Raw genomic sequence first — 143375 nt, forward strand, 5'->3', positions numbered from 1 at the left:
ATTAGCTTTTTAAGGATTGTGAAAATGTTTCTCTTTGTCAATGCTACTCTCTCAATCTCCATGAGACTTTTACTTTCAAAAAAGTGTATATAGAGAGCATTCATCATATAAAATGAGAGTTTTGAGTTGTTTCAAACCAAGAATGTAGTTGATTAATCTTTAAATGGAGCCTATTAGAAGATTCGCAGCAGCATTTTCAGAGGTGTGAGGTTTAGTCGCTGCATAGCTCGGAAGCTCTGAAGATGAGTTGACTGTCATCCTAAACAAAGACATTTATCATGAATAAGATTTTGTTTCTAAGTTTTTATATTTCTATTTTTCCTCCCATCATCCAGGATATCAGTGTTCATCCCATGTAAGTATTAGAAATATGCCCATTTTTGTTGTGATATAAGAGTATGTATGCTGTTTGCAACCCATAAATGTTTATAACCAAAACAACAACAAGATATGTGTAAAAGTCCAGATTGGTAAAGGACTGTGAGACCTTTATGTCCTTCATAAAGAGGGTGGACACAGAAAATGAAATATGGGGAAAGAACTTTGTTTAGGAAACTCAAACAATATTTGTCTTGCTTTCCACGCCATTACACCTTTTCATCTTTTAAAATAATGTGGGTGTTGCCTTTGACGGTGTTTTATCGGGTCATGTGTCTCTGGTAATATTCAGTCCACATGAGTTGTGCATGCATTTACTGGAAGTGTTTTCCTACCAAGACTTCTTCTCAGCCTCATATGAAACAAAGCCTCTGCACGGCTGATTATCACATTAAAAATGTTTCTTCTGGCCTGTAATCAGATCTTTGATCTTCTGAGCTCCACAGCAGCTCTGTCATGTGTGCTGGGTGTTGGCTTGTTAGGACTTTTTTTTTCTGCTGATGTTTCCCATGGGAAGAAGAGCTCAGCAGACTCTGCTAACATGGGTGAGAAGTCTAAACCGTAACGATCGAGGAGACAGATGTGAAATGAAAGTAGAAAACTGGAAAGAAACGAGGGTTGATTATCAAGATGTACAACCACAGTAAGAACCCTGAGTTAATATCTATGGGTGGACTGCGCAGGAGGAAACATGGTGGGGGAAGTTTAACCTTCAGGGGACCTTATTTTAGCACAAAGTTACACTGTGAAAGGTTTATTGCAAATGTGTTTATAATATTATTGCTGTATTCATTTACAATACTTCACAGGAATTTGCACTACCATTAAGATAATTTCATTTACATTATTATTATTATCATATTATTTTTTATTAAAGTTTACTGTAAACTGGTTTACTGCAGGACTAATGTAGTTTACTGTTTACAGTAATACACAGTACAACAAACAAATTAAGCATCAGGAAAAATTATTGGTATTGCACTGTTGAGTGAAACATTGGTGTTGGTATCTGGGTTTGCATCACTAGAACAAATATGTTGTGAAGATATTTTCTGACTTCTTCATGAATAAACATACGGCAGTTTTTTAGAGAACACTGCCCTCTTTTGGCAGAAATTAGACATGACGTTGACTCTGCGTGGAAACAAACTTTACTTCATGAGCCACGTGCAGCCCAGTCTGATCTCGAGTATCAGACAGTAAAATTGTCCCATAATAGCCTGTTTTTATTTATTTATTTATTTTTAAGTCAGTTACTTATTGTAAGTGTAAAAAAGTACTTTTTGATAACATTCACGCGGACCATATATGAGCTTTAAAACAAACAAACAAACAAACAAACAACTTTAATCCACAAAAACATGAGTGGGAAATCCTTTACACTTCCTCGAAACTTTTTTTTTGTAAAGATCTATTTACAAAACAGGTGATTTTTAACCTCAGATAAAGAAAGTAACATTACAATGTCAACACTACATCTCGTTTTTTCTACATTTATTGAGTCTACTATCTTTAAACGTGCATCACAGTATTATTTAAAGTAGAAAGACATAGAATTTTCACATTGTGCTTCCCACTGGACCCCCTCAGAATCAGAACACCACACTGAGGGAACCTCAAAGTAATCCACCAAGTACCAAAAACTTCAACAATAACTCAGTAGCACAATGAAGCTAATGGGCAGCATCACTAGGATAATAAAAGACATCAGCACAGGAAGACAGAATCCTCGAATCCAGACACTTACATTTAAAACAGCTGATTTTGCACTTTACTGCTAATTTCACTCTTTTAAAGAAAGCTGTCATCACCATACTAGCGCTTAGAAAAGCGCTATATAAACGCAATCCATTATTATTATTATTATTATTATTATTATTATTATTATTATTATTATTATTATCATTATTATTAAGAGGTATATTTAACTGATAAACTGTACATTGTTACATACACTGTTAAGGAAAAGATTAAGAGAAAATAGAAAGGCCAAAAATGTTAACTTCACAATAAAATGAGTACTTTCGATCATCAAGTTGAGAGAAAATTAAAACTCATTAATTACATGTAATAATTAAAATCGTTCTTTTTACATTAAAATACATAATAATAAAACATTGTAATGGAGGCCTGGTGAGGGAAAAACGGCTAGAATTTAAGAAATTAAATTAAGAAAGCAACATTCAACTTGGTCTTTAAAATGATCTTTGACCCTTGGTTTACACTGTGTTCCTGTCTGCAAGCTGTTTCCCTCTCAGCTGTAGGATTCCTGTAACAGGGGGACTCAACCGTAGTAACCGAGCCTCTGTGTTTACCCTCAGCCAGCTGCAGAGCTGCAGATAAAGCTGCAGCTGAGACTGGAATGATGTATATTAATATGCACACGGTGTTTCAGGAAGAGACCTGCCAATGCTGCTGTATTTTCAGGCAGACAGCAGCTGTGTAACGTTTCATTAGAACATATTCAAGTCATAAATCTGGGCATTGTTCCCGCAGGAATAACAAATATTTACATTATCTTTATTCATTGCCTTGGTAATATTCATTCAGTTTGTATGTCGGTGTGGTCATTAGCACTTATTGTTTTTTACTGTATAAAGAATCAATGACGTAATGTACTGTTTTTATTAAACACATATACTTTAAAAAATTATTTTAAAGTTGTTTTTGGAGAAGTTTTACGAGACACGTCGTTTAATGCGTTGTTTTCGACAGCGGATGGCGCCACAGAGCCACCTGTTGAAATTCAACAGAATGCACTGAAGCTGCCTCTGAGATTGTCTATGAAGATGAGTCACTCTGTGTTCTAGTAGAGGAAATACTAGACGCTTAGAAGTGTTCCTGGGTTCTTTATATATTTATATATATTCTTTATATATACAAACTGTATATACTTTCTCGATAAAGACTTTTTTGAGGGGGTCTTTGGAAGGCTTGTAAATAAAATTGACCTCTCTGTCTCCCAGAGGTCTGGCAGCGTGAGGGTTCAGACTCTTATCTGGTCATAGGACCAGAGGACGGAGACCTCTGATAAATCTGATGGAGCCACTCTTTCAGTCTGGGGGGGGGGGGTTACATCTCCTAATGCTCCCGTCACAGTAAAACCACTTTAGTCTTTACTTTCCACATCTGGTCCAGCTGGTCTTAAACCCCTGGAACTTTCTCGGTTTACTGTCAGCTGGGATTGCTGCAGTTATCTCTACACTGGACTGGTTGGTTAGTCATCACCTGCTTGTCTGTGTGGAGCTGTTAACCACCCTCAGAGGTGTCTCTTAGCAGGACGTGGGACTTGCAATAGATGTTCTTGTATGTTGCCCTAGTTTTAATGTTACATCGGCGAAGTGGAAGGTCAGGTGTTCCAATCCTGATCAAGGCATCCCTTTAGTAGAACAGGACTCCTGTAACAGTGTGGTGTATGGGGCACAAAACTAAAATTGCTGTCTCTTAGCACATGATGTGAATACTGTCTATTTTTAAATATATAAAAAGTTAATTTATGACACAGTGACATTTCTCAAATATAGACATTATGATATTAGCCCAATAAAGATTGTCATTTGATTGGTAGGGTTTGTCTCCATTATTGTAGGGTCTTTACTGTATGATATAAAGCACCTTGAGGTGACCGTTATTGTGATTTGGCGAAGTTATTGCAATAAAACTAAATTGAATTAAATTTTAGATGAGTTGTTTTTCTTTTTTGATAAATGCTATTTTACTTTGAAATCTGACTTATTGTCTCAAGTACTCTGCATTTAAAAGAAAATCACAAGTGATTTATCTCTGTTATGTTAATATTATTTATTAACTAAATTTCTCAAATGTAAAAAGTAGAAATGTTTGTAAAGCAGCATCTTTTCCAAAGTTTGTGCTGAAATCCGGTAATTGCTGTAAGATATTTGTTTTAGTGTTTACGTTAATGGACATTAATATCAAAATAAAAAACTGAAGCAAAGCAGCTCATTTACATCTGTGTGTTTCACATAAAACTATGTAATATATAAAACAGACAGACAAAAGACAATGCTTAAAGTTCAACGTGGTTTGAAAAAGAGTTTTAGCCTTTTCTGATGCTTCAGCTGTTCAGTCTTTGCTTACTTCTCATGAATCTTCACTTTTAATCTTTGTGCTGCAACCGAAGCCATGAGTGCCTGAAATCTCCGACAGGGCCTGATTATGGAGCCTCCATCATAAAGAGCGGGGCTGCAAAGACACCAGCTGTCCGGTCCCTGAATTTCCCTCAGAGTGTGACCTCCTCCTGCCGGTGAGAGCTGCACTTTTTTTTTGCCCCTGCGTGTTTCGCAGCTGATAATCATCAGATCCGCATGAAGCTGGAGCTGCTCGGTCGGACTGCGACTTCCCGGGAGAGTTTAGAGAGGAAAGAGTCAAAAACAAAAGTCCAAAGGTCCTTCTGGCTGCTTTTAACTGTCGCTTTCAGTCCCATCGGGACCTGCTGTGGAGGACCCACCGGGTCTGTGTTCCTTAACTCGGCCTTTTTGCGGTCCGAGCTGCCGCTGAATGGGACGCACATTTTCTGCTCGCCTGTGCTGCGATGGAAGCGGAGAAACCACCGGGCTCTCCGAGGTACTTGTGATGCCTTTAACTTCTGTTTTTCATTCGCGTGAATGCTGTGAAAAGCAAACAACCTGTTGGCAAAGTTCAGTCTTGGTGCAGGTTCAGTTAATTCAGAGTTATTTTATCATCTCATAAGTGAGCGAAAATCCAGATGTAGCCAACCACAGTTTACAGAGAGATCAAAAGGAAACTGCTCATATTCATGTGCACGAGCTAGAAGTCGACTGTAATAAATGTTTTAAGTTAAAATCAGAATTTTTACACAATCATGAAGCGGCAGTTTAATATGAGATTTTTATTTCAAGTTAAACATAACAAAACAATATCTTTCATGTCAACAATCAATATTGCGCCGCTTAACTTATTCAAACCAGGACTTTAGTTTTGGCTTCAAATGAAAACTGTCTGTAAATAATGCGATAATCTGACCCTGATGTTCCTGCAGTTTAACTGTTCAAAATGCAGAATTTATTCATAGAAAGTTTCTGTGTAACACTGTCTGAGATAGATGGCAAACAGCAGATGAGCAGTATGGGTCCCTTTATGGTTTGCCAGCTTGCCGGCAGCCACAGTTCCTGACTTTAGCACCTGTTTCAGACGTTATTATGCAATTCAATTCTATAAATAAACTCTGCTTCAGAAGTCAGAAAGTGTCGAGATGATGAAGTCAACTTTTTGAAGTCAACTCGATGGCGCATGTGGAAGCTGTCAGACACCAAAAGCGTCCGGTAATGCTCATCTGCTGTTTAGTCTCTGTTTCATTCATATTGTTATGCAGTGATTGCAATGCTCATGTCCAACTCTGCTTTTTAATATTGGAGCTTTATTAGAATACATGTACATGAATAAGGGTTCAAAATAATCGTTATGTGCTCCTGTCTCTTTAAGGCCAGCCTTCTCTTTAAAGGAACTTTTTTTGATTGGACAGCTTCTGGAAACCTACAGAGGGGCAGCAACAGGCCTCAGTGAGCTTTGTTGCTTGTAGAGACATAACAGAGAGCCATATATTTGGGGGGGGAGAAGTCCTTAAGCATTCAGTACACAAAAAAAGGAACATTTTTTTATATTAATAATATTATTCAAATGAGATAAATTAAGATAAAGAGTATCTCTCCCTTCAGGTTTATACCCCTTAAAGCGGCTCGCTAGCACCTGAGCACTGAAAGTATGAAGCCTCTGTTGGAGTTGTGCTGCTTATTTTTATTATTTCTGCAAACGAATCAACACAATATTTTATTTTAGGGGCTAAATATGCTCAAACCTTCACCAAAAAGTTTGCACACATGTCAGAAGTGGATAAACCCTTTGTATTTTATGGGTTTTAAATATGAGATCCATATTGTACAGTAATGCCACTGTTTTGCACATGTCTCACTCTGTATATTTTATTTTATATATTTTATTTATTGTTTACTCTATTTAATTTGTAAAATATGTGTGTGTACACACACACACACACACACACACACACACACGTAGAAAAATATTTAGTATACACATCCAGAAATGCATATACTATTATATATTGTACATATATTTATTAGTTTCAGATGTAGCCATTCTTGTATTTTTTGTTTACATTATTGTATTTTGCACAACTCTGTTGCTTGTGAAGCTCGCACACAAGAATTTCACTCACATGTGCTGTACCAATGTACCTGCACATGTGATGTGACAATAAAAGTGATTTGATTTGATTTGATTTGAGAGGTGCAAAATGGTCCCAAAGGGCCCCCTGAAAAATTTCAATGCAGTTGCCCGGCTGTTTTGCTTTGCATACACGTATGGCATTTAATACACACATCTTAAGCTGTATGGAAAATCCTCTTCGAGCCATGCCTTATACCCAACAAGAAGTCCATTGTTTTTCAAGGTGTATCACAAACTCAACCCAGAGAGGCATCAGCGTGATCTTTGGCCAGTCTAATCGAAACACATTTCTTCAAAGTTTTGAAGTTCTGTGTTAGACTGAGTATATATCTTCTAGTCTGTCTTAAACTTCACATGCTAGACAACTCGGTCATTGATCCAGCTGCGGGACGCCTGCATTACAGTAATGAGTCACAGTCACAGTGCCACCTACTGGCAACAGTAAATCAGCATCATGTGATCCCTCGTACGCTTGTACGTTATGTTTGCGCCGTGTGGTTTTGGTTTTTTTTCTTTGTTTGTTTTTTTTTTTTAATCATGTGCAGCAGTGTGATGTGTCCTTCGTGGGTGTTGTATAATGCAGCGTCATGGACACAGGAAGTGACATGTTTATGCAACACCCAAGAAGATTCCAGGCTTTAAAACATCGAAATGGGACCTGTGCTTTGTTTATCTGTGACCTCAGTAAACACTTTCTTGATGAGTTTTTGGGCTCAGTCACTAATTTCAGGTCATATTTAATAAAATTGCTGAAGTTCATTTTGTAAATTACGATCGTTATTAGAGTCAAGAAGGAGGATTATCCAGGATGTGCTCATTGGCCAATGACCTGTAAACTCACGCATCACTAGGTTCGCTTTTCATGCCCAAATTCTCAGTAAGGAGGCTTCTCTTCTTCCATCTTTTCTTTACAGTCAAGTGGCCTTCATGCTGAGGGACCAGTCGTCACTGCCTGCATCTTTAATAACAAACATGTTTATGAAAAAATTTAAAGGTACAACAGAACAGGCTTTTGTGACGGCTACAAGTCATCGGAAGGTTTACAAATTTGTCTTTAACCTTGACATAAACAATTAAAATCATTTACATTTTCATGTAACTAATGACTTATTGAAAATTAGCTGTGCTTAACACACCTGCACAATTTTCTTCTTGCGTTTTTATGGTCATTTATTTTTTATTTTCACATGTATTTAAGCTCAATATGTTAACATAAGATTTCACAATATTTAGACATTCATATTTTGATATTGATGTTAAGAACTGTTCTGCATTTGTTCTGATGGCGCCACATGAAAGGACTCAGCTTTCGAGCGTATATTGTTATATTGTTGTGATGTTTCCTTTCATCTTTCCCAGTGTGCACTGTGACCTTTAGCATAGGTAAAGATGTAAAAGTGTGCCCCCTCTGTGGCATTACACAAACATTTTAAGATGGAATAGCTCAGTTAATCATTACATCATCAAGTTACTGATTGTGCTTTAACCTCTTGAGTATAAACATTTTTATGTAGCTTCTCGAGTAAGGATTTCAGTGCCACCAAAGTTGATGTCTATTTATGTGCAAGTTTCTTACAGATTTTAACGTTTGAGAGATTTTATTTTTTCCTGACTGATTCATCTTTCCTCTGTCTCTATTTCTAGCAGATGTTTTGAGTGAAAGCAGCAGAGACGGGGAAGATCTGCAGCATTTCATCGTTGTTTTCTTGCTCCCGATCAGCAGTCTCATCCAGCAGGTCAGAGGATTTATTGAGGATTTAACCACGTTATAAAACTCTTTAAAGGCGATCTACCCGAGAGCTCAGGCTTTTACTTCAGTCTATTTTTCTTCTGGTTGGCCTCGGAGATGCTCTGCAGTGAGAGGAAGCTTTATTCGCAGGATTTCAGTGCTGAAAAATTGGGACAAGTGATTGGACGCACGATGCTCTGCTGACCGTTTTTCTTTTTTAAATTTTGGATGTTCACCTTCGAGGTCGTTCTCCCACCACCACGTCACAGATAGCAGACAATGTCTACCGATAACAGCCCGCCGCCCCTGCCAGCTTCTCCAAGGTCGTTCCATGCCCTACCTCATCACCCGGCCCCGCCCACCCCATCACCTTCTCCCAGCCCGCCAGCCACCATCTGCAGCCGGCTTTCCAACGGCAGCCAGTCGGCGCCCAGCCCCACGAACTCACGGGGCTCGTTCCACGGCATCTCCTTCCTGCTTCAGATCGGACTCACGAGGGAGGCGGTCACCCTCGACCCTGGAGATGTGTCGCTGTCCTCCGTCAGGGAGCTCGTCTGCTCCATCGTGGATCAGAAGGTAAAACCAAAGGGTTTTTTTTCTGTACACTTTCCTTTTTTTCCTCTTTTTTTTTTTTTTAATCCACAACCTTAAAGCAGAAGTTTGGAGATTTTAACTGGCACGTCTCACCTTCAGGATTCAAAAAAGTTCACATCCCACATCCACCCATTTAGTTGTATTGAAATGAGGCTCAGCACCTTAGCATCCCTTTGTCCTCCTCACCCCACCCTCAGAGGCTCAGTGCCACACAACTTTCTTTTTACCTTTCATATAAACTTATTGGTCAAAGGTCGGAGTTCAGACACCGGTTGACCATAGGCTGCAGGGCTGAACGCAGCGACACAGGTTTGATTCTGAGCCGAGGCTCTTTGGTGACTGTCTAAACCCACCCTGTTGTCTAATAAAAAGTCCTAAATTTTTTTTTTTTTTTTAAATTCGGGGTGTGTATGTGCACATAAATATGCATGATTCGATTCCTTGGATCAAAGTAAGGCTCAAGCATGCCGATGCGGCTTTCCACCCCGGTGTAGAACCCACTCGTTGCTGAGGAAGCCACAGAAGGGAGAGTTTCCAAAACAGCAGGATGCCGGTCTGTTTGCTGTACCTGTACTGATTACCTTAAGAGCTTTAAGGAGAGGGTGCTATTTGGAGGAAGTCATAACAATTATAATCTGTGCTGACCAACAACAATCCCAGCGACTGAGAAAACACAACCCCGGCACGTCTACGTGAATGGAAAACTGTTCTGAAGAAAGTGTTTTCCTCCTCTGGTCAGCCTACAGGAGGAAAACCCACAACGTGTCATTCAGTCTTTTTTATTCACAGCATCAACTTCTCCTCCTTTTTTTCTTTTTTTTGCCTTCGCTGCCCTGCTGGATTCCTCTTTTCTAATCGTCGTGTGTCGAGCCTGTCACATTCTGCACTTCAACAAATCTGAACTTTGGCCGCGATGTCTGCGAGAGCTCGTGAGCTGCAAGCATTTGATTGCATTTGTGGAGGAAGGAGTGTTAAATGTTCTTCTCTGCAGTGATGAGCTAATAACGATTAGTCCGCTGCGTCTCCAGTGACTCTGTCAATCTCTGCATGATCTGCAGCTCCATCATCTTGGTAGTCGTCACTGAGCTCGGAGGCACATGAACTGCTCCTTACCTGTTTCTTGTTAGAATGGCCGTCCAGCTCACAGGGGATTTCCCAAACACACTAAGTGTTACTGTGAGTAGGTACACTCCAAGACAGTCAATTATAGCCTGTCTAAAGAAGTGGCTTAATAATATGAAGGACCATCAAAACAAATGAGAACCGAAGTACCAGGGTGAGATCTTTATAAGGTAGTTTGCAAACCAGGCGGGAATTGCGCTTGTTTAGAGACCGTTGCAAACCCCCACAGGCAAGAAATGAATCCTATGTGGACACAAATAATTATCAGGTGTGTGGACTTGTGCACAAAGCCCGATGTTAATGGTCTGATGCCAAAAAAACCCTTAAGTGGGTCCTTGCGTGCTTGCAGACGGTGATATACAAATATATTAGAGTCCATCATATAGCGACCAGGGCAGGCATCATTCTGTCAGGCACGTCTAAAAATAAAACCAAAAAAAAATTGCTGAAATGTGTCGCCAAATATAAGCAAAGTGGGCAGGCCGACACTGTTAGACACACTTGGGGATGCATTCAACTTTGTGTCAGAGCTTCTTCACAAGCTTCTAGCTTCCGCTCTGAGCCTCACCTTATCTCTCACCATCTGCTGGTTTTCTGGTTTTTACCACTGCTGAACGTACCACCTGCGTTTACATCACTCAGTGCATTTCCCAGCAAGCTACAACACGCACTCACAGACACACATACCCAAATGAACACACACAGTTTGCAGCAAGTTTGCAAGGCATGATGGGTTGGAGATTAAAACCTAGTGATGCTCTCATTTTTGACTTCTTTCTGCAGACGCATTTCCAGCGCTGGCTGGGTTGTGCGAGCACATCCAGTCTGTTAGGCAGTGTTTGTTTGCAGCTTGTCACTGGCTGAGCTCCCACCCTCAGCAGAGGAAAAGTCTTTTTCACAGGGAATGTCACTTCCTGGTTGGCATTGCTGTGTCAGCGGCTGCACTTCCTGTTTTACAGTCGTGTGTTTGGGGTCGCAAGAGCAACAGGGTGGTCAAAGTGAAAGAAAGTGATAAAACAGCCAGCTGATAGGCTGTATCTATTGTTATTGCGCATAATGGCAACCGAAAGAGTGTCTTTGTTTGGTTTTTTTTGTTTTTGTGTGCACATTATTTGGCCTAAATGCCAAAAAATGTGCACAAAAAACACTGATACGTGCGTACGTCCAGGTCTCACCACTTCTGTGATATGAAGGCACGGCTGTTGTGAGGAAGTTGATTTCCAATTTTTAACATGAAAATGAAGTGACGGGGCTTCTGCTCTCATGCATGCTCACAGTTTAGCCGACAAAATCAAAATCATGTTTGAATTTTTGTTTAAAAAGCTCCACACAGGTGCAAAATTTCTTTAAAATCTTTTCGTTTGTCACTGTCAGGTCTAAGCATTGAGATTTTTAAGATGCTTTCTTTTAATAAAAATTGAAAATAATCAAGTTTTATTTGTATAGCATAACAGAATCAAATAATAAATCAAGAAAAAATATAAGGAAGAAATTCTTTAACAGTTTAAGTGTCTGGGTGTCATCCTTGATCGTACTCTATCCTTCCATTCTCGTATCCTTTATAAGCCTGAGCTGGTCCAGAACTCAGCTGCCCACGTTATGGGTATAACCCACCTCGACTCGCCACATCATTCCTGTTCTGCAACAGCTTCACTGGCTCCCAGTTAAACAGATTTCTCCTACGGACATTCAACCTCACCATCTCTGTTGGACCTTCTTCATGTTCCCACTTCTTCTTGCAGTCTTAGATCTTCTTCCTCCCTCCACCTGACTGTTCCCTCTGCCAGTCTGTTCTGGGGCCAGACCATGAAGGGCTTTAAAAGTAAAGTAAAATCTTAAAATGAATTACAGAAGTTCTGAGGAGCCAGTGTAGAGTCATTAAAACTGGTGTAATATGTTTACGTTTCTCAGTTTTTGTAATGGTGTTTGCACTTTAATGCTTTATGACTGATACTCTTTGGAAAGTCATTACAATAATCTAAACAAAAGGAAAAAACCTGTCACTAAACCTGAGTGTTAAACGGATTCTCGCGGTATTCTTAAGGTGGTCGTAGCAGGTCTTTGTTTGTCAAAGGTGAGATTAGAATCAAATATTTGTTGACAGCTTTACAGCCTACTACAGTGATTTCAAACACGCAGACATGTGTATTTATACCATCACTACTTCTTCTGAAGTTTTCAGATAAAGCCACATTTGATAGCTTGTTTCCAGTATCTGCCAATATGTATCATCACACCTACAGCGTTAGTTTTCTGTGGTTTCCCCCACACATAAAAGCATTTTTTTTCATCCCCTCGCTAAGAATCACACATGTTTAAAGTCTGCTAATGTAGTAAATATGCATGTAATTTGTTGGTGCAGACATTTGCACAGAATTCAAGGGCAAAACTGGATTTACTGGCCTGCTGCAATCAGTGAGCATATGTAGGCAGATATCAGCCGACAAACTGCAAACAAAACATGAGGTCTAGGTGTCACAACCAGTGTTGGTCAAGTTACTTGAAAAAAGTAATCAGTAGCTAATAACCGATTACTCCCCCCCCAAAAAAGTAATCCTGTTACTTTACTGATTACTTATTTTCAAAAGTAATTAATTACTTAGTTACTTTTTAAAAACACGATTTACAACCTGAAGAGGTGATAAAGCGATAGATCTTTCAGCCCAATTCTACTTTTTCTGCATAATCCATCATACAAAATTTAATCAAATGGAAAAGTATCTTTTTAAAACTTGTTTTATTAGTTTTAACCTTTTAACTTTATGCATCAAGCAAAAATTAAATTATATGCAACATTCTCTGACTGGAAGAAATTTGTTTAACATTTAAACCTATTTTCTGCACATTCCAGCACATAAAATAAAATATTTTTGTGTGTTTACACTCAGTCTTTCAAATAGATGCAAGTAAAACACAGCAGAAAATAAATAACATCAAAGACTAGCGGTACTGTTGCTCTATCTTCACCTGTACAGCAGGAGTGGCATAGGCGGAGGTTTACCCTGGTGCAGGTGTGCCGCAGCGGTCAGTGGAAGAATCCGCGAGTTTATCTGTGAATTTCCCATTACGTCGTTGCACACTCGGTGCTTGCTTGGAAGTTTAGAGGGGGTTTTTTTTCGCTTTAAAAAGAAGTTTTCTTCCCACGCACAACGGACACTAATGTTTTTGTCACTTTTTATGGAATCAAACTCAAAGTAAGGTCAGTACTTCCACGCTTTAAACGCTGCATGCTCATACTCTCTCCCACAATCGATATATGATCCACTGTTGATCTGCACACAGCTGTTGTCACTAACGGCGCACTCGCTTACGTCACTGTCATGAGACATTCTTGCAAAAAAATCACGGTTTTAGTAACGCAGTAACGCAGCGTTCCTACGGTAAAGTAACGGTAATCTAATTACCGTTTTTGCAATAGTAATCCCTTTACTCGTTACCTGAAAAAAGTAATCAGATTACAGTAACACGTTACTGCCCATCTCTGGTCACAACTGAGAAAAAGAAATTGTGACATGTGCAACAGGAAAAGAAGAAGTGGAAACGGGGAAATAAAGTGACTGCAGAGGATTTTTCCAGCTCTTGCAGAATCTTCCCCTCTTCTCTGCCACCTGGGAATATCTGTGCATCTGCATTTTAAAAAAAATAAATAAATAAATAAATAAAAATCATAGAAATGCATGTAGAGACTGACCTGCTTGCCCGCTCCAGGATGATGATGATGATGATGATAATAATTAATAATAATAAATTAAAAAAATATTACAACTACCAAAATGTTTTATTTGCTAAAACTACAGTATAATTTATAGTGTCATTTCTTTCTCTGTCTGATTGAAAACCCAAAGTAGATGTTCCAGCAGGAACGCTTAAAGAGGTGAAGAGGTGGAAACTGGTCTTGTTTGGTTTGTGCCGAAAATGACTCGATCGCTGGAATTTCTCAACCTTTTTTTTTTTTTTTTTTTTTTTTTCTCCTTTTGCATCCACATCAAGAAGCTGAGAGCTCCGTCTGTGGGCGGGTGGATGCATCTGCTCTGATTTACTGTAGTCCAGCCGCGTGCGTGTGTAGGAGGCCAGAGTCGTCGTGGCAAAGTATAGGGAAGTTCCCCTCCTCTGCAGGTTGCCTTGCTACACCCTCATCCCATGCCACCCTCACCATATACATACACACACACACACACACACACACACACACACACACACACACACACACACACACACACACACACACACACACACAGTCCCATCCTGGATTGTGAAACTGAAACCGCAGTATTTTTAATCATCACTGAGCAGACGATAAGCAGCGATAAGATCGCAGAGAATTTTTCTCCTGCAGCTTTCAAAACTTTACGGAGCTTTGCAGCCTCCTGGTTTTGGTCTTGCAGCATTTTTAGTGTGTTGCATCAGCAGCAAGCAAAGGAGCAGCATGTGTGGAGTTGTAGGAGACTTGTATTGTGACTTTCAGTCTTATAATCTGTCACTTTTTCAGAATTGCAAAGAGTCTCCTTTACTGTGAGTGCAATAAGGAACAAGCAGGCCGGGCACAGATGTACTGAAGGGTTGACCAGTTCATCTGTGAAAAAAGGCAGCATTAGAGGCTTGTTTTGCTTTTAATTAACTGAATTTATGATCTTTTAGAAAGAACCTTTTTCAGTCACCATAAGTAAGTTTACCTATAGTGTTCTGCAAGGTTCGATTTTAGGTCCTCTTTTATTTTCTGATTTTCTACACAGATGGAGTTTTCCTTGAGACTTGGTGATCCTAAAAACCCAGCCTCTGTTTCAAACTTAGTACCTCAAAGTCACAGTAACCTGTCACAATCAGAACTTTTGTGTCAGAAACTCAGGAGTTTGATTTGGTTGAGCTCTCAGCTTTGAACCAACAACATTAATTAATTTTAAAAAAAAAAGAAATCCAGACCTGCTTCCTCTACATTTGAATAATCTTGAGAATAACACCAATGCATACCTGGGGAAAGACATCTATACATTGATCTCTCAGGGTTTGACTCATTGTAACGGACTCCTCTGTGGTGTGAACGAAAAGTCACTCTCGCCTCAAACTGTTTTTCTGCTCTTGACTGATATCTTTTAAAGTACATCTGGGTGTGGAGCTACAGAGAAGAAATATCAGCCTCATTCGAGCAATCGCTCACCCTAGACCTCATGTGGGGTCCTGCTGTCTGCTCCTAAGTCTGGAGCATACTGTTTGCTGTTTGCTAACAGTAATTAGAGGAATTTTCCTTTAAAGACAAATTGGCCATTAATACAAAATGCACAGAAAATACTTGATCTCTATTTTCTTCATTATTTGTGACCACTGTGAAAGTTGCAAGCATTTATATGGATCAGGAATGAGGAAACTCCTTTAAACCTCCCCTTTTAACGTTGTGTTTGTATGTTTTGACAGTTTTACGCTGTTGAAACCTGTTGCTGTCTCTGTTTACCTCATCCCCACCAAGCTCTGCTAGCATTTTAAAGGGCTGCTCAGAACGGCCTCCCCCTGATTAGGTGCTTTTCTTCTAACCAGAAAAGACCCTGTATCTGGCCCTATAGGGGCATTTTCAAACCTGCCCACCAGTTCCTGCACTGGAAAGCACCCCATTAACATACTTAATCCCAGCACTAACAGCCCTTCATCACTCAACACATCCTAGAGCAATTTATGAAGCTTAAAACTTTTAAAACGAGCAGTTTCAGTGGGGTGAATAAAAATAACACTGTCTGTATTTCAAAAGATGCCCACCAACAAAGGGTTTTGGATAATGTGATATTTACAGTTACAGTTTGAACTTCACTAACCTGGATTATGAGCTCTTAATGTTTCTCAGGTTGTTGTGATCACATCTAAATCTTGCATTTGAATGTTAGAAAACCTGAAAAAGTCATGCTAGCTTATTTGACAGTGACCAGTGGTTCAGGTGTTAAATTTCTTCCTCGGCAACAATAACCAGCATTACAAAACTATGTGCTTGCTTTTAATAAAGGATATCCTTTAAAGCAGTGTCTCTCTTTGCTGTGTCCTCTACTCTGCTGGTTTCCATGGCTGCCAAGGCCAGGTGGTGCTTCAGGTGGAGACGTGAATGTTAGTAGCACAGGTATGTGAGAGGGAGTCAGTGTTATGGTGCTTTTAAATGCTTGTAACTCTTGTAGTTGTTGTAAATCTTCAGGTGTGCAGCTCATATGTCACCCCAAATACAGAATATACATGTTGTTTACACCAAAGGCAAACGGTGATTGACTAAAGATGCATGAAGAGAATCATTTTTATGGAAAATCCACAAATTAATGTTCATTTTGCTAGTAGCAACCTCCAAAAGTTTAAAAAAATGAAACTAATACATAAATGCCAAATCTGCAGTTTGTCTAATGTGCACTCCAGTAGTAAGTCAGCCCTCATTTACAGCTACAAATGATAACAAAGTGCTTGAGGATGTATGTTTCTTTAAAATTACTCATATGCAGGACTTAGGATATGCCTTTAGCTTTTTGTCACTAGTAACCGCTCAGTTCAGCTCGACTTGACTCGACTCAGTTTTTAGGGTTTTCCACTAGTTGGTTGTACCTGGTACCAGGTACTTTTTTTATTTTAAGTACCTACTTGGCTGGGGTTCCAAGAGATCTGTAGACACTGAAAAATGTGATTGCATGCCACCGATTGGCTAGTCAGTGGCGTCACTCGATGATTCACAAAAATTAAAAGCACCACTTTTGAAATCCAGAAACAAAGGAAATGGCTCCACACAAACTAACACAGCTGTCCCCGAGTCAGACAAAAAGCCACTGATCGAGCAGCAGGTATATCATCGCCTCAACAAATATCCTTCCTTGTTGTGGTGCTCGTGTTGCAAACAAATGACATCACTGGACTTCCGGCTGTGTTGCTATAACGACCCCACACTTATTATGTGCTACTCTATTCTAACAGAAAACAAACAAAACCGAGTCGCATCCTGTTAAGTTTAATAGGTAAAAATGGAAAAGGGCTAGTAGACTAGCCACCGTATCACCAGTTGTAACCGCTAGCTATCTGCATGGCTTCAACTTTGGACGACTCTGCTATGTTTGTTTGTGTTTGGTTCTTAGAGCATTTTTAATAGAATTATCTGACTTTTAATATGGTTAAAACTGTGCTTAAATTTTAATGAGTAAAATTCTTGTATGTCAGCAGACTGTTTGTTGCAAATGAATATTGGCTGATAACTCAGCACTCCACCCTCTGGTCCAGATGTGGTCACTTCTGGCTATAAAAACCAACATGGTGGTTCCCAAAATGCTAATTATGGGTCTTCAAAATGTAGAATCCAAAAGTCTCGGGTACAAACTGTGCAGATGGTCTGTGTTTGCTGAAAAAGAAATGGGGTAAAATATTGACTTTACTCTTATATTTCAAGGTTTTACTGTTTTTAAAGTGAAATAAAAGCCATTTAAAGCACTGTGACAGGTTCCGTCATATATCTGTGTAATAAATCAGCTACATGTAGGTCCAGAGGTCTGCACTCTCGCCTCAAAGCAAGAAGGTTGTGGGTTTAAACCTGATTCATAGTTGGCTGAAGGTGCAGGTACATAAAGCAGTGGGTGGGCATGAAGTGTGGAAATGAATAATATGAAATAATTTCTTAGCTGCCTTTTTATTTAAAATAATAAAGTCCATCTTTTCCCCTTAAAATACACAATTATCACCAGAAGTTCAAGACTAGTATAAAGGTGAAAGAATAAATTAAAATAATAATTGAAAGAATAAATAGATAATACCTGTGTCATAGGTAAATGACATCACCCTATAAAGGTACCTTATTTTCTGTGTGCCTGTTTCCACAATCCTCAGATGATTTGAGCGTTGAGTAAGGATTTGGGTTATGGAAGTAGTGCTTGTGGATTATGGTTGGGGTGTCTCCGGGAAATGAATGTAAGTGGATGTAATGTGTCTCTGAAATGACCCGGCTGCTGTCTTTGTGTCCGATTTATAGAGCTTCACGTGTGTCTGGTTCTGCTTTTATATGAATCTGAATCTCATTGCGGGGCTGAGTGCATCTGCACATATGCTTCATTTCCACTGACATGGTTGTTAAAATGCACAAAGGATTTAAATTGCCTAAATCAATAAATGACTTGATGTCAGTTAAAAATTAATGCAGTTAAGTGCACAAAAATAATCTAACATTTTATGATTTAATATTTATCAATTAATTTCTCTTTATATTGACTTTATCATTTATTCTTCTCATTTGTTTTGTTCATTCATATTTTTTCCTCCCTATTTTTTTGTTTACATCATTTGTTTCCATTTGTTTTAATTTATCTACATACATTTTACATCTTTAAAAAAAAAAAAAAAAATCCCTGTTCTCTTCCGTTTCAGTATGCAGATGAGGTGACTATTACAGGGTAAATAAACTAACAAGCAAACCCATAGGCAACGCATTTAAGGAGGAACTGGATTAGAAATGAGTGCATCAGCGGAACAGCTTGGAGACAAAGCTAAAGAGGAAAGGGTGAGATGGTATGGAGGTGGGATATATTGGACACAGGATGATGAAGATTGAGGTGCCAGACAAGAGGAAAAGAGGAGGAGTTAAGTGGAGATTCATAAATTACATAATTTTCTTAGGGATTAATAAAGGAATCTGATTCTGATGTAGTGAAGGAGGAGGATATAAGAGGCAGATGTTGGCGACCCCTAAAGGGAACGTCTGAAAAGAAAACATGATGAAATGATTTGTCTTTTTATTTGGTTTGGATTTTGGCAGTTTTGGCTCTCTGTAGAAGCTCCACGGACACACACATCCATTTTCATATTAAAAACCTTTTTGATAGATATTAGATGAGAAGAGCAGCCAAAGATCGAGCTCAGGCTAATATCCTACAGCAACAAGATAAATGTCTTCACCCAAAACTGTTTTATTTTTTTGTTTTTGTGTTTTTTAGGGGATCACATGATTCTACAGGGTCAGACAAATTTAAATTTCCAAGGGGTTTTTTTTTTGTTTGTTTGTTTTGTTTTTGTGTTTTTTTTTTTTTTAAAATAAGGTAAAAAAAAGAAGATTATGGGCCCCACTACAGAACCCTGTGTGTTTCAAGTGCATAAGAATAGATGGCTTATGTACATAAATTATTTACATAAACAAAATCAATCAGTTCTCCATATGCAGTTCATACAGATACCGTAACCGGGTTACTACATAATCCAAAAAATAATATAATTATAAACAGCAATCATAAGGCTACACTAGGGTGGTTTAAAAAATCCAGAAGTTAAATCAATTAAAGATTTAAATGTAAAATGAAATCAACTGTAAAAAAAAATGAAAACTGGCTTAAAATTTATAAAATAAGAAAAATAACCTATTTTAATGTGGTTTAAAGTTTGGAATGTGCCAACCTTGATTATGATGCCAGGCAGCATGGAGCCTATATGGTAAACGTGTGTTCACCAATCTTGGAGAGCAGCGAGTAACCAGCCTGATCCAGATGACCTGAGCAGGGTCGCAGCGTACGAGCACGTCTGAGAACACGCAGGGTCTCAAAACCAAGAATTACAAGTTTGACTTCTCAGTTTTACAGGAAGCCTGTGCAATGACCTCACTACAGGTGATCAGTGGTCACACTTCTTTTGAACTAAACCAAACTCAACAGTGTTTAGTATGACTCACACAATGTAGTTCCTTTTATCCCAGTAATGTTTTCCAGTCTCAGTAATAAACTGCAGAGAAACGGGTCCATTGTTTGAGCCCGTGAGAAGCTCATTAATGACTTTTGCCTGGGCTCTTTCTCTGCTGATACACTCTTCAAATAAGCCTTTATGTTTCATTTCCAGGTTTGTCCAGGATTTTATAAGTTCTTAGAAATAAGCAAGGTACAGATGACTTAATAAGAAGTTTAAATGTAGCCAATGTGGACCAAGGCTTAGCATATAAATTAAATAAAATAAGGATTATTTTGAATAGAGAATAAAGCAAAGCCACTATACTAGAGTACAAAAAAAACTGAAGCCAGGAATGAATAGTTCGACTTGAATTAAATTAAAATATTAAAATTTTGTTTTATTATTTTTTTTTATAAATGTTAGTGATTAAAAATGCTATAAAAGGAGTAAAGTGTTCAGTTTTAACGTTTTAAATGTGGATGTGAGGTTTAATCCTGTCACTTACTTCCTTTTATGTAAGATGTTGAATTAAAACATTAACTGCAATGCTTTTTTTTAACTTTTGAAAATCCCAGCTTAGCCTTTTGAGCTCCATTTGTCGTCTCATTAGTCAAGAAAATCCCTTGAAAAGCACAAAGTTTCCAGCTTGAACTCTGATCCCGATCATCACACAGCTGCTGTCTGAAACTAAAAGTTTGTTATAAAATCTTTTATTTATCCTGTTGAGTGTCTCTTTAGATTTTGTGTCCTGGGATGCTTTAACTTCTCCGAACTATCGAGTATTTTGTGTGAGCCCTAAACCCCCACAATCAGTTTTCTTAATATGACTTTAGGCCTCGTGTTTTTGATATAAATTAAATTATTTAATATATAGTTATAGTTAGTATACAATCTTATAGTTTTTGTTTTATACTTTGTTTGTAGATGTAATGAAAAGGTCATTTAATTTTTGTTTCATTTGGTTCTTTAGTCAGTTATAACAGTTTCTGCACTGTGGTTAATCGATTACTGGTTGATATACGCTCCTGTGCTCAGTTATGACCACGAGGTGACCGAAAGCATGAGATCCAGAATATGAGCAGTGGAGATGGGCCTCCTCCAAAGGTTGAGCCACACACAAGGGGACTAGGGTGGAGCTGCTGCTCCTCAATATCGAAAGTGCCAGTTTAGGTCGTTCAGCCATTTGACCAGAATGGCTCTTAGGTGGCTCCTACGTGTCTACTGAGCAGAGTTCCCAGGGCAGCCACAGGACATGTTAGAGAGTTGGCGTCCCTCGGCTGGCTTGGGAAAGCCTTGGTTTCCCCTGGAAGAGCTTGAGGTGAACGGGGAGACCCGGACCTGGATAAGTGGCCATTGTTTATGATGGGACAGTTTAGAGTTGCATTGGGCAGCATTTTTTTTTCCCTCAGAGGGCCAGATTGGCTTAGTTACAGTAAGTGAAGAGCCAGATATTAACCAGCTAACATTAAACTTTAAGTGCTGTAATTTATTAAAATCCATTAATGACAGATTCCTTGAAATTAAGCTGGGATACTTCAAAGTGTGATCAATGCGAAAAACCTAAATGCTTCCTACATTTGTTTATTAATTGAAATGCACACCTGCATCAGTAAATACAGACCATGTACATAGATGCAAATTATGTTTTATCATTGCAACGGGCTTACTCTTATTTTGAAAGTTTTGGCCTAGCAACTACCTTTATCTCTGTAAAAGTGTGTGTTCCCCAAACAGTTGGTTAGGGGTTCCAGTAGCGCAGAGAGCGCTGCACTAAAAATGTCCTTATGAGTGTTTTGGCTTGCAGCAGATCATCTTGATCAACTCTTCTGCGAGCAGCAGTGAAACTTGGACAAAGTGCAAACAGGAAATGGAGCGCGTTCACCTTAGCTGCTGCAAAAGGTGCAGCTTTTACTTTGAAGGTGAACGTCAGTACAAAGAAACGTATCACTGGGCTTATCTTACATTTATGTGCTATTATTACATTTTTATTTAACAAGGAAGAGAACCTCAAGAATTTAATTGACTCATTTGTATGATTTGCGACTCATTGCTTCCTGTGACAACATGCAGTATACATGTTTTGTTGTGTGCTTTCCTGGCCAATCGCTGGGCCCAATTAGCCCCTCTGGTGAGCTGCACTTCTGCTCCAGCTACTGCTAAACTAAGTAATAGTACTGAGTGAGAGGAATGTTTGAGGTCGATGATTGAGAGGTGAATGTTTGCTTTTGGAGTTTGAGCGTCACCTTTAACCCCTCACATCGATCTCACACTTGCCATTTTCCTACCTGTTTTATGTAATTGGTATAGATAAGAGCAGAGCTGCCACCACTTTGCATGGACTGAGTCAAGTAAGACCCTTCTCTCTGACTACAGTTTGGCGAGGTGAGCTGTACGCTGGCCTGAGGAAAACGACGAATGTCTGTGAGAAAAACGGCACATGTTCCAGTCTCATTCCCTGATCCAGATGTGCTAGACGAAATGTCTGCACAAGGGTTTCAAAATCATTTTATATTAAAACATGTGTTTGCAAAGTGTTGAAAGAAGCATTTACACTGGAGGACAGTAGTAAAATCTGTAATAAATGTGTGAGGAGAATTGTTTTGCCTGTAAATGTGTAGTCAGATCTGATAATGTATTCTCAGCTTTCTGCATGAGCTCATTTACCTGCCAGAAGCTTGTCCGTGTCCAGCAGGAAGTTTTTATACATAACAGGCTTTTGCCTGCAATTGAAATAAAAGAAGTTGGGTAATTTTTCTCTTGAATTGAGTCTTGCAGGAAGTGCAGTGAACACACCTGCCTGTGTGGCAGATGATCAGCAGTAATAGCGTCTAATTACGACGCTGGTATTCAACTGCTAAATGTCAGCACATGAGTGACCTGGATACTGACCTCATTCACCTGCTTCCATTGTACCTGCCACTGTGATAAGAGCCAGGAAGTGTGTTTGTTTCCGTCTGGGCGATGTCGTGTGGTCAGAAAAAGGAAATTGGTTTGAGTTTAATGTTTACTTAGCTCTGCGCAACCATGTCTAATCTAATCGGGATATCTGCAGCTCATTTACATCCAATTTGTCAGCTGAGATGACATCATGTGCAAGGATCACCTTGTCTGTGTCTGCTGCTCTTAAAAAGGGGGCTTTATGTCCAGTTTTTAATGTCAAATGACCAAAGTTAGTGTGAGAAGTACTGGAACGGTGTCTGTGTTAGTGGGCTCGCTGGTAGGCAGATGTCTTCCTGTGCTTGACAGCGTGATCTCTGAGGTCACCGTAAGTGGGGAAACTTGCCGCTTCCTTAATTAAAGTCCTGGCCATTAAAAGTGATGACTGAAAAACCACAGTGAAAGAAGAAGTTAAAAAAAAATGTTGTAATATTAAACGTATTGTACTTGTGCCTCGAGTACAGAGGGCGAGTCATGCGAGAGATGTTAGACTGTGTGTATCAGAAAACTAACAATGATACTGTTAATGTTCAGAATGTACCCAGACTGGCTTTGATTAGTTACTAAAGAATAAAATGCAGTATATTAGTTTATTTAATTAATGAGCTGGGTGCTTGAGGTGGTTTAAGTGACTTTGAATGGTTGTTGGTATCAGACGGGCTGGTCTGAGATTTCAGAAACCGTAGATCTGCTGGGACTTTCCCAAATAATCAACTCTGGGTTTACAGAGAGTGATATTAAAAAGAGAAAATTCCCAGTGAGTGACAGAGGCCATGCTGTTTAAGGCAACAATAACTCAAAGTACCACTCGTTACAATCAAGGTCTGCAGAAGAAGAACGTTTCAGACTCTGGAGCAGATGGCTATAGCATCAGAAGACCACACCATGTTCCACTCCTGCTTTGGCACACTTTGGATATTTTGGGACCAAATGAGAATCGTGTAAACCCCACAGCCTACCTGAGTATTGCTGCTGACCACATCCATCCTTGTAAGACCGCAGCGTGCCCATCTTCTGATAACACATCATGTCACAAAGCTCAAACCATCTCAAACTCATTTCCCTAACATGACAATGACTTCTCTGTACTCAAACGGCCTCCACAGTCAGCAGACCTCAGTCGAACAGAGCACCTTTGAGATGTGATGGAACTGGAGATTCACATCAGGGATGTGCGGCCAGCAAATTTGAACCCAAAATCTCTAAAGGAATGTTTCCAGCACCCTGAATCTCTGCCACGGAGAATTAAGGCGATCCTAGTATCATGTAACTAATATAATGGCTACTGTTGTGGAGTAGCTGTAACGGGTACATTTTTACAGCAGATTCGTGAGCTGAAGATTACAGTGGGGGATGTTACTTTGAACATTTCCGGTCTCCTGCTGTATTATTCACCACAGAGGGTTATTATTCATCAAACATTCCTGTTTCTCATGGTATAAAATGAAGACTTCAATACGAAAAGTATTGCAAACACAGACCAATTTCTACCATGACCAATTGGTCTTCTGTGGTTTATCTGATGATGTTTTGGTCGCAAACCATTCAACTCTTCTGTGATCAACTTCATATTCCATAATTCAGATCTGAAATGAGACGCAGAGCAGAATCTGCTGGTCCTTTTGCCTTTAGCTGGAGCGTTTTGTGTTCTTTCTCTGTGGTTTTTCAGCAGATGTGTTTTTGATTTTGCAGTTTCTTTTCAGAATGGGTCACACTATTGGCTGTTTCCATTTATCTTTAAGAGATTGTAAAATCTGGAGTTTCTGCTGCAGTTGTGAACTTTTATCAGTAAAAAGTCGCAGCTCTGAAAGGCGTAAGCTTGTTTGTGAAATCTCAGCGCTGGGCAGCTTTGAGTTGGTGTCGAAACTTTTTTTTTTTTTCTTTTCTTTAACTGTGGTCATATTGCTCCTGAATGAATGCAAAGGAAGCGCTGAGGTCAGTTTAACACACGCGGGGGTATCTGAGGAGGGAGGATGTTTTTGTAGTGTGTGTTTGTGTGCATGTTCCTCATGTTGTAATGAATCTGACACATGCAAAGTGATTCTCTGTAACACATTTTGTGAGATTTTTGTGCTTTAAAGTTAGTCTCCAGTGACTGCGCTGCAATGTCCTCTAAACTGCAGGAAAGCAAGTGGATGTGTTGTGGTCTGACTTTAGGCATCTTTGGAAAATGACTGTGGAAACCAGTTTGTTGATGGTTCTTGCCTTGGACTTTTTTCATCTATCTTTTTAAACTAGTAAATAGCGCCCTAGTAAATTTGTAAATCCAGTAAATTTATACAAAGTTAGGGAACTTAGGCGTAGTTACAGCAAGTGGTTGGTGCCATGCCCGACTGCGATAGGCTGTCAAAGATCGCTTGGTTTGACCAATGTGCATACCTCCCCGGTTAGATCAAACATAGCTTGGCTTACCTCTTCAAGCAAGCATTAGTGCGATCGCTGTCATACACTTCTTTGACAGATGGCTGGCTCTGCAGAAATCACTAATTAGTAAATATGTGAGAGGACAGTGTGCCACTTCGTCCTAAATTAATCTGCAAAATGCAAAATCACGAAACCTGTGCTTTGCAAGCGTGCATTTGAAAAGCACCTGTCTGTGCGTCAAACTGAAAGTGAGTGCAAAAGACAGCAGAGAGACTCAGACTGGATTATAAGTTATCGTCAGGCACAGTACGAGGCAGCGGTGCCTGATGTGAGCACACCCTGAGCGCATTCAGCTGGTTCTTCCCAGTTCCTTCCTCACAGCGACGAACCCATCAATCCCTCCATTTTCTTTACTGTTAATTAAACAATCTGATGGGGCTGGAAGATCAGGAACCTTCTTGCTGTGAGCTGACAGTGCTGACCGCCACCCCACAGCTTATTAATTTAATACTGGTGTTGGATCAGGACTGTCGGCAGTACTATAACAGAGGTGGTGAAGTTGGATCGGTGCATCGTTGGCAGCCAGGATCAGATTATCAGATTTAGCTCTCTGGAAACTTTGAGTTCAACATGGTGTACATCTGTGAGGAGAGTCTCACCTGACTCAGAGTCTGTGTGATGATCTGCTCTGCTCCCATCAGATACTAATTACATAAGCCAGGTAGGAAAATCCCAAGTGTGGGATCGATGTGAGGGGTTAAAGGGTTCAAACTCCAAAAGCAAACATTCACCTCTCAATCATTGACCTCAAACATGCGTCTCTCAGCACTGCTGCTCACTTTAGCATTAGTTGGGGCAGAAGTGCAGCCCACCAGGGGGGCTGATCGGGCTCAGTGATTGGCTTTGCAAAAGTATTAAATAAGGAAAGAGCAGGATTTTAGATTTGAAACAATGAGTTGCAAACCACAATGAAAATGCATGAATTTATGGGCCAGGGCACTAACAGAGGACTTTATTAATCACGACTCTATTTTCCTGGTTAAATAAAAACTTAATAATACTACACAAATGTAAGATAAGCCCTGTGACGTGTTTCTTTGTAGGGAAAGCAATCTGAGTGTGAGAATACGAGTGAGCAGTGATTTTAAAAGTAATCGGTAAAATCTTACATTTTTAATCTTTCCAGCCAGTCAGTGGATCTAACCATCAGTCAACATTGATGTAGACTTCTGAAAGATGAGCTCAATCAGCAGTTACTGTCCTTTATTAGCAGCAGATAAATGGATAAAGTAATACGTGCTGATGAATTTCATGCCACCTGTGCCAGTCGCGGTGCTGCAAAGCTTTTATGTGAGGTTATTAGACTGGAAGACAGGGGAGTCAGGTGGCCTTAAACAGCTGCTGCAGGAGGGTGTTAAATTAAAGGAATTAATGATTAATTTATGAAGACTGCAGTTTGGTCTCCTGCAGTGACCTCTGGATATTCAAAGCGAGCAGCAGAAAGTTTGACCTGAGCTCCTCTTTGGATAAAAAAAACAAATAATAAAGAGTTCAAAGGTCTCAGAAAGAGAGCAGGGAACAGAGTGTTGTCCATGAGCCAATTTCATACCATTTAAACGGATTCAGTGCTCACTCAGGTAACATAAGCACAGTTTTATTAATGGACAGCCACGATTTGGTGAGTTTTGTTTTCATATTTTGCATTGAGCACTGATTTTTAACAAGTGGATGAATGAAACTCCCACTCGCTCTCACTCGCTCTGACAACCTTGGCCCTCTCTGCGCTGCATCCTGTTGTTTCCTGTGCGAGGTGACAGAGACGAGCGGATGCCGGGGAAAACACTCGCAGCTGTTTGCCTTCACGTTTCCCATCAGCACATTTTACCGCCGTCCCTCCAGGCTAATTGCACGCACACGGCAAGCACGACCGAGAGTTTTATTGGAGCAGCGGAAGACAGCAGCGGTTTTATCTGTTTGTGCTCTTCACGTCGCTACCGGCCCAAATGTTTTCGTCTCCTTCTGCTAGGTGTGACGCAAACAGCAGTTGCTGTGACTTTTTATTTTTTCTGTTTGGTCCAGAAGTTTCTGGGCGGTGACACAATTTTTAGTTTTCTGCCTGTCGATGACGACAGCAGCAACGGGTTAAACAAAAACACTGTTTCGGCCATCATCAAGTTACAGCCTTTTCTACACACAGCCCTCTCTCGTCAAGCACTGAGATGTAATTGGATACATAAACATGATCTTAAGCAGCTGTTTTATTGACCAGGATTATTTTTAAAGGTTCTGTTTCTTCATCTATAACAAGCAACCAATCGCAGTGAAGTGCTCGTAGTGCAGGTGCGCGTCATCCTTCTATGCTTTGGTTTCAAACACAGTCTTCTTTTTAGGTAATGTTCAGATGTTTTATGCAGAAACATTTCTCTTTTTGCTTTTGTATTTGCTTCAAGGCTTTTGGCACAGCAAACCTTTATTTTCCTTCAATATAAAGGCGGGTCTTTAATGTAATCTTTCAGAAAGGCTCAGGAGGAAAAACAGAGGTGAAGCTGAAGTGTGACCAGGATGGACAAGATTAGGGATGAGTGAATCAGAGGGGACAGCTCAGAATGAGAGGTTTGGATATGTGCAGAGGAGGGTTAGATGAAGGATGTTAAAGATGGAGGTTCTAGGCAGGAGGGAGACCAAAAAGAAGATTCATGGATGTAGTGAAGGACTAGCAGAGGGTTGAAGTGACAGCAGAGGATGCTGGGAAAGGGTTGGGTGGAGGCAGATGGTCTGCTGTGGCAACTCATAAAGGGAGCAGCTGAAAGAAGAAATGTAACATTAACCTTTTTTTTTTCCTTTGAGGTTTTTTGTTCCCTTAGTTGATTTTTAAGTTGCTTGTCATGTTTTGGTTGCTGTAACACAGTAACTTAGCAACTAGGATTTATCTCTTATTCCCTGTTGGATATTGGTGTTATTAACAGCATATGCATGTAAGGGAAATCTGTGGGAGCCAGAAGTTTCAGTTTTTCTTCTACTTTTGTCATCACAGCACCTACTCAGCGTCAAAGTTGGCCACTGTGCAAACACAACCTCACAAAACAATCTACATGAGAAGTACCACTGGCATTTAAAACACCCCAACATGCAGGAAACAAGCTGTTAACAGGGAGATATCGCTAATGCTAATGTAAGCAGAATAATATTGTACTAGATGCCTGCTAAAATTAAACTTTTTTTTTTTCACCTGCTGTACTTGACGCACACATGGGACTAGAGGCACCTTTTAAAATTGTGCGTGTGGTTTGTGTCATATGTGTCATAGTCTTTAATAAATCAGGAGTTTTGGCTCCACCGTGCTGTCTGGAGGTCAAAGGTTAAAGCTTAGAGCGTGTGTAAACCCGGTTAATGGAGGATTACCCATAAAGAGAGGATCAGTGTGTATTAAACACACACTCTGGTGCATTAACGGTCCTCTCAGTGCGCTTCTCTGCTCACCTCAGAGCAAACGTCAGCTGACGGCTCTATATCCAACACAATTGGATGGAGACCAAATGCATCGTCATGGCAGCTGATCTGAAGTGTTTTCACTTCTGGTTCAGACCTCACCCAGTCCGCTTCCTGCTTTAGTCCTGCTTTCAGAGGTTTCTTTGGTCCAGGTGATTTTCTGAAAGTTTTTTTAAGATAAAAATAAAAAGTTGAAATGCTTCATTCGGTTTGATTAAAGGGGCCTCTATCTCCTGTTCAAGTAAGTTCGTATTAAACATGGTTTCATATGACGTATGATTAATGCCTGTGAGGTGAAAGTAGAGTTGGTGTATTTTCCAGGGAGAAAATAAAACGTTAATGTGTGAAAACGTCATTCTTAGGCAGGATGGGAGAGGAAGATGTGAGGTTATTTCAAAGCTGGGAGTGTGCATGACATGTTGCTGATGGCATCTGATTATGTTATATTGTGAATTGTCTTTTATGAAAACATGCCGGACAGGAAGTGCACGTCCATGGTTAAGATTAACATGCAGCCCGGGGCGTCCATTGTCATAGGTTAGCAGTCATCAATTTGAATATAAGCTGATGATGCTCTATAGTGTCAGAGTCCACCTTTATATACTGGCCCACGGGCTGTTATCTCATTCAACATCTGGCCGAATATTCTTGTATTCAGGTGGCAAAATCAATAAGGAACAGCAATGCAGACACGGAGGAGGAGCTGACACATGCCCAGCAGAAGTTCACGACCTTTTCACTTATTGTTTTTATAATAGTAAAGATTTTCTCTGCTTTCTATATCTAAACTGTAAATTTAGCGTAGATATTTGCTCAGTCTTTCGACACACTTTTTTGTCACGGTTAGAGCTACAGCTCACTCCTCATTGATGCAGAATTCCAAAATAAAAGCTTGGTACCTTCCATGATAGAGGCTACGCTTGCTTCAGCTAAGTTGATGAACTTGTCCAGTGTGAGGTAACTGCAGTTGAAACCAAGATTCAAACCGTGAATCATGCAGGAGGAGTGCTTCTGCATGACAATAAAACAACTAAACATATAAAGCCATAAATGTGCAGAAATGTTCTTTTTTTAAATTGGTTTTATGTATTAAATCAATATTGATGTAGAGAGGAGCACTTTGTCTAATCTAATGATGCTTTGTCATGTTTAAAGAATGAATGTGCAACTGAAACCTGTTCTGCTGATTAAAGAAACAACATCAGGCCAGCTGAGTGACTGCAGCATCATCCTCCATGCCCTCTAGACACAATTTTATTTCCTCCTATTGGACAACGAGCTAAAGCAGAGCTCTTATAACACAATCCAAACCTACTTAGCTTCAACTTTAGAAAGTAATAACTGATCAGTAACAGTTATTTTGTCTTGTTTTTTTTCCTTTAATCAGAGTTGAGTGGTTGACCATTGAAGAAAACAAATATCGCCTTCGATGGTCCAAAACCCTGCAGCTCTCCACCAGCACATAAAAGCATGACCACACATCACTCATACTAGAATCCTGTCAGTGTTACAACTGCTTTTAATATTTTATTGCTTGCTTTTAAGTCATTGCATGGGTTTCAGCCTCCTTACCTCTCTGCCCTTTTAACTTTAAGTGCTTCCACGGGAATGCTGAGGATGAGGTGCCCCTGGTTGTCCAAGGTTAGGGCCTCGGTGGTTGCAGCAACTGTATCGAGGAATAAACTGCCCCTTACTCCAGCAGACAAGTTTAAAAACAGTTTTTAAATGAAATTTTTTGACAGCAAGTACAAAGAGCCACAAAAGGATCAGGGTTGCAATGTTTTCGGAGGATGTGCCCATCACAAATAGGCCAGCATGAGCTGAGTTTCATCTCCTGTGAGAACTCAGACACCAAATAGTTTCTACAGCTTTTTGTTGTTGTTGTTGTTGTTTATCGTGTCCCTGATCAGACCGTCCTGTTCCCGTGTTTCTGACTGTCAGCATCTCTCTTTTTTTTGAGAGGCAGTGTGTAGCCGCACGGCGAATGACTGCAGGGTATTAGTGACGAGACCTCAGCCATAATTCATGATGCACTTTGTGTGTGTGTGTGTGTGTCTGTGTGTGTGTGTGTGTGTGTGTTACATCTAACGTGATCCACGCAGCTTGTGCCTCGTCACCTGTTGGGTTGTTTCCTGCTGTCACAGCGGCCTGCAGGATCCACACTGCATGCTTTCTGCACGCTGCTAACATCCTGCTCAGCTCAGCAGGAAGCTGCTCCACCTGCTCCGTCTGCAGGCTGCAGAAGCTGCTGAACTCCAAATCCACTGCACACACACTTTATCACAAAAACACACACACCCTTCACAAAGCTGCAAGAGCACAAACTCTTCAAATTAGCTCCTTATTTCCTCACTAATCAAGTTACTTAGAAGATTTGAGATGGACTTTTATTCACCCGCGTGAATTATGATATAAATAAAAAGGAAAATTAAAAACACCATGTTACAGTGTTTTAAATACACTATACAGGCAATTAGGAGAAACACCATGTACATCTTTACTTATTGCAGGACCAGCTGTGAGTGAAGTCTGGGTGCCGTTAAGTACAGTTTGTGCTCTCAAAAGCAGGAAAACCTCATGTATCAAAATGGCCAGCAGTGAGGTATATACGCTGTATGGTTAAGGAAATAAAACCTGCCAAACCACTGCCACGTTTCCTTTAAATGAAGTCTTTACTTATAGATGTCGTGTCGCAGAGAAGTTAATGTCATTATTTCTCAGGAATTGTGCAGAAAATAACAAAAAGGAAACGGAGAAAGTCGTGAGAGGTAGTGAGAAGTTCCATTTTTACATGTGTTGGTGTTTCTTTGTAACTTATATTGATTTCATACAAATGTATAGGCGTGTCTTTATTAAGCCAGTATGCATTTATTTAAACTTCAAACCTGGCAAAAAACTCATATCTTGCATGGTTGGAACAAGGTCCAAGTAGAGCTTCAACGTGCAACAAGAAATGGGAGTGAGACAAAACATTTTTTGAGCATGCAATGTATTGAAAACAACACTTAAACTGAAACAGGGTGTTTTACAGCTGATCAGAAGTTTAGGACCACATGTCCTTAAAAGGCAAAATCTGTGCAAAAAAATTTCATTTTCTCTCAGGTGGTCACACTGTCATGATGTTCTGATGGCAAAGGCAAATAAACGTTTCCTTTTTGAACATGGTCGGGTTGTTGAACCACATAAGCAGGGTCTCTCACAGCATGCTGTCACTGCTGAGGTGGGATTCGGTAAGACAGCCATTTGGAATTTCTTAAATGATCCCGAGGGTTATGGAACAAAAAAGTCAAGGAAACCCCCCCAAAATTTTTACCAGCACTGAGCTGGAGGATCCAATTGGCTGTCTGTCAAGACACTGGACAATCCTCGCCCCAAATTAAGGACGTTAGTGGTGCTGACTGCGGCCTAATAACTATCAGACGGCATCTGAGACTGAAGGGCTTCAAAAACAAAAAACGTCTTCAAAGGCCTCGTCTCCTTAACGCCACAGAACTGACTGTTTGGACTTTGCAAGAGAGCACCAAACATGGGACATTGAAAGGTGGAAGAAAGGTTTTTTGTTTGTTTTTTTTCCTCATGAGAAAAGTTTAACCTGGATGGTCCTGACAGTTTCCAACGTTACTGGCATGACAAGCAGATCCCACCTGAGATGTTTTCTATGCGCCACAGTGGAGGGGGCGCCATAATGGTCTGGGGTGCTTTTTCCTTCAGTGGAACAATGAAGGGACGTCATACGGCCACTGGCTATGTCCAGATGTTGCAGAGAGCATCCCTCATGTCTGAGAGCCCTTGTCTGAGTGGTAACGACTGGGTTTTTTTTAACAGGACAACGCTACAGTACACAGTGACTACAGGAGGAGGGACTTCTTCCAGGAGAATAACATCGCTCTTTTGGACCATCATGTTTGTTCTCCTGATCTAAATCCAATTGAGAACCTTTGGGGATGGATGGCAAGGGTAGTTAAAAAAATGGACAACAGTTCCAGAAAGTCTTCACAACTTGGAGAAATGTTCCCACTCGCTTCTTTGAAGCGCTTGCATTAAGCATGCCGCAACAAATTTTTGAAGTGATCAACAAAAACGGTGGAGCTACTCATTACTGAGTTCATGGTTGGAACTTTGATTTCTGCTTTGAAGGGTTTATGGGTTTTTTGGAGGTGTGTTCCTAAACTTCTGATCAGCTGTAAAACAGCCTGTTTCAGTTTAAGTGTTGTTTTCAATACATTGCATGCTCAAAAAATGTTTTGTCTCACTCCCATTTCTTCTTGTTGCATGCTGAAGCTCTACTTGGAACCTTGTTAAGATCCAACCATGCAAAATATGATTTGTTTGCCATTTTTCAGGTGGTCTAAAACTTTTGATCAGGACTGTATATCGGATGAAGGGTTTAGGAGTTTCATCTCCTTTACATGTGCCACCCTCTTTTTTAAATGGACCAAAGGTAATTGGACAGTTTACTCAAAGGCTATTTACTGGGCAGGTGTGGGCAATTCCTTCGTTATGTCATTATCACTTAAGCAGATAAAAGGTCTGGAGCTGATCTGAGGTGTGATGCTTGCATTTGGAAGATGTTGCTGTGAACAGACAACATGCTGTCAAAGGAACTCTCCATGCAGGTGAAACAAGCCATCCTTAATATGCGAAAACAGGAAAAAAAAAAAAAAACACTCCTTTTCCACTCCTGCTATTGTAGCAGGAGTGGCAAAATCTACAGTTTGGTGCATCCCGAGAAAGAAAGAAAGCACTAATGAACTCAGAAATACAAATAGACCTGGACGCCCACCAAGGACAGCAGTGGTGGATGATCGCAGAATCATTTCCACAGTAAAGAGACAAACCTCATCACGACAGCGGTGTGGTGTTAATGTGTTCAAGACTTCAGGCTGTCATTAGCAGCAGAGGGATTTCAACCAAGTATTAAAAATTAACATTTTGTTTTCAGTTAGTTAGGGTGTCCAGTTACTTTGAGCCCGTGAAATGAAGAGATAGTGTTTAAAAAAAACAAAAAAAACCGCTTTAGTTTCTCACATTTTTATGTATTTGAATCGCTTTCTTCAACCCACTGAATTAAAGCTGAAAGTCTGCACTTCAGACTGAGTTGTTTCATTCAAAATTAATTGAAGTAATGTACATAACCAAAATTAGAAAAAAAAAGTTGTCTCTGTCCAAATATTTAAGTTAAGTTTACTGCTAAAACCAGGATTTTTATTTATTCATTCATCGCTTGTCTTAGGCACCATCTGAATGATAAGTGGAGTAACAGGCCAAACAGGCCTAGTTCCAGCTCCTAATTTTCATTCTTGGACTCTACTAGGGTAGCTTTGCATGATTCACGCTTCAGAATAATTCCTATTTATCTAATATGGGTCTGAAATGAGCCCCTTTCAGCCAGTTTTATTCTGATTAGCAGGTGGGTGGGACTTCTGTACCTAAGATGACCAATCAGAAAGGAGTTCATGGTCCCACAAATGTCTCTTTGCGTACATGTTACCGTTTATCCAACAAGCAGAGAGAAGTTATAACCCACGCAGTTCTCAAAAGTCCAGACTGTGCATTGCTGGAAGCAGATGACGTATGCGTCTGCCTGATGCTGATTGGTTGACAAGGGGGCCTGAATAACGGTCACCAGGCGTGAAAGAAGCATGAAACGAATTTCTCCATTGACTGCGGAGCTCTCTGCAGGTAAACAGGTCATCCCCTGCTGAGCCATAAATTCCACCTTTAAGAGATCCGGTCCCACTGACATCCAGAGCTAAGTAGAAAAAACCGTCTGAAACCTAGCATTCAGGGCAGCTTGAAGCCTGAGATATTGTATTTTTAAACTTTCAGACTGTATTTTGATGTATTTTCAAATGTTCTTTAATTATGATGGTGGTGATCAAATGCACATTAATGTAAATATGCACTATTTAGTCCATTTTCCTTATATGGACTAAATGCTCAAATAACAAGTATTGAGAGAAAGTTTTACGAAAGATTATTGGCCTGTCCCCCCTTGCAGAGGCATTGTGCCTCAAGCAAAGCAGCACCGACTCAAACATTAGATTCTCTCTGGGGTTTTTTTTTGGTCTGGGAACTAAACAGAGAAGCGGCTTTGCATTAGACATGGACAGTGACCCAAACGTGGAGCTGTCACCACAACATTTGTAAACTTCCTGTTAAAAGAGAAAAAGGAGCTGTAGCTGCTGAGGAATCTTCATGCTTTTCAGCAGAAAATCTAATTCTTGATTTAATTCTACCTATTTCAGCTGCTGTGGGCTTCTGGTAGTTTCCCAGTGTGGCGTTTCTGTGAATTTGTTTCATCACTTGTTATCTGTTCCTCATACGGAAAGGTTAAGTAATCTTTGACTTTGGAAAGAAGCCGGACCACGACAGGCGATGAGGTCATGATTTTAACAAAAAAAACTTCCATCTAAGTGGAAAAATTGTTGCAGTGAGAATAAACTGATGATAGTTCACTGAAAGGGGTCAAAGGTCAGCAGGCTAGAGCAGCTCTTTTACAGATAGTTCAGCGCGGCTGTAAAACAAATAGAGCACAGAAACTTTGCAATTCAAATAAAAGACGTAAATGTTGGTGTTCTTCTTCCTAATACACTTTAAATTTATATTCAAGGACTAAAATCATATTTACTGATTATCTGGGTTTCCTGCACCAGTTTTAAAGTTCATTCTCTTTTAAACAAAACCTTCTTAGGTGCTTTATTCACTGATGATCTCCTGTTTTGCATGCTAGTGCTCAGAATGGCACAAAATATAAAGACACTAACTACTATCAGTGTATCCCCACACATACACATTACCCAAGTATATTACGAGGCTCATTTTAAATTTGTTATTTTTAAAAATCGGTCTTATTTTTGAAAGACCAGTTGCTGCTAACTGTTCCAAACACTGAGTCAGAACTTTTTGAAAAAAATCCCACAAACGAGACAGGAAGTGGCCCGCCTGAGTGTAAAAAGTGCTTTATTACATGTGTTTATGTCTAAGAGTCGCTATCCATTTATCTCTTTCATCGCACAGATTATGATGAATGAGTCCTCCTCTTCAGTCATACTTGATGGGTTTTCCCCTCGGGCTATAATTTTAAAAACCTACCGCGGGATAAAAGCCGCAGCAGGCGGCAGTGGTGTAATATGTTAGATTGCTTTATTTTGAAAGCTAGCTAGTTCCTAGTTGGAAACGAGTTACCACTAAAAGCTGCCCTAAAGGCTCTGTGTAAAGTGAAGCCATTAAGCTAATCTAGCAATATTTCTTGGCCAACAGGGGGCGCCTGCTCTGGTTTAAAAAGACATGAGAGGAAAATGACCTTACTTTTTACTGAGATCAAAAATAAAGTGACCACTTTCCTGATGGCTGCAAGGTCTCGGTCACTAATTTTAAGTCTTATTGAATAAAACGTTTACCTTCTCAGTTTTGGCACTTGGAAAGACAGTAAAGCAGGGTAGGCTGTAGTGTCACTACAGTATAAACTGTAATGTCCTTCAGTGTCACTGTTAGATCCACTCTTATTCACGATGCCTGGTTTCAAAAGCTAAGTTGGTGATACCTGAAATCCTCAGACTGATTCTTAAAAAAAAAGCACCAGTGGGTGAAATCCTAAAATTATTTGTTAACTAATCAATCAGCACTCCACCCTATTGAGTAACTGTGCTCACCTCATGCAAGTGAAAAATTAAAAATGGCATATCCAGCATACATAAAACCAAAATTGAGGCTTCAAAACTGCTGTTCAAACTAATGGGTAATGTCACAGTGGATGTGTCCGTCTTTTATATACAGTCTGTATTCGGCTGTATGTTGTAGCGATCAGCAGAAGGGGAAGCTGGGGGGGGGCATGTGGTCTGTAACTCAACCACCACACCACAGGAGTCAGGTGAACATGTAAAACCACCATGAGGCTACGACTGTGCCTGACTGATTTTTATGAGTGTTGCATGAATGTATCGCTTTCTGTTTTTCTTTGTTTAATTTTCTGGATAATTGTTCTTTCAAACTGTAGCCCGGTGTTTTGGAATGATCAGTTTTCTCTGTGAGGGCACAAATGCAGTCACCTAGAGTCCCTAAAACATTTGAATAGCGCAGCACGTTTAACACTACCCGTGTGTCTGTGTCGTTTCTTTCATTAACCTTTTGCAGCTCGGACGTGAACTCTGAGCAATAACACCTCCCCTTTTCCCTCCTCAGTTTCCTGAATGTGGATTTTTTGGGATGTACGACAAGATCCTGCTCTTCCGTCACGACCTGAGCTCGGACAACATCCTGCAGCGTCTGATCTCCGCTGAGGAGATCCAGGAGGGCGACCTGATCGAGGTGGTGCTCTCTGGTAAGGAATGAATAATTTTAGTCCGTTTTCTTTTTTTTCCCTCAGCAGGTGGATATAATGTTCGAATTGATAAAAAACATTTATCAAACATGCAAAACTACGAGTAGTGATGGAATCAAGTGTGCATACATAGCCAGAAATGCTGCAGCCCTACCCATCCACAACCCATCACTCCAATCCTGCCCCGTCGGAGTTTAAATGTAGCTGATCTGGTGTAACTGATCACCCCGTGCCAGCCAGTTTGCGGCCTTGCAGGGAGTTTATGCTAAATGTCGTCACAGCTGCAGGCCCATGGTGCACTTGTGGTGGTGTTTCGACTCGTCATACACCTCCTGATTTCTTTAACCTGACACATGTAGCAGTGTCTACATGATGCATCAATGCACGAGGATGGAGATGCTGAGATGGCACAGAGCAAGATCGCTGCAGCATTTGAACGAAATGCCGAAAACGTGCGTGACTGCTTTGTTTCCTGTTTCAACTTCTTCTTCTCCTGTTTTCAGTTCTGAAATGGTGTAATTTTTCTACTTGGAGTGTTTAGAAACAGACTGAGATAGAGTCCAGCTTTTATTGTCCCGTTAGTGCTTTTATTAGTGTTTCTATTTAGACTGAATGCCCCTTTTCTTGTTCTCTTGAGTGTACCTTAGGTTTCTCTTTTTTCTGAATTTCATGCTTGAGCATGTCCTGTATAAATAACATTCTTTCACATTTTTGTCAATAATCATTGTATGTCCTCCTCTGGTAGCTGCTGAGTCTTTCCCAGTTTTTAAGTTCTTTATTTTCAGACAAGTAGATGATGTCCCTGAGATCTTAGCCTGCTACAGCTTAGAAAGATGCACAGACATTAATGAGATAAGCATGAGTAAAGAAAGAAAGCATGCTGCAGAAACAGAAGACACACTTACAACTGCATGTTGTCGTTTTTTGTGGGATTTCTTTTTTTGGATTTTCTATAAATCATGGTTTAATATTTGGGAGCTCAGGACCATTTAAGGTATGAACAAGAATCAAAAATGATTCCAGCTAATAATAAATAGATTAACTTTAAAATCAGCAGTAAGAATAAAATAATTGTTTAAAATGTATCTTAATGAAAAACACGGTCGTTTATTAAATGAATCAAATTTGCCTAACCGTGTATTTGGTTTCACACTGAAGTCAAAGGTAAGTTTTAAACATTTAAATTGTATCTTTATTATGTATTTTCGCATCAGTTTCGTATCCTCCGGGTAAAATGAGGCTGGCACAGATCTCGTTTCCTCTCCACCAGCGCCGCCTCCCTGGGTCACCCCCGTTCGCTCTAAACATAATATTGTGCATAGGATTGTCACTTCCTGAAATGTGTCAACATGTTGGGCTGTGAAAACTAAAACTGACACCTTTACAGCCGAACACCCAGACGCAGAGCCGCGCCAGGTTTAAATTACACAGGAGGGTGAAAACGTATCGCAACCGCACAGGGTGCAAACCCACGACCACTTCCTCCTCCTCCTCGTGCACCTCTCGCTGCTACTGCTGCAAAACCCTGCAGAGCTCAGCTGGTTTATTTCACTGTTACCATTCGAGCTGCTACCAGAGCGCCAAGCGATCAAGATGAAACCGGCTCTAGTGTGATTCTTGCTGCTCGGTTGAGTTGTTTTCCAGCTTTTATACACACAAGCAGCACAAAATGGTCTGTGTGGTTGTGTATATATGTAGTACATACACATTACATTTAAAGTAGAGGAAACATTTTCAAAAAATGCAATAATTAAAGGTTGAAAATGCAAAGAACACATCCAATAACAAGATGTTTTTATGTGTTAGCTTGAAAAGTTCATCCTCATTTAAACACTTTTCTCTTCTCTTTACTTGCATATTTTAAATCCTGTGTAACTTCAGCTAATACTTCAGGGTACAACTAACACGTGAGGCTTTCTACTTTTGTAACCCCTGAAAGACGTGCCAGACATTGACGTTTAGTGTATGTGTGACCATTTCTAGCGATAAATTCATTTGTCAGATTGTAATTCTGATACGCTCACGCTCAGAGCCCGAGCATCATCATTTTGGGGGACCATCTCCTGGCGCGGGTGGAAAGCTTCCCACAGAGACAGTCATAGTCTGACTGCGTGTGTGTTTCTGTTTCAGCTCTCGCCACAGAGGAGGACTTCCAGATCCGACCTCACACTCTGTACGTTCACTCCTACAAGGCACCGGCCTTCTGCGATGACTGTGGGGAGATGCTGTGGGGGCTCGTCAGACAGGGACTCAAATGTGAAGGTGAGGAAGCACTCAGGAAGCTTCTAGGCTGCTGACATGTCCGTTTCCGCTCAGAGAACCCCGAAATCTTAGTCCCGGGAACTGTTTTTCTAACACAGTGGCTAGAAGTTTTGTCCAAGGAACTTTACATCCCAGGTATTTTTATTCCGGGAGCATTTAGTCCCAGGAATTTCTTTTCAAGGAAGGGGTTAGTCCCACAGCTCTAACTCTCAGAACTTTTCCTCTGATATGCTGTGATGTACTTTGTCCCCTTAGAGTCTTTGACTATTTTTCTGTGTGCTGTGGCAGAAGACTCAAAGACCCAATAAATATAAAAAAGCTGTTATTTAAATGCTTAATGGAAGTGGGCAAAAATAAATTTTTAAAAAGAGTTCAGTCTGCATTTTAGGCTCGCCGTCTCCCGCCGGAAGGCAAGAGCTCATACTCGAGATGGAGGATGTGCGAGGGGTCCGATAGAGCTCTCCGTGCCAGGAAATTTTATTCCCAGAAACGCTTTTCAAGGAAGGGTGGTCGGAACAGTCCCACAAAACATTTTCTAATGGAAGGAAGAGACAGGTGGGCTTACAGACGGAGGAGCTGAATAAAACAAAACAGGCACTGCACCAAGGCTCCCTATAAAATAAACAGGATTATTTTGAACTATGAAACATGCAAAGCCGCTCTAGTAGAGCCAGAGATGAGTTTTTGGAGATGAATTCACACAAAAAATTGCCCCAAAAATGACCACAAAACAAATATATTTGTGCAGTTGCCAAACCCTAAGTAACAGAGAAGCAAATACGTAGAAAATATAGATGCTGTCCTAGTGTTTGAATTCACAGTTCTTGGCTTACATTTAAGTCTCATTTTCTCAATTTTCAGCAAAAAATTGTTGTTAGCAAAAATTTCATGGCTGTGCCGGCTGCATGTTCAAAGTGAGTGTTGGACCCTGCCAGGGATCTGGTTTGGTGTTTGAGTTGGGGTTTGGTGAAGCGAGCAGTATGAGAGTCAGCACATTAAAGGTTGTGGTTCTCTGCCACCACTCTTGGGTTGAGGTACAGTTTTAGCCCCGAGTGAGGGAGTTAGGGGAGGGAGCGAGGTCGTTGTGGCACTGGCAGCAGTGTGGGCGCTGTCCCGAACTGCTTTTACCCTCACCTGGTCATGAGCTCTGGTTAGTGACTGAACAAATGATTGGCAAATGCCTGCATCCAAAATGAGCTTCTGTGAGTGGGTGGGCTGAGCCGGGCTCAGTGGGTGAGGGGCTCAGTCCTCTGGATGGAGCTCAGAATAGAGCCATTGCACTCTTGTGCCAAAAAGCCAGCTCGGGTGATCTGGGTGTGTGGGAAGACCCAGAGTTACAGATCCAGGTCTCACTGGAGAGATGATGGGAACACCTTGGGTTAGTCTCCCAGGAGGAACTGGAAAATTTTGGAAAAAGTTTTGGAATATCTCGCTTGGCCTGCTAAGAGCAGTCTAACGATCATGAGCATAAAGTCTCAGATTTAGTCATCAGAAATCCTTTTCAGGATGTGTGTGCATTAAAATAGGCTCCTCACTATTTAAACATTAAGATGGGAAGTGATGTCAGTGATTCAGCAGGGATGTAATAGAGGTCCGGCAGGCTGCATGCTATTCCCTCTGAGTGACCGATAACTGGACCTTCAAACCTATAAAACTCGACTGTTTAAACCTCCATCAGAGTTCACAGTGATGTCATGTTTGCTTTAACACGTCTCATAAACTTTTATTTTCCCTGAGGTAACACGTGGTGGCTTCTCGGATTTCCACCACGTCCACGCTGACCAAATCATCACCTCGAGGGTAAAAAAAAGAAAGAAAGAGGCATACACACACTCGGATATTCACACACTGGTTTTTAGACCTGATTTTAAAGCTGCAGCGGCTCGTCGACTTCCTGCAGTCATTTTTCAGACAGTCTTGTCTTTAACGTTTTGATCTCGGCGCTCTGTTGTGATGCCGAGCAGAGAGACACCCGAGCAGCTGATGTTTGGCTTCCGCTTGTACGTTTGAAATGGTTAAAAATGAAAAGTTCCCAAACCTGAAGCGACAGAAAAAAAATAGAAAAACAACCTTGATGGAAGAAAATTTTAGCTTTTTTTTTTCCTGCACTTTTAAGCTTCAGATGTTGTAAACAGCTTTCTGAACCACATCCTGGACTCAATAAATTCTGTGTTTTTAAACAGATAATTTGGCTATGAGAAGATTGTTGAGCATAAATGAACCTTTAGAAGAGTAAATTAATACTTTGACACATTTTAATGCATTTATCTGATAAATAATGGGCCTTACTTTGGCCTTACTCGTACAGACAGATTGTTCATGAAGTCTGTGCTCCAGTTGTGAGCAGGCATCTGAATTCAATACAGCTTGTTGACCAGACGTGCTATAAAGTTGGTACTTAGTGCTGTCGTCGCATGACCCTACACTGGTTAATTTGAACCGTATCCATATTTCATATAAGCCAGTGATGTTGAGTAACCTGGTTTTGCATAGAAAATGGACAGAAAGGACTTAAAAGCCCGGCCCTGTCTGAAGGGTTAAAATTTCCTTGGTAAGAAAAATAAAAGGTTCTGCTTTGGCCCTGCCGTGTTTTATCAAGAATCTGCATTCCTGAGGTTTAGTCTCGGCACATTTTAGCCACAAAAGCTACAAAATGACCCTCCTGCAGCACAAGACCAGAGATTTATGTTCAATTCAATTTTCAATTTAATTTTATTTACACAGCGCCAAATCACAACAACAGTCGCCTCAAAGTGCTTTATATTGTAAGGTAGACCCTACAATAATACATACAGAGAAAAACCCAACAATCATATGACCCCCTATGAGCAAGCACTTTGGCAACAGTGGGAAGGGAAAAACTCCCTTTTAACAGGAAGCAACCTCCAGCAGGACCAGGCTCAGGGAGGGGCGGCCATCTGCCGCGACTGGTTGGGGAGAGAGAAGGAAGACAGGATAAAAAACATGTTGTGGAAGAGAGCCAGAGATTCAAAGCAGCTGAACATGGAAGCAAAGCTGCTGATTCACAGGTTTATCTGTGTTTCTACTCTCATCTGTGGTTGTGAAACCAAAAGAATGAAATCATAGATATGAATGATAGATATGATCTTTCTCAATTGTTGTTGGGACTCTGGCTTAGAGAGAGGGTGAGACTAGGATGCCTCCCGGGGAGGGCCTTGGTCTCATCCTGGAAGAGCTGGAGGTACTGGGGGTGTCTCCCAAAGGCCATGGGTCGGACTTGGTTCCTTTATTAACTTCGGGATCAGAACTTCAGTTGAACTGTGAATCTTAATGATGATTAATAATGATTCCTCTCCTGTGCAGGATGTGGACAGAACTACCACAAGCGGTGTGCGTTCAAGATCCCCAACAACTGCAGCGGCGTGAGGAAGAGGCGACTGTCAAACGTCTCCCTGCCAGGCGCCACCTTGTCTGTCGCTCGTCCACCTTCCACTGACTTCAGCCCGGCTCTGCAGGAGGAGGTGGGTCTGCTGCGCTCGCATGAAATCACTCATTAGTCGTATTCATTTTAGTTGGTTTTTTGGTTGTTGTTTTTTTTTTTGAATGAGTTAAAATGTATGCACAGACTTCCCTTGCAGTTGTGCAGCCCCAGTACACACACACATACACACACACATGCACTTTCTGTCTGATGGCTCGAGGCAAACCGCTTGATTTTTCCATCCGGTTCAAGCCAACAAGCAGAGAGAGTCACAGTCAGATTCTCACAGGCTGAGCAAGCACACAGATCAGAGGGGGACCCGAGCACAGTCAGACCCATATACGTATCTGACCTGAGTGGACCCGAGCAGCATGTTGTGCAATCAGTTAGTCTGATTGATTAACAAGCAGCCAAGCTAGATTTTACAGATCCCAGAAAGAAACTGTTCCTTTAAGAGACCCGATGTGTGATCACGCTCGGGCAGCAGATCCTAAAGAAGTCTCACTTTCTTCATGGACATTTCAGATAATTTGGACTTTGTTAGGAGGTCTAGAGGTCCATGCACATATGGTGAATCAGTGAAGTGAGAAGGTGGATTATCCAACTGTTCTGTACTAATTCAGGCCCATTGTGTCACATGCTTCCTGCTCCTGCCGGGACAGTGCCCTGCAAGCTGCATGCTGTACAAGGACAGTCATTGTTCTTGTTCTCGTGGATGGAAAAGAGTTTGTCTGTACGCCGCTTTCACGATGAGTGAGCAAATCTCTAAATTTGATGTTTCAGATCAACCTCTGAAGCTCTGACTACTCCTTTCATTTCCTTTTAGTTAGAACTAATAAAAAAAAACATCACTCAAAGACCAAAAACGAGAGAAACTTTCACCTAAAGATCAGCTGCGTGATCCCGCCACAGTCCAAACGCTTGCTCGTTAGGTTAATTGAGTGTTAGTTGGCTTTAGATGTGGGCGTGAGAGTGTCTAGTTGTGTGTCAGCGTGTTAGCCTTATGGTGGACTCAATCCAGACACATACAGCAGAACGCAGAACAAACTCTACACTAATTCATGTTTTTAGAAGCGTTTGTGTGCTTGTGTGTTATTCTGTCTGTGAACACGATAGCTTGAAAAGTTTTAAATGAATTCTGATAAAACTTAAAATTTGGCTTACATCCACCAAAAGCTTCCGGCCAACATAATGGTTTACAAAAATCCTCATATATGTCACGTTTGACCTCTGACCTCTCCTTTGAGGTCAGTAGATTGCTATAAAGAGTTAGTTTTTTAGACTAACAAGAACATGCTGTTGACCCGCAAGCTGCATGGGCGAGTTGCTCCAGCAGATTGTGTGTTAGAAGGAGCTTCAGGAGGGCAAACTGCAAACCTCATAAAGTGCATTTAAAAAGAAAAAAGAAAACTAAATTTAATACTTTTCCCTTAAATGTAAATGATGCTAGGAGAGTGAGTCACCTCAGCACAGATTTGTGCTTCTTGTTCACATTATGAACACAGAGCACCTTTACTGTGATAATCAGTAGATAAGTCTGCCAACACCCACGTGAAGCTGCGCATGCATGAGCGCAACAACATAACAGGCTCGCCTGTTTCCAGATTCAGCTGATTGCCTCTTTCAGGATGTTTGTGGTAATTAATAAAATAACTTGCATAAAAATGGAGAAAAAAAAGAAGACTGCATCATTTGTTGTTTATATTTGAAAGTTGAATCCACAGATGGTTCAGACATCTTGGTTCTGTATCGGTACAAAATACTATAAACTGAAGATTTGCCAGAGGCAGAAGAACTGAGATAAAATCTGAACTCTTGACCTCATCAGTCAGAGGATCTGGAAGCCCTGCTGGGAGAGGAAAGGTCACTGAAGCTAAAGCTGTTCTCAATGATCACTTTTGATTCTATGAAAAACATTTCTGTCCTGGTGGAAGTCGTCTATTCCAGGGTGGCAGTGCCCTGCAGATATAAAAGATAAGGGTAGGAATTATTAAGCACTTTCTGCCTCCAGCGTCTAAGCGTGATGTCTTTTAATGATTAGTTTTTACATGAAGAACAAATTTAAATACAAACTAAAATGAGTTACTGAAGTGTTATTGGTCAGTTTGCTCTCTGTTTGGAAATCTGAGCATAAACAGAAAAATAAATCCTATTTCTTCTTCGCATTTTTGTTTCTGTTCCCCGCCCCTCTGCAGCGCCCTCTTCTGGGCGCCATGAAGCGCAACTCCCTGCTGAGCGGCCGGCCCATCTGGATGGAGAAGATGGTCCTGGGTCGGGTGAAAGTCCCCCACACTTTCTCCGTCCACACCTACACCCGTCCCACCATCTGCCAGTTCTGCAAACGCCTGCTGAAGGGCCTCTTCCGCCAGGGCCTGCAATGCAAAGGTGACGACACACACGCAAAAACACACACACAGGAAAGTCTTAGAAAACCAACAGTCCAAACTCCAGAGATATTCAATCTGCTGTGAAGTCCTAACCTTCCTTCACTTTTTTCTTAATCGCCCTGTGAAGTGTGTGGGGAGACTCTGCAGTACTCTGTGGGAACCGTCGGTTACTCTTCGTCACATGGTTATTCAAGAAGTTTAAAATGTTTAATATGTTTTTTGTATGTTTGCTTTTTAGACTGTAAATTTAACTGCCATAAGAGATGTGCAGCCAAAGTACCTCGAGACTGCCTGGGCGAGGTCGACTTTAACGGAGGTGAGTCGTTTTCACGTTTACCGCTTTAATCATCTGAAACCTTTGATGGGCAAAATTTAATATCTGCAGACAGATTCTGACGCTGTAGGCAAAGGACGGGAGATTTGCTCTTGGACTCTTTTTAGTTTCTTCCTGTTGTTGGATTTTTATTGACCGCTGAGGACACTTTGGTTTCATACAGGTAGAGAAGATCAAGGAGGAAATGCAATCTCAAAGCCGTCAGCTGCCATCTCATGACAGTTTATGCGATTAGGTTCTTCTGACCAGCGCAGGGAACAGGAAGTTGGCTATACACAGTTGTGCCCAGAGGCTAAAACAAAACCGTTAAATGGACAGTTAAATGGGTTCCCACCCTGGCTACTGTTTATCTGTAACACCATATCTGATTTCCTTTTTTATTATTCATTGGAACATACGCCCTCCATACAACAATAAAAGACAGCAATTTAAATAATAATTAAAATGACTAACACTGAAAAGAAGTCAAAAGAAAATAATAAAAGATTACATGAATAAAATTAGAAAACACAACACAGAATTTCTTGCACTCAAGGCAGAAAATATTTTTTAAAAAACCCTCAACTGAGGTTTTGATGTCAAAAAATTTCTAATTTTAAGTAATAAGTTTATTTTGATAGAAAAGAAAAAAGTGACTTCATTTCGCTCCCTGATTACCCTAACAATGATTTTCCTTTGGGTGACCTGCTCTACGAGACAATGAAATGAGTGGGGAGTCTATATAAGAAATGAAGGAGACAGAAATCTCACGTTTGCAGAGCTCAGACTTTACACTGATCACGTCAGAGTATTTTTGATCTCCTTTTGGTCCCTTGTAAGCCCCTCACCCCATAACACCATTTTATTTTTTTAAACTGGATTGAGAAACGTTTTCATTTCAAGTCTTTGGCATTTTACACCTAACGCCTACTGGCCATTAGAGGAACTGCAGCTCAGTGAAATCTCGGGCTGGAAGTTTTAAGACCTGTTCCCAGGCTCTCATGTTTTTCCTGTTTCTTCAGAGCCAGCCAGTCCTGGTATGGACTCAGAGGCGACGATGGAGGTGGACTGCGATGTGAACAGCGATGGAGGTCACAGCATGGACGAGCAGGACGAGCAGTCCACCGAAGACAAGATCTTCTTCGGGGGTCCCTGCACAGACTGCGAGAAGGATGACGAGACGGTCAGAACGATCAGGTGAAGCAGACGACTGGAACTGGTGACGGGCTTTAAAATAGCATTATAAAAATCTTAATTTATCCTCATGAGAAAATCTATTGAGCCTCAGTATTGGATGCTTTGTCATAAGTAGAGATCATGATATGTGTGATGTGAACAGGTTCGATTTCTCTCGGATATACGGTACAATTTCAAAGTGACGTCCAGTGTTGGATGGCATGTTTTTACCCCCGTCAGCAATAAACCACAAGCATGGCTCCACCCTCATGTGGTTTGTAACCGAAATCTACAACAAACGAGTGTGTTCAGTGTTAAGAGAGCCTAGAGCTTTAGAGAAGAGAAAAGAAGGAACTCCTCCAAAGACTTGCATGCATTTTATTTTTTTTATTTGAATCTTTGACATTCTCATTAGTATCGTATTTTTGTGTGGGCTTTTTTTCCTTAAAATGCTTCTTTGCATGTTTTTATTTGGTTTCACGCAGCCCGTCGACCAGCAGCAACATCCCTCTGATGCGTGTGGTCCAGTCCATCAAACACACCAAGAGAAAAAGCTCCACAGTGGTTAAAGAAGGCTGGTTGGTGCACTACACCAACCGTGACAACCTGGTGAGATGAAGCACAAAACACAGACAAACTAAGGTGTCTTTTGAGCTTTTTTTTAGGCCTTTGGGTGCCTGACAAACACAGCTGGTCTGTTTGCAGGAACAACAACAAAAGCAGGAAATATCTGAATTCATTTTATAATTAAGTAAAAATATCAATCCAGTCTAATCCTTTGGCTTTGGCTAAAAGCTCTTAGGAGCAGCAAAAAATTCCAAAAAACAGACACAAACACTAAAAGCTAAAACATTTATAGGCAATATTCAAACACAAGACATATGAAACACAATGCAAATATAAAATTTGTACATTACACTGTAAGCACTAATTGGCTAATGTGAATAGCATTTTTCAATAATGTGCTTCGCTGTAGGAGTTACTGGGAGAAAGGCAAAGCCGTCACTAATCCCAGCGTCGTATTTAGAAAATGTAATAAAAGTGATGTTAATCTGCACCAAAATTTCAAACGTTCTTCCTTTTTTATTTGCTCTACCTCACTGCCAAATTTCAAATATTTCAGCTTGGTAGTTTTTGGAGATGAACAAACACGGGGCACTGATAACCTACGTCAGCTTTAGCACTGCAGTCTGGAAGTTCGAGGTGCTTCATCAAGTCAGTGCAGAAATTATTAAATCCATTTTAATCACTGAGCTTTGGTTTTTGGTATATATCCACACAATCTGGAAACATGTTCTACATGCAAATGCTCTACTAGAAATGAACAAGCAGTTAAGTGCATCAGGTGAACACATCTATTGTCATCCAGGGAATTAAATTATTGGTCAATAAAAAGACTCTGTCCTACATATAGTACTGTTTGAAACGGTTTCTTGTACTTCAGATACTTCCATTTATATCCATCACTCAAAACCTCAAAGGAAAGTCTTTGATTACTGGAAACTAAAAGAGATTTAAAGATTTTTATTTTCTCTCTGGACTCAGATTCAAAGCATTCTCCCTAATGACAAGTTTTGTCTTTGCAGAGGAAGAGACATTACTGGAGGCTGGACAGCAAGAGTCTGACTCTGTTTCAGAATGAAAGTGGAGCCAAGTATTACAAGGTAGGAGACCCGGTGAGCCCCGGATCTAGTTTCAGCTGCTCGGCCAAACAAAGCAGCGACGTGAAGAGAAGAGCTGGAGGGAGTCGGGTTCATACCGTAACACAGCATGAACCTCATAAGACATTAACACACATCACTGTCTGCTTGTCCACTGTAATTGTTCCAAGAGCAGGTTGTCTATCATTGGTTGAAAGCTCTGTGTTGATAATGTAACTTAATATATTTAAAGAAAGGTGGCAAAGAAACATTAAAACTATCTGTTGTACCGACACTGACATTGAATAATGTGCCATTTACTGGCCATTTCAGTAAATGGCCTGTATTTGTATAGCGCTTTACTAGTCCCTAAGGACCCCAAAGCGCTTTACACATTCAGTCATCCACCCATTCACACACTGGTGATGGCAAGCTACATTGTAGCCACGGCCACCCTGGGGCGCGCTGACAGAGGCGAGGCTGCCGGACACTGGCGCCACCGGACCCTCTGACCACCACCAGTAGGCAACGGGTTTTGGACACAACGACGAGACTGTCCAAGCCAGGGCTTGAATTGGCAACCTTCCGATTACAAGGCGACCTCCCAACTCTTGAGCCACGATCGCCCATTGTGATTGTAACAAGAACTGGGTGCATACGTTTGAATTTATTTTAGACTTTCTTTAATCCAAGGACAAACATATACATTCGCTCACTCAAATATTTTTAAGAAGTGGTGCTGATGTTTCTACAATGTCTTAAGTTCACGTTGCTAAGGCCTGTTAACTGTTGGTGATCACAATTGGCTTCAACTGGTAGTTCCTCTTTGCCAGCATAAAAGGATTTGTTTGACACCACTCATTGGACTGACCCATACTCAAAACCATGGAGAAGTCCAAAGAATTCAGTGAAGATCTAAAAAGGTCATCCAAGATTCAAGATCATTGTTCAAAAAATTGTTGTTTGGATATGTCACCACTTTGGTGAGGTTGGGAAGACAAACCCAAACTGTCACCCTCGGATGATGGACAACCCAGGAACCACCAAGGTTGAAGCCTGCCATGAACAGTCCACAGTGAAGTGAGTTTTACGTCACTAGACTGAGTGGTTGCTGACCAAGAAAGAAGCCCCCTCTCCAGAATCAGCACCCTCAAGCTTGACTAAAATTTCCAGCTGCCCACATGGACACGCCAAATAACTGCTGAAGAAAAACTTTATGATTTATACAAGATAAAGAGCCACAGTGATAAGAGGTGTTTGAGAAGTAAAGGTGAGGTTTTCAAACCTACTGTAAAGCATGGCGGTGGTAACATCATGTTCTGTGCCAAAGTAGATGAAATAATAAACAAAAAATACTTCAAATCCACAGACGCTTGAAACTTGGATACAATTAGCTGTTCAAACAGAACAGGCTAAATTTAAGCTTCTGGAATGGGCTTCACAAATCCTCGACCTCAACCCCATTAAAGATTTGTGGGCTACGCTTTAAAGCCATGTCCATGCCAGGAAACCAACCAGTTTGAATGAATTCTACCAATTCTGCCAATAAAAGGTGTCAAATATTCATATTGAACCAGAAGCTTGTTGGTGGCTACCAACTCTGGTCAACTTGCTAAATATTGGGTGTGATGTTTATATCTGAGCCCGTATGTAGGCTTTTGACCATGTGTGAATGAGAGAAAATCCAAAATAAATTCAAGCTCATAATTCTTGTTTTTAAAGTCATTAAAGATGCATGCTGCACAGTCATTTAACTGGAAAAGCAACAGTTCAAAGAAGTCACTAAAAGACCCAAATTACCACGACATTTATGCCCATGACGAGTGCCTGTAAACTTTAGCAGCAGTGTGCTCACTGATGTGTTTTTAATGACAGTGCAGATCTGTGGCTTTTATTTATTTTTTTAATCCAATTTTGAACTTCCAAGTTGGACTAAATAATTTCCTTGAAAACTGTGATCACTGAATTCAGCTGCAGCTCCATCACTTCCCTCTCTCATACCTCACGTCCTTTTATCTTGCGCCTGCCGCCGACCTGTTGACCTTTAGCACAAAGCGCAGCAGAAATCCTCCTTTGAAGAGAAAGCCAGGGAGGAGGTATGGAGCACAAGGCCGGGGAGGTGGGGTGGTTGGAGGGTGGGGGATCTGTGGTGGTTTTTGGAGATGTCGGGTCGCTTCCCTGCCGCCTCTTTGGCTCACTGCCACACTGCCAAGTGCCCGAAGCTTCTAAGGCACGTCCTGCCTTTTAATCAGAGGATGAAAAGATGGTGATGGGAGGGCGTGGCTCGGGGTGAACTTGGCAAAAGGTTCAAATGAGTCCGAGGAGCGTGGAGACACCACTGAGCCAATCGCTCTTTTTGAAATGTTTGATCTGGCATGGTTAAGGGTTTGTGGAGGGGTGCAGGGTTTCTGCACTCTGCCAGAAAAGGAAGGAAGAGAAGTTTTAAACACTGACATTCAAAGAGTGTCTTAGTTTTAGCAAGGAGAGGAGAGGTGCTCGGATGGAGCCCTCTGGATAATTTCAAGACCTCATGGGTGATTCTGACTCTTAAAGAATAAAATCAAATCAGAGAAGATATGTTCTATAAGTGCCGAAGTTCAAGTTCAGGCTAAAGGGACCTTTTTAGATTACTTCATCCACAAGACCCAGGATTTAAACTTTCTTTTTTATTCCATAGGAGATCCCCCTGTCTGAGATCCTGCAGGTGGAGCCGGCGCAAGACTTTGGCAGACTGCCTCAGGGTAGCAACCCACACTGCTTTGAGATCATCACGGGCAGCATGGTGTACTACGTCGGGGAGGACAACGGTGGCCTCTACCACAACCCAGCTTTGGCAGCATCTGGCGTGGGACGGGATGTAGGGCAGAGTTGGGAGAAAGCCATCCGGCAGGCGCTGATGCCCGTCACACCCAAGGCTAGCGTCGGCACGGGGCCAGGCCAGGGGAAGGATCACAGTGAGTAACGGACCCTCTTTAGTCTTTGGTCCTGTTCTTGGTTTTGCCTGTTCCTTCTGTACCTTCAGCAGGAAATTCAGTTTTGTGTAAAAAAAATACGGATGTGACCGCTGTGTCTGAAAAGCCAATGTAGAAGTTAATAGCCAAAAAACAAACAAACAAACAAACCCCCCCCAAAAAAGTCCAGTCATTTTCTTTTCAAGCTCTCAATACTACCATGAACTGAATGGCTAAATAAATATAGAAGTGTCATAAACCTGCATTTATTCTAACGGCCAGCAGGGGGCGGTGGGTCTTGCTGCAATGGAACATTCTCATTTTTTTTAACTATGACTTCAATAGATATGTTATGCTATCTGCAGGTCATACTGAAAAAAACAAACTAGGAATTAATTTTGTGAAGTATTGTCATTTCTAAGGTCAAAAATTGAGATTTAACCCGTGACTTATCAGACACAACTCAAAACACCAAGATGGCGACCGTGACAGTGTTTAGTTTGAGGCTTTTCAAACCAAGATCATGGTGGCTACACCAGTCTTTCTTTTACTCTCTCTGTGGTTTACAAGCGTGTAAAAAGACAAAAACAGAATATTTGAGGAATTAGTCTTGCATTTATTCATGTTACATAAGACCCAACCTCTTGAGGAATGGCAACCAATCAAAAAAGTGAACCCAATAACATGACACTCATATTGGCTTGTTCATTCCAGCTAAATTAAATGATTGAAAATGAGAAAGCACCGTCAGTTCTCTTGCAAGATTTAATGGTCCATTGGCTCCCCAATGTGATAAAGTCGTTCCGTACAGTCAGAAACATTCCCAAAGCGTAATGGTTCCACCTCCATGCTTGACTGCGGGAATGTGTTACTGATGGTCTTCTTGGTGCCTTCAGGTCATTAACAAGCTTCTCCTGTGAGGCAAGCTCTTGTTTGGAGCTAAAGCACGAGGGTGACTGATGGTCATTTTAGATTTCTTTCATTTCCCATTTATCACCTTCTCACTGAGCTTCGTGTTGCTCGTCTTGTAGTCTGTTCTAGTCTTGTTCTTTGACATCTCGTTGCTCTTGTCCGTAGTGGTGGAGAGGCTGGAATGTTTGAAACCGGTTCTTTAGCGAGGTGTGCTTTATACACAACAAGGAGAGATCAGGAGTATCTGTAATTGATTAACTAACTCTAATCTGCGTGCCCATTTGGCTCACAGCCAGTCTGTGGAAGCAGGAACTCTAGCTGGGTTACAGATCAAATACATACTCAATGACACAAATCAATTTAACTTTTATGTAATGTGTTCTTTCTGGATTTTTGGTTGATACTCTGTTTCTCTCTGTTTAAATGAAACTATTGTAAAAATCAGAAACTGTTCATTTGTTTGTAAATGAACAAACTTACAAATTCAGCAGGAGATAAATTATTTCCCCCATTGTATGTATACTTATAGACATATTTTTAAACCTGTGGATATTTCCACTGATGGATTGCATCTACTTTTGTTGTACATGTAGTAGAAAAGCGTTGTTATGGTTTGTTCTACCTCTGACGACCTTTCTGTGTCAGTTTGTATATTTTTAGAAAGATGGAATATCTTTCTAAATTTTATCTTTATGTAATAAAAGGCAGATGTTTGATAATGGAGGCACACCCAGTGAGGTTCATGCACACTATATTAATGCCCATCTTTGCCCTTTGATACAGTAATGGAGTCGCTTCTGAAATCAGATTAGACTTTTTATGCTTTAATGGACGTGCGTTTGTTTGTTCGCCTGCGAAAAGCTTCCAAATATTGTTTTAGGAGGCCACCGTTACACAACACACACAAACACGCGCAGACACACGCCGTCTGCTGGCATTTTAACATGATTGAAGGGATTTCAGAGGATTTTCCGCTTCATCTCAGCTCCGATCCATCTCAGGTTAAACTGTCTCTTTGTCTGAAAATAAGAGTCTTAAGTTTCATCCTTTAAATTAGAGCACCTAAATGCACCTCGTGGAATTAAAGTAAAAGAGCATTAGCTGTTATTGAGCACAGTTGGTGTGTTATAAAAGTGCGGCGCTTCAGGGGACGCAGTCAGCAGTGGCGTTTTCCACTTGTTGAGTAATTAACGCGGAGCTTCAATTTCCTCCTGAAAATGGATGTTTTGTTTTTGAAATCATGGCATCAATAAGTTAATGCACCGGTGATGTAACACCACTTTTTGTTTTATTACCTCATAGACACACAGACCGCCACTGGACCTTTATAGTCATGTATAACCGAGGGAAATCCACCCCCACGCAAAAGAAAAAAAGGAAAGAAATGACACTGCTCTGCTGCAGATCCATTAGTGTCAAAGTTATATAAATGGAAGCAATCAGCAGGCATGCAAACACTGGTGCTGCGTTTACAGGTCGTGTGGTGTTCTGTGGAGATTATTGAAGCATTTAAAGACTTCATGTGATGTTATCCTTCTTTTTTTCCAGTGGTCCAACCGTTTTATTGTTGTTATTGTACTGTTATGAAATGTTATTCTATCTGACAAATTCTATCTACGCGACATAAACTTGCAGTGGTCGGGGTTTGTCTTTGTTAGGGAACAGCAGTAATCGCACAGGTTTAGACAGGAAGAAGCATTTCGTCAATTTAAAAGAGTCAGTATTTACAGAAAGAACCGTTTTTTCATGTCTGATCCATCCCTGCGGTCAAAGGTGATCACAGTGTAGGGGCTCTTGGTTATCTACCTGTTTTTTGTTTTTGTTTTTTAAATATTGATTATAGATTCATGATCGGATTAAGCTCTTGGGAATTTCCACTCCATGGATCCAAAATGTTAACTTGATGTTCTCACTTTTGCCTTGTGACGCTCCATCTTCCTGGAAAATGCAGATTGCCAACAAATTGCTCCTGGATCGCTTTCATGTGGCTCATTTCATGGAAACTCAGCAACCTGACCCCCTCAGAATCAGCTGTTTTTGTGCAATAACTTTAATATATTTGATAAAAACATGCTATTGGTTTATTAGTTTATTCTCAGGTGAGTCTCTAAATCTAAAGACAAAATCACAAACCAACATTTGCACTTTGTATGTTTGATCTGATACGTCACTGGAGGAAATGTCACAAGGTGTACAGGAGTGCAGTCCTAAGAATGTTTCGGATGCGCAAACTCCCAGGCCTCTAGTGAAAGAATTGCATCCCTGGGTCAAAATTCCTCAGCACTCTTTGCATATGTGTGCTTCCCACTTCGATAAACCTACATCAGCTCTGCATGGTGACCTAAATATCAACAGGCTGCCTATCTACATCAGACTGCAGGTATTGATCGCAGAGGGGTGACCCGATCAAACCCCGGGCAGCGATCCGAAATCGATATCAGCTCATCAGTTTTCTTTGCACAGAACGTGCCGTCGGCTTTCAGTGTCAGCCCGAATTAATGCTCCCATCACATGAAAGGAGGAGACAGGAAACAGAGGCTTTTATTCTTGTGAGATCTGGAAAACGATTTGGAGATCGTTGTCGCAGCTGGAAACGAAACGTCGTCAGGGCTCTTTTTGTCGTACAGTGTACAAAGAAATCCACATGTTTGATCCCAGCTGGAAATCTCCCGTCACCTCTGTCTTTGATAAACAAGGAAATGTTGGAAATGAGATTTTAATGATTTGGAGGTTGGGGGGAAAAAAACACGTGTTTGCTGTAAGTGAAGGGGGTTAAATACCTGCAGATTTCACCTTTTTTTTTTAATATATATAAATATGTATATGTATTTTATTTTGTGTCTTCTCAGAGGAACTGTCTATCAGCATATCAGTGTCCAACTCCCAGATACAAGAAAATGTGGTAAGCCATCACACACAAGCAGATTTTTTTTTCCTCTTTATTTCAGATTTGTCCGTACACAGTTAAGGATGTTCTCACAGTCTGAGGTGCTCTAATCTGTCTTGTTCAGGATATCAGCTCAGTGTATCAGATCTTTGCTGACGAGGTCCTCGGCTCGGGACAGTTTGGGATCGTTTATGGAGGTGAGAGGTCGTGTTAAAATGAGACATATTTTATATGCATTACAGGCAATTACAAACAATCAAATTGATCTCTTTTCTCATCTTCTGCAGGTAAACACAGAAAGACCGGCAGAGACGTGGCGATCAAAATCATCGACAAAATGCGGTTTCCTACTAAGCAGGAGAGCCAGCTGAGGAACGAGGTGGCCATACTTCAGGTGAGACGTGGCGAGCTTTATCAATTTAATGTGAGATTAAGTTAGAGCTGTACAATCAATCAAATTTTAATCTCACAATCTCGGCTTCCCACGATGAATGCAGTGATCAAACAATATTTAAGATGTAATCGAGCATCATGTGTGAGGAATCCTTTTTATAGTTTTAAAAAATGGATAACATCTTTACAAAACTGTTAATTACTTCATTAGATTGCTCCAGTTAGAATCTAGTTTTCACAGATTGTCTCCTATGTGTGACAGAACCTCCACCATCCGGGGATTGTTAACCTGGAGTGCATGTTTGAGACGCCCGAGCAGGTGTTTGTGGTCATGGAGAAGCTTCACGGCGACATGCTGGAGATGATTTTATCCAGCGAGAAGAGCCGGCTACCCGAACGGCTCACCAAGTTCCTGGTTACACAGGTGAGAACGTGAAAGCTCAGGCGGAAGGAGACACTTTTTTGTCTGTTTTCTTAGGCAGGGTTTATGTGGATGTCTGATAGGACTCTGATAGGAGTCATTCAGTTTGTGACTGTTGGGTCTGCAGATCCTGGTAGCCCTGAGGCATCTTCACTTCAAGAACATCGTCCACTGTGATCTGAAGCCTGAGAACGTCCTGCTGGCCTCTGCAGAGCCGTTTCCTCAGGTTAGTACAAATGCACTTTCCCACACTGAGGCAGCTCACCCAGGTGTTGCAATTGGTTGGAACTTGGTTGCTATTGCGCTGGTCCTTGATGTCATTCAGCTGCTTTCCAGGGAGCCTTGTCTTTGGGTCTGACAGTACTCCACACCAGTGCACTGCAGACCACAAGAACCAGAAGTTTTCATAGTACCGATCTCACCAAGGGTCCAGAGCAGAACGATAGTCGCCGCCACAGCTACCTTCTGTTTAATTATAAATTAGAAGGACGAGGAACTCACGGGAGAGCCAGTGGATTAATGCTGCATTTTTCCCCCCTCTCAACCAGGTGAAGCTCTGCGACTTTGGTTTCGCTCGTATCATCGGGGAGAAGTCGTTCCGCCGCTCAGTGGTTGGCACTCCGGCCTACTTGGCGCCCGAGGTGCTCCGCAGCAAAGGCTACAACCGATCTCTGGACATGTGGTCGGTCGGCGTCATCGTCTACGTCAGTCTGAGCGGGACGTTTCCCTTCAATGAGGACGAGGACATCAATGACCAGATCCAGAATGCCGCCTTCATGTACCCAGCCAACCCCTGGAAGGAGATCTCAGAAGAGGGTAAGGGAACATCTGGACTTGGGTTCATTCATGTTCACATTTGTAACAATTTGTGTGTTTTAACGCCGCTTGACTATTCTTCTCCGACAGCCAAAGACCTGATTAATAACCTGCTGCAGGTGAAGATGAGGAAGCGCTACAGCGTGGACAAGTCGCTGAGCCACCCCTGGCTGCAGGTAACCAAACTGCTTTCCTTAGAAGAGTCTGCAGTATCGCATGAGCGTTATTAAAGTAAATAAAGATTTAATAATGACAATAATAATAATAATAATAATAATAATAATAATAATAATAATAATAATAATAATAAATTTTATTTATGAGCGCCTTTCAAGTCACCCAAGGACACTTTACAATAAGATAAAACACTTAGTAAAACAATGGCAGAATAAGAACAATAAAATAAAAGCACAAGATAAAATGAACAAACAGTGGATTCACAGTGAATATGCAGTACTTAATGAAAGTAAAACATTTATTCCCCCCTTTAGGAAAAAATGTAATGAGGTCATAGAGCAAGAAGGGCCAAGGCTGGTTTCTCATTCACTAGTCTTTGTGTAACCACAGGAGTCGCCCCCTGCTGGCCATTAGAATGAATGCAGATTCACGTTGGCTTCATATTTATGTTTTCGACTTGGAAGCTGTGTCCATCTTTTGTGTACAGTCTGTGATGCAGGACATAAAGTTATTATTTTAACTCTGTTTTTGAATGATCAAATCATACCTTAAATCACTGATTTAAAGGGACAGTTGACCTCTATATCAAATATACAACAATAGATTTTCTCAGGCTTATAGACATGCTTCTTAGCAGATTTCCACAGCCAAGGGGCAACCAATCAGAAGAAAGTTGGCTTAATAGGGGGGAGGAGCTAAAATGGCTTGTTTCAAATGGAGGATGAACTGGTCCAGTCTAACATAAATAAGGATTATTTTGAGCAATGAATCATGCAAAGCTCCTGTAGCAGTCAAAGATGGAGTGAAAGCTGAGCATAAAAAAAGTGTTTAATGTTGTCATTGTCGTCCAGGACTACCAGACCTGGCTGGACCTCAGGGAGTTCGAGACACGGCGAGGTGAGCGATACATCACTCACGAAAGCGACGATGCCCGATGGGAGGAATACGCTGACGAGAGAGGCTTGCACTACCCCAAACACTTCATCATGTCGCCCAACCTGGATGACATGGAGGAGGACCCCTAGAGGCCTTGGCCATGTTGACTTTTCTTAAGAGGGTTAGCCTCAAACCCGGGAAACTGTTGACAGAAGCGCCACTGTGTAGGCCGCAGGCTTTCCCCCATGACGGCGTGTGATGACCCATGAGGACACGCTGATCAGGCAGCTCACTGCAGCGATAATTCAGGTCCAGAGAATTAAAACTTTTCAAATATTTTATCTTTTTCCAGTTTCTTTTTCGTTTCTACAAAGCCATAAACAAACGGACGCTAAGAGCCGAAACACGGAAGCATCGTGTTTTTTCTCCCCAGAATTCAACTTGGGGCTTCAACATACGTCAGCACTGCCAGCGGAGTCGTGGAAGGGCTAATCCAAAACCAAACCAGAGACTCAACTCACTTTTTCAGCTCGATAGCACAGTTTTAGCAGGTGGCCGTTACATTGTAGTTCTAAAAAGCTGTGTAGATGTCAATGTCGTCTTTTGTGACTAACTGGAACTCACGAGAAACAAGCGCTCTCTCCCGACTGTAGTTTTTGTTCTTGTTGGGATGTCTTTGCACTATTGGGAAATTTTTTTTTTCACGAGAATTTCACTGTCAGTAAGTCTCAGTTTGATCATCTGCAAAAGTTTGAAGCCATCTTAGCCTCCCTCGAGGCTGCAATTACAATCTTAAAATTAGAAAATGAATGTTGGCCAAATAGTCAACCAAACATTTATTCAATGCAGATTAAATTACTTTTATCTGACTAGTTTTGAGAACAGATTTGGCCTTTAAAGCATCAAAACAATATCAATGCTATGTTCCAAGACTGCAGTTCCTCTAATGGTCACTTGAGGCTGGCCCTGCATCTAACAATGCTTCTTAAGTATGAAGTTTATTTAATGAACACTTCCTGGACTCAAATAAGAAATATTTTTTATGTACCATTAATTATTAGTAGAGTTGGTTAGTTTTTCTATTTAAAGAAACTCTTTTGCTAACAGACTTATTTTAGCTGGTGACAGATGCGGACGTTATATTCAAGTTAAGTGGGACATACATCACTGTCTCCGACCTGTAATAATGTGGCTGTATGGCAGAAACTTTTGCAGAGGAACAAACGTGAGTTATTTTCAGAAACTCTGGAAGAGCTGAGAAGAATCGAGCTGCTATTGTCTCCTTTGTCTTTCTGAACTCTAACGTGTTCGTCAATCCCGATCTGACTCCAGCCTGAGAATTTATTTCACATGTTTTATATTTTTGCAAGAAATGTTTTGTCATGTGGATGAAAATATTAAAGATGAACGGCAAAATGCGGGTGAGTCGTCATTGTTGTTCCTGTGCCAGTCGTCTTCTAGACGAGGCTCCAGCACTGTGGAAAAAACAGGCGGACGTCTTCACAGGTCTTGACTTACTCCATAGAGTTTGAGTTTTTCTGGCATTTGCTTTGCGCACTCTCAAGACAAAAACTTTGCCTTTATTTATCAGTCATAGGAAGTGATTTAAACCCTTCATTGGGCACCAGCAGTGTTTTACTCGAGGACTACTTGCACTCTTGTCACACTTCGACAGCCTATCCAAGTTTGCATGTTCTCCCTGTGCCTGTGTGCGCTCTCAGACTTCCTCTCACAGTCCAAAGACATGCGTGTTAGGTTTACTGATTGCTCTGACTGACTGTAGGTTAGTCCTGTGATTAACTAATGACCTGGACAGGTGTTCCACGTCTCACCCTGTGACAGCTGAAACCTTGTGACCCTGCACACATAGATGAAACTGATGGAAACAAATTATGTGGGCAAAATGTTTTTAAAAAAATCTGATTATTTGGGCTTTTTTTGTTTGTTTGTTTTTATTTTGAAAAATTGTAGTGTGGGTTTAATAATTGACCATAATTATGGTGGGTGAGAGGCGGGGTACACTCTGGACAGGTCACAGGCCTAACACACAGAGGGACTGACCGCCATTCAAACCAACTTAGAATCACCAAGTGATCTAACCCAACTAACTGCGTGCCTTTGGACTGTGGAAGGAAGCCCGAGTACCTGGAGAGAACACATGAAGTTCATGTGGGGGGGATTTTGTCAAATTTTGAGATTCGACTGTGTCCATGCCAAATCTGACCAAATTAATGAAGACTAACACAAATCTTTATTTTATTCATTTATTTTTAACTTGTTTCAGTTAAATAATGTTCTGTGGAACAAATATTAATGAAGGTTGTAGATCTTCAGTGTAGATCTTTTATAAACTGCTCGCAGTGAGGTTTGTGGATTTCTTGAGGAACGGATCAGTTTTGGATCAATACACATTACTGCTGCTACTTTTTTGTTTTTGTTTTCAATTTTCAATTACTATTTTAATAATTCTAAATAACCACTGCACTGAATCGAAGGCAGGTCTTTTCTGAACAAGTTCCCCCTAAAATTGGGCAACGTGTACATATATATTTTGGTTGGATGTAGCATGAATTTGAATTTGGGGTGGACTGTTTAAGCTACACACAAAGTCTGATGTATCTATTGTGAATTGTTCCAATCTCAAGGATTTAAAAAGCACAAGTGTTTCTAAAATTTCGGATGCCGGTGGCAGATTCAAGGTGATAAACGTTTCAAACGTCTTCGCTCAAAACAGGTTTAATGAAATCATGCAATCCCTTCCAAATGTACTAGTCAGACTCTCCAGCGAGGGACACCATGAATCAGAGGAAAAGCTGATAGCGATCTGCAGGATGTTTGGAAATGATCATTTAATTACCAGTCCTGAACCCGATCGCCGCTCATCTGGAGGGCCGCTGCTTGTTTTGGCAGCAGCGACCCCACCGCCACCACATGTAACCGAATCTTTTAATTTCTACCGGAGGAGCGATGGGCTCGTTGTGAATGGCTGCTGCACAACAGTGAGCTCAGCTAACTGCTTCAAGATGTGCAGGATGGCAGCCGGCTGACCAATGGAACGAGATCCTCCTACGTCAGATGACCTATGACCCGAAGTGCTGCACAGTTTAATCCAGTCATTCAGTGTCTGGTGTCCATAATCTGACAAATCTGACAAGAACAGTCCACGAATGTTTTAATGTTTTGAAATTTTTATTTATAGGTCATAAAACTACAAAATGTGTTTTCCTTAAATATTTGTTAAAACACATCAGAACATGATCTTTTAAACCAACAGACATTTCGTAATGTCCAAACTCTCACACTCCCCAAGTTAAAGTGCCAAAAACTGCAGTTCCTCTAATGTCCACTTGAGGCTTTCTCCAAAAGGCCCCATAGACTTCCATATTAAAAAGTTCAACTTTACAGCAGAAACAAACATGTTTACAGCTACAAAAGAACAGTTTTGGCCTTTTTGGATAGTTTCCTCCTTTATAATGACTCTACAGGAGTGAATCTAATTAATGACTCACCCATTTTGGATTTCACACAGGCTTAAAGGAAGTGATGAAGCAGCTGTCTGCTCGTTTTTAGCTCTGTAAATCTCTTTGTTTGCTTTGTGGTGCAGTCAGTTCAAGAAGTTTGGGACAGTGTAGTTGTTTACACTCACTACTGACCCGGCAGCCAAAATTTCAAAGTCGTCTCTTTCAGGCGAACTTGAGCTCGGTGAATCCGGCCACAGGCAGCGGTGCCGGGCTCTTCTTCTTCTCAAGCTTTAGCCCCTGTGGTTTCTGGGGCTTGGCAAGGCGACTGGGGTGCAGCAGGCTGAAGAAATGGAAGCGCTCGCCCATCTTGGCGGGGTTGGTCAGCATGTTGTAGCTGCTGATAAGCTGCTTCCTGGTGGACGGGTCGCTGCAGTTCCTCAGCAGAATCTGTGGAGAACAACTGGGGGTTAAAGCCTCGGGGCATACTGTGTGTCTGATATCCTGGTTTTCTAACTGTGGGCCACAGCGTGTCACTCAGAAACACTAAAATGTTTTTGGATCATCTTACAATCATACGATGTTTTACTTTTCTTTGTGCTCATTTTTTTAGTTCTGTCACAAAGTAAGTTTCACTGAACTAACAGCTTCACCTGCCCAGAAATGGCGACAATATGTCTGCTGAAAGTTTTTCCCTGCACAGCATTTTTCTGCAGAGGTTGTAATATTTTTAAACTCGTGAATGAACTTTTGCATAAACCTGGTGGGAATGCACCCTAGGTCTGTGTATTCAAATTTTAACCTGAAACTAAGAAAAAGGAGCAGTGAGTCACACTCTTTGATGTTGGATTTCCACCAAATGAGGAAATGACACTAAAAGAAATCATGCTGATTGTTTTTATTGGCATCTGTCAGTGATGAAGACTCACCTGCATCCTGGTGTCAATACCCATGTTCTTCAGGAACGTATTCTGAGTGACGGGGCCCAGACAGGCCACGCCTCCTCCCGCCATCCTCCGCAGATAGTTGAAATCCACGTCTGCGGTGAGGTCGGCAGAGCCAGGGGAGGCGAGGACGTCATGAAGCTGGTGACCTTTAAAACCCTGACCAACAGCAAAGGAGCAAAATGATGAGCAAACCTATGATGGGTTCAACGCAAAACCTTATTTACAGTGGCAGTAGCAAATTTGAGCTAAGTAGCGGCTTCTTACACAGTTTTTCCTTCAAACTACATGAGGGGATGTTTAAGAAGTACAGCATGAATAAAAGGTTTAAAACTAAACCTATTTCTAACCATCTAAAACGATTCTAACCCAGTAAAAAAAAAAAAAAAAAAAAAGCTGTGAAATCTTAGCAACCTCAGAAGAAGAATTGAGGAAGAGGAGCGACGGGCCGGTTGACCCTGGTTTCCCCCTGCCTGACGCACAGGAGCCTTTCTGCTTCCTACAGCTGCTTCCTTCCACTAGAGCTGAACAAAACATGCTCACATGAAGGTCTAAACCTCAAACTGGTCCTCACGAAGACAAAAGAATTACAAAGCACGACAGCTGGAGGACACACGGAGTGCACTGTATGTGATCAATAAAAACGACAAATTAAAGACTCAACATACATCCAACTCTGAATTGTTCCTATCAAAATGTGTGCATGAGGTCCTAAAATACTGATGGAAGTATTAGAGACTGCATTAAAGTCAACCTGTTTTTACCACTGTTGTGTAAAATAAGCAGGTCCGTTGAGCTGCTCTAAACCTTTATTCCTGAAATGATTGTTTATTAGTTGATTAACTGCATACTCATACTTACTAATTCAGTTTAAACACTAAAGCATTCAGTTTATTAACAAAAATCTTTGGTTGCAGCCTAGCAGCAGCTTCTGAGGCTACAACATTTAAGTGCACAAAAACTGCAGTTCCTCTAATGTCCACTTGAGGCTGTCTTGAAAAACGAGTCAGTTCCCATACACAAAAACGTCCAACATGTTTACAGCCTGCTACAAAAAAACTGTTTTGGCTTCTGGAAAGCTTCACCCTTCAAAAGAACTGTATAGGGGAGATTTTTTCCCAGTTCATTCACATTTATACTCCATTAATGCTTAAAGTTAGGGGCGTGGTCACTCTGGCAGACTGCTTCCTCTCTCGAGGTTACCTGTGTTGAAAGATGAAATTCTTGGATGATATTAGTATGTTAATTAGCACTAATTAGCAGGTATCTGTATCAGCTGTACAGTTTATGATAAAGCGTGCTAACATAGCTAGAAATGGTGGTAACCTCCATCTTTTGTGTACAGTCTATGGCCAGTCCCTCTTGTTGTTAGGCGTAGTTGGATAAAAACTACCAAACATGAAAGAAAAATAAGTCTTACCATTCTGTTGTATTCGCAGGTATCAGTAATTTTATAACTAGCGTGAATGACATCCCAAAAATCCCTCCTTGAGGCCCAGGTGGGGTCACAGTGGGCAGACCCACCCTGCTCACTGTGGGACTCAGTAGCTGCACATGTAGGGCACATCTGCACTGTGTGCTGCCCACAGTGGGACCCGCAGTGTACCAACCCACCCACCCACCGTACGCCCAGACCCTAGGTGAGGGCTGCCCTACGTGCCCCACACACGCCCCACTGTACGATGCCTACATGTGCCCCACAGTTCCATTTCACGCTGGCACAATCCATCGCAGTAACTGAGGATTTTTTACAATATGCAGACTTGGACGTTTTTATCTGGCTGACTTTGAACATATGTGACACAGGAAGCTTTAGCAGACGGGCTTGATGTGTGTGTCGTACTCTGAACGTGTCCGTCTTGGTTCCATTGTGGCCATAGTCGATGATCAGCGCCGCACCGCCGTCCTCTATGATGCGCCGGGCCAGCTGCTGCACAATGACCCCGCCCTCTGCAGACACTTCCACATGATCCCGCTTTTCATCTGCCTGACACACACACACACACACACACACACACACACACACACACACACACACACTAACTTAATAGTACATTGCTTCACTCTATCATCTCTGCTGGAGACAAAAACATGGCTGGACTGTAAACACACACAGGTCAGGTTTCCACCTTTTAAAGGTGGACTGGACATCTTTTGGAATTATTTATTAATCAAAAAGCTGAAATTTCCTCAAGTTCGAGCTTCTCAAATGTGATGTTTTCTTTTCTGCTTTATTTAGCGTTCATTTTTCTTTGACTGGAACAAATGACACTTACAGACGTCTTGTTGAACTCTGAACATTTTCCCTTTTTCAAACAGTCCATAAACAAATGCAGTGTGATAAACTTGATCGGAACAAGTGAGGAGAGTTCAATTCAGCAGTTCGTCTCCTGTTTAAAAAAAAAAAAGCTGAACTTAATTTCTCATTTTGTCTTCCTACATTTTCCATGATACCTCATAAACAACCCTCAGGTACAGTTATCCATCATTTAAGGCAAGAAAAGGATCATTTAAAAGGTGAATCTTCACTACAGACGCAGAAATAACACTGGCTGAAACAGAGTTTCAAAAATCGGTGAGATTACGATGGCCACGCCCTTCTTTTATAGTCAGTTAATCAGCCATAAATAGTAAACAGACATTTTTTTCTTCCTTTCTGTTGCCTTGCAGATCCCTCAAACCATCTTAAGGGGACTGTATCTGCGACAGATGAGCTTCATCAGTTTGTATTCATAATCATAGCTATGACACCATGAAGGCTGAACCAAGCCCCTTGCCACCCACAGGGATGTGCACCTATTGTGAAGGCAAACCAAGACATCGTTCCCAGGTTGCAATCAAACCAGCCAGCATTCAAGCATGGGTGACGCCCCATAATGAGGAAATAAAGACTGACGAACCCGCTACACCTCCTGACCCGGACAAACAAAATGTCTGGTTACTGTAAACTCATCGAAACAACGTTAGTGTTCGTTGGATGGTCAGTCAGGTCCTGGCACAAAGATTAGTGATCTTCATATGTCACATTTTATGCAACCTCCACGTGGAGCATCACGACTACCAGGACCTTTCGCACCATTTACACCACGGGTGGGGGAACTCCAGGCCTCGAGTGCCGGTGTCCTGCAGGTTTTAGATGTGTCCCAGCTGATTCAAATGGCTAAACGACCTCCTCAACATGTCTTGAAGTTCTCCAGAGGCCTGGTAATGAACTAATCATTTGATTCAGGTGTGTTGACCCAGGGTGAGATCTAAAATCTGCAGGACACTGGTCCTTGAGGCCTGGAGTTCCCCACACCTGATTAACACAGTGAAGAAAAGAGCCTTACAACTAAAGGTCCTCGACATCTTCCTACCCGGGATAGCTGCATCCATCAAAAGTACCAATGGAACCTTCAGGAGGGTAGTTCTAGTCCTGTAGAACATTTCCAGCAGTAATACTCCCTTAAGAGTCACGATTACTCCTGCAGTTTACCTTTACAGCCAGCACATGACTTCAAACTGTTCCAAAACTACATCTACTTAAGTGTTTATATTTTCCACAGTGCAAAGGAGAAACAATTCCCCTTTAATCCAAACATCCAGACTTTTATATCCTTGGAGGTTTATCTGAACTTACAAAGCATTTTTTTTCACCCACTTTAAAAACTGATGTCCTTCAGTCTTTTAAACGTTGTGGAAATTGACTCTTCAGACAGACTCTCTGAGGTTTGTTTTACAGCCCTCATCTGGTTTTTTATTGCCCACATTTATGCCATCTACACATCCACAGCCTGCTTGATTTGGCCTCTCCAGCTCAGCTCAGACACTTTGAACATCCTGCCAAAGGTCTGACATCATCGTCATTATTACTGTCATCGTCTTCCTCGGCAGAAGCGGGTCTTAATAAAAGGCGGGATTCATTTCTCTTTGAGGTCATCTGAACTTTTAAAATTCAAACAATGAGCCACTTTATCTGGTTTCAAGAACCAGAGAGGCCTTAATAAACTGTGATGTGGTAACCATAAAGGAGTGTAGATTTTATTTGGAAACTGTAAAAAGCAGATGTTAATAAATGTGTGCTTTGCTTTCCTGGACACAGAAGCTCTACATTTACTGACCTGCACGAGCGACGTCGAGGCCAGGGTCGGAGCCGGCGCCACGACAAACCTCAGCGTGTCCGGCTTCTCTGGGTCGATGTCCACCAACACCTCCCTCCAGCCTTTCTCCGTCCTCTGCCCCAAACAGAGAAACGGACATGTTTAGATGGGCCTCTGTGGACAAAACAGCTGAAAGGCGTTCTTATTATGAGGGCGCTGCAGGCGTCAACAGCAAACATCAGAGGAACAGCCACTCAGAAACCTTTGCACAAGACATGAAATCTGTTTTTCATATGGTTTTATTTAAACTTAAAGCAGAGCATAATGACTTCGCTACAGGTTTTTCTTGTTAACACAAAGATTCACCAATTTTCACTTTGCTAAAACTCAGATACGGAAAAATTAATCAAAGAACAGTTGCTGCTAAATTACACAAATAACCTATCACATAAACAGCCTATCTTTCACCAAATACACAGTTTTATGGACTTCTTGTGTTTTGATTTGGTGCCATCTGGTGGTAGGAACAATCATGACAGTGTAGTCAAATGCAATGCAAGACCACAGTATACAGAGGACTTTAAGGACTAATATGACAGTAAAGAAAAAGCTTTATTGCTACATAAATATTTCACACACTGTGTTTTTAAATCTCACCTGGAATTTGTGAATTGGCAGGGCGTCAAAGAACTCATGAGCGACAAAGATACTAAATCCTGGAAGAAGAGGAAAAACTCAATGAAGATAAGATAACCTTTATTAGTCCCACACGTGGGAAATTTGTTAAATAAAAACAGAGAAAGACAACCAAGACTAGCACAAAACGGTAGCCCATAATTACATAATCTAACTGCTAAAACTTTAGTTACAAAAAATTACGAGAAAGTAAAGAGGAGATAAGAAGGAAGCGCAGAATGAGTGGAGCTGCTGTAACAGGCTGCCACGCACGGGGGGCGCCGGAAGTGAAAAAACATATTTTAATAGAGATTAAAAGCGAACACATAAAGAACTCAAATGGAAACAGTAACAGTATCAGCCTGAAGCCTGATGTCCTCAGATCAATTCAGCACTGAAAATACTCACTGTCAAAACCATAAACTGTATATAAAAACAGGGAACACTTCCTCAAACCTGCATTTTTTTTATTGTCCACCAGAGGGCGACTCCTCTGGTAGCAGAATGGCTTCTTATTGTAAAGATATTTCTGAGGTAATGACCCAACTTTTCATTTGAAGCACAAGCAGAGGCTTTCCTAATGACCTTATGGACTCGGTGTTAGTAAAGTCTTACTGAATAAAACACGAGGTTTAATGTGTGATTAACAGTCTAATTTAGTGTTGATGTTAAAAGTAGGGTATGTTTGATGAGTGTGCAGTGTACCTCATTTGTCAAATCTGGCTTCAAAACATAAAATGTCTATGGCCAAAACACTCATAAAACAAAACAATGACTTTGGTAACCAGTTTCAGGTATTTGTCATTTTTACACAAACTCCTAAACTATAGATGGACTAACTGTGCTTATGTGCTTACTTTAACCAGGAAACACCCTGCTAACATCTTCAGGTTCTCTAATTTTGTGGCATGGAGTTGTTCCATATAAACCAGTACGACCACAGCCTGCTTTCTGCTCCGGTGTACCTGTCGGGACATCGTCTAACCGGCGGTACCACGACACCGGTAGCCCTGCTTCAGTTTCTCCGCGACGGTAAACCAGATCATCTTCTGCGTCTGCCTCCTGGCTGCGGTTTCCCGTCAGATTCTGAGCCTGAAGCAGACTCAGAGCCGGACTCACCTCGACCAGATGCAGCGACACAGAGGCCCCGCCCAGCACCGACTGCAACTGACTGAACACCTGAAGAGAGAAAAAATTGCAACTTGATGACACAGATGTTTCCACTTTGGGGTGAAATCTTTAGTCTTTCATAGAAAAGCGTTAAGCCTGGCTGACGTACTCTGATGACGTCACTCGCCAGCGATCCTTTTCCAGGTCCGAGCTCAACCAGCTGCAGCTGTTTGGGTTGACCAGCTCCCATCCACTCACTGATGATCCACACTCCGATCAGCTGGAGGAGACCAAACATGTTTGAACCAGCAGGAGAAGCACAAAGTTTTCTTATCTTACTGAATCTAAACGTGCTGCTTTCAAGGAAAGTCAAGTCATTTCCACCATATGTAGCAGTACAGTACACAGTGAAGACCATGGTGCTACACATAACAGTAGAGACAGGACCGCATAAAGTGCAAGTGTGTGAAAATGGCAAACAAACAGTGCAACAGCACAATACAGACACAACACGGTGCAGAGAGCTTCATACCTGGATCACCAGGTCTGTGACATTAAACAGCTGAACTTTATGCAAAAGGAACTTTTTTTTTACTGCACATGAACACTGATTTCAAGCAGCATGAAAAAACACAAAAGCCCTCACTGTAAGGTGTCTTACTCATCTGTCTTCTTGTCCTGATCACATCATACTTATCGTATTCCAGGGTTTAAACAAAGGAAAACTCACAAAAAAACTTCTTTAAAACCACACTGCCTGTGATTTATCTTTTCGGTAGGAGCCAAATTTTTTTTTAAATAAAGTATGTATGTATTTTATTATACATTCATAGTCATCATATGCATTCATACTGAAAGTCTGTATTCACAAACTGTATTCACTTAGCCTCTGTGCTAAGAAAATGCATTGACCGACCATAGGTGTTTGAAGCCACAATCTCAGTTCCAAACTCTTTGAGCCTCTGAGGCATCACTTTTTCCGTGTGACTCCTGGATTGCTGGAAGATCTCGTTTTTTAAGTACGTTTTTAGTTTTGTTCATTCCTCAAAAAGCAAGAGGACAAGCAGAAGCCCACAAACTGTGACCAGCTCTGACACGATCGGAGCACCAATGAAGCAGGAATTTATCGTCATCTATCAGCATTTGACCTAGAAGCTGATCCCACGTGCCGTGAGAACAGGGCTGCGTCATTTTATACCATACTTGCAAATACCGCTATAATTTTTTTTTTACATGATATAAAAGCATCATATCATGATATCTATGACACAGGACCATCCTGTTATTCTCCCCAGCACGCACAACAACTGAAAACCAATTAATAATAATTTTTAATGGGCCTATTTTAATTTTTAATTGAAAATATTTTGGAACATATTTACTAGGGGTGCAACGATACACAAAATTCACGGTTCGGTTCGGTTCGATACTTTGGTGTCACGGTTCGATATTTTTTCGATACAAAAAAATGTTCATGCATTTTTAATTTGTCATTTATTAAAATTATAAATATATATTTTAACTCAAAAGTACAGTTTTTAAATTTAACCCTAACCCTTGTGCGTGTTTTTTATTTTGACAGCGAATGCGCACCTGCGGACCACTTATGTGCAGCCCTGGTTATTTAGCTCATCATATTGCAGCCACAGAAATTATTTTGTCCATGAAACCATAAAGCTGCACTTTCTTTTTGCCTTATAGTCTGATTTGTCATAACTTCTCCGTTTTGTGGTAAGCTTTTCTTTGGCTGTCACTTCTTCACCCTGACCTGTCTTATTTGGCTCAGCAGAACTGAAATGCTTTTACACACTCACTCACATAAGCTCAGCGATTCTCTGCGCGATCAACCTCTCACATGTTTAAGCTTGCTGCGGGAGATTTCACTTGTCATGTTTGCATAGTAAGCTAACGATTAATAAGACGATGTCAGAGGAATTGGTGCACAAATTATCATCACTCACAGATCAGTGCTGTCGCTCTCTATACACAGTTAGCACGAGTGCAAAGTGAAAGCAAAAAAACAAGCGCAAATTCAAACGCGACTTCAATATGTCACATATTGACAGTGGCTCACCGATGCCAATGACATAATTACCCAGCTACATTTCTGAAAGAATGCAAAAGCATTGACATATATTTTTCCTACAATAGCCCGACGGGCAGGGAAGAGAAAGATTTTGGTAGCCCGACTGAAAAAAATCGCTAGCTCCGGGACGTCGGGCTAGCGATATTGCAAGCCCTGTATCTGATTGAGGAATCACTCATCTTTGGAAAAGAGAGTTTATTACAGAGAAATGGCTCTTTCCAAAATAAAAGCTATACTATCCGCTTCTTCTGGGCTATATTCTCAGCAGCATAAGGAGAATCATGTGCTAACAGCTGTCTAAATGACTCAGCTAAAGTTAGTAGCAAGCTTGCTTTTTTTTGTCTGATTCCACTTGTCTTTGCACTAGGATGATGTCGGCGTAAATGTGCAGTCATATTCGTTGTGTTCCCACTAGTGCTTTCAGGTTAATCTCGTTGAAATGACCTTAACGCCACAACACGGCAAATCTCCGTTAACGAGCTACCGCCGATCGCTCCGTGCATGGGGCTAGACGGCCAACACGTTAACGAGCTAACTGCGCTAACACACTAGTTCACACCAATGTAATTGAGCATTGCATGGCACATCCAACATACTGTTTTACTTTAGTCCATGACTCGCTTACCTTCAGGGTCATACGTCACATGAAAACCAAAATAATTCCAAACGCCAGATCTGAATGAGGTTCAGTTTGCCTGTTGCAAGTAGAGCTTAACTTCTGTCTCGCTAGCTTGCCCTGCGCTCTTCCTTCTGACTATGCTGTCTGTGTTGAGCGCTCAGTGGATCTGCGCTCGACAGTGCAGCCTAGGCGGAGTAGTCGAACACAGATTCACTGAGCGCTCAACACAGACAGCATCGTCAGAAGGAAAATTTATAAAATAAATTACAAATGTTGTATTGTTCGATACATATGCGTACCGAACCGAAAGCACTGTATCGAACGGTTCAATATCGATACGAATATCGCTGCACCCCTAATATTTACTATTGATGAAGTATGTGTCAACCGCTAACAGTAAAATGACCGACGAAGGCCGATCAAAGACACGTTTACCTGATGTGAACAGTGTATATCAGAGGCCGGCTGAGTGGAAACATCATGTGGAATGAAACTGAAAGTTTGAGGGGTTTTTCCAGCCTCACCTCTCCAAAGATCTGGCTGATTTCTGGTGAAGTGATGAAATCTCCTTCAGGTCCCAGCATGTTGTTCCTCACATAATAACCCTGAGAAGGGGGAAAACAAACAAGGAAAAGATACTCACTAAAAACAGGAAAACCAGCAGCTGCTTTTACATGCTAACACTATCATTGGATTGGTGGTTACCACAAAGCCCCAGAGAGTTCAGACCACAGGAGTCACTGTGAGGTCTGGGTGTTCATAATTTGAGTTTAAGTTTGTTACAGACAGAGGATGACCTGAGAGACTGAACTAAGGCCCAGAAAGACAGAAATAAGGGTTATTTAAATTTGTTATAGTAAAGTCAGAGGATTCAAAAGTGAACAAAAGCTTTGCTTTTGAATTCTGATCCATGACCTGCAAGTGGTACTCTGGCACACACTTAAGGTGGAGTTAATCATTCTGTACCGTCACAGGGTTGGTGAGCACCTCCCTCATGTACTCTGCCACAGGGATCGGCCCCGTGGCTTTTATTTTAGAGGTCAGGTGGCGCAGCATGGAGGGTGGTTTGTTGTTTCCATCAGGTGCAGAGCTGCAGAAGAGTTTGGAAGGGGCTGCTTGCCATCGCACTGTCACACAGAAACATTCAATTCATACATTTAAAATCTCATACCGTCCCCATGTTTATCTACACTAATAAACTATTAATTGAATTTGAATTTATTATCTGGATTGACCTCTCACCTGCTGCTGCCGGCCTGACAGGGTGGATAAAACCTCTGCTGAGCAGCTGCTGTGCTTTAACACAGAGAAGAGCCCTCATTCTGCTTCACAGGAAAGAACAGAACCACCTCATTACTGGATATTACTTTAACCACATGGAGGGACTCTCTGCTCTTTGACAGCACAGCGGCTAGCCGGTTAGCTTCAACTACGAGGTTTCTGTTGTTTTTAAGGATACAAAAACAACAGAAACCTGCCGTCGGAGGCGACGTTTCATCTCCTGGTACACAAGATAAAAACGTCTGAATGCGTTTATGGATATCCGTGTGTAAGTTACCGCAGGTCAAACGCTGCACCGTCCCCGTGCAAAAGCGTTAAAGCAACACATGCTAACGCTAAGCTCGTCGCAGTAATAGAGATACCATCCGGTTAAGTGTCAAAATAAAACTTAAAGAAAATGAATCTCAACGAGTAAATATAGATTATTGTACGAAAACCCAAAGCAGCAATAAAACAATAAAGAAATGATACAGTAATAGTATAAATCGGCCTACATCTTTCTAATGTATCTGAATTATGTTTCATGCCTATAAACTTGATACATTCTGCACGACATGAAAACCACAGCGATACATCTTTCTTCTTTCTTAATCTTCAGTCTCTGTGAATTTGTCTCTGTTTATTCCAGAGCACATTAAGCCAACACCTGCCCTTCAGTGTCCCGTTAGATTTTTTTAAGTCCATTGTGGAAAGTAGCTTTCAATAAATGGATTCTTTCCCATTAATAGTCATTGACATTTTATTTTGAAAGATCTTTCTCCATTTCCTTTGATATCGTGTTTTAAAACAGCATCTTGACGCTTCAGACGGACAACAAACGCTGTGATTGGAGGACAGACGGTTACGTAGGGGACTCGTTTTTAATATTTGATTTAATATTTTTTTAGCGTGCTCATCAACATAATTTACCTTAGTTATTTGTGTAAAACATATCATTTAGATTTATTTGTTTTTATGTAACGAATCAATCTAAAAAAAAAAAAAGTAAAGCGTGCGTGTTGCCATATTGGCCGGAAATGTCGCCAAAAATCTTTGGCCAAGTATCGACATCACACCTCAGTCATATATGACTACAAAAATATAAAAATAAAAACCGACGCTGTCTGTTTTATATCTTATATCTGAGGTTCATTTCAAATAAAGGTCCGTAAACGAACTTAGAAGGGATGCTTCTCTGGGAGACCAGAACTTGCCTGAAAATTGTCACATTTTAAAGGTTTCTTCCGTAATAATGCAACTAATTGATGTTACCAGTGTAAAAACTACATTACGTCAATTACAGCCTCCCAATAGTCAATTCGGGCTTCTTATTGTTCACAAATGTGAAAAATATTGGCTAACACATAATGACCTTGTACATTTGTATAATTACATTTTAAGATTTTTATAAATTAGTCTTTATTCTAAATTCTGCTACCAGGGAGCTGGTTCTCATTTGATGTTTAGTGACAATAAATGGATTCTGAGTTGAATTCTGATAGCACCCCACTATGAGATCTGGTAACCGTGCACCGGAAACGTTTCGTTCAACATCCGGGTCAGTTTTCCTCACGCTGCAAACAGCATGGCAGCGAAAAACAAGCAACGTAAAAAGTCCAAAAAAGTGACATTTGAGGCCGAAGAAAACGAGCCGGAGGCGAAAAACAGCGGCGGAGAGGAGGATGAAGGTGAAGAGAAGAATACGAAAGAGGAGGAGAGAGAGGAAGAGGAGCTCAGTCTGGAGGAGGTTTTACGGCTCGGAGGAACTAAGGTGAATTTACCTGGTGAAACAGGGCCAACACTCACAGAGTCAGGGAGCGTTTTAACTTGTGAAGGTCGGTTTGTTTTTATAGTTTTCTGAACTGACACGAAAGTTTATGTGACGTAAAAGCACAGTCCCCGGACAGTTTATTAGGTACACTTTGCTGTTACTGGGTTGGATCCACTTTTGCTTTCAGAGCTGCCTTATTTCTTCATAGATTCAACAAGACGCTCGAAACATTCCTAGGAGATTTTGGTCCTTAATGACGTGATCGTATCAGACAGCTGCTGCTCATCCATGATGCGGATCTCTTGTTGGTGCTCTCCTGTATTGAGCTCCGATCCTTTTGGAGGCCATTTGAGTACAGTGAACTCAGTGTCATGTTCAAGTAACCAGGAAGGCTGTGGTGTTTTAACAATGCTCAGTTGGTACTAAGGGACACAAAGTGTGCCAAGTAAATATCCCCACACCATTAGACCGCTGGCTGAACAGTTGTTATACACTCAGGATGGATCCATGCTTCCATGGTATTATTTACATAAATAAATAAAAACGTATCAAATAAAGTAAACATTTAAATACAATTTATACACAAATGTTAATCAGAATTCTTTGTCACATATTTTTAATCTTTTCTTTGTGGTTCTTCTCTACGTCTTTAGGCCGACTATATCCTCCTCGCCGGCCTCGAAGACTCCAACGAGCTCGTTGATGGCGGCATGAAAGGAGCGATAGATGACCTGGAGGAGGGCGAGCTGGAGTCATTCATCACCAAGCTGGGCATCCGGGCATACGCGACGCAGCAAACCATTCCGGACAAGCCTGAGGGTGAAGCCGCCACGGCTGCCACAGCTGCTGGCGAGAAGAAAGCTAAAAAGGTCAAAGTGGAGAAAGCAGAGGAGACGGCACCTGACACTCAGCCCAACGTCGTCGATCAGAAGCAGAAGAAGACAAAAGAGGCGCGGGTATCGGCGGCAAAAAAGGCGAAGCAGAGCCAGACCGTGTTTGAGTTCCAGCCACGGCAGGTGCTGCTGATCAAACCTGGTGGTAAGTGGTTCGAGCTGGATTACACAGAAGAGGGCTCGTCGGCGCCACAGGATGCTGCCCTGGTCTCGCAGTACAAGACGCTCGCTCAGCAGCTGTTCGAGGCTGAGGTGACCCTCTACAAGACCAAGAAGAGCTTGCAGAAAGGCGCCAACTCGGCCTGGATGAAGACAGTTGTCTCCTCTGGCGTGCTGGCGGACAGAATGGCAGCCATGACGGTTCTGATTCAGGACGCTCCAGTGCACATGCTGGAGCACGTGGAGAACCTAGTCACCATGGTGAAGAAGAAGGGCAGTCGGCGGATGGGTCTGATGGCAATGGACACGCTGCGAGAGCTGCTGCTGTCCAACCTGCTACCCGGGGACAGGAAGCTCCGCACCTTTGCCCAGCACCCGTTCGACCAGCTTGAGGAGAAGGCCAGCGGCAACCGCGACGCCCGCGACCGCCGCCTCATCCTCTGGTACTTTGAGCACCAGCTGAAGCACCACGTGGCTGAGTTTGTGGTGGCGCTGGACTCGGTGGCTCACGACACAGTGCCTGCCACCAAGGCAAAGGCGTTAGCCACTGCCCATGAGCTGCTGTGCAGCCGTCCAGAACAAGAGAAGGCGCTGCTCACCCAAGTGGTAAACAAGCTTGGAGACCCCGAGTACAAGACGGCGGCAAAGGCATCGTACCTGCTGGAGACACTGCTGCACAAACACCCCAACATGAAAGGGGTGGTGTGCTGCGAGGTGGAGCGGCTCCTGTTCCGACCCAACATCAGCCCGAAGGCGCAGTACTACGCCGTGTGCTTCCTCAGCCAGGTGATCCTGAGCCACGACGAGGACGGGCTCGCCGCCAAGCTCATCACCATCTACTTCTCCTTCTTCCGTGCCTGCGTCAAAAAGAAGGACATTGAGTCGAAGATGCTGAGTGCGCTGTTGGCGGGCGTGAACAGGGCGTATCCCTACACCAGCACCGGGGACGACAAAGTGAGAGAGCAGATGGACACACTCTTCAAAGTGGTTCATCTGGTGAAGTTCAACACAGCCGTGCAGGCGCTCATGCTGCTGTTCCAGGTGATGGACTCCCAGCAGAGCATCTCGGACCGGTACTATGTGGCTCTGTACAGGTAAGGAAAACCTTGCCTGGCAGCTTGTTTGTGGGCTCTAAACAGACAACATTCAGGTGTTTACTTTCTCCACCTGTGTTGCAGGAAGCTGCTGGACCCCGGGCTGTCGTCGTCCTCCCGCCCGAACATGTTCCTGAACCTGCTGTACAAATCCATGAAGGCTGACGTGGCGCTGAGGCGGGTCAAAGCCTTTGTCAAACGGCTGCTGCAGATCAGCGCCGAGCAGAGCGCCAGCTTCGCCTGTGGGGCGCTCTTCTTGGTGTCGGAGGTCATGAGGGCCAAACCGGGCCTGAAGATACTGCTGCAGGAGGCGGAGGGGGTAAGAAATCTCAGAGGGTGTAAAACTGATGCTTTAGATTTTCCTTTTGGACAAAAATGCTCTCAAAGATGAACTGCTTTAAACTTTTGAATTATGGCTTCATTCAGAATGAGGAAGAGGAGGCGTTCAAAGACCTCGCTGCAGATGATGATGATGAAGAGGAGCGATTCGTGGATGCTGACAAACTAGAGGAACAAACAAACACAGAGGCAGAGGAGGTCAAACCTGCAGCATCATGGGTACATCACCAGAACCTGGAAGGTCTGTGAAACGCAAAGATTAGGGCTGACGTTCTCTGTTTGAAAACTGTTGTTGAAGGATGGGTTTAATCTAACATAACCGCCAGTGCCCCTGGTACTTTCCACCATTTCCACCCACTGTCTTCCTGGGAGGCTATTGTTTAATAGCTAGTTGTTTTGTTTTAGCTTCATGAAACTAATTGCAGATTTTTTTTATTTGCCTGAATCAGGAAAAACTTTTAGATCATGTTGTAATCTCTATTCCAGCTAATTTTGTGTGTTTGTTGCACCTGGCTGATTAAAATAAAGCAGGACAGTAAATAAGAAGACGAGCTTCATCATGTTTGTTTCTCCGTCCTGTTTTCTTTCAGGAATGAAGAGTGTTCAGAGCTACGACCCGCTGCACAGAAACCCGTTATTCTGCGGTGCAGATCGCTCGACTTTATGGGAGCTGCAGAAGGTAAAAAAATCTGTCCTAATAAACACAAAGTTCGTAACCAGAGCTTGTGTTCACAAGCTGCTGTGTATAACCTAATGTCTGATGTTCTCTGCAGCTCGCTCTGCACTTCCATCCGTCAGTGTCGCTGTTTGCAAAAACCATTCTGCAGGTAAAAGCCCCGCCCCTTTCCACATGCTCAGGAGCTCTGTAGTCGTCATGATTGTTGCTGTTAATGTTTGATATGATTTTATTTCCACAGGGAGACTTCATCCAGTACTCTGGGGACCCTCTGCAGGACTTCACCCTCATCCGCTTCCTCGATCGATTTGTCTTCAGAAACCCCAAACAGCTCAAAGCAGAACGTAAGACAAACAAGCACCGAATTCTATTGGATGCATTTTGTAAAATGGATCAAAAATGATGCAACATAAACACAGATGGATACAAAATGATCACATGTAGATGGGAAAATGACGAAAACTGGTGTCAAATGTTCACATTTGTGAAATAGTTCAATAAATAGTTCAAATAATTCAAAAAAGAAAGGATGATTAAAACAAACGGACTTAAAAGAGGAACAAAAACAATGAAGAGGGGATGAAATAAAATACAAAAAACGCACAAAGCTGCAAAACAGCAGCAACCTGCAGAGAAACAAGAGACAGTGGACGGTAAAGACAATCTAAATAAGTCTTTACAAGCTAAAAACGACAGAAAAATAAAAAAATTCAAACTCAGAAAGATGGAAAACGATAAAAAACATCCTGAAGAGTTGTTATTATTAGTCTGTGGTTTCATTGCTGTCTCGGCTCAAAACAGATTTAATCACGCTGACTTCACACATTGTGACAGTTTATTGACGGTTTTAATGAACTAATATTAATAATTTTAAGTGTAAACTTTCGTTTTTTTAATATTTTTTATTCTTTAGAAAACACCGACGCTGCTGTGATGAAGCCCAAACACAGATTACCTGTCAGCTTGCTACCAGGTAACTTTAAACAAATTTCACACTTTCTATGTTTGTTTTTTTTCCTTCACCTGCTCTGATGTCAGATGAAGTGTGGATCCTTTAAATTATTTGTGTGTGTCAGTGAACAGCGCAGAGTTTCTGTCCAAAGAAGAAAGTCAGGTTCCTGTTGATGAGATCTTCTTCCATCGGTGCGTCCCAGCAAAGTCACCTGACATATTTCCATTGTTTTTTGATTGTATTCTGTTTAATGAGTTTTGTTTCTTTGTTTCATTCGTCAGCTTCTTCAAGAAACGACAGCAGGAGAAGCAGCAACGCCGGCCACGAGGTGACGATGACGACGAGAGCCTGGAGGATGTGGACGATGATGAGTTTGAGAAACTTCTTGGTAAATAAACCATCGTCTCTAATTTAATGCTCAGTATCTCCTCATGAAAACATCACAGATCCTTGGTTAATGGCTTCAGTCGAGACACTTGTACAGTTAAATTTATAAACACGGATTACATAAAACACTGACATTTCGACGTAAACAGAACTGCATTTAAAATCTTTTATATTTCAAATAAAAGGTAAAAATTTAAATCGCAGGCTGATCCAGTCTGAGTGTAGTTTGGCTCACTGTGAGTTTGGCCCACACGTGCCTGATAACACCTGGGCGTGATCCTGATGATGGGAGGATCTTCCTGATGAGGAATCGGTGAACTCCTGGCCAGTCTGAGGTGCTGTTTGCTGCTGCCCTTCAACAGTTAAACATTTGGCACGTGTGCTCAGTGTCAACCTGCTCTCATCCGTGAAGAGACCAGGCCGTTAGTGGTCGACCTGCCGGTTCTGGTGTTCGCGGGGGAATGCTCGGCTCTGGGCTGTGACAGGGTTCCCGCTAAAGGACAAGCAGCCCACCGGAGGCTGGCTGTGCTCCTCCTGTTCTTCCTCCTTTGCTTGTAGTATAACTTAAAGTTCTCTGGCTGAGTAACTGTTTGTTTGTTTTTTGGCAGACACCTTTGAAGGTGATTCGTACTTTACCGACCTCGGCAGTGATAATCTGGACTTTGCAGGGTGAGTTTTCAGGTTTACTCTTGGGTTTTATTTCCATTCATTTATTGATTTACTTTGTCATTCTTAAATTTATTTTCCTTCTGTTTACAGTATTATTGTTTTATTTATTTCTGTATTACTGTTGCTACACATGGGAAAGCAAATACAGGAAATACTAGGAAGAGCATTATGTTGGTATTTATTTAGTCTTAAAAACAGAATAATCTGATTGGCTGTGAGACTCGAACACGATTTTGGTTTTGTTTTAAAAAAACAAATAAAGACTTTAAAGACTTTTACACACTGACTGAACCATCCTCTTCCTCACAACGTTTTTTGTTTTTCTGTCAGTAATGTAAAGAGTAAAAAAGATAAGAAATCAGGAGACGACTCTGAGTCGGACGTGGACAACTCGGACATGGACGACCTGGACGATGAGGAGGTGTCTCTGGGCAGCATGGACGAGGAAGACTTCGGAGACGAACTGGAGGAAGAAGGAGGGATGTTCATGGACCCTGATGGAGACGAAGAGGGTGATGATGATGATGAAGGTAAAAAAATATGACAAAGTACGAAAACTTATTTTAATCCAGCTTTGTTTCGAGTGCCAGTTCAATATTCTCTGTTTTTAAATTAATACACCAATACCTTTATTTTTTTCTGCCTGTATAAATGTCTTTTTTGTCATTATTTGACTTGAGATTATATTGATGTTCATATATTCAAGTCCACGCTGTTATGAGTTAAAGGACAGAATCGACCTGAGCTCTTACAGACACCTGATCCTTCTCCTCTTCTTTCAGTTCCTGAGCTGGAGGATGAAGATGCTGCATTTGGAGGTCAGTACCTTTAGAAATCCTAACCACTGTTTTTTACATACTGAAGAGGGAACACAGTGCATCATGGGATATCTGAGCCAATAATCTGTAAGCCTATTTTAGACGAGCACCCCATAATTCAAAGAAAACTACTAAACATTTACATTTAAGGTTCTGGAACCAGTGAAGTTTAATCATTATAAAAATACAGATTAATAAATTCAGTCAACTCATCTGTTAAAGCAGCACCTAATTAAAATATAATATCTTACAGTTAACTTAAAAACATTTAATAAATGAATGCAAAATTTGGGGTTCTATGCTAAATTATGAAAGATGGCTGGAATTTATCCTTCTGCTAATGTGGAATTATTCTGCTTATTTTCAGCTCCTTATTTTCATTCTTGGACTCTTGTAGAGCAGCTTTGCATGATTCACATTTCAGAATAATCCTTCCCTATCTTATACTGAGTCCATGCTCTGTCTGAAATGAGCAGTTATAGCTCCTCCTCATTGGCTGCCCCTCACAGAAGACTTGTCAGTGGGGCGTTTATTCCTGTGATGGCCATATTCAGAATATTTGCTCTTTGTGACATCATAAAGATCCAGGAGGAGGAAAATCAGTGTGAAACTGAGTGTTTAGAGCAGTCTGAGGCTGAAAGGATTAGCTGTGCACGTACTAAGCTCCTTATTTGAACTTGGGCCGTGTTGAATATGAACGTCCATCACTGGAACAGAAGATATGAGAGAAAATAATTCTTTTCAAATGTAATATTGAAACTGGGAAAAACCTTTTCCACTGTATAGATTCAGAAGACGATGAGATGGAAGCTCCAGACATCACCCCACAGACCAAGAAGGGAAAGAGAAAATCCTCCGAGGAACTCGACTTCTCCGGATCTTTAGGTTAATGCTGGATCTGTAGCTCAAAGAATTATTAACATAATTTAATGTGTCAGTTTGTTTTGGCTGTGTATAGAAAACTCAGTCAGCGACTCTGGAGGTTATTTTATTGATCACTGTTCAATGTTTCAGGTTCCAAACAGAAGAAGAAGAAGGAAAAGAAAGATGCAGCCATGTTTGCTTCTGCTGAAGAGGTCAGTTTGACTTCAGAGAATTCATGGAAACAAGCACAACAGGATTATGGAATCATAAATATTTCAAAGGTCTTATAACATCATTATTGTTCTTTTTTTATTTTATTTTATTTATTTTTGTCAGTTTGGCTGCCTGCTGGATGAGAATGCCGGCTCCAAGTTTGACAACATCGGGCTGAACGCCATGGCCAATCGAGACAAAGCAGGTGAGATCACAGAGCTTCACCTTGAACAGCTCATACTACTGCAGGAGCAAGCCCAGTGGCCACCTGAAGGCTGAGGATAGGATTTTGTGCTGCGATGCCTTTTAAAAATATGACCTCTAGGTCATCGTTATGGTTTCTATTATAATTACAGCACCTGAAATGTTCTGTATAACTAAAATGTTCATTAGTAAGTTAGTTTTATTCCTTATATTGACCCAACAGCCATCTCTGTTATTACAGTGATGTCATTTAATGGACCTTGAAACTAAGAATGATTACATTCAGACTGACATGTGAGAGCTGAAGGATGCTGAGGCTGTTTCAGGTTATAACAGGGTTAAAAACAAACAGACGAGATGAAGGCCGGTGTCTCACGTTTCATAACTTCTCCACACAGTGAAAGTGCTGTCAGTCCCACTCAGCTGCGCTGCACAGATAAACCAAATGTGTTTTCTTTTCTAACACGTCCTGTGTGCAGGTCTGAAGCAGCTGAAGTGGGAAGCTCAGCGCGACGACTGGATCCACGGCCGTGACGCCAAGACGCTGCGCAAGAAGAAGACCACGTTCAACAAGAAGAAGATGGGGTTCGGCCAAGCCAGGACGGGAAGCGGGACGTTTGGGAGCAAGAAGAAGAGGAAGTAGATGACGAGGATGCTGAAGATGTTGGCCTAAAGCTGAGGGACACCTTCGGTGACCACGCCTTCCTCGTCTGTCTCCCGGACGCTGTAGATTCCCGGACACTCAGCGGTCTCATCGTAAACCGGGAGGACGCAGACATAAAACGGTGTTTACAGATTCAATCTGGGGGCTGGTGAAGAGGAGCCACATTTAGCTTGTTTTATTTTTTTGTAAAATCAAAGACTTTGTGCTGAACATTTTGCTGCAAATCTCATCTGGATCATTCCATCTCAGTCCATCATGTTTAAAATAAACTTTGGTTTTAAAATGCATAAATGAATACTTCATGGGATGAAAGCAGGGCTGTTTCATGATGTTTTTGAGGGAACATTTGTGTTTTAAGGTAAATATCTGGTCCTGTGCCTCTATGAAAATGGACTCTGAACGAATGAAGGATGCTTGAAGTTGCTGAAATATTTAGATGTCTACAGCCTGTAGAAACTTTTGCTTCTCACACAATGTTGTTTACACAGAATTGTCTTAAAACAGTCTAAAAGTGAATCGTTACACTCGTTAAAGCTTAAATGTTGGGGGAAAAGTTCACTGTGATATTTCCAGGTATGACGCAATATACAAAGTCCAAGTAAATTTATTAAATCCAAAATTTGTTACGCTCTTCTCTCACATATAACTCATAATTATGTAGAGAAGGGAAATATTGCTTTGTTTTTAGTTCCAGCCTCATGGCCCAAATTTCTCTGGCCAATGAGAGGGTGTGTGCCGCTGTGCCGTTTTCTTGGTTTGTTTTTCACCTTCGGACTGTTTTCAAGAATATCCCGTGTCTTGTATGTGAGAAGCTCTAAATAAAATCTACTGTGGTTTCTACAAGTCTCCAAATCCGCTGTCGGAGATCACACATTTAAATATTTTAGGGACTTCAAACGCCCGTTTTACGTTAACTGGAGCTGCACTGCTGACGCTCCACATTCATATTTACTCTAACACATTTGAAGCTCTGGGAGTTTTCTAGATATTGGAATTTTAAAGTGCTCCCTCAAAAAAAGGATTTCAGAGTGATCTGTAAAAACATCCCGACCTTCATCCTCAGCTGTGAGAGGCTGAAGTCTATGAGTGCGATAATTCAAGCACAACCTCAAGAACTTCAAATTGAGACTGCTGGTGTGTCTACCAGGAGGCTGGTTATTTTTGAGAAATCTCATGATTCGTTCCTTTTAAGAAGTCAGAATTTTCTTTCAGGCAAATCTGAGCTGACATGGGATGAGCCTGTTTGACACATAAGCAGCAGATTTCCTTGTGTCTTAACAAATCAATTCACATAAAACCTGTGTTTGTGTGAGACAAACATTTAAGTGTTTCATGATCCTGTTCAGTGTGTTTACAGGTTTAATGATTGTTTCTGTTTGAACATACTGATCATAATGTGCCATTTGTAGAACGGTCTGCACCATTTCAAGGTTTTGTTGTTTTACATTTACAAATTTAAATTGGTTCAGGTTTTTTGTTGGTGAGGTACTAACCATTAAAACTTATTAAGTATCAACTGGGATAGGCTCCGGCTCCTGCCCGCAACCTGAATTGAATAAGCAAAAGAAGATGGATGAATGGATAAAATGATCAAATATAGCAGTTAACATTAAACCATTTTAAATGTAATTTAATATCAAGCAATACTATTTTTCTGATTTTCTGTCGCTGTTTCACAAATTCCTAACTTTTAATAGACCAAATGATTAATCTAGAAAGTATTTTGCAACTGAACTGATGGGAGATTATTAGGTACACTTGCTCAATAAATGTGGTCATTTTAAATTAGTTTACAAATTGCTGTAAATTAGTTTACAGCAAGGTGGCACGGTGGCACGGTGGTTAGCACTGTTGCCGCACAGCAAGAAGGTCCTGAGTTCAATTCCAACATCAGGCCGGGGTCTTTCTGTGTGGAGTTTGCATGTTCTCCCCGTGTTTGCGTGGGTTCCCTCCGGGTACTCCGGCTTCCTCCCACCGTCCAAAGACATGCACTTAGTGGGGATAGGTTAATTGGATAACCCAAATTGTCACTAGGTGTGAATGTGCGAATGAAAGTGAGTGCGAATGGTTGTCTGTCCCTGTATGTTGGCCCTGCGACAGACTGGCGACCTGTCCAGGGTGTACCCCGCCTCTCGCCCTATGACAGCTGGGATAGGCTCCAGCGCCCCCCGCGACCCTGAAAAAGGATAAGCGGAAGCGAATGGATGGATGGATGGATAGTTTACAGCAGTAATGATATAATTAATGTTATCAACAGACAAAAAGAAAAACTAACTGATTTTGTACAACAGCTATAACACCTCTTGTGGCTGTTGTTAGTTTACAGCTACTATATCAAACTAAAGTAATAGGAAGTGCAAGAATGTAATGCTAAAGGTCAGCAAAGAAAAAGCGGGAGTAACAGGGACATCAAGAAAGTTCATGAATACACACACACACCTCTACATATATATGTATATCCATTGATCAATAGCATAGTGGTAACACCACTCGCCTTTGGAAGTTCAGGTGAGTGGTTTGACTCCCGACCAGGGTGTCTACAAATGCTCTCGCAAGAGGGAACCAGGATGTCAGGTCAGGGGGAAGGGGGTGGCTATAGCTCAGGTGGTAGAGCAGGTCATCTACTGGAAGGTTGGTGGTTCGATCCCAGGCTGCATGCCAAATATCCTTAGGCAAGATACTAACCCCATGTTGCTCTCCGATGCATCCATCAGAGTGTGAATGTGTATGAATGTTAGACAGTAAGCACTTAACAGTTAGAAAAAGTGGTTGTGTGATTGGGTGAATGAATTAGTTGTATAAAGCGCTTTGACTGCTCATATAGAGTAGAAAAGCGCTACATAAGAACCAGTCCATTTACCATATCATCACCCCCACTTGAGATTGTACTTGGGTACCAAGTGTGAGACAAAAACCCCCAAAAAGAGGTTTTTGGGTTTGGCTGCTTCATACAGCAGCAAATATATACAAAGTATGTGTGTTTAAAAATAACAACAAAGGCAGGATATCCTTGACTGGGCTGGATACCAGCCACATTTAATAACTTCTCCACAGAGAAAAGACAATTCCTGTATAAATGAATGAGGTCTGATGAGTCTTTACAGGAAGTGATGTCTTTTTTCCTAATGTGCAGTGCTGAAGCAGCCGGGAGGCTCCAGACTCAGATGCCAAGGCGCTGCACGTGATAATGACGATGACGTCGATGGACACCTTCAATCCTGTTTGGCTGACCAGGCCTCCTGGTCTCTCTCTCGGATGCCGTAGATCCCCGCCCACTCGTTGGACTTGTAGTAAACTGGGAGGAAGCGGACGTCACAAAATTAATTTTGTTGTGTTGGAAATTTGTGGGTTGAGAGACTGGCAGCAGAGCTGTGCAGCTGATTAACTTACAGAAATTATGATATGATGTTCACATAAAGCAGAAGGAAGGTTTATAAACATGTTGTTTATTTTATGGCTCAAAAAATCAGGTTGTTCTGCAGTAAATGTGTACCTAATATACTTTTACACATTACTTGATTTAATGTATATTGTCTTTATTTGGTGCTATGTTGGTATCTTCAGATGAACTTCAAAAAAACTTTGTTGTTCTGCTGAAATTGCACTAATCATTTTTATTTTCATATGAATTGATTTATTTCACCAACTTGGGTTTTAATTGATTTAAATATGACCTCATTTTCATCTGTTGTATGTACATTTCAACGTTATCTGTGCTCTGACATTTTTATTTTCATACGTTGTGCAGGTGTGTTTCTGATTTTCTAATTTAGTAATGATTTTAAATCTGGACCACACTATATAAACAGTAATTATTATTATGAAAGAAGCCAGTGTCCATGTTAGAGTTGAAAAACACCTTCTGCTAAGCCCCAGTTTGAACCTGGAGATTCTTCTTACCTTCTAGGATGGATGGGAACCTCCTGTTCATAGTGTTCCTGAAATCTGCAGGTGGTGCAGGATATAAAACATGAAATTTAGGATGATATAAAGCCAGACCTATTTCAGATCCATTTAACATCATAATTTCATACCTCGACTGGTGTCCATTGTGTGAAACAGACCGTAAGCCCCGAGGACGCCCAGCAGCTCCAGAGCAATCACGCCCTTCATGAGCTTCTTAGCCAGCGGCTCCAGAGGTTTCGGAGACATCTGAGGGGAGACCAACAAATACAAACAACTTTATTTACAAAGACAGGGATAGACAGCGTGTTCTCTTCTTTCATTTTGCCTCCATTATGAAGGTCACATTAATTCATTACACTGCATCTAACTTTCCTGATAGAATATTTTTATTTCACTGCTACACAGAGGTACTCAGCTCTGCACCTCTAGTACAGATAACAGACAGCAGACCTCGCTCTTCAGTGAAAGTTAAAATAATGTCTGCACATATTTTAGATTAGAATGAGAATACCTTATTTTATTGTGATTATATGTAATTTTGTACATTTAAAACCTATAACAAAAACAACAGATCGTCAATATTTTATATTAAATTCAGACAGAAGAAAAAGGCTGTAACTTTATTTTGAAAATAGTTTGCTACTCTTCCAAAATAAAAATCCGAGTTGGATTTTCAACCTTAACGCGTTTGTTTAATGACAGCATGACACAACAAGCCGGGCACTCAGGAAACATCAATATGTTAGCAAACGGTCGCTTATTTCTTCGTTTTGAACTGAAGGCGTTTTATTTAACGCCTTTGTTACGTCTGAACTTACCTTATATTAGATTTGTGGTACTTGAGATAAATGAATAACTGCTTTAAATCTAAATCAGAGCACTATAAATTATATCAGTAGAGTAAACTGCTTGCAAAAACAAATCTTCTGCCCTTGTAACAACCACAGCAAACTACTAACACGCTGCTTCCGGTGTACGGAAGCTCGGTAGGGACATATCGACTTTTTTTGGCGTCCTTACCTCATTAAAACCATTAAAACCGCTGTTTACCGTAAATAGAAAGGCAGCGACTTTTAGTGATAACACGGCTAAAAGAGGCTCCTTTACATTTGATAATTCTCTTTTTTATTCAATAAAATAGTAATTTGATAAATGAATTAAGACTAATTATTAAATTATTTTCTATTAATTTTTTTTCATCAAATCAATATAATCACTAGTAAAGAACAATCACGTAACAACTCCTTGCTATAATAATTTATAATAATTTTTCTTGACTATTTTATTGTATTTATTTATTTATTTATTTATTGACAAACTAGATATCACAATACATAAATGAAATTTAACCAAACGCAAAGCAAAACAGAAAATTAAAAATAAAAATGAATGCACAGTTTGAATAAAAACTATTTAGCTGAATTCCCTGTGAAAAGATGAAAAATCTGAAATTTTAAATTTTACATACTCAATAAAAAAAGAAAAAAAGACCTTACAAGAAAAGCTGAATGTTGGCCTCACCCATCTTACCGGTTGTCCGGTCACCTAAGGGGTTAATTGCATGAATAAATAAATAACTGATTAAAAGGACTAAGTACGAGTGCCTTGTTTTTAGAAATACAAAAACTGTCTTAGATAATGTCACCGTTTCTCACTCTCTCTCCCCCCTGTGATAATAAAACAACAACAACAACATAGAATCAACTCTTGAATCGTCTGCTCTAAAAGCGTCTTTTATTACTGTTTTTGCTATATATATTTTCTTTTAATTATCATAACAACAAAATTTCGGTCAGCTGAAATTCTGATGTTGAATTGTGATTTAATCATTGTAGTTATGGGATGTTACCAGGAGGTGTCAGCGTTGTGGCAAGATGAACAAAACAAGATGACAGCTCCTGTCATAAAAACAAGGGGTACGTCTAATAAAACACCTGATGCACCTGATGAAAGTCTGAATAATTGTTTTTAATTTTTAGTTGTGAAGCAGTCATAAGGAAAGAATTCACTTTCATGAGCAGATTCCACTGAAGACACCTGCAATTTCTGGGGTTTTTTTTTGTTTTTGTTTTTTTTGAGGAAATAAAATCTAATGTCATTTCGTTTTTATATTCTTAGCTGAATGAGCACCAGCTGCAGGTTAGATTCCCAGTTTTCCCAGAGGCTGCCTCGGTTTTACAGCTGCTATTCCTGCAGGAATCTCAGCAAAGCAGCAGCCAAACGGGTTTAGACTAAGAGACAATATTTGCTCACCTGGGTCACAAAAACCTCACTTTACAGCATGATTAGGTGCGGAAATAGGAGCTAGAAAAGAGTCCTCTGCAGGGCTGGAAACTCATTAAAAGCTACTGCACTCAGAGGGCATCAGAGGTCTTCAACAAATGTGTTTAATTTCTAAAATTATTTACTACTTTCTCCCACATACAGTTTCCTTTTGTCCATTCTTAAGTCACATATGTCTCATAACAAATCTATAATCAGGCATGATGGTGGAATCTATTCTATGTTGCTGTGAAAAATACTTTAAAAGTCAAATTTCAGCTGGTGAAACAGCACAAATGTTGCTAAACACATAACCACAGAGGATTTTTACAGTAATTACAGTATCTACCACCATTTTGCTTTAATTTTAGTGTTTCTAATTTAATCTCCACAAACAGCTTGTTACTGTTAAATATAAATACATGTCCTCATCCTTACCGACTCACACGAACATTCAAACAACGGAACCAGCAAAATATATCCTCAGCATGCAAAACAACTGAAATAACCATGGCAACACTTAATAATTTGTGATTTTTGAATGTACAATGCAAATACCGCATTTTACTGTAAATATGTGTAGTGGGTTGCTGTTAATAAAGTTGTGAGTATTTATTTATTTTTTAAATTTTGAATGAAACAAAAGGTTGTTTTTTTTAAAAAAAACAACAAAAAACAAAAAGCAAAAAACCTTTAGGCAATTTATGCGATCAACAAAATAAATAAAATAAATAAAAAATACAGCCTTACAGCTGCTGACATCCATCTCAAATACTGCCATCTATGATATGTGTATTGTATGTACAGCACACACCATTTATACAGTCTAAAAAAATACATGTGTATTCTCATTATTACTTCCACTGCACTTTCTGTACATGTAAACAATCACAGTGTATACGATTCATTTTTTCATTTTTTCTATTATATCTCTAATTCACTTTCTCTTCCTATCGCTTCTTCCTCTGCTGCTGTAACAAGGGAATTTCCATAATGTGGGATCCATACAGTTTATATAAATTGTATGTCCACACTTTCAAAGAATGGCTAATCAAACAGTTGATTTCTTGCAAACACGATGGCCCATGAAGCACAACAGGAAGAACAATCACCACAGCACCTCCTCTGTCAACTGCACATCCTCGATTCCTTTCTTTAACTCCTCTCTGAGCATCTCCTCAAACTAGTTCATGCATTTATTACTTCTTGGCTGGACTACTGTAGTTCATTGTTATCAGGATGTCCTAAAAACTCCCTGAAAAGGCTTCAATTGATCCAAAACGCTGCAGCCAGCAAGAGTCCTGACAGGGACTAGAAAGAGAGAGCATATTTCTCCTGTATTGGCTGTCCTTCATTGGCTTCCTGTTAAATCCAGAATTTAATTTAAAATCCTGCTCCTCACATACAAGGTCTTAAATAATCAGCCCCCATCTTATCTTAATGACCTTGTAGTACCATATCACCCTATTAGAGCACTTCGCTCTCACGCTGCAGGCCTACTTGTTGATCCTAGAGTATTTAAAAGTAGACTCAACCTCTCTGGGTACATCTCAGGCCCTCTAAAGTACGGAGGCCTATCTCCCCTCACCACACTCCCTGCCGGTGGCTGATGCCCTCAGACGTTGGTGTTTTGGTGGTTCTTGTCGACCTGGGCTGGGTGCTCATGTATGTACTGGCTCACTCCTGGTGGCCGATTGGTGGGGCCTGGCGCCTGTGGCCCGGCTGGGCCCCTTCCGGGGGGTGGGGTGCCCTTAGGCCTCTGGGCCTGAAGCTCGGTCCTCTCTGGCACAGCTGGCTGCCGGCAGGCACGCCACTGCAACCCCCTCTGGCTTCTGCTCCGTAGCTGCTGGGTGACCTCTTGTTTGGGGCTCTACTCAGCTCTTCCCAGGAGGGTGGCACGGTTCACCCCCTTTTGGTGGTCCTCCTCGGGTCCTCGTACTCTGGGGCCTCTGAATGTCTGGGGCCTGGATCTCCTCCATACCTGCTTCATGCCCTGGGGGACGGGGCTATGGCTCCCCACACTCCCTAGCAGATCGTTACATGGAGAAACCTTTGGAATACAAGCATGCTGATCCACACAGGTGTGCACACGGGTGTACACACGGGTGTTCACAGACGTGGACTACACCTTTCTTGGCTGCTGCCTCAAAGCACATTGTGCGCTGTCTATCTTGCGTGCTGCACAATATCGTTTAATATTTAGTATCTACTGTTATCTACTGCTAGCTAGTTTATTGTGATGGTGTTGTATTTATGATGTTGCTCTTTTTGGTTTGCTTTCTCTTCTGTTTTTTTTTCTCCATACAGGTGATCCAGGTGTTTTGTTTTTCTTTCTTTCTTTCTTCCCCCCCTTTCTCACCGTCTCTTCTCCCCTGTTTTTCTTTCTCTCCCTCTTTCTTTCATTCTTTCTCCCTGTCCTATCCCCCAGTCATGTCTGTCCCATTTGTGGCAACCGAAAATAAAATAGATACATAATTATAATACAGGTCAATCAAATGGACCAATATGGCAAGGCCATGATGATCCACTTGGTAAAATAAATCTGCTTGGCATCTTTCTTGGCCTTAAGACAACAATTCTGATGGCTAAAGATCCAAATGGGACAAAAAAAAAAAAAAAAAAAAAAGTAGAATGGGAGGGAGAGCCTTCAGTTTTCAGGCCCCTCTTCAGTGGAACCAGCTCCCAGTTTGGATTCAGGACACAGAAACTGTCCTCCTTAGTTACTATTAATCTCTGGCTCTCTTCCACAGAGTGTCTTTGTTCTGTAAAAATGAAACGTCTCCATGTTGGAGCCTCATTTTAAAGTCATGTCAGTTAAATATGATGTGAAATTTTTTCATTATACTGATGTGATCATAACATTTTTTCCATAGGACTTCTGTTATTTAAATTCACTACATGGCACAATGTGAGAAGATTAAAAAAAAACTTTTGTAATCACAGGCACACAGACAAATGCTGGAAGGCAGTTTCAAATGTTTGAATATGAAGGACAAGTTGTTTAAAGACTCCTCCTCTCTCCGTGGTTCGTATATCTCAGTTGTGGTTATGATTTAGTGATACTTAAAGGTAAAAACACTTTTGGAAAGGACACACTTTCCCCAGTTATAGCTCCTCCTGGAGTCTTCTCTCTTTGCTGCCCTCGTGATGCATTTTAGGAGCTGATGTGTCCTTCAACACAGAGCACAGACTGGCAGGAGGACAGAGACCTGCTGAACTCATGCACACAAATAAACACAGAGTGTTCATGGATAATGTTTGGGAGCTGGGTGTAGTCAGAAGAAGTAAAGAATAATCTGTTTCTATCTGTTTTGTCGCTGAATTTATAGCAGGGTCAGGAGGTGATGCCAATTTAAAAAAAAATCACAACATTCGGATTATTGTTATATGTATGGTGGGTAATGAAGAGCCGATCAAGCACACAACATCTCTGTTTGTTTCCTGTGTCAAGAATTTGGAGGCTGTGGATGCAGAGTAAGGAGTATTATCATTTTTAGCTGATGAAAATAAAATATTTATAACAAATCAATAAATCACAGCTATTTTTCATCATTTATTCCCCATGAGGATCTCTAGACAGGTGGTAGTTCCATGTTCTCCCCATACTTGCCCATCTTAACTCAGGATGCAAAATAAAAAAATATCTTTCACGCTCAATCATCCAGGTAGGGAAATCCCAAAACGCTGACTGTGTTCATGTGGAGGTGAAGTTTTCAGTGAGAGAAAAATTAAAAAACTGGGACATTTTAAAGGTTCGTACCTGTAAAGAATCTTGTGTGTGTTTTTCTTATTTTATGATAATGTATAAAGTGACTTTTAGTAAGGTAACTCTCGATTTTCAATGAGACTACCTGTTTAAATAAAAGATCTAAAGCTAATAATAAAGATTTTGCAAATTTTTACAGGAAGAGCTCTTTCCTGGCCACAGATTCCATATTCATCCTTCATGCCCACTGATTCTTCGTTAAGTCTTCCTGTGTTGTATCTGAAGCCTCTTTAAAGTCTTCAGTCAATGTTTAATCCATAACTTATGACTTGTAAATACTTTTCGTGATCCTGTGCAGGTGAGGGAAGCCCTTCGTTGTGTCACAGCTTTGATAAACACTTCGACCCCCTCTCGGTCTTCATGTGCAACCGACAAATGAAGGGAAATATTTGATGGCCACAGAAGATAAAACAGCGGCTGTGTGCAGAGAGCATGGTGGTCCAGCTTCTCTTGTTCCTTCACCTCGGCTGTGTGTGCCGGCTATCCTTTCAGATTCACTGGCAGGTAAACACACACTGTCAGCGCACAAACAGTGAACCCTGCAGCTGAAAAGGAAGGAGGAGATCCCGGTCTGCCGGGAACTAAACACTTTCACACAAAGGGAAAGGTTCATATTTCACGGTTATATAAAGACATTAAAGATCAGCCTCTCTAGAACCAGCATGTTTTGTGTTTTATCACTCCTACAGCTTTTGGAGCTTCATAAACTACATTTGAGACATGCATTATTCTTAAAATGAAAGAAAAATGTGTATTTCCACTCTGCGTATAGGTGGGCCAAGATTTTGTGAGAACCTCAAGCTTCATGATTCTGGATTCATAGAGGCCTGATCTGGTCCCTCGGCCTTGAATTGTAAACATGAGGATTATGATATTAACTGGCATCGTTTTGGTATTTAAAACCACTGTATGTAAATCTAAATTCTTGAGGATTCTTAGTTGAAATTATACATACTAAACAAACTACCACATCCTTTATATCATAAAGACAGAAAAATGTCTTTTGGTCAGACCACCTTCACAAGAAAAGCTTCCATCCAGTGCTTATACAATACAGTGACCCCTGGTTTTCCTCTGCATGTACCAGAGATGGCCTCATGCTTTACTGCCCTGCACCCGAGTTCCCTGCTCTCATTTTTTGCCCCTTTGGATTTGTTATATGCATCTGTAATGTAACTCCTATATCTTAATACTTCAACAATGTTAATACTCTGTGCTTAGATGCTGCTAACTTTATGCTAGCTTATCACTCTGTTGAAAGAGACGTTTTAAATGTTTTAAATGAAATTTGAAATGTTTACAAAAAAATAAAAATACAGAACGTAACACAAACTAATTTTATGGCAAAATGTAACCAAACAAAAGTTGAAGATGAGACTGAAAAAGAAAACACACATAGGTGTAAAACAGAAAAAAGGTGTAATAGTGATCATTTTGATGCATGAAATGAGTTACAGAAGGTAAGAAAAATCTTTAAAGCTATCGAATCTGTGGATCTGATTCTGTCCATTTCGTTGCTTGACTGTGCGGCAGATTTGGTGCCATTTTTCTTTGATTCTTTTCACTTTTAATAATTTTTTGAGAGTCAAAATTAAACCTGAATCTGCTGTGAGCCTCCTACAGGGGCCAGCTGAGCATACGTACCAACCCCCCTCGGGGTGTTTATTACCCGGCCCTGGGATGCAGGCGGCTGATTGGACAGCGGCTGCGCAGCAGCGAGCAGCAGGTGTCGCAGACGCTCAGTGCGCACAAACCGTCCGTCGGCCACAGTGCGCGCACAGGTGAGAGGCAGCAGCTCCGGTCATAAACAGACAGGGGGGATTCAGCGGCCCGGTACCGGCTGCCAGCTGAGGACAGGTTCACGTGGTTGTTTTCCAGCCTTGCGTGGAGCTGTTTGGATGAATCTGGAGCTGGAGCGTGCACGATGCTGAGCGCCGTTAAAATGGAGGGACACGAGCATCCGGACTGGAGCAGCAGCTACTACTACGCAGAGCCCGAGGTCCGTGAATTTCACCCGTGGGTGTTATCAGTCAGTGGGGACGTTGGCTTATTGGTTAAATATCGATCAGAGGCAGAGGTTTCCCAGAGGAGGCAGATAAAACCCGATCACGGGCCGGAAAATCTCATTGATGGAAAAACGATAACTGAGGGTCACTTACAGGATCTGAGCTGGAATCTGAGAGGCTCAGCTGTACCGAGCCTACACAATTTACCCCAGACGTTTACGCACAGTTTGAATGTTTCATATAAAAGTATAACCAGTTATTAGTATTACTGAGTGTAGGCTAAAGTTTAGTTTAATAAAATTAGAGATTAAAGAGTTTTTAAAGTCGTTTTAGAGCATGTTAAGTTTGTCAAAGGAGCCACTCTTCGGCTGGATTTCAAGTAAAAACAAGGAGCCATGTTTTTCATTTTAAGTAAACTAAGTAAATATTTGCAGTAGAATTTGTTAAACTGGGATCTAGTTTGTTCTTAGAAATCCAGGTAATTAAAGCGAAAATCGGAAGGCTGTTTGACCTTCAGTACTCGGCTGTGTCAAATAATCTAAACTGTAACTAACACTTAAAAACGATGCCTGCTTTAGATTCGATCATAACTGCAAAACAAACACCGAGCAATAGAAAAATGGCTGCAGCTGCCAGCGAGGACACACACGGGCAACAAAATTTACATTTTTACGCGATTAAACGTCACCTTTATTTTTCTGCAGGATTTACGAAATTTCACACAAGCTTTTCATTCTTGAGGGACAGATTTTAACAAGCGCTTTGACTTCCTGTTAAAACTCTGTGTAACTGATTTTAATTCACAAAGAATTTGGGTTAATAAAACAAAAGCGTTAAAATCAGTTAACAAGAGAATAAAATAAGAAAAATAAATGTGGAATATTTATCTAAAAATGTATTTTTTTAAAAAAAAAAAGAAAAAAAAGATTTTATTCTAGTTAGAAAAATAATTTCCTTGGACGTTTTTGCTGAATAAAATGTTTATACATCTAAAGTGAAAAACCTTCTTTTTAAAAATTGTAGTTCTCGTGATAATTTTGTTCTATTCAAATAAAACTGTCCCCTCTAAAAGTTGCATTAGTGATTTATTTAACATCACCAGTAGTCCCCACACCCTGCGCGTGAGCTCGGGTCTATTTTAAAAAAATAAATAAAAATAAAGTATAAAGACGTCACAGACAGGTAAAGTGGAAGATTTGGACTTCACCTTCAACAAGAAAACCACAGAGTGAAAGCAGCCTTTACAAGGATGTGCGTGCTTATAGATTTAAAGACATGGACGGACTCGGATTATAGCAAATACAGCTCAATTAATATCTTTAATAACAGGAGTTATGGATGAATTAGACAGAGGAATACAGGTGTATTAGAAACCCTAAAAACATGGATACTGTTAAACTGGGTGATTGGAAAATCAAACAGAAAGTTAGTCTTAGTCTTTATTATAATAATCAGAATCTCGTGGTGAGCAGTTTTCACTGTTTTAAATAACTTCCGATCAGTTATTTGAAACTAATCAGAAGCTTTGGTGTATTTTTATCTCTGCGCCTGTGACGCTTTATTGGAGTTTTTATGTGTATTTCCAGCCTGTGTGTTTCCAGCCTCCTTTTTTTCACTCATTTCACTATTTTTAGACTTTACGATCAGTGACAGAACACTGATCGTAGCACGGATCAAGAACGAATTATTCCGCTCTTTTTTGGCCTGTTTTGGTCTTTTCTGACTCTGATCTTTGTGTCAGGCTGAAATAAATCCGCTGGGTTTATTATTGTGTATTTATGCGACATTATCAGGCTGTTAACTTTAAATTAAATTAAATTATTTAGGGATTAAACTCAGTGTGTGTGTGTGTGTGTGTGTGTGTGTGTGTGTGTGTGTGTGTGTGTGTGTGTCCTCGTGCATTAATTAATGTTAATTGGCTTTCTCTGTGTCGCAGTGTTACCCCCCAGCGGCCAACATGAACTCCATGAGCACCTACATGGGCACGCCTGGCATGACGGCCACCGGCCACATGAACGCGCATTACGTGAGCCACCCGGTGGGGGTGAGCGGCTCTTCGGTGGCCTCCGGAATGACGCAGAGCGCCGGGGCCGCCGCGCTGCCGCCCAGTATGAGCCCCATGAGCCCGCCGCCGTACGGGAACGTGCCGGTGATGAGCCAGGTGTACGGGCAGGCCTGCGCCATCAGACCACGGGAGTCCAAGGCCTACCGGCGCAGCTACACGCACGCCAAGCCGCCGTACTCGTACATCTCCCTGATCACCATGGCGATCCAGCAGTCCGGCAGCAAGATGCTGACGCTCAACGAGATCTACCAGTGGATCATGGACCTGTTCCCGTTCTACCGTCAGAACCAGCAGCGCTGGCAGAACTCCATCCGCCACTCGCTCTCCTTCAACGACTGCTTCATCAAGGTGCCGCGCGCGCCTGACAAGCCGGGGAAGGGCTCGTTCTGGACGCTGCACCCGGATTCCGGGAACATGTTCGAGAACGGCTGCTACCTGCGGCGGCAGAAGCGCTTTAAGTGCGGGAAGAAGGCGGACAGCGAGCCGGGCTGTGAGGCCGGAGCGCCAGGCAGAGGCTCGGACTCCCCGCCCTCCTCCTCCTCATCGTCACCTCAGTCATCTGACGGAAAGGGCGCCGACCTCAAACCCCACCGAGGAGAACCGCCAGCCTCAAGCCCCGTGCGCGTGCCCTCCCCGCCCACACACACGCAGCACCTGCTCTCGCACCACCCGCACCCGCTGCTGCTGCACGAGGCCGCGCACCTGAAAACGGACCCCTACCACACCCACTACTCCTTCAACCACCCATTCTCCATCAACAACCTCATGTCGGAGCCGCAGCACCACAAGCTGGAGCCGGTGGTGCAGTACGGAGGTTACGGCTGCCCGGTGTCCGGGGCTCTGATGGCGGCCAAACCCGGCCTGGAGCCCGTGCACAGCGACAGCGGGTACTATCACGGCGTGTACGGCAGGCCCATAATGAACTCCTCCTGAGGCCCGCCGGAGTCCCCACTGCAAAAACTCTGATCTGTACATTTGTAAATGTGATAAAGGGCAATTCCCCTGTTTTTCATCCATCTGATAAAAAGCTTCATATGAAATCTTTGTTGTGTCGTTTTTATTCAGCTGAAAGTTCACAAAGGTTAAACCGGACAGGACAACGGGGCCCACTCAAGCAGCCAAAAAAATTACTTATAAGGTTTGTTTTCCCTTAAATTTGACTTCTTTGTGTGTATACATATATCTAAGCACAACAGAATAACACAATTAACAGAGAGGAAGGAGACCAGAGGTGTGCCAGGACTCTATTCAACAGAATTTTTAAAAACCTCCCACCCATGTAACATCAGATACTTTCAAGCTATTCTGAGGATGACTTTAGGAAAACCTCTCCATATGAATCCATCTTTCTCACTTTGAGGACTCTTTAAGGAACATTTATGTGGAGAATATTAGGAGCTCACAACATCCTGGAAGATCCTTTGTAAATGCTAGTGGAGGCCTGCACACATGCATTTATATTTTCCTGCAATGAGGTTGTGTATTTTTCCACAATTCTCCATTTATGACTTACAATTGCATAATTCTTCATCATTAGTCCAAAATATTATTTAAAAATCTCAGTATTTACATAAAATTGAGAATAAATGAATGTTCTACAGGTTCTGGAAGACAAAGCAGGATCTCAGTGTTCCTGCTTTGGCAGACAAAGTCGTTTTGAAAGGTAAAAAAAGATTCTCGAGATTCTTGTTTCACATGAGTGTCTTCCTGAAGATGTTGGCTCTGGCTCATCAAACATTTGTGCTCAGAAGTCTGTAACAGATGATCCCAGCATACCAGCAAATATAACATACACAAATGTACTCCTCAGGGGTGTGTAACATCTTAGGTTTTCTCTAAAATGTGCTGCTGTTTCAGGAGTGGTGATGCCAGCATGGCTACACAGGTGTGAAAATTAAAAGTAAAGATTCACAGTGGAGCTTCTTTTAATTCCAAAAAGTATGAGTGGGAATGATTTGTCCTTTTGTAGCTCCAGAGTTAAAGAAGAGAAAGATTTCAGGTTGTTTTGCTTTTTGGTAAAATACAATTATTATGTATTTACAGATATAAAACTGGAGTGTGACCAAAATGATTTTAACAATTGTTTTCGGTTAGATTATTGGACCTCAAGGTGATTATGTGCACCTTTTTGAGGACTAAAATGATGCACACACTTTCCCAAGCAGTAAAATATGCATATTTTTTCTTAATTTTTAAGGTGGAATGTCAGGATGTAGCCCGTGTTTGTCCAAATACAAAACCAAATTAGGTGAAATATCAATTCTACACCGTCAAATCTTCCTCGGGTCTTTGTTCTCCCTTTCTTCTTCTTCTCTGTGTTCTTCGGCTTCTTCCTACAATACAAACACATGCGTCTGAGGTTATGTTTGGTTTCTCTAAGGAAGCTTCAGGTTCAGATGTGAGGCATATAAAGCATTAAGGAGTCAATAATACTAGAAAAAAATCTGCACAAATGCCAGCCCATCTCCAAATAACCTATATAATTAAACACGCTTTACAGACAAGCACAAGCAGAATATTAAACTCAAACAGAAAACTACACATTAGCCTAAAAATGAAACAGAATAAGATAAAATGTTTAATTTAATGCAAAAAAGTACAGTAATGCATAAATAATTTTTAAAAAGTTAAAGTGATCAAAGTAAGTCTATTAAAGTCTGCTTTTAGAAGTAAATCAATAAATACTTTTGAGGTGTTTATTAAATTAATGCAACTTTTTTATGTCAGTTTTTGTATATCAAGACACTAAATTATAAAGGATACAAATATCTTCTGCCTAACAGGAATACCACAGAGGGGGAGCTGAGCTGCAGTATCCTTAAAGGTGCAAAACGTGTTACTGAGATAAAGACTGTGAGTAAACTCTGAGGCAGCATTAGCACTAAATGGCTTGATTGACACCCGCAGGGTCACAGATAACATAAAAGCAGATAACAACTGGAACAATAGCCCATGAAAAGGTGACAAGCTCTCCTCTTAAAGCACATTAATGTCACACAGAAGTGATGTTGAACTGCAGATAACAGGCTGCACGGGTCACATGGTCACAGTCAAGAAAACAGTTATTCAGCACAAAGACATTCTGGCTCAAATAAGCCGAATGCTTTAAATAAATTGAACGCACATGTTTATACATGAAATTTAAAAAACTACAACAGGTTAAGCACTGATGTGAAAACATATGGCAGAGTAAGAGTGACGACATTCAGTGAGGGTTTTTCATTTTCTGTATTCTGGTGAATTTTTATGCATCACTTTGCACATTTTCAGCTTGTTTGTATGGTGTGCGTAGAGAGGGAGGCTCCTCTACTGTCTTTAAATAATCTTGTTTCCTATTGTTCCTGCTGATCCAACACACATATTCACGCTTCACTCTGCGGTCCTCTGTCATGTTTGCTTCGCTCCTGATGTGAGAGGCAGAGTGTAAAGAGCCAGTTCAGCTCTGTTTAATATCAGGATGATGTTTTGTCTTTTGTTTGGGTAATAATCTGTTTTAATGTGCACATCACACCCGCTCAAATGGTGAAGTCATTTGTTTTCATGTATAAACTCCTGGAATTTAACCCTGTGATGTCTCAATTATCCTAACCCCAAATTACACATCAGAGTGTTTAAAATTATGTCACAAGGTTTTGGCAATCAAGGAAAAAAAGATCCAACTGACTCTAATAAAAAAACTATACAATAACCCCGAGGTTTAGGATTAGGGTTTGGAGGTGTAATGCAAATTGAGGCAGACTGACAACAAAAAGGTCAGGTGACTTCTTCCTAAAATTAGTAAGCAAACTAACAAGATTAGAAAAATAAGTCATTTTTACTTAAAAAAAATGTTCTAATAAACCTTTTGATGTTTTTTGGGAAAAACCCTGTGTAAGGAAAAGACCTTCACATATTGGAGACGTTGTTGTTGTTATTGTTTACTGTTGTTGTGCTTATAAAAACTCAGCTTCTTCTTTTTTTAAATTTTCTAGGTGTTCCCTGCATCTCCACTGAGATCTAAATCTTCTGTTTGACATTTTCTTTTCGTTTTTAATTGTTTATCTTCTGTACATAGCACAAACAACATAATAAAATCCATTAAAAATGAATATTATTGCGGTATCATTGGTCACATATATTGTACAGACTCACTGGAAACCAGGCTGCAGCTGTTTTGGTAATTAATAAATCACCCGAGTTTATGAAATTTAACCCTAACCCAGGTTCCAGAACTCCAGCCAAAAAATAGAACACAAACAAGAAAACAGTGCTGATTATTTTCTTAATCAATAATTTTAATCAGTTTATTAAATGTTGTAAAAATATGGAAAATATTCCTCAATGTCTCTATGGTCTGATTTTACTGTCCAAACACTCCAAAAGCCACAAAAGGACGAGTTTGCTGACAGTAACAGAGCTTCAGTAATATTTCAGCTGATGCAGAAGGACGCTCCACAGTGTAAATGGATCATCTCCACAAACAAACAACAAAACAAACAAACCCAACCCTGTAGACTGTGTACATTTTCTTCTTTAGTTATCGAGTTCCTTTTAGAAAAAAAAAAAATCAATTTTCTTCCAGTCAGCACATTAATTATCCTTTTTTATTTTTTTTAATGTCAGCATTTTGTCTCTGTGTACTTTATACTCATATCAATTTGAACTTAGCTTGCAAAGAGAAGGAGATCCGTTTTCCCTCATTAATATGAAAATATATTCAGAACGATGCTTCGCCATCTCCAAATAAAGACGCTGTGGTGTGCGGGGTGTGATGTATGCTTTATATCATTTATGAGTTACAAGCATCAGGATGAGTCAGTTCATCAGTTTTAGTGGTCTTTTCAATTGTTTTTATAGATAGTTTGAGCCCATGGCGGTGTCCTCCAAGGTTTATTTTACCAGCCGAATACTTCAGAAATAAGAATGTACACAAGAGGAACTCAGTCTTCTGTCTAATAGATTAACTAGAACTGTTGTAGCTTTCATTTTGGACGAAACCCCCAAAGCACATTTGTACCACTTGTCCTGCTGCACCAAAGCTTCCTTTTGTAGTCACCTATAGTCTTTTCAAATGATAGGCTATCTGTTTCCGAGAGCTGCGTCTCTGGTGGGCATCGAGCCACTGCAGACATCCAGGGAAACATGTGGAGTGAAGCTGTGGCTAATAAATGTAATTAATGAACAGAAATATAACAAACTTTGCTTTTTGTGTAATGAATTTTTTTTATTTTATTAAAAAATTAATCTGGATCCTTTTCTTATTGGCAATGATTAGAAATGGACTGTGGCAAAAAAAAAAAAAAAAAAAAAGAAGTCTGAAAACAGCTCCAAGTATTTTTAAAGAACCGATTGAATCTGTGACTGAAAGCTCTTTAAAAGCTCCGTATGAATGTGGTTCATTTACAGTTTAAAATCCTGCAGCTTCACTCTGTGCACAAAGCCATGAGTAAACAATATCTTCAAAGACTAAAGCGGGCCATTTTGCATGACTTACAGCTTCAAACAAGGTCAAGACTCCATCCGTGTGCATTGAATATTTGACACGGAAATCAGTGTGTTTGTTTAATTGTGCGCCGGTGTGACTGGTGCCTGCCTCTACCTGCTGTAAGAGTTTAGTTGTTGCGAAATCAAACAAAGCTGACCTGAGCAATATAGGTTAGTCTTTAAAAAAAATAGCTTGCCGCACCTCTGGGCCAATCATATCGACTCTGATTGTAAAACACAGGTTGTGTGCTGGAAGAGGGACACACCAGGCTGTCTCTGAAGGTGGAGGTGTCAGAAGAAAAGAGTGAAACGACACCGGCGAGGTTTTCATGAGCTGTCTGCAAAGGTTTAGGAGAAAAGCCGTCTACAGACACTGCAGGTTGCTTATTAACTTCACACGGGATTGGTGCCTGCTGATCCTGCGTGAAGTTTCATTTTTAAGACAAAGCTCTTTACATTTCTGGTGACACAGTTTCAGCTTTAGTATCTGGTCGTAAAACTTTAATATGAATCTTTAAAGCATCATCAGTGAAGCACAAAGGAGAGAAAAACAGTGTTTAGGTGTAACATTTTTAAGGTGTGTGCAAAGCTACGCCATGAAAAATACCCTCCCCAAAACCACCAATAAATTAACATGAAGAACACAAACTCTTTAATTAAGACTATGGATCAGGGAGATGAATTAATCCAGTAAACCTGTAAACATCCAGACTGGGATTCTTTTTATTAATCCATAAATTAATCAATAATCTATAAATAACTGCAGTAATCAATATCTGGGGCGATCTTGGCTCAGGGGGTTGGGAATCGCATCTGTAACCGGAAGGTCGCCGGTTCGATCCCTGGGCTCTCTGTCCTGGTCGTTGTGTCCTTGGGCAAGACACTTTACCCTACTTGCCTACTGTTGGCCAGAGGGGCCGATGGCGCGATATGGCAGCCTCGCTTCTGTCAGTCTGCCCTAGGGCACCTGTGGCTACAACTGTAGCTTGCCTCCACCAGTGTGTGAATGAATAGTGGTATTGAAAAGCGCTATATAAATCCAATCCATTATTATCTGTTTTGTATTCTTGGCTTGAACGATATCAGCTCAGATACACAACTGTGAGCACAAAAGTCCCGCCCACCTGATTTTTAACAGCGCTGTTAGTGAGGGGCAGCCAATCAGATCAAAATTAGTTCAAAAGGGGAGGAGCTAAAAGAGACAGGATCAACTAAGGGGCAGCACCAAGGCCAAGTATAAGATAGGAAGGATTATTTTGAGCTTTACAGGGGCAGCTTTGCATGATTTTAAAGGTGCAAATGAGCAGAATATGTCCACTTTGATGTGCTTGAAACCAAAACCACAATCTTATTCTCAAACTCACCAAATAACAACCCAGAAAACAACTGGATGCTGAATAAACTGTTGACTGGAAGTCTTTTCTTGACATCTAATCACAATAATTCCACAATGAAAAGTTGTATCGAAAGCTTAGGGTCAGATTTAATCTGCAGATGTCAAAGGTTGTTTTTTCCCTGATGGCAGAAAAGGTAAAGGAAAAACATGCAGATCCAAATGGAAATTCAGCGTCACTGGAAATTTAAAGGGAAAACGATGGTCACTTCTCATAAACAAAGGCTGCTGCTGAGGTGTGATGAGGTGTTATGGGATGTGATGAGGGGCTTCATCAGACTCGCCGCCTTGCTGAGCATCTCTGTTTGCGTAAGAAAAGCAATCAGCGCGTTATGAATAATAATGACCTCTTTCTGACCAGGAATAATGGGAAGGCTGCATGCCGAGCGCCTCGAGGTCAGAGCTTAGCCAGCGATGCTGTGTTTGGACAAGGAGCGTTTACCACCCATACACACACATGCATACATATAAGGGATGTCCTAACGTAAGCTCTGTATGCACAATTATTCCTACAGTCCTGAGCAAACGCTCCAAGACATAAATGCAGGGGCTTTTTTGGTACCAAATATTACACTCATTTACAAAAAATAGCAAATATTTAATGAATAAAATCATTTGACCTTTATTTTCAAATATTTTAAGCTTCTGCTTTTGACAAACAAATCTATGGGACAGTATTTGCTGGGAGGGATTGTGTTCACATTGACGGACAGGTGACAGCTGCCTGTCACCTGCCAGTATCTGTTAGACCTTACCTCCATGAATTAATGAAATAACAGAAATGTCTTGAGCCAGCCCCTATTTCTTTATATTTAGTTTCCGAGGAGCCAATCTTTCTTGTAATTTTGTAAAAGCGGTTTGGAGGAAGAGTTCTTCAGGTTTTCTGAAGGTCAGTGAAAGATTTTCTCTGTCAGGCTGCTTCTTCACTCATTTTCATTCTAGTCCTCGTACCTTTCAGATCAATGCTTTTGTTTGTTAAGCCACTTAACACTGACCTGTGAATCATTCAAGCGTAACAAAGGCACCAAACTCACTGGACCAACCAGTCTTGTGTCAACACATAGCAGAAAACTTAACAAAGAATATTAAATAATTTAAAATGCATCTTCAGACACATAACTGAGATAACATAATGAGAAATCTCAAAGCTGACTCAGTTTGACAGAATAAAAAATATATTTTTGTACCCACAGGAAAAGGAGGAGGTCGGGAAAGAGATCCACCAGTGAGAGTCTGTAGTCATCTGGAAAAAAAAAGTAGAGGCTCTGTGACGATTTGAGCTGTATTTCAGTCGGCAGTGTGGAAGATCAAGTCAAAACTTCTGGAACTATGAACACAGAAATGTGCAGTTATGTGCAATACTATCTGGAAAACATGTGATTGGCAACAGTTTAATTTTTCAGCATGACAACCATCCCAAACACACTGCCAATGCAGTAAAAGCATACCTGGATAGAAAAATGTTTCAATGAATCGCTGCCCATATTTCCCATTTTTCCTCTAAAATGTAAAGATGTGAAGGGTGGCTCAGCACTTTTGCACAGTACTGTATTAATTTATGGCTTTCTGTGAGGTACAGACCTTTTAAGTATTTAGCACTCCACCTCTGGCTCAGAAAAAAGAAAAAAAAAGGGTAATGACCAAAACATCCACAAATCAGTGGTCACAGGCATGTGCATCTTTTATATACAGTATCTGATTTCTTAGAGTGTGTCGAGTCCGTTTGCAGCACTTTAAGGCTGTTAATCCACTAAAAGGGATTAGCTCTTGTGAAAAACCCCTTAACTTCATTTAACAACACCTTGTTTCAGAACAAAATTGTTTAATATTTGTTTTTTTTTTGTGGTCCCTTTAAATCCATTTATCTTCTTTTTACAGTCCTACAAAGCACTCCTGCAGAAGTCATTCCTCTACATCCTGACAGTTTTCAGCGTTGATGGCGATCTGGAGGGAAATTTAAAGACTCGTGTGCTGCTTCTTTGTTTCTGAGTTTGGGTTCATTTGCCCAAATTCAGAGCCTGGTTTCATCTCTTTGTCTCCTTTGCCTCCTCGGACCGCTGCTTCTCGGCCGAGCCTCTTCTGCTGTTGTCTGAGCATGTGTACACTGAGCAAACCTCCACATCTTCCTCATATTTGCGCTCAGCTTTATCGGGCCTGCGACCGGCTTCCAAAACACACTCAGGAGAAAAACACTACAGACGGGGTGAAGACCAGCAGACACGTCTCTTCTAAAAGTTCGGGGACAGATTTATTTGGTTTATTAAGGGTGTCTGAGCATGTGAGGTGGAGGGACATGATGCTGTGCTGCTGGCGGTCAGTGTGAGGTCGTGTGGTGTAATTAATTAGATATCAATTAAAAACGGTGAAAATTCCCTCACTTAATGCACAATCTGATATCTCTGTGTATGAAACTTTGAAAACCGGTAAAATGTGGAGATGGAGGCAAAATAGGCAATGCAGCAGATGCACTGTGTTTGGCATAATCTTCCCCAAGCATATGAGACTTTAACCTTTACAATCCATAACAAATCAAACCAAACTGCAACTGAAAATATTACATATTAAAATAATTATATAAGTAAACCAGGTCTAGAAATAATAAGCACTGACTTCTGGCTTTACACAGGACACAAACCTCAGTCTTCTGTGTGAAATGGAGCTATTTATCCACCACAATCTGCTCCTTGTACTGCTTATTTCAGCACACCTGACTTCTGAAAGTTTTTCTGATTGAAAATGTTTCTGCCAGAAAGTCTAAAAGCCAAACCTTTCTGACAACTTGTCACAAGTGGTGGTGCAGACCAGAAGTATGCAGGGGTGGGCTAAAGCGCGAAAGAAAAATGAGATTTAACTGGCAAAATGAAAGAAAAACAACAAAAGCTAAAGGTGTAAAACTAAACAGAAAGTCCTGCTGCAGAGCATGAGTCTGTGACATCACATCACAGTTAGTTGCTCTGATGGAACAACACTAAGATGGCGATATCACATTAGGTGTCGGACCAAAAGTGAACGAGAGCGCAAATAGACTGTATATAAAAGGTGGACCAAGCTTTCAGGTTTGAAAAGGGAGCGCAGCGTGGAAGCTGAGATTTTGAAAAACATACTTTAAATGGGTGCCACACACCAAATGTGCGAATAAAACCAGGATTGCAGGAGTGAAGTGTCAAATAAAGGACTTGAAGAAACAAAGGACACTTTTCAACAAGAAAAGACAGATCTCAATTTTGTCCACCGTCCCTGACTTCCAGCCACCTGTATTTGCTCGGCGGGTTCCTCTCGCCTCAGCAGAGAGCACGGCAACAGCCGGATCACCCGAGGCTGCGTCCGTCTACAAAAGGCAGCAGGTTTTTAAGACGGTTAATCGTGATCTTTGCTCTGCTTTGCTCAGCGGCTCAACATAGGCGACGAGGATCTGCAGGGTCTCATGTTGGCTTCAGGGGTCAAAAGCCCAAAGCTGTCATGTTGACTGTGATCTGATGCGATGTATGCGGTGGCCTTCCAGGACAAAGCACATACAAGAGTGAAAGACGTTACAGGAAATGCTCCAAATGCTGCGTGAAAACACAGAGAGCTGCAGGCCAATTTATGCTTCCTGCAGAAGCTTCAACAACAGAAAACCCACGTTTCTTCTTTGCAGTTTAAAACAGACTTTGTTATTTTATTTTTGGATATTTTTTTACTTGGCTTATTTATTTTATGTGTTTTATTTTGAACTATCATCTATTGTTTCAGCCTCTGAAACATCTGTTTCTAAATGTGCAAATGACTTCAGTTCAGTACTAGAATCAGGGGTGTAGTGCAGTTCCTCCAATGTCCGCTTTACGCTGGCTCCAACAGTGACTTGCGAGTCATTCCCCACAGACGCCTGTGTCAAAATGTCAAATAAACACGTTTACAGCCTGCTATAAAAACGAAACAAAAACAAAATGTAGCATATTTCTGGGTCTCCGTGGGCAGCTTCTTTTTCAGCCCAACAGGCTTAAAATTTTGGGATCATGGCTGCTTGGATTGATAGACATCAACACTGGAGTATATTTCTTCCAGTGCCTATTGGAACATTTTAACATAATTATGTGACAGATAATGTGCGTGTGGTGCAGTAATGAATATCAAAAAGTTTTTGGTTCAGCTTTGATGTTTTATTAGACTGTTACTTTGGACTAATTAGGAGGAATCTGTGTCTGTGGGTGCAAAATTAGGAGTCCACCCGCCACCATCCAAATGTTGTAAACAATGGCAAAGAAGTGTGAAGAAGGTGGAAGGTGTTTGAACATGTAGGCCAGTCTTTAAAGGCTTAAATGTTCAGGTGATCTGCTTTACCAAAACCTCCCATGACAGTCAGAGTACGAGATGATAACAGGAATGAGAGACACCCACTGTCTCCTGTCACCAGCTATAGATGGCTAAGAGAGTATATTTAAAAATTGAAATATACTAAAATATAAAAAAAAAAACATTTTTTAATGTTAATCACGAGGTTCATGAAGGCATTCTTCCCTCTTTGAGAAGTTTATATGGCAGAGTTACAAAGATGGACTGTAGTTTATTTGCATCGATTTGTTAAGCTTGTTTCCAATGTTTAGGAACAACTGAAATCAAATTTATCAAAAATTATTTGTCTTTATTACATTTTGTTTGTTTCAGCTCTGCAGAATGACTCAAAGGGGAAGGAGAAATCAGATTTATTGATCAGATTTAAATAAACTCAGAGGATATGTTCACATATGAACTGGCCTTGAGTTAGTTTCAGCTGCCCAAGCTCTCCTGAAGCCAGACACTCAGGTCAGACTGCTGGATGCTGTCCGTAAAGTTTTGCCAAGTGCTGCTTTAAAGGGCCATTTCTCATCTTTGATCTCAGTATGAAAATAGTCGCCTGCTCTGATGAGAACTGTGAATTTGTGGTCTTGCGTTGGTGGAACGTCTTTGAAAAAAAGGGTCCATCTTAGATAAACAGCAGTTTGCCATTCATGGAGATCTACAATGACGCTTTCTTAAGGCGAAAAAGAGCTTAAGCGTCAATCTGGGTGCCTTTCAGACCTCCAGCACGGCCACCCAGAGAGCTCCGAGTCTGGGCGTTTGGGTTGGGGATGGAAATTGGCAGGGCAACGGTCAACTATGGCTAAACGTCAGAGTTATTGGTCTAAACGTCATCTTCATTCTCACAACTTTGAAGTGCGAAAACACTCGATGAGAAACGAATATTTAGAGCTGAACTGCGGTGCCACGTGCAGAGCAGAGCTCAGCCAACCGCCTGGATGCCGACCAGCCTGATAAAGTAAGCAAGAGCAGGTCACCTGATGGTACAGTTTCACTGAGAAAAGGCTTTAAGTGACATGAAACCAGTTATATGTAGTGCTGTTTAATAGCTGGCGACGGAGACCCGCCGCAACAAAAAGGCGCCTGAGACGGCGCCTTGATTCATGGGAACGCTGTGGCTCTGCCTTTGTGGCGGCTCCTCCACTAAGCAAATACTCCAAACTGTTCATTCCCCGCCGGCCCTTTCTCTACTCCGGCACATTGTTTGTGCCCTCGCATTTCATTCAGGCTGGGGGAAGATTGCTCTCAGAGCCACTGAGCAAACAGTGGAGAAAAGAGCCTGCCATCTTTACTCTGTTCCCAGGAGAACTTGGCTTTTTTATTTTTTTATTTGAGCTCCAAGCTGTCACGCTGAGCCCAGAGTTTGATGTCAGAAAGCTGAATTAATTGCTTTAAGCCAAAGGGGCGGGCCACCCATCACCAAACGCTCCCTGAAATGTTTTATTGGAGATTATTAAAGCTTTCTCGATACACAAGGTGCACAAATATTGGGCAGCAGGGAGAGTCCAACTCTGTTTTCAGCCCTTTGTTTCTAGTTTTGAATCATTTCAAAGTAAAAATGTGAATGCTTTGCTCGCTCATGGTCAACAGTTTTTAAGGATTATGTCTAAAGATTATTTTAGCTGTGCCTTTTCCTCCAGAGACCGCCAGGTACACGAGGAGCTGAACATAGCTGGCAAAGGATCATACCGAAGTCTGAGCATGGAGGAGCAACAAATCAGTGGCGAAGGCTCCCAGATTAAAGTTTCACAGCATTTCAGAACTTTTACTAGATAGCTTTTATTTAACCACATAGACAACTTCTAAAGTTTGAAAATCTCTTTTTCAGGAACCTGATTTTACAGAAAATCACTAAAAGAAAAGTTTAATAACTTGGTAAAAGAATTACACACAGGGTGGAGTCAAAGGTAATCCATGCAAACAAAGACCTGTACTACTAACCAGTAACTATTTTTCTGGCAGATCTTTTCTCCACAGCTCTTGCTCCCACAAACACATTTTAACACCACAGCCACCAATTTAAATCATGCTTAGCCTATTTGTATTCAATTTATCTAATAATTCAGGGTTACATAGAAAGTACATTGTTTAGGTCCTCAAATCACCATTTTATTTCAGTATATAGTAAAATCCATATTAACATGTCTTATACCTGCATTCTTTGCATTGAACAGCAGGGGGTGAGTTGTCGACGAGCCAATAGGAAAAAAGGCCTTTGCTACTTTGCTCTGTGGCCTCTACTTTTGGGCCTTATTGGATAAAAGTTAATTTTGTAGATTATGAACATGAAAAAAAACCCCAGAAAGATGAATTACCTGGAGTAAACTGATCCATGTGGTCACAGTCCACACCTCGCCATGTTACTTCGAACACCAAGATGGTTAAAAAGTGCTCAGTTTGAGGCTATGCTAACTTTACTAACCAAAAGGAGCATGGCACGGTGGCTATGTCCATCTTTTAATTACAGTCTATGATTTCACCCTACAACATCATGTTTTTCAAAACAAACAAGAAAGTAAAAATGAAATGAATCTCAGGTGTGAATGGTGGACACATCCCATCTCCCTTCACTTCGTGTACATGGCTATCAGTCAGCAGATGATCATTATTTTATATCAGACTGATGAAAAATACATAGGTTAAGTCTCGCATATCAAATAAAAAGTAAATCAGGCAGGTTTGTTGTATTTTCATGGAGACTAGGTTGGCTGTCAGAGACGAGACAGAGACCACACATTTATAAAGTTTATGCAGCTTTTTCTTTAAGGTCATTGAAGCTTTGACATTAGACAGCTCATTCGTCCAGTGAAGACGAAAGTCCTCTAAAGGTCAAGAACCACAAAGTTTTAGGTTACCGCTGTAGATTTATCTACACAGAGCTCTCAGATCAAAAAATGCTTCAATGCATTTTAATTTGGAGAACAAAACTAATAAAGTGGATTTTTTCCCCCTAAATGGGACTCGTCAAAAGTTTCAACAGCCACAAATAAAGAGCTCATTTTGCATACAAAGATCTATCTTTCTCTAAACTCCCTGCTGCCTCGTTCCTGACCTCCACTTAAAAACCACGAGCAGGTCATTCAAAGTAAAGCACACAGTGGAGTGATAAACACATCTGGTGCTCTGTGCTATCAGCACATTAGTGGCTCTTTGTTAAGGAGGCCGCAAACGCTGAGCAAGCTATGAAAAGCCTTGAACAAAGAATGCCAGAGCACAGAGAATAAAGCTGTGTCCTCTGGGGTTAAATATTAAAGAAACCCATTTGTTTGTGTCCTTAAAGAACAGGAAAAATAATATTTGATTGACATTCAAGAATATAAGTTTTGTGTAGCTGATAAATCTGACGGACTCTGTTGCACTGTTTCTATAAATGAGCTACTTTTGCTAAGATAAACCAAAAACGACCGTCTTTTAAATGGACTCTGGTGGCGATTTTGCATGTGGGTTCTTCAAGGCAAAACCTAAAGAGAAAAAAGACGTCTTTGTGTTTAAGCTCACAGGATGATCATGGAAATAAAAAGCTTGTTCTGCATCTCCTCAGGTTTAACCTGGAAAATCTTAAAATCTTCTGAGGATCATGGAGGGAAGATTCCTTCCAGCTGTGGTTTTAAATGACAGGAAGCCAGCTGTGGCTGCAGAATATCCCAAAAGATGTCAATAATTCAAGCAGATTACACATCTATAAGACTCCAGATGATGCTTTGCTAACTGTAAGGTTGGTTGTGGGAGAGCAGGGGCTAATATTATCAGCCTATTTTGGTTATCTTGCAATGCAGCAAACAAAATAAATATATCAAACTGTCCTCAGTTAGTTCAAGTTCAATTTGAGAGAAGAAGAGGAAGAGGAGTGAAAGTCCAGATGAGCGGCGGCTCGTTGAGCCACAACAAACAGTCTGTTTAACTGCTGCTGCTGGAACTCATTCAGAGCTAACAGAGCTCAAATGCGACTCAGATACGTTCACTTTATTTCATTTCAGGGACATTTGGAGTTTCTGTTATATCAACTTGGATCTTTTCGGTTGTGATTGATAGAAATTGCGATGTTCATAGTGTGGTGTGGAGCATGATGGAGAAAGTTTGAGAAACACTGCCGCCTAACCCTTCCAGTCTAAAGCTCCCTGAATCTTAGACCAAGTCTTTGCCCAAAGGTTTAATGATTTAAATTATAGAGATTTGTTTTTGTGACGGTGCAAACCCCATTTATCCGAAGTAAGGCAGGCCAAATCCAGCTTGGTTGGTCTGATAATAAAATATGGACAGCTCAGTTTAAGCTGCAGTCTGTAAAGCAGTGCTCGGCATGTAAAGCCATACTGAACAGACAGGTGTAAACTGATGCTGAAGGCATCTCAGGTGACAGAATGAGCAGTCCATGTGTGATTTCAGCTTTTAAATAACATATTCTGTGTCATAATGATGATCACATTTGCATTCTCACACACACGCATTCACATGAACAGAGAACACTGTGAAGAGGCATGTAACTGCAGTAAAATATGTTTCTGTAATACAAATCTCAACATGAGATTCGCTGCTCGCATAAAGGAGAAATCAACAATATTCAACATTTGGACACCACGGCGCCAGCTGCTAGGCCCAAGGCTGGAGCCCACCAAAACAACTCCCTGATAACGACTGTGTGATGACTATTCTTCCCATCCCATGAAGGACACCTGGATCGGCTGGAGGACTGTTTACTTAGCCTGATACAGCGAAGGACACTGTCTCAGCTGAACTATGGACACGCACACACATACACTTACACTGATAAGCACGCACTCATCCCCCTCCCTTCCAAACGCCTTCGATTCCTCTGTGGGGCAACCTGCATATGGCCAATAAAGCATTCATTCATTCATTCATTCATTCATTCATTCATGACGGAGCTGTAAAGGCAGCTTTTATTTTTATGTAGAGCCAGTTTGACTGCAAAAGGTCAGATTGTGTGTTAGAGGTAAACTGTCTACACAAACGCTGATTTATCTGATTTATTATGCTGAGGCCTGTAAAAACAGGTCTAGCAAGACTGACATAGACACACGTGGTTAAGGAGCAGAACTAATTCTTTACTTGAATTTGACATCAGCATGCACATGGTTTTACTAAATAACCCTGAGTTCATGAGCAGCCACATGAAGATCTGGAAAAAAAGAGTTTTTGTTGTTGCTGCTGAACTGACATCGTAACATATTAATAACTTAGATTTAGCTGGTGTTGTTGAGCATATTAAAAATCAGTCACCAGGGAGACTCAGCTGGTTATAGTTTTATTTAAATTGTGGGGACAGAGGAGTCTTAACTTATATTTCTGTAGCGTTTACAAGAATTCTTGTTTTTATGGTCAATGTCATCAAATTGCTTGAATTACAGTAAATATTATACAATATACATATAATTTAAAAAGGACAGGTGGAAATAAAGAAGTACTTATTTTATTTTCTCCTCTCTATTTCTAAATTGAGACATATTCAGGTGCATTAATTATTTATTCTCTTTATTATAGTTTCCTGTTATGCTATCAGCTTCTTTTATGAATGTTTAAGACTCAGAATGTTTTTTTTTCACTTCTTTATTTTTGGAGCGCAGTGGAACGAGGAGCAGCGCAGGGGCACCATCTGCTGGCCAAAGTGCAGAAGCACCAGTGGACAGCTGTGTTTCTGCAGAAATCAACACTGAAGTTCTGTTCAGTTGTTTTTGTTTTTACCCTGACATTACAGGAGACATGCTGCTCGATGTTTTTTAAATTAGACATTAATAAGAACTGCTGAGCAGAAACTGTTTCGTGTTTTGACATCTTTGGATAAAGAGGATGGATGTGACAGAAAGAATGAATGGACAGAAATGGAGCATTTGTTGGGGGTTGGAGCATCCTCTAGCTACCAATCATGAGATACAAAAAGATGTGTGACAAGAGGTCCATATGTGGACGAGCTTCAGGCTTTACATTCAGCCCAACTCGCTGTTTAAGCTTCTGATGGTACAAATTCATCCACATGTGCTGGACTCCTTCAGCTTAATGAAGGAACCTCTGTAAGCTTTAATGAGATGACGCATTTTAGGGTTTTCACTTTAAAACAGTGAAAATAATCCATGTTAGGAAGCACACAAGGACTCTGGTGGTAGAAAGTATTAGGCTTAGTATGTGATTGCTCTCCTGATGGAGGTATGCAGTTTTGCTCAGGTCCTGATTTCACTAAATGTGTACAACAAAAGTGAAAAATGCAAAATTATCCCAGCCAGTAAAGCTGCTTGTAGAGTTTACCAAATTTATTGCTCCACTGAAGTCAAGCAAAGTTGGGAGAATGTTTTTGGTGCCGTTTGTTTGGTGTGTTGTTGAGATTTTGCAAAAACTTCCAGGTTAAATTTCAGAGAAATGGAAGATAATCTGAAGATGTAATGCAAAATCAGGTCACTAGGGAATTATATGTTAGGACACTGGCCTTGGTAGGAAAACTTCAAGGAAACTTGGAGGGCTCCAAGGGATGACATGTGGCTCAAGAAGTAGATTCAGTTGTCTACTGATTGGAAGGTTGGTGATTTGATCCCCAGCTCCTCCATTCTGCAGGTTGAAGTATCCTTGGGCAAGATACTGAATCCCAAGTTGCCCGTGAGGCATCCATCAGTGCATCGATCCAACATAGCAAGCGTGTTTAGTTAAAAGTACATGTATGAGTAAATGAGGCTAGCAGTAAAAAAGGACTTTGAATGCTCAAATTCAATAGAAAAGCGGCCCAAACACACCACGGCTGCCCTTTAGTTCCTCTCTTGCAGTTTTATAATGAATCTTTTCTCATTTGAAAGGGATAAAAAGATCTTGTCATCATTCTGAGGTTTCCTGTCGTCTCATTCTGCATTCAGCAGCACGATGCAGCTGTCTGCCTTCCAAATGGGAATCTGGGGGAGAAATCCCTTTAAGTCAGAAACCCTGAGAAGTGATCGTGGGTGAGATGGCTCGTTACAGCGACCAGCTGCTGTGTCAGACTTCCAAATCGAGTCTTAATGTTCAAAAGCCTGAGAGTCATTTTCTGCCAGGGAGCGCAAAGCTTCTGTAAAGCCATCAGCCTCGGCTCTGCTCGCCACAATAAGCTGCCATGACCATATGTGCAGCGCCAACATACTAAAGATGGAAAGATGGAGGCTGACATCAGCAGCACTGGCACGTTTTTTTTACCTGAGTCACCTGTAAAGTTTAGATTAGGTTCTTCAGATAGGAAAAACAAACTATCAAAGCTATCGCTAGCAGACAATAACTTCACAAAGATCATTAGAAAGACAATTTTGTATAATTATCAGTCTTATACGTGTCAGGAAAACATTTGTTCTTTTGGGAGCGACATTCAAGCAAGAGGTTAAAGATGATGATGAACACACCAACGAGCTGTGATGGTTTGCCTTTGATCAGGAGCATGTGAAGTCGTCAAAGGTTTACAAAGCTTAACATTTACTTTTGAACAAATACAATGAGAAATGAAATGAGAAAAAAGAAACTTCATTTTTTGTTTTCATTTCCACCTAAGAAAATGCTACAGTAGGGCTGTGCAATGGTTACCACTGTAGCTAACCCCATGTTTTATGGATGTGTTTGATGATTCATTATTTTACTCCTTTTTTCTTAACCAGGTTTGCTGCCTTTTTAAGTACTTACAATTAAAACTTTCCCTCTGTCTCTGGACACTTGTGTGCTAATGCCGATATTCCTGGACACAGTTACATTATAGGCACTAATTAAAGACATCAGATGTCTTTAATTAGAACATATTTCTACTTAAAGTCAGTTTAAACGAGTCACTATTGGTGTGGCTCATTTTAACTGTGGTGACTTTGTTGCTCAGTTTGGATAAAAGGATGTGAATGAATGTGCCTCTACTCACATCAGGTCTCATTATGTTTTAAAGACTTCAGTATAACACAGTGGCCCCGCCAAAAAACAAAACAAAACAGGAAAACACTGTATCCCAGCTGTCATACAGAAAGTGGCAGGGTACAGTCTGGACAGATCACCAGTCTGTAGACAGAAAACCATTCACATGTACAGCCAATTTAGAATTAGAATTGCCAGTTAACCTAACCTATGCATGTCTTTGGACTGTGGGAAGAAGCTGAAGTACATACAAGCACACGGAGAACATAAGTTTCTAGAAAGACACCAGCCAGCAGGGAGATTTAAATCTAGGACCTACCACCATGGCCAGCCCAGTGGTACAGAGGTTAGTTGAATTAAAAACTCAGGCAGTGCTAACGGGATATTGCTAGCATCTTTTTTTTATCTTTTCATAGGAAGAAGTTCTTGAGCTTGAACCTGCCGGTTGGCTGAGGTCTTTCTGTGAGGAGCTCGTATGTTCTCCCTGTGTATGAATGGGTTCTCTCCAGCTTCCCCAAACAATCCAGACATGCTTGTTAGCTGATCTGGGTGTAGGTGTGAAAGTCCAGGGTGGACTGTGTAACACGTAGGATAGACTCCAACACCCCCACCCCTGCTGCAACCCTGAATTTAAAAAGTTGGAGGAAAATAGATGGACTTATTCTGATAAAGCATGACAGCATCCCATCAACGTTTGTCTTTTCTCTTTTGTAGTTTGTTATTAAGGAATCTGTTCACCTATCATTCCCCCCCCCCCCCATTTAATTACCACCATCGATAACTCCACAGTTTTCCCTTCTCCTCAGGTTAAGAGCCTCTGTGTCATCCGAGGCTCTTAACCTGATCATCCGATCATAAAGTATGATCGCCTGAATGTTTGAGGTAAACAAAGAATTCTTTTTTTTTAAGGTTAATTTATTTAAAATACAGTTAAACACAGGTCCTAATACAGATTTCTACAGAAATAAAAGTAATGTATGGGTGCGTGCATGACGCTATATTAAATGTTGAGTCTATTAGCTCAGATTTTTTTTGCATTTTTACATAATATCTCTTTCTATAGATAACTGCAAGTTGCTAACTAATTGCTTAAAGACTGCTGCTAATGACTGTACAAATGAAACAAACATTGATTCACAACATTGTATGAGATTATAAGAGTAATTGTGATACTTAAAATACATTTTGCTTGTAACATACTACTACAGCTAGATACTAGATTGACTATGAAGGTCAGAACATCAGTAGGTTTTAATTTGATTAAATGAGCATGATCACTTAACTGCACAGTTAACAGCATTAAAATCAGCCAGTTTTGTTAAAAAGCCTATTATCAAAGAAGATTTAAAACTACGCATACACATCATTATAATAGTAAACAGAATATTTTACAGACTTAAAATACAACATTTTTATCCATTGGTAGAGACACAGGAGTATTTTCTTTGGGAAAATCTGCCCAACTTTGGGTAGAAATCCTCTTTAGAAAACAAGCGTGGATTGCCCGATCCTGGTTCTGTGCAGCAGCCACCCTTTCTTCATGTCCTGAACATCTGGGTAAAGTGTTCAGGTTTCTCCTTAGCCTCGTTAACATCTCCATCAGTGCACGAAGGACATGCACCCCTCATTTCCTCTTTCCTGTTGGAAAAAACAAACAAACAAACAAACAAAAACATGATAAAACTGATTATTATCAATTATGTGGCATGATGGACATCAGTGTCTGGGTCAAATCCTGATTCATGGAGATCCATTCCTGCCTCATTAGAGCTCCTAGATGATCACAGTTTGTGACTTTCAGCTTTTTAAGGACTGACCAAACGGAACAAATCTGTATTTTCCAACATCACACAGGATCATTACATAAGGTAAAAGTGATGATTAAGTGGCTCAGATTAACATTTTGAAGCCATGAACAGAAAACTTTCCAGATCTCAGTCCTCAATGGTCAGTCTTTACACTTAAACTCCCAGAGAGCAGCCATTTGGCTTTTCTACCTATAAAACCCGGAGAGCAGCCAAATGGCTGGTAGGCTTTTAGCTAAGCTTTAGCTTCAGCCAAGTGGAAGCTAAATTGGCTAGTCATTCATATGTATATTAGGTTGTTACCTGGGAATTCTGGAGGGAGGGGAGTGGGGGTGTGTGATTGAGGGGGTGGGGGAGCTGCTAAAAGCTGTGCACTTCCTTTTGTGTTTCATCTTGATGCATTCTCAATCATCCAGGGAAATAAATCTCCAAAAGTCACCAACTTGGAGTGTTTCAGTTTGCCATCTTAGGGAGAAATCAACACACATGGGTATATGTCCTTTGTTGCTGAGATTTATTGATAAAACCAGTACAAAAAACCATGCAACACCTACGCTTTAGCGTGATGTCTTGGAAGCGGTTTCGTGCCATAGTTCCAATTATCTGTGGGTTTCCCAGGTTTGCTGACCAGCAGTCATTTAGAGATGGAACCCTGTTAACCCCCCGCAAGATGACAATTGCAATAAATGCCATTAGTTCAGGGAGGTCCATGAACCAATGAACATGCTCCATGCACCACTCAGCAGGCCATTTGTAAATATGTGTACAAATGGTTGGTTTTTTGTACTGTTTTTTGTAAGCAGGTGGCTCTGACCCCTCATATAAAACATATATGCAGGTATTTCCTGGATAATCCTCCTTTTAGTATTAAGTATAACACAAAGCGAGTGACTGAGCTCATGAACTCATCAGACTTCTAGAAGGCCAAAAATCATTTTTTGCGGTCAGGGCAGTCACCCCCTGGTGACAGGATTTTTCATCAACGTCTTTAACAAAGAGAGACAGTTAATGTACTCGTGTAAGGAATATTGCTGGTGAATAATTTTCTAGCTGTTTAAGCAGGAGGGGGAAAAAAGTACAAAAACACTCTGAAAACATTAAAATATAATCAGTCTGTGTAACGGAGGAGGTTAAATACGGTTCTTAAAGTAATCAGTGTCCAAAAGATATAGTGAATTTCTTCAATGGTAAAAGTTTATTTTAAATATTCCTGAAATGTATGGTTGGTTTGCTTTCTTATTCCCCCCCCCACTTCACACCTGTGAGATATCAGGTGGTTTAATGTGAGTTTACAACCACTTATTTTCTTTGTCCAAAATTTCCTGCCAAAGCCCCAACTAGTGACGGGTGACATCATAAATCTGAGAAACAACAATTTACTGGCCTCGTACATTGATAAAATAGTAATAATTTGTTCAAGTAAGTAGTGTTTCTGGGCTGGCTGTCTAGTTCCCTAAAAAAAAACAACAAAACAAACAAACAAAAAAAAAATACCTCAAGGCAAACAAACTAAGCAGCATGCTGCCAACAGGTCATTCACCTTGGATGTATCTATAAGGCTGGGAAAGACAGGGAAGCTCCATATTGATGGCTCATGCCAAAACTCCATGTGACGATCTAAAACACAAAATCACAAACAGAAAACTTTGAGAAACAGTTTGGCCTGGTTACCTGCAGCAGTGAGTGATGGAGATATAAAGAACATCACTGAAGTAAAAAGATGAATGGAACTACAGCAGAATTTGGCTGTGAAGTCAGTTTTCATCATAGCAAAGTTTGTTTGAAGTTGTATGTTTTCCAGATGGTTTTAGCAGCAGGAGGAATGTGTGGTACAGCTAAACGAATTAAGTCATTGAATTGATGGTTCAGGCCTGTGAAGCTTTCACTTTGAGATGCGTGGAAATCTGTGCAAGAACTAAAAGACTCATTTTCAGGCTTGTGAAACATATTGTTGTTGGTTGGCTGTATGGCTGCCTTTGTGTAATCAGGAAGCATTACTGATTAAGCTGTTTGCTGAATAAGCACCTTTTTGTTGACAGTTTGTGATCTGTACATGTACAAGAGAAAACTGTTAGATTAAAGCCTGTCAATGAACTACACACGTGTCTTGAGGTGGTTTCTTCTTAAGGAGTTTAAATTTGAAACCTCTGCTTTAAGAGAAACTAATGTTAACTGCTTAACTGTCTTCAGATTAGCGTGCCAGTGTGACTTCAGTTAAACAGTATTTACCTTTCAGTAGATCACTCCAGACTGCTATTTCTGATGGTGTCTTCAGTTGTGAGGCTGGTAGGGACACTTTTAGCCTCACGCTGATTGAGCACGCTGGTCTGTAGTCAAGGACAAGATCCATTCAGTCACACTTCAGGACATCAGGTAATTTTTGATGAGGAGCTTCAAACATGTGTAGTCCTGTTGCATCTCCAAACTTTTCTCCAAAATGACCATGAAGTTGAGTCGACGTGGCATTTTTACATCTTCTTGATGATTTTTTTGTCTGCAACCCAGCTAAATTTCTTCTGGAGTGTCATCAGCCAGCAAAGCCTTCTTCTCTCTTAATGAATCCTATTCTTGCTTCTGTTGATCTTGTACTTTTTCTTGCTAGTGTTGGTCATATTACAGCCAGGTTTACAAAAAAAAGAGAAAAATAAAAAGCACGTGCCGTTTTCAACAGCCATCTCTTCTGAGTAAAATGTTTTCCATTGCTGCCCATATGTGTATGAACAAAATGACAAAATTAACAACTTCATTTTCATTAAAAAAAAAAAAAAAAAAAAAAAGTAAAAATGTTTGCAATATCCTCCAGTAGGACTCTACTGGAAACACAAATGACTTTCTTCATTAGAAAGCAATTTCTTGAAAAACTTCAGAAGAGCAAAAAGTGACAAAGCTCCACGAAAGAAAGAAAAATGTCAACATGGAAAAGCAGGTAATTCAACTTGATATCAATTAGCGTTAGTGGAAGGGACAGTTTAAAAGCTGACTTTTGAAAGATAAAGTCATAACAAACATTTCATTTTACTTCCTTTTCTTGGATTTTTGCTCTTGCTTTGGTGTCTGTTTACATAACTCTCAGCTGAGCACCGTCACAATTTAACCGACTCAGAAGGAACAAGCTTGTGTGCTGATTGGTTGAAGACATAGACGGGAAAGGGACCAATTGCCATTATGCACAGTACAAAGTGAAACAGTAACAACATTTTAATTATATTTTGATTATCAAAGGAAAGTTGGAAGAAAGTTGGAAGAAATTATTTTAAATTAATATAATATGGACCCCAAAGCGCTTTACACTACATTTAGTCATCCACCCATTCACACACACACACACCTTCACACACTGGTGATGGCAGACAGAGGCGAGGCTGCCGGCCCTCTGACCACCACCATTAGGCAACGGGTGAAGTGTCTTGCCCAAGGACACAACGATCGAGACTGTCAGAGCTGGGGCTCGAACCGGCAACCTTCCGATTACAAGACGAATTGCCAACTCTTGAGCCACCTGAGTAATTGTATTCAGTTGTGCTGCACATGGAAAAGTTTCTGGACACCAACCCTCGAGGACTGGAGTCTGTTACCTGTGCTCTAAAAGATCAAGATAGTGAGCACAATTCCCACCAAATAAATCTGGATGACTGAGTTTAACTCATTACTCTCAGTTTTCTGGGAACTGTTATAAATAGTCTGGCTTCAGAGAGGGACCACCAGACCTCTGGGGAAAATTAGTTAAAAAACAGGCACTGTCACTTTTGTTTCTTAAATTTGAATTTAGTTGTGTGTTAGAAATTCTAATCTTTTTGAAGCTGCACACAAGCGAGTCCTGTAACCTCAGCCCTGGTAGATTTTTATCAAGTCATCCTTTCTGTGAAGACTGAGAGCAATGCAAACAGACACACGGCGGCAGTATTTGGTCTTCAGTCCAACACATCCATTCTCGTTTCCTCCCATCCCAGGTTCAGATAGGAAATGAATTCTGCTCTTCAGTCATGACCTTTGTTAAAAAAAATTGTGTACTTTTCTATATTACCCCTTGAGAATTACGAGAAGGTCTTTTATAGATACAAATTCCAGCCGTTACTGCAACTGCAACTACAACTGCAACTGCAACAGCAATAATCACCCCTTCTCCAACATACAGGGCCACTTTCAGTCCATCGATCCTCTCGCCAGGTTTTTGGCCTGCAGACAGAGGTGTATGATTGGACTTTTGTTAGATATCATCTTATAGAAAAGTGCCCTCTGCAACATCTTTATAACAAAATTTATCTTATTTATCTTTATAAACTCACCAGAGTGAGCGACTTTCAGGTTGACAATGCTGACGACAAGAATTTCTCTCTTCATGCGGCTTGGTCCACTCTGAAAGGCTCTGCACTCGTATATCCCTGTGTCATTAGTTGTTACATTCGTCATAATCAAAGACAAATCCCCATGTGTCATATTTCTGTCCTTCACATCCACTCGGTTGATAAAAGATGGATCTTGGTCTTCTGAATCAAGTTGTTCATCGCGATAGCTGAGCACATACTGACTACTGTTAGCTCTGTGCCACTCTAAAACCTTGACTGGAATATTTTTAGGATTTCTGCAAGGGAGAATGACAGTCTCTCCAGGTTCAGCTGTGACATTTTCCTGTACTGAAGGAGCAGAATCATCCCCCACCTTCAGCTGATCCATTTCAGGGTCATTGGTTGTGCTGGAACCTGTCACAGCTTTCAAAGGACAACGGTTTCAATACTTTGAATAATGCCAAACGTACAACAAACGCACTTGATAAATAGCAAAGAGAGATAAAAGCATATCCTTTTAAAAGAGTACGTGTTCACCAGCTGAGATTTTATGAATCTGAGACCTACTAATGTCAGTCCAGATATACCTGTGAAGGAACGTGAGATATCTAGCAGCAAGCAGGATGTGAGAGCTTCATCGGGTATATCTGCATGTTATTAAGAATAATGGAAAAGTGACGTGTGAGACAGATAGCTGATGCTGCACCAGTCTACCTGTGATATAGCAGAATGTTCTGGTAAATAGCGAGCTGAAGGAGAAACTGATTTAACAAGCAGTCAGTTTTCCAGATCACACTTATTGCGTCTATATTTGAGTGTTAATTCATCAGAAGGCTAAAAGATTGAATGTAGAGGATTTTAATGCAGCCCTGCACCAATTTAAACTCCTGGAGACACATTGATACAGTGGGATGCAAAAGTTTGGGCAACTTTGTTAATAGTCATTATTTTCCTGTATAAATCATTGGTTGTTACAATAAAAAATGTCAGTTAAATATATATATTATAGGAGACACACAGTGATAGTTGAGAAGTGAAATGAAGTTTATTGGATTTACAGAAAGTGTGCAATAATTGTTTAAAAATCAGGCCGGTGCATAAATTTGGGCACTGTTGCCATTTTATTGATTCCAAAACCTTTAGAACTAATTACTGGAACTCAAATTGGCTTGGTAAGCTCAGTGACCCCTGACCTACATACACAGGTGAATCCAATAATGAGAAAGAGTATTTAAGGGGGCCAATTGTAAGTTTCCCTCCTCTTTTAATTTTCTCTGAAGAGTAGCAATGGGGGTCTCAAAACAACCTTCAATTGACCTGAAGACAAAGATTGTTCACCATCATGGTTTAGGGCAGAGCTTCCCAAAGTGTGGGGCCCGCCCCTTAGGGGGGAGCGGGGGGGGTATGAAAAGCGGGGGGGGGACGACGACAAAAAACGCTTGGACACTGCTAGCACGGGGCTCCCACACAAACACAAAGCACGGGGCTCCCACACAAACACAAAGCAGGAGATGAAGCATCGCTGAATATGTTTCCAAACCAACTTCATTCTAAGCCAAAGACTAGAAAATATGGTGACGCATATCTGCCCTTTGGCTTCACCTGCACAAGTGCCGAGGTAGGTCTCCCCTGCAGAATTGGTTTTCCCTGCGTCGGGAGCAGCGCTGGGCTATTCAAAAAAACGGACAAACGGTATCCCACATTCTTGATTTTTAGTTCACAAACACTTGTTGTAATGATTAACTACTCCTGACATTTTGGAGATGTTAGCTCTTTATACAGTAAAGTTACAGCGGGATAAAAATAATATCAGGCTGATCCTGCAATGATTTGTCCCCCGGTTCAAATCACGGACAAACAGCATCCCACAGTTGTTTATATTTTTAAACCCATTTTGCACAGAGAGGCATTTTTTGAAAAATGTATTGATAGCAATGTTGAAAATTATTACACAGGAAAAAAACAACTACACGTAAAATAATCACACCGTGACGCCTCTGCCTTTCTAAATAGAGGGACAGTAATTGCGTGTTTATATGCAAGCGTGTAAAACCTGCAGATAGAGATAAAATACTGTTAATCTGACTATCTGCCATTCTGCAAGTCATCTCATGTAAACAACGTGGTGCACAGCGTGACGTGAAAAAAGGCACATACCTTTGACGTTGCGTGACGAACTCTGTATTCCTCGTCCACACGTAAACGCAAAAAAGGAGTTTTAAAAAATCTCAGTTTTCTGTGATTAGAAATGCTGTTTACGTGTGGACGAAAGGCCCAAACGCATAGAAACAGCTGCGTTTTCAAAAATACCCGTGTAGGTGTGGATGTAGCGTAAAAGAGTTAGTAGTTTATTTTATTATACCTGTAATTTATTGCAGATTACTTGTATTTGCTTAATTGTTTACTAAATGTTTGAGGTGTGAAATAAACCGTAATGGAGCAAAATATGGGTGTGTGTTGTTGGAGGATGTGTTTGTGCGCACGCATGGGGGGAGGGCGCAAACATTTTCTTGTAAAACAAAGGGGGACCTAACAAAAAAAAAAAAGTTTGGGAACCACTGGTTTAGGGGAAGGATACAGAAAGCTGTCTCAGAGATTTAAGCTGTCTGTTTCCACAGTTAGGAACATATTGAGAAAATGGAAGGCCACAGGCTCAGTTTTCAGCTTATGTTTTGACTCGTAGTGCCGTCTTAAATTAAACCCCTTAATTACAGCCACATTAGCTCCACAAATAAGATACAGGTTTACCAGCAATGTTTGTAAACATATATTCAGTCTCCCGCCGCCGGTGCTGAAAGGCTCTGTTTTCAGAATCAACTTTTCTCTTCGCCATTGTGAGGGGCTAGCTAACAGAAGTTTGACCTGATTGACGGGGGAATGTTCCCAGGTAGCCTAGCGTTCTGCAAGGAGGCTGCAGCGCTGCATAATGGGATCTGTAGTTTGTGTGTTATTAGCGCCTCATATCGCCGGGTCATGCATAACAATAATAATAAATCTATATAAAATGATCTCGCGGGGCGGATATAAATGTACGCTGGTCCGGCTGTGGCCCGCGGGCCTCGACTTTGACACATGTGGTTTAGAGGCTGTAATTTCTGCAAAAGGCGGATCTACTAAATATTGATTTCATTTCTTTTTTTGTGGTGCACAAATTTATGCACCTGCCTGATTTGGTTTAAACAATTATTGCACACTTTCTGTAAATCCAATAAACTTAATTTCACTTCTCAAATATCACTGTGTGTGTCTCCCATGTGATATATTTAACTGACATTTTTTATTGTAACAACCACCGACGTATACAGGAAAATGATGACTATTAACAAGGTTGCCCAAACTTTTGCATCCCACTGTATGTGTCTGTAGTATTTATTAAATAACTGTGTCCAGATCTGACAGGGTGTGAGCGGTTTTACAATGATTTACAGAACAAACTCACCATGATGCTCACCTGCCAACACAGACACCGCCAGAATCGGGATTATCAGATAGTGCTTAACAGCCATTTTCACAAACTGAAATGACAAGAACAAACACTCCCGATTTTCAGCCAATGGGCATTTTTGTTTTTTGCATCACTGTATAAAATATAATTCTCTATGAGAAAAAAAAAAAGTTCAGCAAGATATTCCACCATGCTTTTTCATGTCAGAAAGCTGCAAATAAAGCTATAAAAGAATAATGTTCCACGCGTGAAAGGGTTTGCAATATTTTACCAAGTGCTTAAACGTAAATATCACAAAAATAGTATGTATTGCAAGCAAAAGTAATTAAGTTACTAAGCTTAAAAAAGGATAACTTGTTGGTCTATAATATGTGAAGCACATGTCAAATGTATCCCTCATGAATGATGTCAAGTCATTTTAAGCCACAAACAACATTCCGATAGGTAGAAGCTGCAATCAGTTTTTGGCAGTGACTTGTGAAAATGTCGCAGCTGAACGCAGCTTGATAACAAATTATCAACTGTAATAAAGAAGTAAAACTTTTAATACAATCCTTTTTTCGCACGCACGAGATCGGGGTAGGATCAAATAATAGGCGTGATGAATACCGGAAACAGCCGTTCTGAGTTATTAGCTAGCGGTTTGGTTAAAACTCAAAATTGACAGTTCGATAAAAAAGGCGAACAGACACTTACTAGCAAAAAATATTCTGCGGGTCAGACAATGCCCGACATAGGTCTATTTATGTGTTTTATGCTGTTTAAATCGTGAAAATGTAGCATTAAACTAAAACGTGCTGAGTCATTCAGCGAGCACACTGCGAATCAATGAAAAGGTTAACTTAAAAGTTTATCTGACGTCTTAGACTTGAAAACTTGTTTTGGGGGTAAATACCTGTTTGCGTAGCATTCAAGTTGTATGTAAATGCATAAAATCATCCAGCTTTCCAAATTACCTTGGCTGTATGTGCCCGTTTGAAGCTGAAGCAAGCACCGGGACAGCCAACAGGAAATGTGCGATCGCATGGGCTGCGGAAGACGATTAGTGCCACTGGAAAGAAAAAAAAAGTGGGCACGTCTTATGTTTTTTCTTTTTTCAAAACTCTGAGATTAAAGTCAGAATTGTGAGTAAAAAAAGCTCACAAGTCTGGAAAAGGAAAAAAAAAAGACTTGCCCACTTTTTTTGCCAGATGTCACCAAAGATGACTGTGTTAAAAAGCTTCTAGTAATGAACCGCTTTTCATACAAGGTCCTTTGCTTCAATCTGAAAAATGTAGACAGGTTGTGAATGCTGCCTAAACCTTGACAGAAAGCTGTGGAGGACAGGAGGACCATGACACTCAACTGAATATCACTTTTACAGTCCCATACAAACATCAGGATCGATTACACTAATGTTAATGTGAGTTTGTTTATTGTGGTGCCTAAGCAGGTTTTGTTTGGTGGTGTCAAGTCAAACGTATGTTTATTTTAAGGAGAAAGTTAAAGTATGTAAGTATCAGCAGCAGAATGCACCTGAAAATAAATGCCATCATTTTGGATTAATAATACTGCTGTGTTTGTTGCATCATGATTTATATATTCTGAGGTTAGTTGGACTATAGCAGGGTCTATAACCGGCCCTCGAGGCCTGGAGTTGCCCACCCCTGGTGTACAGGGCCGTGCAGAGAGGTTTAAAGGGGCGGGTGCTCAAAGTTAAAAAGGGGCACATTGAACCAGGCTGAATAACAACAACACACATTCATCAAGAATCTAATATGGGAAGGGCAGGGCTGTGTTGATCTGAGACTGTAGACATTAAAAAGTCCATAGGAGAGATGGTAGCTGATTAAACAAGTGTCATGAGATAATAACAAAATGCAAAGATTGGTGACAGCGCTTGGAACCATAAGGCAACAAAACACTGTGAGAAATAATTTAGGCTCTGCTTGTGAATCACTCTTTGCTTCTCTTCTTCCTTCCATCATTTCATATATCCCTCTCCACTTGAGAACAAGGCACAACTTGCTATTGCAATAAACTATAATCTAATTATCCACACCTAACAACTCTTGCACTTAATCTATAATAAAATGATGACAGAAAAATGTTATAGCACTGCATTTAGTAGCCTCACACAGCTCCTGCTGTTTCCTCCTCATGTCCTTACCAGGCATGTCTGGACAATGTTATATCATGAGTAATATTTTTTTTTTAAATCCATCTAAATAAAACACACACATGCACACACAGTGACATTTTAGACCTTCTTCAGAATACCGTATATACTATGGGCATTAGAGCAGGGCGATATGGCCAAAAATATTTATCACGATATATATTTGAAAATTTGCAATAACGATATAACTGACGATATAATTGATGCGAGACAAAATACAACTCCACAACATTACTAGCGCAAACAGACAACCTTCCATTTATTTTCACTTAAACAAGAAGCTGGTTTTTATGTACATTAAAGCTTTATAAAAATGTAACAGTGCAAATGCAAATTCCTTGCTGAAAGTTTAACCAAAAGGCATTTCCAGTAGAAATAGGCTGACATATACTGAGCATAACCATGTATAATATCCACTGAAGTTAAAAAGAGGTGCTTTGCAACATTAAACTGCAGTGTGCAGTACGTATTTTTCGGACCATAAGGTGCACGGGATTATAAGGCACATTAGCAGTCAGATAAATCAAACTTTATTAAACTCATTCTTCTTGCTTCCTCCACTTCTGTACCATTGATTCATTAATGTTGAATTCTCTGGCAGCGGCTCTATTCCCATGTTGCTGCAGTATATTAATGACTAACCTCGTATTGTGGATGGATTATCTCAGTTGTTCTCCTGACTGAAGATTGGTCCTTTTACAGCATCCTGCCATGCGATTGCATTTGTCTCTAACCATGAGGAACCTTAACGTTAACTTTTATAAGTGGAAAAGTGTTAGTGTTCGTCCTTCAGCTTCACTGTTTATGTTATGCTAACATAGCTGTGTCGCTAGCGATCACGTAGCACATCATTATATACCAGCTAGCCCAACTTCAGTAACCCTACAAACGTCACTGCTGTTTAGTTTCCTGTCTTCATTTATGTTGGAAGTGATAGCAGAGCTGTACGTTTGATTTTTTTCAGAAATCTCTCAGTCAGAACATGCTATATCATGCTTAGGTAACTAGCGAAACTAGCGAGCTAACTTCCGCTAGCTTCCTGCTAGCTTCTAACTCCGTTAAATGTAATACATTTTGTTTTCATGGATGCCTGGAAGTTAAACTTTATAGTTACACCTGGTAAAGCAGCAACGCTGATCGTTTTTATTAAAGATGAAAGAATTTAGACAGTTTTTAACTCTCAGTGATGCTGCAGTTTTCGTTTGACCTGAAGTATACGGAGTTTAGGACCCAGATTACTCCCAGATTTAAGGGCATCTTAGTCCGACGGCCGCTTGCATGTTCTGCAAAAAAATGTGCTTTGTCGTGTATCTGACAGACAAACACCAAACCAGTTCCACATCACTGAAGTTGCACCATTTTTACAAACCAATTCTGGTTCATCTGTTTCACTCAACAATCGGCCATGTGCGTATGAAAACAAAGGCACTGCGCATGCGTGTTTTACTCATATTCTATCGCGATATTTCATTTTCCTATCGTTGCCTAACATTATACCGGTATTACCGTGAACGGTATAATATGGCCCAGCCCTAATGGGCATCATGGTGCTGATCCAGAATCCTTACATTATTATTTATTACTAGAGCTACAATAATAAAGCAATGAGGAGGGGGAAGTAATAAATATGAAATAATGTATTTATGATGATTCCATTTGTTTCACTATCCACTCTGTGCAGGGGCAAAGCTTATTACATTTTTAAACTGTAGAGATACAATAAATTTTACTGCTGTAAAATCCAAATTTTGTCTTATTTAAAATATAAATCTAATATAATCTGCTTCTTAATGTATGTTCTTTAAAATACAGCTTGTGTTTTTTTAATATATTCTAATTATAATAATTATTATGTGGACATGCATATTAGATCGTTTTTAGTAAAATATAATCCCTCCAGAAAGGCAGGAAAAGCCCGGAAACTTACTTTAAAACTAAATATGTTCCCTAAAACGGTGACAGAGCTACAGACCCATGACAGCCTTACACAGGTAGCCAGCAGCTATGACTAGCACTACCTGTGCAGTTAATAAAAGGACAGGTAATGTTTGTCGCGCTGTTGCACACACAGCACGCTCGTTTGTTTCAGTGCGTCAGTTGCAACAAGACAACTTACCAACGTGTACGTAATAAGCTAATACTCCTGGGTGCTACACACTACAGTGTACGCTGTACACCTACTTACTGGTTTTGTCGCATCAGTCTGTGTCTCTGAGTTAACTTGTGTTTCTCCTACAGCTCCGGACCGCTAAAAATGCGCGTGCTCTTTGTGAGCTCGTTCCCGGCTGGTAACCAGCGCGTTCTTCCGTCAAGGGCGATCATTGGTTAAATGTGATCATGTGACTGATGCAAGCCAGATCCTTTTATTTAGCAAAACTGTGATTAATAGTTCAATATTATTGTTGAGGGGCACAGACAGGACTCCGCACGCACGCACACACACATAAAAAATAATAATAATTTTTTTTTTTTTAAAAGTTGGCTCAACAAAAGGGCACTTTGGGCACCCATCAGGAAAGGGGCGGGTGCTCAAGCCCCTATAGCCCCCCCCCCCCCCCCCCTCTGCACGTGCCTGCTGGTCTATAGTGTTACATCATATTTTATAAGGATTTTATGTGTATCATTTCTGCCCAGTTTGACCCATTTAGCAAACGTCAGCCTGTTTTTCCTCTGATATCTATTCTATATGAATTAAGACAGTTATGACTGACAGGTCTGATTTTCTCCCCCAATAAAATAATATTTAATATATTACTCTACTTATTTTATTACATTTTTTACATCTTGGGATTTTCTTTTTACCCATATCGTATAAGTAAGCTTTCATTTTCAGACAATATTTAGAAAAACAATATTTATCTATTTGATAGATAATGCATCATTATATACAGTGTAAGAGACATTTGCCTTTGAGATAAAAAAGATATAAAGTGATATGAAATAATTTCACATTCAATGTTTGCTGAAGCTCAGTATTTAAAACATTTGACAAGTTAAAAGGTCAGAGGTCTCCCTCCCCCTCTCTCTGCTTTCCCCTGCTGTGTGTGCCTGTGTCCAGATTCAGATAAAGACAGTTCTCCCCAAATGTGCCAGCATCACTGCTGATATCACTAAAAGGCTCACATGAATACTAATGAAAAATGTAATTTTGAGTGTCATGTTTGTCAACAATGTGTTGTTATACTTTTCTCATGTTAGCTGATTTTTGGGATAATGTCAACTAATATGATCATAATAAAATAATAATAAAAGCACTAAATGACATTTTAGTGTCTTTAATTGTCCTTAACAAAAAGCACAACAATAAAAACAAATGACTGGAGTCTTTGTATACAGTCTCCAAATTTGATCCTATTACTGAAAACACTTTATTATTATTATTATTATTATTATTATTATTAATAATAATAATAATAATAATAATAATAATAATAATAATAATATATAGCTATGGGTGTGGGTGCTTTAGGGGCTACAGGTCCCTAGATATTGCTGCCAGTGCTTTTGATCCTCTTTGGATGTTGGCTGCCTTTTGTTCTATTCTCTGTTAACATTTTCTGTTGGTGTTCCATTGGTTGTGTTGCTTTCCTTTTGAATATGGTATACACTACTTTTTGTGTCATTGATGTCCCAGTGCTTCTGCCCTATTTTTTTGTGTCTGATCATTTATGATTCGTTTTACCACAGCTTTATTTAATGATATCTGAAAATCAAATATCTGCAATTTTACTGATCAGTAAATCAGTCAATCTTTATTGACAGACTTTGCATCCATAGTGAAAAAACAACAACACCCCCAAAACAAAACAAAAAAACAACACAACATGTAAGACTGCACTTAAAATGAAGAGTGATAAGTCTGTGTGTTTGGCAGTTTTTGACCAGCAGGTGGCGAGGGAGGTCTGTGTGCACATAAAGCCTGAGGATTAAACTCTTTTGCAATCAAATTGGCTGAAAGACTTCATGAAGCTTCATTTAGCTGTCACTAGCTCGAGCTGGTCCTTAAATACTGGATGCCTGATGAGTAAACAGGAGTGACAGGTTAAGTGGGAACCTGAGGACTCCACCCAGTGGGTGGGTCTGGACAGGACCTGCCCAACATTTTCAGAAACAGCAGGTGAAGAGAACACAAAAACAGACAACATCCTTAACCAGCCGGGGCCCATGAGACACTGTTTTACAGCTATAGCTGTCATACTTTCTGCGCTTTGGATCTTTACTATTGTCTGAGCCAAAACTCCCACCTTGTCTTTATTACTGACTGCAATTCAAGAAACTCCAAACAGAGGCCAATACTGAAAAATATAAATCAATGACTGAAAACAGAAAAACACACAAACCACGAGAGAGCTGATGGTTAACTTAAGGTTGTGGTCCAATCAAATCTCTTACTACGTAATTTTTCTGCTTCTATGGAATGGAAAAGGGTCTTTCGTTATATTCAGACAAAGAAACCACAAAGGGAGGGGACGCGAGTTTCATTTTACTGTAAACTGAGTGAAGTGTCATTATTAAGTCTCAGTCAAATATGACCAATTGAAAGAATGAAGGGTGCATATGTCCTGTGGCTGCTGTGTAAGTACACCACATATTCTTTTGTCAGATTATTGTGAAACTTAAACTAACTGAGTGTTATTCTATTTAGGGTTGATCTCCCTGCTGTGTGGCTCAACAAATCAAGGTTAGTTCACTTTGTTTTATTCTACCAGGAAACCCCACTTTATACAATTACATGTTTAAATACAACATGGTGTACAAAAAACAAACGAATGTTTTAAGATATGCTTTCACTTACCAGAACATATAATTTCACAGGCCTCCGTAGTTTTCCCATGAATTATTTCCATGTAGCTCGTAACTGAGCTGAGACAGAAAAAGGTACAGAGATAAGCTAAAGGTTTAAGTATCAAGGTTAATACAATAAAAATAAAATAAAAGGTAATTTCTGGTGGCAGTTTCAGTGGAAAGTGATTCAGAGACATAAATATAGATATGCATCTAAATCTGGATTTTTTTAAATGAAGGCTTCATAACAAAGATGTAGTCAAATACATAAAAGTTGCTTCAACAAGGTACTCTTGGTTTATATGCTCTCTGTGTATCTGTGAACTACAGTTCACAGATACAACCAATCATTAATTAATGGTTAAAAAGCGTAAGGCTAGAAGGATATGTGCTCGCTGAATGTGCATGCATGATTATGTGTTTTTTTAAATCGTGGTTTACTGCTATATACTTTATGGTGAAGTGACTGATTCACAGGAAACCAAAGACAAAGAAGCCTAAATCCAGTCATGTCCAGTTGTCTTTGTACAAACTAGTTTACATTTTAGGAATTCAAAGTGACGAAGGATTTTTTCCCCTCACACCCTTTCAAAGGCCTATTTAAGGGGTTAAGACTTGGTTTTAGGCGTAACAGGTTTGGCAAAGCATTAATAAGAGTAAATGTCCTCACAAATATAGCCAAACATACATGCCTGTGTGTGTATTGTATAACACTTCATGTATACACAGCAGGCAGCAGCTGTCGTGGAGGAAGCAGCGGTAACAGAGGAACCTTTCGTCCAAATAACCTCAAACTCAAAATGGAACTTGCTCACGTCCACAAAATACCCCGACAGTTTTGTAGTGAATCTGATGAAGGGTCGTTGAGCTGAGCAAGGAAAAGATGCAATTAGAGACAGATTTCTCAAATCATTAGATGATATCCAGCTAAAAGGAAGTATTTAAAAAAAGCTTCAGCAATTTTGCCCAACGTAGTAATAAAAAATACCTGATGTAAAATTGATTGATTGTTTCCTGTGAAATCCAGTGGTGTTGATACTGAAGTTTTGTATTTACACATAAAAGTACTGTCTCCACGTTCATTTGAATTTCATTTTGAGGCTGAGCTGCTGGGGGGCAGTGGTGTGCATTGAATGCTTTGCTGTGGCCAAGAAACCCTCTTAAATGCATGCACAAGATAGCAGTCACCACAGTTCAGGTTGGTTAGCTCCTCACTGATGATATGACCCGAGTTTATAATGCACAACCTCGTGAATGTTGAAACTCGTCAGCTTCGGACTTCGACTGCAAACTTAAACTTATAGCTACTGTTCGGTCGGTGGGTTGTGGTTGGAGACCCAGCTTTCATCAGCAGTGATTAGTCTTGACAAAAAAGGTCACATTAGATGTGAACGTGGGTCATTCAGTAGTAAAATAATTAAAGCTCTGCAACATTTTACCTTTTATACTATGAATATTTTCTAGTTAAGAGGGCTCTGAAATTCTGCCTCATTTTATTTTTTTTTCCAGCATTTCAGAGCCTTCTTAACAATGTCTGCATAAACGGACTGGCAGACTGACTCCATAACAACAAGAAAAGAGAATTCACATAACCTTTTTCGACCTGCAGAAAGAAAGGTGATCACCATTGCACCTTCTGCAACAGCTGTTGCTCACTTACCCACAACATCCTGTTCAGCTTGATGACATACACTGTTTCCTGATTTTGAAGCATTTAGATAAGTAAACTGGGCATCTCTCATCTCAGAAAACATCCTGTGTAGATGGTGTGCTCTGCGCCTTGAATCTTGACCTAACCTGCTGCTCACCATCACCACAAACTATATATAAACTTTCCATTCCAAATAAAAAGTGAACATATTTAGACTTGACAATTGAGTGATAAATGAATGCTAGCATGCTTGGTTAGAAACCCGCATTCACAAACTGGATACACTGCAAAGACACTTATGTTTTAATTGATACTAAGTAACATACCAATCCAATTCCTACAACTTCAGTTATTAAAACTGAAAAATCAACGGTCTGCACCACACAGGAGGCTCAATAACATAATTTAAATGCTTCAAATAGAGCCAGCAGCTCAATCATGCTTCAGAGGTTCAGTTGAGTGACTTTGATTAACTGAGGTAAAGCCGTACAGATTTTGGCATCTATAGCAGCCGATATCACCATCCAACTATCAGTCTAACGTGCCACACCTGGCCAATCCTCAACAAAATCCAAGTGGATTAGTTAAATAAAAGAATTTATGTTATGAAAACAAGGGAAACTACCCAAAAAACCCAAACATTGCTTTGTAGCAGGCTGTTAACATTTGTTTTTCTGCTCTTGCTCTTGACGAAGGCGGTCGCACTTTTCTCCTCTCCTCCTCCTCCTCTCCCTTAGCTTCCCTGCTTAGCCTCTTATGTCCTTGTCTAGTCTCGTGTTTTTTGTATTACTTTTCCCTGGAACACTCTCTCACAGTCTGTTCTCTAAAACCTAAAAGAGGAATTATGGATTGGATCAACTGGTCCCTGAATGCAATTGACACCCCTCTCTCAACGAGAAGTTTGAGCTTGGGTGAGCTTGAGTGCTGAAGACATCTACCTATTCGGAATATTGATAACAGGGTTCTGGCGGATCGGAGCTGACTTGGCCCTGACTTATTGAAGAATTAAGAAAGCGGAACCGGCTGTTCAAACCCCCACAAGGCTGCCCGCTGGGATTGAAACGATGGGAGAGGCATGAGTTTCTCAAAATGGGCTCATTGAGTGCAGCACGGATAAGATCTTGGAGAAGCTACGGCTGCTGTGAATACTCAGAATAAGATCTCTGACTGCAGACTGGATACATCTCGGAAGGGCTAGCTCGGAATAACATCTCTGGGCGCAAATTGGATGACATCTCGGGGGAGGCACACTGCCGTGAGTTCTCAGAATCCTTGAGTACATGAAATGACAACATCACAGAACGCAAGTATGGCGAAGCTCGCGGCTCTCCAACGGGAGATTGAGAGACCAGTGTTGGACTGTAGAACTGCTTTGAAATTCATATGAGCTGTTCGCACTAAAGTAAAAAGCGCCATCACTTCATGCGGATACCCCTTTGGCGCCAGCTGCGGTCTCAAGGCTGGAGCTGAACAAAAACACCCTGATAACGACTGTGTTTAGACTGTTCCTTCCCATTCCATGCAAGGCCACTTGGGTTGGCTGGAAGACTGTTTACTTAGCCTAGCAGGGCGAAGGACACTGTCTCAGCTGAACTCTGGACACGCACAGACATATACACTGATATGCACACACTCATCCCCCCTCCCTTTCCAAACGCCTTCGACGCTTATTCCCTTCCGATGCTGCACCCTTTACCCACCCCTGTTGCTTTTCATGTGTTTCTTTGGTGTATTAAAAGTTTTTTCATGTTTTATGTGCAGAGGTGTTTTTTTCTGTTCTCAAACTGATCTCCCTGTTGGAGCTCAGTGTGGGGGGAGTTATTTTTTTCTCCTTATCCTTTCTCATGTGGTGCATTTTCCATTGTTATACCTCTCTGACCTGTCTTCCCCATGTGATGTTTTGTGTAATGTATGTATAGTCGGAGGGTAAGATGGCGCAGCCATTGCGTGCAATAGGTCGGCAGCCTTATGAAATTTCCCCTTGTGGGACTAATAAAGGTATATCAATTCAATTCAATTAACATGTTTATTTCTGCTTTAAAGTTGAACATTTTAACATGTGAATGGCCCACTTTTGGAGCCAGTCTCAGGTGGACATTAAAGGAACTGCAGCATTTGGCGGTTTCATTTCTCCGTTCTGAAGGATTCCACTTCACTGACATTCCATTTGGTGTGGATTTCTTTTTTAACCTTTAGCAACAATCACTCTGCACTATGAATCTTCTGCAATTAACTGCAATCACCCGAGTCACAAAGACTATAAAATGCCCCACAATGTCCTCAGGTTTCAACTGTGAAACTAAGGGCTGCACTACTCTATGACAAACCTATTATTCATTATAGCTTTACTACATGTTTTGGTAATCATTCTGACAACTTCAGATCTCAAATTCAAAGATAATTGGCATACTTCCTCCAGGAGATATTTGAAGAGACTGATGGGTATCCTTAATGAAGATTATAAACTGATGTCCTCAGGAAAAGCTACAGGTTACCAAATTATTAGTTAAATAGGCACAAAATATCTTAAGTGCTTTTATCAATCAAACTGACAGATGAAATTGTGAATGAGCGTTTGTATGTTTTATCTCATATGATGAGATTCCAAGACCCAGGGGATATAAGAAATTCCAGTCTAACCTAATGTAATCTAATCCTGAATAACTGTGGTTGCATGGAGTTTAACCATACCCTAGATAAACCTGGATAAATGGGAGTGATCCCAAACAACTACTGCCCTTAAAAACCACCTTCCATACTTAAATGTTGGTGTTTGTGGATGGTTCTGTGTGCATTAATTGTTTCACTGTAATTCTCAGAGACAATCTGATGGCTGCCTCAGGGTTTTGTAAATGTGCATAATCCATATCTTCCCCACAGCTCGTCTGACTGTGAGCCCCAGCAGCTCTCAGCTGTTTGAAGGTGACTTTTTGTCTCTGAGCTGTGAGGCTGAGGACTGCCCTGCTGGATGGACTGTGAGGAGGAACACGCCCAAACGACAAAGGAGTCGGTGTGGAGATGGGTGGGGAAAACAAGTCGGTTCGTGTTGTACCATCACCTACATCTTCAGAAGGGACAGTGGTGTTTACTGGTGTGAGTGCGGAGAGGGAATAAGCAGTAACACCGTCAACATCACTGTGACTGGTAAGAATATTGTGTGTAGTTAGTGTTGGTGAAGCTGTGTGTCAGTGGATGAAATGCTGTAGTTTGTGTCTGTGTGGAGGTGGCCGAGTGATCCTGCAGAGTCCTGTGCTTCCTGTGATGGAGGGAGACAGCATCACGCTGCTCTGTAAATCAAAGCCCCCACATTCAAACCTCTCAGCTGTTTTCTATAAAGATGGCTCCGTCATCAGGACTGAGTCGACAGGTCACATGACCATTCCTCATGTTTCCCTGTCTGACGAAGGCCTCTACAAATGTCACATCAGTCAACATGGGGAGTCTCCACCCAGCTGGATCACTGTCACAGGTAATTTTCAGTATGATCAACATTTATTTCATCCATAGATGGACATAGATAGCATGAGGTCACCCATTAGTCAGTGAAGTCCCAATATGAGACCTCAGGCTTTTTAGCTATCACCACTTCGATGTTTTCAAACCTGCAGGTCGGATCCAACCAAAGACTTTAATTGGCTAAAGACTTCTTATGTGTTCTGTTTAACCTGAAACTACCCAATAAAGTAATCAGGAAGGTGCTTAGTGAGGTCGCAGAGTGAGGAAGCTGAGTTTCCCATAGACCTCTACACCATCTAAAGGTTTTTTTTCCTACCACAGGAGTTGCCCCCTGGTGGCCAATGGATAGCGTCACTTTTCAGACGAGATCTGAAAGTTGCGTCCATCTAAGATTACCATCTTAGATTTCATCCATGAATCACCTGAACAGTGCCATTCTCTTTACAGGTAAACCTACAACTACAGCCCTGCCTTCCACATTATCCCCACCCTCTACATCAACCCTGTCTTCTGCCTCAACTTTGCTTTCTGTCTCAACCCCAATGACCACACCGATCCAATCCACTGCCATGGCGTCTCCTTCTGCCACAGCTCTGCCTACTGATTCAGCTCCACCAGCTGTCTCCATTCACCGACCACTTGTCTTGAGAGTGGTCTGCCACCTGGTGGTGTTCTGTCCATATGTCATCACAACTGTCCTAATGGTGTCTTTATATCGACAAAGACCCACAGGTAACTTTCACTGTCAGATGATCAATCTATTAAAGGGGATCTGTTGTGTTTTTGTTTATTTTCTGTCATAATTGTATGCATGCAGCTACGGTGGTGGACTTTGCCATATATAAAGACTATTAGAGGCCTGAAACGGCCAAAGTTAGAACAATTAATGAAGAGAGGACACAAAAACAGAACAGAGAAGACCTGTTAAAAAAATCCAAAATCTAAATCTTTATTTAAAAATTATAGGCAGTTTGGCACAGATAGGCAGTCTGCATAGTATATAGTATAAAGAAAACAAACTGAGAAACAAGCATGGGATCATACATGGAAACACTGAAACTAGCTAACACACTGGGAATGTCGGGAGAGCCTCGAAATCCGAGATACTGTAAGAACAAAGACAATCTGATCTATCAATCAATTCTCAGGTGTAAGTAAGACAAATTGAGCACAGGTGAAGCTGTGTTGATTACTTTGAAATGTAAATCATGCAAAGCAACTTTAGAAGGGCCTTAGAAGAAAAATACAGATGTGGAAATGGGTCCCCTTAAATTCTGATTGTTTTTCTCACTTATTATTACCTCATTATGACTGAACTCTTTGTCTCCATAGCAACAGCGCCACACCCCCACCCTGAGCAGAAACTGACAGAGGACTTTGACATCATGGAGGTCACCATCGAGCATCATTTCTAAACTGCACAGAACAGAGAAATATTTTTGTCATGTAAAAGTAATAAATATTAGATTAAATAGATCTGATATTTTATGGCAGCACAAAGTCATGTATAACGTTGGAGGTAAACAAAGTGCAGTTTTTTGACTGCATATTCATATCTACAAGCCCAGTTTATTACCAAAGAGACAAATGATTTCTTCTACTCCACTCCTACCCACTCCTCCCACAACCAACATGTTTTTCAATGTTGTATAGATGCTTTCCTGTATCACTGATGTCTCAGTACTCCTGCCATGATCTGTAGGTTTAAGTTCAGCTTTGCCTAATGGTATCTGTAAATTAAATGACTGTAATTTCACCTAATGTTTTGGTAATATGTACAAATCCTCATTTCCTTCTACACTTACATATGCAGGAACCCCAAAATCCAACATTTACACCCCCATTTCACAATCTTTGCGAACTTTGATATATTTCCTATATAATATCTAATCTATGTGATTTACCAAATCTAAGACCCATCAGTGCTTATAAACTACCAGATGACTTCTGCTGCTTCTTCTATGTGTCCAGAGAATGCATGGCAAACACCCAAGGAGGGACTGTCGGACAACACTGTAAGCCTAGATGTTCACTCTTTATATATGAAACCAGCAATGAATGGAATTTGCATGCATTCACATTCATTTACTCTGTTGGAGCTCCAGCCACTAGAAAGCAGATCAGCGTGTAGGCTAATTATTAGCAATAATATCACTCAATAAAAAGAGAAGTTCACTTTGATCTGTTGACAAACTGCAGCGATTTCCTTTGTTTACTTTATGAAGCTACAGGACAGAATCAGTGGAGGGGTGGCGATTCGGGCACCTTGCAGTCACTGAGATGACCATGAACATCTCTGCACACCAAAGTATTCTACAGTCAAATCTGAGGCCATGTGCATGACAGCTAGAGTTTGACCAAAATGGGTCAGGAAACAGGACAATGATCCGAAGCACAGCAGCAAATCTCCATAAGAAGAGCTTAAAGAGAATCAAAGTGCTGCAGCGATCCAGTCAAAGTCCAGAACTCAACCCGACTGAAAAGTGGGTCCACCATGTGCCATGCTACAGGTTTCTTCAATGTGTTACGTTCTTAGTCTAGGCGTGTATTGAACGCAACAACAAATTGGCCCCACTCACGCACCACCCAAGAAAGAACACAAACAGTAGTATCTTTTAAAGCGCTAAGAAGCCATTTATTTGCTTCAGCAGTGAGCAGTGCCAAAAATAACAAACAAAACTCCCTAATGGTCCCTACACTTTCCTACACAAAATGAAAACCAACCAAAAGACAATTCACTTACCTAACTTTCTAAACGAAAAACAGGAGAAAACTTAATCAACAAAAATGGTTTGTCACGCCTACTAGGCTGCTGCAGTGAACAATATATACAAGGTGAACAAAATACACAATTGCTATTTTACAAATCTCCTGATTGGTTTTGCCTGCTCTGCCGCCGTTGCCGTGTGCACGGTCGGCCTCCGGAACTGTCTTGGTCCTTGTGTTGTCGACCCCCGTGTCGACCCCCTGAACTTTTCTCGGACTCTTGTTGAGCTCTGGTTTTGTTTTTGATCTGTTGTCCTGTGTTCTTGGACTGTTTTCTTGTGTTTTTGGTTTACTCTGGACTCTTGTGCTCCTTGTTTTTTGTTTCGGACGCTCCTTCCTGGATCCCCTCCGCCCACCCTGGTCTGGTGCTCGGTTTTGTTCTGGGTTTTTGTTTAGAGCTGTCGGGAGCCAGCCCTTGGAGGGGGGGTACTGTCACGGTTCTGGGTCAGTTTCGAACCAGTATTTTGAGTTTTGATTGTTAGTTTATTTTTGAATGATTGTTGTGGTTTTGGGTGCTATGATGATTATTATTAGAGTTCCATGTTTCTATTTATTTGTGTTCTCATGTTTTGTGTGGGTTTAGTTCCATGTGTCATTTTCTGTCTGTCTCTCAGTGTCGAGTCTGCGTCTTTGTGTAGTGTTCTTGTTTCCTGTTTTATTGTGAAGGTCTGCGTCTCGTGTGTGTGTGTTCAGTTTTACCTCTGTCTCGTCTTGTTGATTACTCCCAGCTGTGTTCCCTACCTGTGTGTAATCTCCCTGTGTTCTCTGTGTGTATTTAAGTCGCGTCTTCTGTCATTGTAGTTGGTCCGTCTATGTATCCACCATGTTTCATCTGTGTGTTTTTTTTTCTACAATTTTGCTTTGAGCGCTTCAAAGCTACACAGTTAAATTCACCTCTGCCGCTTTTAAACTGTAACCGTAATCAAGACCAAATCTGTCTGTGTGGATAAATACATGCACAGAAAAGTAGACCTAAGCTTTCTAAGTAAAGTAAAAATGAGTTAACTTCTTCTCTGCAGTGACAGCCTGTGACTGGCTCTGTTTCTGCTGGAACTGCCTCTTATTGTAACGTCATAAATAATTCATTCCTGTAAAAACATAAGCTCTAACAGTCCTGCTGTTGTTTAGCATCAAACCTCAAATGAAACGTGACGTATTATTTAACATCTGTTTGTCCTCCAGGCGACATTTAGAAATAATTTCCTTAATTTACTCAGTGATAAAGCAGCTTTAGAAACCACAGAACAGCATAAGGCTGGTACGGCTGTTTGATTTTATTCACTCGCTGCTTCGCTCGTGAGTCAGCACCGCCCCTCTCCTCGGCGTTAGTTGTCGGTGTTTGTCGTCAATACAATACTGTTAATTGTACTCTCTGCAGTGTTTAAATGCTTACATATACACACAGTTACTGTCCCTCCACACATACGACTCGGTTCTGCTTCTATGCCCCAGCTTTGTTTACTTTTTCCCACCGAGGCTTCTAGACTTCTGATTGGCCAACATTTCCGCACGGTTAGGAATCTAGCGCCACCTGCTGCTTTGGCATGTTCATAGCAGCGTTTTCCTTCATTTCTGCCTTTATGTGTGGACGGGATTATTTTTTAAAACGAAAACGGAAAATCTCCGTTTTCAAAAATACCCGTGTACGTGTGGACGTAGCCTCAGTCTCTGACTGGAAGCGCTAATTCGTCATTCGGCTTTTGTCAGACTAAAGTAACTGTTAAAACTGTTTGAAAAGCTCAGCTATACAACAAGGAGAGATTGAGAATTTCCTTTTAGTTTTCAGTTTATTTGATATTGACAAAAGTTAGTCAGTTTTGTCTGTTCTTCTGTAAAACAAACTAAGATTTATTTTTAGAATAAGTGGAATTGACAATTTAGTCTGTTTCGTTTGTTCTATTTTGAAACTTAAACGCTTTAGCGGCTGCCTTTTGTGTAGTTTGCAATATTTGCCTTTATTTATCTGAAAAAGTCTCATGTTCCTTAAGTACATCTACCCTGTTGAACTTATTATGGGAAATAAATATTTAAATAAAAACAAGCTGCTGATTATTTCACATTTTACTTGTGAGCAACGGCACATTTAAATCTTACAAATATAGTTATTTGGCTTATATCGTGATAGATATCGTTATCGCCTGAAATGAAAAAAAAAACATATCGTGATATGAAAAAATCTCATATCGCCCAGCTCTAGGTCATGGTACTGCCTATTGGACCTTAACTTCCTCTTGAGGTGTTGCAAACGAGCTTCAGCCAGTCGCTTGTTGTTTGGCAGCATGGGTGGAGAGCTGCCCTTGAAAGGAAGTGGCATCTCATAGTGTCCATCCTTCCTTTTTGTGATTGTGCTGCCGAGGAGTTTTACAAAATGAACATCATCTTGAGAAACATATTTATCTTGATAGTTTCTTTCGCTGAAATCCATTTCTAGGACCTTTAACACATCATTGACCGGAGGCAATGGCATTTCCTTTACTGCCACTCTGTGTACAAAGATTTGATGTTCCTTTCTATCAAGATATGGATTTGCTGATCCTATGATGCTCCAGCCAAGCACGGTTCTTTGAGCAAATGGATGGTTTTCTGACCCTACAATGACTTCTAGAGGGGCCAGTGCTGATGGGCAATCATAGCCAATCAGCAATCCCACTTCACAGTCTTGAAGTGGCTGCAGCTTGTTTGCCAGTTGCCTCAGATGTGGCCACTGAAGTGCGGTGTCCTTTGTAGGAATGTGAGACTTATCGACTGGGATGAAATCCCTTGTGTATGCCTGGCGTAGCTGAACATGCGACTCACTATGGAGCCCACGAACTTGCAATCCACAAGCCACTTTGCTAGCTATGACTGTGTCTACTGCTGTCATTGTACTGAGCCTTAATTGCACTGGCTGAGTCTTCACATTTAGTGCAGAGACCAGATCTCCCAAGATGAAAGTTGAATCGCTCTGTGTGTCGAGCAGAGCATATGTGAGAATCTCACTGTGGGGGTCTTCTGCCAATGACACAAAAACTGGAACAATGCTAGACGTAGCTGAGGAGTATCTTGTCAATGTGTGTGACATGACATTACGGACTTCCTTTGTCTCATTTCCTGCAGATGGTGAATCACTGTTTAACATTTCACTGGCTCCCTCAATTCTCTCTATGTGCAAGCAAGTTGGATGATTTCGACCACATATAGTGCATGTGTGCCTTCTTTTGCATTCTTTACTAGTGTGGCCCTTTCTTAAACAGCCGAAGCAAAGACGGTTTTCACGAATGAAAGCTCTCTTTTCATCAGGAAGCCTTGTGGCAAAGGTTGGGCACTTGGCGACACCGTGTGTTTCATCGTTGCAGACGAAGCATGGTGGTCTTGGCTTTGAAATTAAGGTCCCTGGTTTACCTGCAGAGTGCTTAGCTTGAGCATTGGTGCTGAGTGCCTTGGTTCTCTTAGGAAGCCTTTCATCTGTTACTTTAGTGGTTAATAAGAAGGGAGAAGCAATGGGGTTGCAGGCTATTCTAGCTTCCCTTTGTAGAAATCTGGTGAAATGAGCAAATGGTGGATACTCTTGACATCTGTCTAGTTCATCCACAACAACGCGACCCCATCTGCGTACCAGCCATTCGGGTAGTTTTTTGAGAAGTTTATGATTTTCTTCACAATCATTTAGAATTGCCAGCCCTTTAACATGAGGGATGGCCTCGGCACAACTTTGAAGGAAATCTGAAAACTCTCTGAGGGCTACTGGGTCATTGGGAGCTATTTTTGGCCATTTCATCAGTTTATCCCTGAAAGCCTTTTGGACGACAAATTAACTTCCATACCTCTCCTGAAGAATCTCCCAGGCACCCTGATATGCATCTTCTGAGTTTCGATAGAAGAATCCTTCGACCGCCTTCCGTGCCTCACCTGCAAGATAACTTTTCAAGTACAACATTTTTTCTCCTGCGGGGAGGGGTTTGTGGCCAATCAATGCCATAAAGGATATCTTCCAGTGTATAAACTTTAAAGGGTTACCAGTGAACACTGTGGGTTCAGGTGCAGGCAGACGGTTGGAGACGAACAAGCTTGCAAGCTCCTGTGTTAAGCTGACCTCCTGTTGCTTTTGCAAAATCTCAGGTGGTGCACACTGAGGTCGAAATGATTCAGCCTGTGGATTCAATGGATTCTGAGATTCAATGATTTGGCTATCAAGTTGTGATTTGTCATCTGCTTCATACTTAAGGCTTTCCAATCCATCGTAGTTGTTGTAAGCTCTCACTCTGGCTGCTGCTACTTTTACCTCATTTTCTGCCTGTAGCTGTTGCAGTTTAGTTCTCTCTTCCTCTAGCTTTGCTGTCATTTCTGCAATCATTTGTGCTTCCTTGATTTTCCACTCATGCTCTAAGCTACTCAACTTGGCTTGCTGTTCATGTATTCGTTGCATTGCCTTCGCCTGTTCTAGTTTAGCTGCAAGGTCAGCTTCGGCATCCACACGTTTGCTAGAAGTCGTAGAGGTGGCTCCAGAGTATGAATCTGAGCCCTTTGAATGCTCTGAAATAACTGTTTCTGTTTTCCCAAAAACAGATCCATACTCCTCCTTACTTAATATCATCCTTACACGCTCCTTCTCGAGC

General features: G+C 40.9%; 7 protein-coding genes across 8 annotated transcripts; 4 read left to right on the forward strand and 3 right to left on the reverse strand.

Annotated features, from left to right (window-relative positions):
* The first annotated feature begins 4710 nt into the window (after positions 1–4710).
* Positions 4711–58866, forward strand: LOC146617576 (serine/threonine-protein kinase D3-like). Its single transcript, XM_085373328.1, has 19 exons — positions 4711–4962; positions 8248–8908; positions 36668–36806; positions 38937–39068; positions 42393–42550; positions 44706–44895; positions 45136–45213; positions 46233–46407; positions 46872–46995; positions 47973–48050; positions 50704–50980; positions 54739–54791; positions 54901–54973; positions 55064–55170; positions 55432–55593; positions 55718–55816; positions 56139–56406; positions 56497–56582; positions 57435–58866. Exons 2-19 carry the CDS (start codon positions 8612–8614, stop codon positions 57606–57608), a joined length of 2670 nt encoding a protein of 889 aa, XP_085229454.1. The 5' UTR covers positions 4711–4962; positions 8248–8611; the 3' UTR covers positions 57609–58866.
* A 1902-nt stretch (positions 58867–60768) lies between these two features.
* Positions 60769–72001, reverse strand: LOC146617577 (protein arginine methyltransferase NDUFAF7, mitochondrial-like). Its single transcript, XM_085372866.1, has 11 exons — positions 71989–72001; positions 71673–71752; positions 71397–71557; positions 70955–71035; positions 67895–68005; positions 67581–67794; positions 66598–66656; positions 65962–66075; positions 63705–63848; positions 61847–62020; positions 60769–61367 (listed from the first exon to the last, which is right to left on the reverse strand). Exons 2-11 carry the CDS (start codon positions 71749–71751, stop codon positions 61143–61145), a joined length of 1362 nt encoding a protein of 453 aa, XP_085228992.1. The 5' UTR covers position 71752; positions 71989–72001; the 3' UTR covers positions 60769–61142.
* Positions 72002–73275: 1274 nt separating this feature from the next.
* Positions 73276–81851, forward strand: LOC146617578 (CCAAT/enhancer-binding protein zeta-like). Its single transcript, XM_085372144.1, has 17 exons — positions 73276–73461; positions 74115–75607; positions 75692–75926; positions 76034–76187; positions 76537–76625; positions 76720–76773; positions 76864–76966; positions 77536–77595; positions 77699–77765; positions 77856–77962; positions 78570–78630; positions 78961–79160; positions 79413–79448; positions 80235–80333; positions 80463–80524; positions 80649–80730; positions 81209–81851. The coding sequence occupies exons 1-17, from the start codon at positions 73276–73278 to the stop codon at positions 81370–81372; spliced, it is 3252 nt and encodes a 1083-aa protein (XP_085228270.1). The 3' UTR covers positions 81373–81851.
* A 2754-nt stretch (positions 81852–84605) lies between these two features.
* On the reverse strand, positions 84606–86210 carry LOC146617579 (protein CEBPZOS-like). The gene is made up of 4 exons (XM_085373311.1): positions 86118–86210; positions 85428–85545; positions 85294–85338; positions 84606–84688 (listed from the first exon to the last, which is right to left on the reverse strand). The coding sequence occupies exons 2-4, from the start codon at positions 85543–85545 to the stop codon at positions 84606–84608; spliced, it is 246 nt and encodes an 81-aa protein (XP_085229437.1). The 5' UTR covers positions 86118–86210.
* Positions 86211–93251: 7041 nt separating this feature from the next.
* LOC146617580 (hepatocyte nuclear factor 3-beta-like) lies at positions 93252–96331 on the forward strand. Its single transcript, XM_085372412.1, has 2 exons — positions 93252–93326; positions 95270–96331. The coding sequence occupies exons 1-2, from the start codon at positions 93252–93254 to the stop codon at positions 96329–96331; spliced, it is 1137 nt and encodes a 378-aa protein (XP_085228538.1).
* Positions 96332–117784: 21453 nt separating this feature from the next.
* Positions 117785–124025, reverse strand: LOC146617581 (uncharacterized). Its single transcript, XM_085372375.1, has 4 exons — positions 123971–124025; positions 120520–120942; positions 120258–120409; positions 117785–117850 (listed from the first exon to the last, which is right to left on the reverse strand). Exons 1-4 carry the CDS (start codon positions 124023–124025, stop codon positions 117785–117787), a joined length of 696 nt encoding a protein of 231 aa, XP_085228501.1.
* A 6633-nt stretch (positions 124026–130658) lies between these two features.
* On the forward strand, positions 130659–137429 carry LOC146617582 (low affinity immunoglobulin gamma Fc region receptor III-like). Of its 2 annotated transcripts, XM_085373645.1 has the most exons (7): positions 130659–130697; positions 130768–130803; positions 135439–135702; positions 135782–136027; positions 136462–136518; positions 136591–136746; positions 137347–137429. In XM_085373645.1, the coding sequence occupies exons 1-7, from the start codon at positions 130667–130669 to the stop codon at positions 137427–137429; spliced, it is 873 nt and encodes a 290-aa protein (XP_085229771.1). In that variant the 5' UTR covers positions 130659–130666. The 2 variants fall into 2 exon arrangements, with proteins under 2 accessions (XP_085229771.1, XP_085229770.1); XM_085373644.1 differs by having other exon boundaries at positions 136462–136746.
* Positions 137430–143375: the final 5946 nt, after the last annotated feature.

This window comes from Diplotaxodon limnothrissa, linkage group LG15 (genome assembly GCF_057381915.1).
Source record: "Diplotaxodon limnothrissa isolate DT_005_m linkage group LG15, D_limnothrissa_male_GT1.1, whole genome shotgun sequence".
NCBI classification, from domain to species: Eukaryota; Metazoa; Chordata; class Actinopteri; order Cichliformes; family Cichlidae; genus Diplotaxodon; species Diplotaxodon limnothrissa.

Excerpts from the sequence above, each read along its gene's own strand:
- LOC146617578 (XM_085372144.1), top strand. The coding sequence starts at position 73,276 with ATGGCAGCGAAAAACAAGCAACGTAAAAAGTCCAAAAAAGTGACATTT. Across the intron at positions 75,927-76,033 it reads TGCTGCAGGAGGCGGAGGGG|AATGAGGAAGAGGAGGCGTT; the intron begins GTAAGAAATCTC and ends GGCTTCATTCAG. Across the intron at positions 76,626-76,719 it reads CTTTATGGGAGCTGCAGAAG|CTCGCTCTGCACTTCCATCC; the intron begins GTAAAAAAATCT and ends TGTTCTCTGCAG.
- LOC146617581 (XM_085372375.1), bottom strand. The coding sequence starts at position 124,025 with ATGGCTGTTAAGCACTATCTGATAATCCCGATTCTGGCGGTGTCTGTG. Across the intron at positions 120,943-123,970 it reads GGCGGTGTCTGTGTTGGCAG|CTGTGACAGGTTCCAGCACA; the intron begins GTGAGCATCATG and ends GTCCTTTGAAAG. Across the intron at positions 120,410-120,519 it reads CCTGAAAGTCGCTCACTCTG|GCCAAAAACCTGGCGAGAGG; the intron begins GTGAGTTTATAA and ends CTCTGTCTGCAG.
- LOC146617580 (XM_085372412.1), top strand. The coding sequence starts at position 93,252 with ATGCTGAGCGCCGTTAAAATGGAGGGACACGAGCATCCGGACTGGAGC. Across the intron at positions 93,327-95,269 it reads ACTACTACGCAGAGCCCGAG|TGTTACCCCCCAGCGGCCAA; the intron begins GTCCGTGAATTT and ends TCTGTGTCGCAG.
- LOC146617576 (XM_085373328.1), top strand. The coding sequence starts at position 8,612 with ATGTCTACCGATAACAGCCCGCCGCCCCTGCCAGCTTCTCCAAGGTCG. Across the intron at positions 50,981-54,738 it reads AGGCCAGGGGAAGGATCACA|AGGAACTGTCTATCAGCATA; the intron begins GTGAGTAACGGA and ends GTGTCTTCTCAG. Across the intron at positions 56,407-56,496 it reads GAAGGAGATCTCAGAAGAGG|CCAAAGACCTGATTAATAAC; the intron begins GTAAGGGAACAT and ends CTTCTCCGACAG.
- LOC146617577 (XM_085372866.1), bottom strand. The coding sequence starts at position 71,751 with ATGAGGGCTCTTCTCTGTGTTAAAGCACAGCAGCTGCTCAGCAGAGGT. Across the intron at positions 68,006-70,954 it reads TCAGCCAGATCTTTGGAGAG|CTGATCGGAGTGTGGATCAT; the intron begins GTGAGGCTGGAA and ends GGTCTCCTCCAG. Across the intron at positions 61,368-61,846 it reads GTATTGACACCAGGATGCAG|ATTCTGCTGAGGAACTGCAG; the intron begins GTGAGTCTTCAT and ends TGTTCTCCACAG.
- LOC146617582 (XM_085373644.1), top strand. The coding sequence starts at position 130,667 with ATGAAGGGTGCATATGTCCTGTGGCTGCTGT. Across the intron at positions 130,698-130,767 it reads ATATGTCCTGTGGCTGCTGT|GGTTGATCTCCCTGCTGTGT; the intron begins GTAAGTACACCA and ends TATTCTATTTAG. Across the intron at positions 136,747-137,346 it reads ATATCGACAAAGACCCACAG|CAACAGCGCCACACCCCCAC; the intron begins GTAACTTTCACT and ends TTGTCTCCATAG.
- LOC146617579 (XM_085373311.1), bottom strand. The coding sequence starts at position 85,545 with ATGTCTCCGAAACCTCTGGAGCCGCTGGCTAAGAAGCTCATGAAGGGC. Across the intron at positions 85,339-85,427 it reads CACAATGGACACCAGTCGAG|ATTTCAGGAACACTATGAAC; the intron begins GTATGAAATTAT and ends CACCACCTGCAG. Across the intron at positions 84,689-85,293 it reads GTTCCCATCCATCCTAGAAG|TTTACTACAAGTCCAACGAG; the intron begins GTAAGAAGAATC and ends GCTTCCTCCCAG.